Source organism: Eumetopias jubatus, unplaced genomic scaffold, assembly GCF_037043125.1.
Source record: "Eumetopias jubatus isolate StellerSeaLion01/CBP00866 unplaced genomic scaffold, mEumJub1_p1.0 scaffold_13, whole genome shotgun sequence".
NCBI lineage: Eukaryota > Metazoa > Chordata > Mammalia > Carnivora > Otariidae > Eumetopias > Eumetopias jubatus.
The window spans coordinates 37271972-37416150 of NW_028274819.1; the positions used below are offsets into that span (position 1 = coordinate 37271972).

At 37.2% G+C, this 144179-nt stretch overlaps 1 protein-coding gene and 1 pseudogene across 1 annotated transcript; both read right to left on the reverse strand.

Moving 5' to 3' along the window:
* Positions 1 to 8522: 8522 nt before the first annotated feature.
* On the reverse strand, positions 8523 to 110801 carry ANO5 (anoctamin 5). The gene is made up of 22 exons (XM_088017433.1): positions 110453 to 110801; positions 100335 to 100381; positions 86802 to 86849; positions 72659 to 72700; positions 69832 to 69945; positions 65590 to 65658; positions 64260 to 64538; positions 59696 to 59809; positions 57488 to 57603; positions 42419 to 42553; positions 41961 to 42066; positions 41796 to 41856; positions 33648 to 33799; positions 31085 to 31159; positions 29258 to 29480; positions 25862 to 26031; positions 25115 to 25212; positions 18120 to 18250; positions 15732 to 15937; positions 13101 to 13279; positions 11444 to 11549; positions 8523 to 8744 (listed from the first exon to the last, which is right to left on the reverse strand). Exons 1-22 carry the CDS (start codon positions 110490 to 110492, stop codon positions 8523 to 8525), a joined length of 2733 nt encoding a protein of 910 aa, XP_087873559.1. The 5' UTR covers positions 110493 to 110801.
* On the reverse strand, positions 54838 to 55631 carry LOC114220002 (small ribosomal subunit protein eS6 pseudogene; annotated as a pseudogene).
* Positions 110802 to 144179: the final 33378 nt, after the last annotated feature.

The following is a 144179-nucleotide window of genomic DNA, read 5'->3' on the forward strand; positions in this document are numbered from 1 at the left end:
TTTTGACTGTTAATTGTGAAAAACTTCAGATATATACAAAAGTAGAAAGAATAGCTGTTAAAACCCTTATGTCCTCATTACTGAATGAGAACAAATGTGAACACCTGGCAATCTTGTTTTATTCATATCTCCTCCCATTTATTTTAAAGGATATAATCAGTATGTCATTTCACCCACAAATAATTAGGATGTGTCTCTAAAAGACATATACTCTCAAAATTATAGCAATAATGCCATTACCACACCTAAAATTTGAAAATGATTCCATCATCCATTTTGAGATAAAAAAAATAGTTTTCTGAAAGTTTTTATTATGAATGGGTGTTGGATTTTGTCAAATTCTTTTTCTACATCTATTGATAAGATTATGTGATTTTTCATTAGCCTGTTGGTCTGATGGATTAACTAACTGGTTTGTGAAGATTGAACCATCCTAGAATTCCTGGGATGAGTGCCACTTAATTGTGGTGCATAATTCTTTTTATACATTATTGGATTTAATATTTTGTTGAGAATTTTTATTTTGATGATCAGGTGAGATATTGCCTGCATACTAATTTTCCTGCATAATAATGAAGTTGAGCACTTTGTCAAGTATTTATTGGCTATTTGGAATTTTTTTTTTATATTGTGTGCTTAAGCCTCTTAACCATTTTCAATAACAGGTTGTTTATCTTATAAATTTGTAGCAGTTTCCTAAAATATTGTGGATATATCTTTGTCAGGAATATATGTTATAAATACCTTTTCCTATTCCACGGTTATAATTTCAATTTTTTATTGATGCATAATATTCATAGAGTACAGTGAACAGATATGTACAGCTTAATGAATTCACAGTTATGTATACACCTGTGTAACCACAACTCAAACGAAAATATAAAACATTTTCAATAGCACAGGAAATTCCTTCATGCATTCTCCCAAATGACAACTCCCCTAAAAGTAACCATTATTCTGACCTTTACTATCATGGGTTCATCTTGCCGTGTTTCTTAACTTTATGTACATCAAAAACGTGTACATTAGACATGCAAATGTACTCCTTTGCGTTGAGCTTCTTTTATGTTCTTTCAACTTTAATAATGATACTTCATTATTTCATTGCTGTTAGCATTCTATTTAATTAATATAACACAACTTAATTCTCCATTCTGTTGTTGTTAGATTTTTAGATGGTAGCTAGTTTGGAGTATAATAGATAAAGCTGCTATGGACATTCTTTACATGTCTTCTGGTGGATTTAAGTATTTAAAAATTGTTCAGTCACAGGGTAAATTAATGTTTAGATTTAGTAGCTCGTACCGAGCAATTTTCAAAGTGTTGGTAATAATTTTCAGTCCCATCAGCAGTGGATGAGAATTCCACTGGCTTCTTTCCTTTCTAACACTTTTACTGTCTGTCATTTCATATTTGCCATTCAGGTAAGGGTGCACTGGTCTAACTGGCATCTCTCTTACGACTAACGGTGCTGTTTACCTTTCCATAGTTCATTGGTAATTTGGACTTCTTTGGTAAAATGTCTATTTAAAGTCTTTTGACCACTTTTAAAAATTGGGCAGTCTTTATTTCATTTATAGAACTTACTCATATATTCTGGGTACGAGCCACTTTGGAAATACTTTTTATCTGTGGCATATATTTTCACTCTTAATGTTGTCCTTTATTGAATAGACCTTCCTAATTTTAAAGAAGTTAATGTATCTATCATTTCTTTAATGGTTATTGTTTTGCTTATCCCCAGCCATGAAGATAGTCTCCTGATTTTGGTAATTTGTGATTTCTCTGTCTCTTGATCACTTCTTGCTAGGCATTTATCAATTTTGTTAGCATTTTCAAAGAATCGACATTTTTTGTTGTTAATTGTCATATGCTTGCTTTCTATCTTATTTTTATTATTTGCTCTTTTCTCCATTCTTTGAGTGTATGTTGCTAATTTCTTCCTATATATTTGAGATAGAAGCTTAATCTATTTTCATAATTTCATCTAATGTATGCATTAAAATCCAGATATTTTTCTTAAAACAGTGATTTAGCTGCTTACCACAAATCATGAAATGTCAATATTCATTTTCATTTAAGAATGTTACCTAATATGCATTGAGATTTCTCCTCTAACCCAAATGGCATTGAGAACTGTGTTGCTTAATTTCCAGATATTTTAAAAATTTTCTAATTATCTTTCTGTTGCTCAGTTCTAGTTTAATCCACTGTGGTCAGAGAACATACTCTAAATGATTTCAGTTCTCTGAAATTGTATTTGCTTTATGGCCCAATATGTTCCGTTTTGGTAAATTCCATGTGACCTTGAACAGAATGTGTATTTTGCTATTTTTGATGTAATGTTATCTCTATGTCATGTTGATTGATTGCATTGTTAAATATTCCACGTCCTTGTTGCATTTTCTTTTTTCTGCTTAGTCTACCTGTTACAAGAGCATATCAACATGGCTGTGGATTTATTATCCCTTCTAGTTCTACCAACATTTATTTTATGTATTTTCTTGTATGTTATTAGATATACAACTTTAGCTATACTTTTAAAAAATTACCATTTTTTCATTATAAAATACCTCAAACTCTAGTTATTACATCTTGCCTCACAATCTACTTTGCCTGATATTTGTATAGATCTCTCTTATTTAAGTTAGTGTTTCCATGGAGTATCTTTTTTCCATTCTGTTGCCTTTCAACCTGTGTCCTTATATGTGAAGACTCAACAGACAGCCCTGGAATTTTACCAAGGCTACTTATCCTTGGTGGGCCCTGAACTTAAATATTTTTCCAAAGCCCTTAGTCTGTCGAATGCTCGGCTCAGCTGCTCTCCCTTTTAGCTAGTACTTTTGCTTTTGGAATCTCCCAATTTCCTTAAGGAGAAAAATCACCACAAACACGGGCTGACCTTGCTTACTATGTTTTTCTCCCCTCTCCTGGATACTGATTCTAAAAGGCTGAAAGTCCCCTTTTGCTTTGTAATTCTGTTATTTCCAACTTTTTAAAACATTTTACCCAATTTTTCTAGGTGTTCTCGGAGTTTTCATGATCTGAACAAAACCCAGGCCATTACTACTGGAAGTGTAATTTCTTCTTCTAATAATAAAAAGGGTGGGTCTAACACAGTCCCATTAAAAATGTTTTCTGTAAGCTTTTCATTAATTTCTCCCCTTAAATTCATTTCTCCTTCCTTTTCCTGTTTCATTGCTGTTCTCTAATTTCTTTTGATGCTTACCCTATTTTTTTCTTCGTTCTGTTTGAATAGCCTAACTGAAGGCTATATACTTCCCCTAAAAGCAACCCACAAATATTTAGTACACTCACAAAATTTGAGCTGCTCAGTCAGTACTTTTAGTTCTATGTAATTAGAACTATCTTCTAGGTTTTATTTTGATTTTTTGATTCATAAATTATTTCAAAATCTGTCACATAATTTTCTAGTTATCTTATTGTTTTCTAGATTCATTTTATTATAGACAGAGAAAATAAAATCAAAGTGTTTTTTTTTTAATGGCCTTGCATTTGGTCGGACTGTGTTTACAACGTTCTTGAAAAGAAATTCCTATTCTTAGTTATTAAATACAACATTTTATAAAGGCAAATTGGCTTTGTTTTTTAGTCACATCATCCAGATGATCAATAGTTTCATTAATTTGGTAAAGTTTTGTTTATACGGCAGTTTTGGTTAAGCTGGAGCTGTAATTCCCAGAAGTCTTTTCCTTAGATGGTGTCAGTGAGATTTGCAAAAGAGGCAGACAGAAGTGAAGCAGCTGCTATTTCCCTCTGGAGATCTTTGCAGACAGATAGATGAAGGACACACAGACAGGAGTCTGGTCTCACTCTTCTCCACTTCATGTCCAGATCTTGCTGACCAGCAGGGAAGCTGGGCTGCAAACTCACAGAAGTAGCTTTAGGGAAGCAATGACCTTCCAAAGACTCCTTCATTCGCCCTCCTTCCCAGTCTCACTTCAGCTCTTGAATATCCAGTAAGTGCTCCAATTTGTCCACCAACCACAGTGTTCCAGGAGAGGTGAACAGTGCCTTTCTCTGACCCTCCAAATCTCCCTTCGACACCATTGCTTCCCACTTTCACAGTTTCAAAAGTCCTATTTTTCTATAACAAATTCTTTATTCTATAATATTCATAGTTTCGCTGTCCTGATTAAATTCCTTCAACTTAAAATGTGTCTTTCTTACAGAGAATGTGATGGAGTCACCTTGACTTCTGACCAGTGTGCACTTTTCTTTTCTTGAATATACTGGTAAAAGTAAATATATTTTATTTTATCCTCTCTCTTTTTTTAATTAAGTAGAAACTACAAGTCTAGGGCTCTTAAGGTATAAGATTTGGATTACTTCTGCACATGCACACTGCAGAATTAGAACAGTTCTATGAACTTGGAAATCCCTAGTCTACCTGCCTTGACATACCTCCTTGATGAATTGGAATGACAAGTTTGAGAGTTATTATGAAAAAGTGCTTTAGGCCAGGAAATGTGGCATTCTGAGGAAATTCTTGAGTAAAATGTAACTTGGGAGATTTTTTAAAGCTCTTCTCCCAAAGATTTTGTTCCTAGAGATCTGTGATAGGACCAAGGGATATGAATTTCTCACAAATATCCCAGATAATTCCAAGGTACGTGGATGTGGGTTTCTTTTTCAGAAAGATGGGATTTTTATTCACAATATATCTCAACATACTATTTTTCTCCTGGGGCTTTCTATTCACCTTTATCAACTTCCCAAAGTAGAAAAAAATAAAGAGGCAAAACAACAAAAAGTACCACTTCCTCCAAATTTTCTGGACCATGCAGCCTCTTATTTTGAGGAATTTACATCTCTAAATGTCACAAACATGTAATCTGGTGAATCAAACATGTTACATGTAATGCATTTAATGTTTCTAAACAAAAAGAGGCTTAAAAATCTTTTGAGAGCACTCAAATTCAGAAGAATTACATCAAAGTTTACTGTAAATAAACTGAATTCATGTCAAAATATTACTTTATTCACTGCATGAGTTTGAATCTCTTGAGATTTACATACGTGTTACTAAAGAGCAACTTTCCCTGTGTAACCCCATACACATCTCCTCGGGGGAGGGGAAAAAAAACGGAAGAAAGAAAAGAAAAAAGAGCACTTATTTTCTTGGTTAACCATGGCACAAAATCACTTACAGGAAAGACAGACATTCCTAGTCAAATGTTTTTGGGGGGGGAATGGAAGAAGGTATCTCATATACATTGAACTGTGCTATTTTTTAATATTCTCATGAATTTTTACATAGTTGGAATAACTGACATACTTGAATTATCACACATAAAGCAGAAGAGTAAAAATTTGTCTAGAAAAAGAATAACATGGTGAATCGTGGTAGCGGACTTCAAAGCCTAGCCAATGGTACTTCTGGAAATGCTCTTTTCCCTGTTAACATTCTTTGATAACATAATAACTATTGCTAATTAAAAACAACTATTATAGAGAGGTTCTTTCAAAACCGTAGATTCCCCTTTTGAATGGGCAGTACAAACTCCTCACCCTCGATTGCAGTCAATCAACAGAGATTCACAGCTGCACATAGCACCTGACGGTACAAAATCATTTGGGAATCCAAGTTTTACTTTTGACCTGGAACAGTTTTCAACTTGAAACATCTTTGGCTTTCTCTCATCCTCACTAAGATGGCTTAGGGGAGACGTTCCTCTTACCACCCACAGCTGCACCACGCTTCCTCCACAAATGTCTTGCCCATGGAAGCATGCATAGCTTTAGAAGGACAGAACTCTATCTCATTCATTCTCTGTCCCTCCTCTTATCATCTTCGTTCCATCTTCTCCTTGATAACTTGCTTAACGGCTTAGTTAAGAGAAGAATCTTAAAGCCAAGAGGAGTCATGGGATGCAGCAAAAATAGGACAGCATTCCATCTAATTAAGATATTCCCTTCTTGATGGATTCCTCTAAAATAAATGTTTTGAAGAGGATTCTTCTTCTTGTGTGCAAAGAAAAACTGATGAAGGAAAGGATTAGAGATGACATTTGAAAGAGTTATGTAATTTTTTTTGTTTTGTTTTGTTTTTGCACTTAAAAGTATTTCAAGTAAAATCTCAAAATCCCAATGTTTCCTGGGACATTTCTGAAAAAAATAAGTATGGATTTGATCGGATGATAAAAACATCAGCCATGATGATAAACACCAACTTACATTTGGTAGTCAGGTGCTCTTAATTCAGCTCTCCCATAATAACATGAGTTTAATTAGATAAAGCAAATCTACCTGAATTGATTTGGCTTTAGATTTTGGTTAGCAAGCTTTTATGAAAGTGAGGGATACTTGTATCTCATTTTAAAATCTGTGAAACAAGGAGAAATTTCTTGGTAGAAAATGGAAACATGGATACAAAGTATTTGTCAACATTTTAAAAGGAAATATCTACCAATCATAGGAACTATTTACTTGTCCTAAAACTATTTCCTCTCTTGCTAGTTTCTCCATACATTCTAGAAACCCGACGCTGGAGTTGGTTTGTTTTCAAGATTGCAGTGTACAGATAACTTTGAGTTAAATTTGTCTTTATTTATCTTAACGCTCTAGGTCTATAAATACCGTTAAGCCATACAAACTAAAACTTATACCCAAGAAACCAATTTCCACACTCTTCCTTATTTTTATTAGCACCTAGGAAGAAAGCAACATGTATGAACTGTGCAAAGGGACAACACTGTAGTAACAGAGTTCGATATGACAAGCCAAAGATACTGCATCTGTGGCTTATTTCATAGTAACCCTGACTGGTGTTCTCAAGCAAGAAATAAGTCTCCTCCTCCTATGAAATCATTCTTTAATGAGATCATTTTAAATTACACAAAAATGTTTTTTATAAAATCTACCCAGTGGATGACAAGTCATTACTGCCAATATTGGGGTAACTGTCTCATGGTTTTGTAAAATTCATAATCCTTTCTACATGCTTAATATTGACCATTATTTAATACTACCTGCCATATACTTAATATTGGCAATTCTACAAAAATGTATTAGTATCAAATAATGAAACTGCTTTAAAAATATCTTGTGATAAAGTTTCTTCTTTGGTATGCAATTAAAAAAACACTATTCTTTTGGAACTGAAGTGTAATTTGAAGCTAGAGATGCAAGTACTATATCTGAACAGTATCTCTCACTTTATAGTGTTAAAAATATATACTTTTTTTTATGAGAAAGAAGAACTGGTGTACATGTGCCATGGGCCTAAGTATGAGAGAAATAATGCAATTAATTTTTTTCCACTTAGCTATCAAATCCATCACCCCCTTCTTACTTGGTTGATCTACTTTTGGTGTTAAACTCTGTGACTGATGTTAAATTGACAATTTCTCTAAAACAAGCTAAGATTTGAGATGCCACATCACGTCAGATGAACAGCACAACCACTTCTTGTGTGTCAAAGGCATAGGGAAAAGGCACTGAGCTTGTATGAAATGATGCATCAATAGAGAACAGTGTAAACTCATTAAAAGATTCAAGATTGCTTTAAACAAAGAGATCAAATTTCATAAACAACTTGTACCTAACTTATACAAAGAGCTAATACTCAAACAGGTTTCATGATGCAAAATACGCATTGTAGAAGAAAAATGATTTTTAAAAATAATTCAACGATTTTTTTCAGATTAAGGTCAATAAATTAACCAATATTCATTGTCTTGCGTTCGTTAACTACTAAGAAGACACATTTACTTCTCTATAACAGCTTTCATTTACTTGAAGAACTGAAGCAACCTAACAACTTCTTAATGCCGTTTTCCAGATAAGACAATTCAGCCTTGAAACTACTGTTACCAAAATGTTGTCTTTAAAGAACAGAGCTGTTAAGTCTTTTGTTGAAACCCAAATGTTCAGTCTCTTGAAAAATCAACTGTGCATTGACCTGGAGGGGGAATCTGGGATTCTGATGGAAGTTTAACTTAACTTAGGATTCAGGAACAAACCCATGCCATGATATCTACCCAGCATTTTTAATATGTGAGTTTTCTTAAGTCATCTGATTTTGGTTTTTCATTCACATAGTCTGCGATGGCAGGATATACATGGCTCAGGGGGCCTCTTCACTTCCTTTCTTTTTGTCCCAACATTTTTCTTGATGGGAAGGAGTTATAAAACAACCCAATAGAAGACCATGAAAATGTGCAGATGCACTGGAACGTGATGGGGCAGCCCAGGTCCAGCCTTTAATTCTAAACTGCAACATTCCATGATTTTCCAATATCCTGATTCAACATGCCCTTTTAACAATCATTTCTAGAACTCCAGAAAACAATATCTGGGGAGAGCTCAGCCAATGAAGTAGACAAGTGGTATTCTTCCAATCTCACAAAGGTGGCCTCTGTAGAAGTGTACAAAAACTTTGAATTAAAAAAGAAGGAAGAGGAGGTGGGAAATTGACACATGCCTTCTGGCCTCTAGCCCAAAACCCAGGGAAAATCGTGAAGCCAGACAGGCAACCAGTTGCTTGCTCATTATGTTGATTAGACTGCTGATTTAGCCAGTTGTGCTTTGTTTTCCTGAATCAAGACTTGTTTGGCAAGTTCGCTAGAATTAATTCTCAAGTTCTCTTTTAATTTGTTAAGCTCAAAGTCATGGAGAATCTTGATAGTCATTAACTTTTCTCGCTTGATTCTGTCCAGAACATCTTTTGGAACATCAGGGATCATCCAGGCCAACAAAAATTTAACTAAAAACACAACATGCTGGAGGAAACATAAGAGAAAATCAAGGACACTGTTAGACTTGTCAAATGTTCAACGGGAAATTCTTACAAATCATTCATTCAACAGACCGTGCTCAACAGAGAAGGCATAAGGAAAAGCAAAACGATATGGTTCCTGTCCTGGAACCTTCCCAGAAAGACAAACATTAAACAAGTAAATATATATGAAAATGTATAATTATAGAAATTCCAGTTGATCATGGTTATTGAATATGCCCTTTATCTGTGCTCACTCCTGAGGACCTAATAAAATATTTGTAAGGGAATTTTAAAAAATGGTGTAACTCACAAAGACAAAAAAAAAAAAAAAGAGGGAACAGTGATAACAGACTCAAGAGAGTAAAGAAAGCTGGCACTTAAACTTGCAATTGGTGATATGATGGTGGTAAATCCCAGCAAGTCAAAAGCCAACTTTGTTTAGATCTTCAATAAAGCTCAAGAAAGATGGTCCTAAGGACTTTGAAAGCATACATGTGCGTGGAGTTGAAAACCAGAGGATTAGCCAACATTTGGTATAAGGAAAAGTTGGAATTTTCAGGACCTCTCTCCCATCGTCATCTGGGTACTACTTCTCTCCAACCTGGCAACAAATGAGTAATTTACTCTGTGCAGCAATCAAAACAGAAAGCTGTGAACTCAGGAGCACCAGAGACAGTGGAGGATGGAGGAGTGGCGCCATACTGAAAATAGGGCCACTAAGTGAAATTCGGTGAATCCTAAGATCCTTAGTCTTCTTTGTCTTGCTCAGCTCTCAGAACACAGGCAGCCATAAAAGAGCTCAATAGAAAGGAGTTCGGAGGATTTTTCTCTGGGAAAAGTAAGTAGTCTGTGAAATTGGAACTGCAGATACCAAATTTTGTAGGTTTCAAATGAAAAGGTCCCCTCACTACCTCATCACCCTACAGTGAAACCTACCAAGTGACATTCCTCCTGTATGCACACAAAGCGTACAATCAGCTTTCATTTATTCACTCTTAAGTATGAGCAGATTGCTAAGAATCAGCAAATACGTAAGAAACTCTAATGCAAAAGAAAAAGATTGAAATGGACAAACAGAAACTAAGAGGAAACAGAGATAATGAAGGAGCAAAAGAACAGCAGAATAAAAAGACAAAAACATGAGTTCATCTATTTATAGGAGAGAAAATAATTACAATTTCAAAACAGGAAGTATAACACCTGAGTAATAGAACTTCCAGAAAGACAGAATAGAGAAAAGAAGGAAATAATTTAAAAAAAATATGTACAAGCAAATTTTCTCAACTTGAAGGGTAAGTACACTTTCAGATCCATAGGGCTCAGCGAGTGTCCAGAAAAATGAGTATTACCCAATAACAAGAAACTGTCTTGTGATGTTTCATAAAAGAAAGGACTGGTGAGAGAATCCTTAAAGCTTACTAATTTATAAAAAGATCATAAACAAAGACTGGGGAATTGGAATGGTATTGCATTTTATAACAACACTGAAGCTGACAGAAAATAGTGCAATGTCTTCAGAAATGTCAGGAATACCTAAATAAAGTTGGCTGAAAATTTTTCAGGGAAAATGACTTTCAATCTTGAATCCTATACCATTTAATCATCTCTGAGGAAAGAAAAGAAATGTTCAATATTCAAGGTCTCAACAAATAACCACCCATAATTTTCCTCAGAAAATTACTGAAAAATGTACTTCATCAAAATAAGCTAGTAAACCAAGAATGGGAGAAACACAGACTACAGAAAATACAGTTTTCAATACAAGAGAAGGTGAAGAAAAGTCCCAGGATGATAGCGAGTCAGAGCCTGGCATAATTACAAACATTAATAGAATAATGAATAAAAATCAAAAAATCCCTGGTGCAACTGACCAGACTGAAAGGTGATCTAAACTTATGATGGAAAATATGGGAATGAAAGAGTGATAAAGTCATAAAGAACAGAGAGAGAGAGAGGGGGAGAAGAAAAATATGGGGAGGGAGATACATAAGACTGCTCTCTTTTTCATCATGTAGAATTTGTGGGTGCTTGCATTAGACTTGACTACTACTGAACTTCATGGCAGAGTGAAACAAGTGCCTTACCTTTATTTCTGTCTCCTTTATTGGCCCGTATGTCTTCTGATATAGAATGTCACTTTGAAACTTACCCACATCCCCCACGTGTATTTGTTCTGTTTTAATGCTTGTCCTATATCCATAATAAGATTAGATATTCCACAAAGGGGCAAACATAATACAGTGGACAGAGCAGATGCTTGGGAGTGATACATCTGGCATCAAAACCCAATTCCAATATTAGCTGATTATCTTTAAACCCACTGCCAATTCTGCTGAGTCTCAGATTCATTTTTCAAGAGTGAATAATAAAGTCTAACTTACAAGGTTATTATTAGTGTCTGGAACCAGTATGTAATAGCTATTCAGTAAAATCCGCGCATTCTTGGTCCTTTTCCTGACCTCGAGGAAAGAGGCCCCATTCTTTCTTTCTTTATGTCACCCTGATATCTTCAACAATAGTAGGTGAATAACAGGCAACAACCCATTGTACTGAAAATATCCCTAAGTTGCTCTTCAGGACAACGAATACTTCCTTCGAAACAATTTACTGAGATAATACTAATTTTCTGCTGAGCAGATACCTTTAGAAATCTGAAGGGAGAAGACAGACTAACTGGAATGCAAGTTACGAGAGGCTTACTTCCATAACGATGATGAAGGTCATCTTGGCAGCGAGGACATGCCAGTACTGCATATTATGAAAATATTTCTGATCATGATCAGGAGGATATCTGTAATCTCTATATCTGAAAAACAGAGGTAAATAAAAAAAAAAAAATTAGCTATAGCTTCAAATAGAGACCTAGCATTATTTCCCTTAAGAGACACTTTTAATTGACTACAAAAGTAAAGTCACAGGAAGTTAACTGCTATTATGATACATTTCATTTTTGCACAGATAAAAATCATGGCTACATGTTACTTAAATATAGTTTGGTATAGCAGGAGACACAAGTGAAACTTCTCTCCTGCCCTTCAAATTTCTCAAAAGAGTCAGCAAAATTAATCTGTCTCCATTCACTCTCTTGCTACTCCTTAACACACGTAGTTCTATCCACCACTCCACTGAAACACATTGTTTCCTGTCATTAAACTGAAGAAACATGCTAATCTCCATCTTTTGTGATCTTTTGAGAATAGGACTTGACATTGTTGACTGTTTTTTTTTAAAACTCTATTTTCTTTTGGCTTACCTGATACTGCATTGTTTTTATTTTTCTTACTATTCTTCTGGATTTTCTTAGTGCTCAACTTTGTAAGCTCAGTTTTCTAGAAAGTTGCTAGACATTGATATTATTCAAAGATTTAGTCCAACTAGGAAGTGATGAAATCAAGAAAATGGACACATGTCCATGCTCGTAAACACTATATTATGATTCCTCTATATGCAAATCTAAAATCTAACAATGGTTTGGTCTACCTGTGTGTCTACCAACATTTTGCTGTCTCTTGCTGTTTCCCAGATGAAATAGTTTGCTTAAGGGTTTAAGTTAAGTGGTCTTGATATAATAGATATGTATTATATATATATAATCTTTATGTACAATATATATAATCTTTATGTCATATGTATTTATTATATACAATCTTTAAATCATAGAGTAAAAATGGGTGCCTGGGTGGCTCAGTTGGTTAAGCAACTGCCTTCGGCTCAGGTCATGATCCTGGAGTCCCGGGATTGAGTCCCGCATCAGGCTCCCTGCTCGACAGGGAGTCTGCTTCTCCCTCTGACCCTCCCCTCTCTCATGTGCTCTCTCTCTCATTCTCTCTCTCAAATAAATAAATAAAATCTTAAAAAAAAATCATAGAGTAAAAAGACTCTCACAGTACATGAGACGCTCAGTATGGAAACAGGTTCACAAATCTAATTTCATGCTCCCTGCATGGAAGAAACCCTGTACATGGGATGGATGATGAGTTTACCATATTATTTCTCCTTTTCTCAGTCTATCTCTTTTTAAGAACATATAGTTAAATTCAAGTAGGTTAAATGCAGATATAATATGATCATGCTGTATGATCTAATAGATATTTTATCTTGGGACAAAGGGGCATTTGTTGGTGAGAAATCTCTCCGATAAACTTAGAAAATAAGAAACAATTCAAAATTGATATTATTTTTATCCATAATATTCTTTTACTTTTAAACATTCTACTTTTCCAAATCAGATTCATACGATGAGTGAAGTCTAAAATTGATGCACTTGACCCAGGATATTTATTGCCCTAAGTAAATCCTTTGCATCTCAAGCCATGGAGGGCTTAATAAAACTGAAAGCTAGAAATCAAGAGGAAACCTGCAAGTGATGAAGTCTCGTTTTTCCGAAGGTGCAGTGTGGTTTGGAAAATCAGCTATGAGGAATGTTGACAGGCTGTCATTGACATATCCTCTCATGGGCTCAGTGGCATCCGTTGAGTAGGCATAGTAGTAAACTAAACGGGGAATGATGTCCGATGTAAATGCAACAATAAAAGCCTGAAAGACAAAGCAAGAGGGAAATCTTGAGCTAACAATCTAGTTTTTTAAACGTCTGATTTACATACCTCTCCGTTCCATATGGATGCAAATGATTAAAATGCTATCACAAATTACGTTAATATAGGAGTCTTTGGCATACAACATGAAATAGTCCTTTTCAAGTGTCTGATTAGTACTCCAAGATTTCCCAGCTAGAGAGCGGCCAAGTAGAAAACTGAACCTAAATGTATCTAGCTCCAAAAATCATGCTCTCTCCACCATGCCTTGTTATTTTTTACATCTGTTTCAAAGCACATTTCTACTGTCCTTAACCAAATTCATTTGCCTGAATGAACTTCATTAGCTAGGATGGTATGTGTATACGTGTCTGTGCACGCATGTACGTGCCCTCACACTGGTAGGGGATTGGTGGAGAGGCAACGGAAAGAGAGAAGACAATGTGATGGTTAATTTCCCACAGTTCAGTGCAATTAATTTCAATATTTCATTCTATAGGAATGGTATTTTCCCATCCTTCCTTACTAAGCTCTGGAATGGTATAAATACCATGTTTCTTATAGGTTAGGTAAGTTCATTTAAAGCTATCTGGCTCTGCCTTCTACATTTTTAGTGGGAGGTTGTTTTGTTTTGTTTTTGTAAAAATTTTATTTATTTATTTGAGAGAGAGAGAGAGAGTGGGAGAGAGTAGAGCAGGGGCTAGAGGGAGAAGCAGGCTCCCCAATGAGCAGGGAGCCCAGTGCCCAGGGGGCTGGATCCCAGGACCCTGGGATCATGACCTGAGCCCAAGGCAGACACTTAACCGACTGAGCCACCCAGGTGCCCCTTAGTGGTAGCTTTTTAAAAAACTTTTAATACTACTTTGATAGCTACTGGTCCAATCAGGTTTTCTATCACTTACTGAATAAACTTTGGCAGTTTTTATTTTCTAAAAAGGTGACAATTTCAAATAGATTTTAAAATTTATTGGAATAAAGGAACATATAACAGTCTCATAATTTTCTCACCTGTATCTTGTAAGTCTTTTTTTCTTGCTGGAGATTTTCAGAGTTCTGTTTATTTTATACATATTTTCAATGAATCAACTCTTGATTCACTTAGGAATTATACTGCTTTTTATTTGTTTTCCAATTTGACTATTTCTGATTATATCTGTATTAATTATTTCTTACTACTTTCTGTTGATTAGTTTTATATTTTCCTTAAGTTTCTGAACTCATGCTCAGCTCATGCTTTCAAGTCCTCTTTTTTAATAATAAAAGCATTTATTGCTATAAATTTTTCTGTAACTGGTTTTAGCTAGTTCCTATAGGTTTTCATTTTAATTAAGTACTCTTTATATTTCAATTTTACTTCCTCTTTATATAGTAAAGCTTGCTTAGAAGTGTGAATGTTAGGTGGTTAGATTTTTTTTTTAAATTATCTTTATTATCAACTTCAATTTTTATACCATTATTGTATATAAATATATATTGTAAAAATTTCTGCTTTTGGGGAATTTAGTTTTATTATCATTTTTTTAATAAGTGCTCCATAAACATAACATGTAAATGTTGTATATTCTCTATTTGTAGTATACAGCATCATCTATAATCAAGCTTTAACTGTATTAGTCAAATCTATAGCATATTTATATATATAGCTATATTTATATAGCTCAGGTCATGATCCCAGGGTCCTGGGATCCAGCCCCCTGTGCACTGGGCTCCCTGCTCAGCAGGGAGCCTGCTTCTCCCTCTACCCCCTGCTCATGCTCTCTCCTGCTCTCTCTCTCTCTAATAAATAAATAAAATCTTTACAGAAACAAAACAAAACAAAACCTACCACTAAAAATGTAGAAGGCAGAGCCAGATGGTTTTAAATGGACTTACCTAACCTAAAAGAAACATGGTATTTATACCATTCCAGAGCTTAGGGAAGGATGGGAAAATACCATTCCTATAGCATATATACATATTTTCTGTCTACTTTGTCATGTGCTATGAAACTCTATCATGGTATTTCAAGGAGAGTGGTTTTACAGTTTTCCTTGTATTTCTAAGAGTGTGCATGTCCTAAATTTCTCTATGTTGTTTAGTGCATAAAAGTGTAAGGATGGGGGGCACCCGGGTGGCTCAGTTGGTTAAGCATCTGATTCTTGATTTCGACTCAGGTCACGATCTCAGGGTTGTGAGACCAAGCCTGGTGTCAGGCTCTGTGCTGGGCGTGGAACCTGCTTAAGATTCTCTTTCCCTCTCCCTCTGCTCCTCTCTCCGACCCCCATTCACCCACATGCTCTCTCTCTCTCTAAAAAAAATAAAGTGTAGGGATGATGTATCGTTATGGACTGTCACCATGATGAAGTTAACACAGGAAAAGATTGAGTTAATAAGCATCATTCATATCTTCACACCCCCAAGAAAACAAAATAAAATAAAATACAAAGCCACCCAAGCACAATTGGTCCACTTACATTAGTTGCAACAGAAAGGACAGCCATTCCATAAAGAATGTCTTGCCAAACACCTATGCTGTGAGCTTTAGCAGCAACGGGTCTCCTGTACTGAGTCGTAAGTTTCCAGGCATCCACTCGGATCTCTATAATATTATTCAAGAGAGCAAGAAGAGGAGCCAAAGGAAAAGAGGCCACAAATAATGTAACAAATCCAAACTGGATAACTGTGGGGAAAAAAGAAAAATTAGTCAACTCATTATTGTGAAGGAGAAAAGGGGGAAGACTTTGCCCAAATCCTGCAATGTCCTCATTTTGGAGGGATCTACACCAGCAAAACACTCCAGGCCTCTTTCAATTTGCCTGCTTCCTCTTCCCCACTGGGAGCATAGCGACTTAGTTACTGGCTAGAACAGAAAGGAGAAACTGGGCATGTACAGCACAGTTCTGTCCTTGCTGTTTCTTTGGACATCTGCTTGTCAGATGATGAAGATGTCAGAGATGAAGAAAGCATCTCTTCCTGTTAGAGAAGAGATTCTCTTTATTCTTCTTAAAACATACCATTTTATTAGGGGCTATGTTTAGCTCTACGCTGGTCTAGTCTTAACACTGGTAGTGACACATTAGTGGGGTAATCAAGTTTTTCTATCTTGCTAAATCTATGAGATCAGGGATAATGACCGATTCATTTGCATGCTTCCAAGAGCCAGCATGTATTGGGCATATAAACATATCCAACTACAACATATACAAACTATACTGTTAAAGGTTTGAAGACGCTAAGAATTGAAAAGGCAGTGCAAAGGAAGATATTTGAGAATAAATCAGAAAATAAGTCATCTAAAGCATTACAACATATATAAATTACATGTGGGACAAGGAAATACACAATTTTTTGGAATGAGGTGTTTGTTAAGGTCCTGATCCTCTATCCTATCTTGACATCTTCCTAAATAAATTTTATTCTCTTTCCTCATTAAGACTTAACACCTATGTAAGTTAGCTTCTTTTCCCATTTTTGTTCTTTTGTTTCCAACAATGATGGAGGTACAAGAATGCATTCAACTGGCAGTCCGGGCTTCCCACGTGAGTGGAAACCATATAATAAGAGATACGGGAATGGCTTTCCACTGAAGGGAGAAAGAAAGACTCTTCTATTAGCCCTCTATTTTTAGATGAATCTCAAGTGTTTCTGGATTTCAACTTTTCTCACAAGAGTTTCTCAAAAGAATTAGCCTTGCCATTTACAAACCCAACTGAACACCTCTACTGAACTAAAAGACAGAAAATTCAGAGGAAGCACTATGTAGAAACAACTCGAATCTTCTGGGTTCAAATACCACATTTTACTTAAAAATCTTTGTGGCACATGGCCACAAAATTGACCCATCCAAATTTCAGTATCCTCTAAAACAAAATGCAGTGAATAATGAGTACTCTGTGGAATGTTTCAAGATTAGTGATAATGTACATAAAACATCCAGAATAAACTAACTCAGCTGTGCCTCAATAAATGGTAGTTAATTTTCTTATGAAACCTTGATTTCATTTTTTAATTGCAGCGATAATCCCTAATGCATTTATGCACAAATGCATTTGATACACAATTAAAAATTACAGCCCTATCATCCTATAAAGTGAGGACTGCCCAATTTTACAACCAGCTATATGAAACAGACTTCTCTCAATTTGTCCTAAATTCACCTATTTCAATCCAGGTATCATGTATATGTATCACAGTGGAGAATCAGTAGCAATTTCAGGTCATTTTTTCATTCCACCATACTTTTATGGGCCTCGAGAGTAAGTAAAGCAAAATGTCCTCCTTAATTCTACCAGAGAAGCAGAGAAATAACTTGAGAGGAAACATTTAAGTAGACTTTACAAGCAGTCTCCATCATCATCCCTCCTAATATTTCACCTCAGAATCTCTCTGTTCAATCCTCAGCATTTTTTATGCATTTCTTGTGTTCAACATAAACTTCCCCTACACAACTGCTTTTAGCCCGCTTCTTTTCAGCCTGAAATTAAAGGACTTACACTAAATGTATGTCAGACTCTGGAAATGTCTTTCAACTTACTCTCTCTCTGGGCTGTCAGTGAGGCAAACAGGAGAGCTATGCAAGCTAATTTGAGACAGGAGTTAAAAAGTGATCCTTACTTTATTTGGTTCAACAATCTTAACATTCAGTTGATAGGAAATACATCTCTAACATTGCCGTTTTGAAACTAAACTTCATTCTTCATTCTATCTAGCAAGGAATATATCCATCCACCTGTCTTTTCATCCACCATTCAATGGTTTATTGGACACCTACTAGATGCAAGGCAGGAAAAAATATTAAGAGCTAAAAAAACTCACTTTACTCAGCCTGACTCTTATGTTTCAAGACCGTGGTTAAAAATTACCTGTTTCTAAATACTCATAGAATAGCCCAAGAGATCCAAAAGTTTCAAGGTCATGATCCTGCTCCCATCGACTGTATAGCTTTTCAGAGTTGGTCCGAGCTTTCCGACGTCTCCACCAATTCAGAACCATACTGTTGGAAGTGATAAAAGTAAATACATGATTAGAATTTAAAAGACAGGGGTCAGAAAACCAGGGTGTTAAATCTAGAAATTGGTGGCAAGAGAGGTTAAGTAACTTAAGATCACAGAGCAAAGAGAATGTAACTATAGCTAAAGTCGAAATAAGAATCTAGCATTCTTTTTACAACACATGCTGAGGTCAAAGTTTTTTATCGACATATTAAGAAAATAAGACAACCCCGACTCTCCCCCCGGGAATATATTTACTCAGAGACAGTTCTGTTAAAAAGCATGTGGAGGAGAGGGTCACCATAGGACCATTTTTTGTTTTTTTTTTTTCTATTTAATTTACTAACCTTTATGTTGTCGTGATACTCAGAAGGATGCTCAAGGAAATGAGAAACTGGTTACAAGGGAAAATATATGACAAAGGAAACACAGAGGCCTATCAAACACATGAAAATAAATGCAATAATCCTAAACAAAATATTGCCTAACTAAATTCCATACTATTTGAAAAATAATGTATCATGGTAATGTTGGATTACTTTAAGGAACAGAAAGCCTTTTTTTTTATTAGGAAAACAATCAATGTAATAAATGACACTAACAGATTTAAGGAGAAAAACATAAAATTATGTTGACTAATGCAGAAAAATGCATTTGATACATTTCAAGCACTATTAAAACCTATTTATGACAGAAAAGCAGGAAAAGAAGGAAATTACCTCAATCTGATCAAAAACACCTACCAAAATCCTGGGGCAAACATCATTCTGAACAGGGAAAAGTTAGAACCATTCCCTTTAGAATCAATAACAAAATAAGACTTTGCGTGATCTTAGTCAAGAATCTATTAGACACAGCGAAGGAAACAACCAACAAAACCAACAAACTATAAAAGGCAACATACTAAATAGAAGATATTTGCAAATGACATATCCAATAAAGGATTAGTATCCAAATATATAATGAACTGATATACCTCAACACCCAAAAAACAAATATTCCACTTTAAAAATATCAACATGAACAACCATTTCTCCAAAGAAGACACACAGATGGCCAACAGACACATGAAAAAATGCTCAACATCGCTCATCATCAGGGAAATGCAAATCAAAACCACAATGAGTAATCTCCTCACACCCGTCAGAATGGCTAAAATCAAAAAAGACAAGAAATAATAAGTGCTGGCAAGGATGTGGAGAAAAACGAACCCTCTTGCACTGTCAGTGGGAATGCAAATTGGTTCAGCCACTGTGGAAGACAGTATGGAGGTTCCTCAAAAAGTAAAAATGGAACTACCCTATAATCCAGTAATTGCACTAATGGGTATTTTCCCAAAGAATACAAAGACACTAATTTAAAGGGATACATGCACCCCTGTTTATTGCAGCATTATTTACAGTAGCCACATTATGGAAGCAACCGAAGTGTCCACTGATAGATAAATGAATGGATGAAGAAGATGTGGTAGGAGCACCTGCGTGGCTCAGTTTGTTGGGTGTCCGACTCTTGATTTTGGCTCAGGTCATGATCTCAGGGTTGTGGGATTGAGCCCCTCATCAGCTCCACGCTCAGTGGGGAGTCTGCTTGAGATTCTCTCCCTCTCTCTCTCTCTGCTTCCCCCCCCCCCGCTTGTTTTCTCTCTTTCTCTCTAAAATAAATAAATAAATCTTTAAAAAAATGATGTGATATGTGTGCATACACACACACCATGGAATATTATTCAGCCATAAAAAGAATGGAATCTTGACATTTACAAAAATGTGGATAGATCTAGAGAGCATAATGCTAAGCAAAACAAGTCAGAGAAAGACAAGTACCATAGGATATTACTCATATGGGGAATTAAAGAAAAAAAAAGGGAAAAAAAAAAAAGAGAGGGACAAATAAAAAAACCAGACTCCTAGCTGCAGAGAACAAACAAATGGTTACCAGAGAGGAGGTGAGTGAAGGAAAGGGTGAAATAGGTGAAAGGGATTAAGAGTACACTTATCTTGATGAGCACTGGGTAATATATGGAATTATGGAATGACTATTTTGTACACCTAAAATGAATATAACACTGTATGTTAACTACATAAATTAAAATTAAAAAAAGAAGTCATCTTATGTCAATAAAGTAGCACTATGCCGAGCAAGCGTTATGAATTCATGGTCAATTTAATAAATAATTTTCTGCAAAAAAAAAAAGAGAGAGAATCTACAGGAGATTTTAGCACAGCAAGATGAAAAAGAAAAAGGTAAAAGGATTGGAAATGAAGAGAAGAAATCTCTGACTCAGATTAACAGTCATGTGAATGAACTGCCTGCTTAGAAAACCCAAATGAAATTAGATAAGAATTATTAGAAAAAATAATGGAGTTTATCTACATATTTTATTTCTACATACCCACAAAACACAAGTAGAAAACATAATTTTTAAAAAGATATCATTTACAATAGCAACTAAGATTGAAAGTACCTTTAGATGGATTTGATAAAAGATCTATAAGACCTATATGCAGAAGTTTAAATCTTTATTTAAAGTCATTAAAGTCCAAAATAAACATTCATGAAAAAAAAGACTTGGTATTATGAAAATGGCAGTTGTTTTACTGAAACAACTGAAAGTAATTTCAATCAAAAAACCAAAATACTTTTCCATGTGGGGTCTGACAAGATGTTTTTAAAATCTGTACAGAAAAGACAAAAGACAAAAGATAGCCAATATATTTCTATAGGTGAAGAATAAGTTGGTAAGACTTGACCCACCAGAGATCAAGACTTATTATTAAGCTGTATTAATTAAGAGAGTATAGCATTGGTAACAAGGATAGACAAATCCTGGAACAGAATGGAAATAGTACTAGCCTTGCACTTGCTATATGGCATAAGGTAGTACTGCAGATCATGAAAATTGGAGAAGAGGAACTTCTCAGTAAATGGTAAACACAACAATTACATATCTCTGTGTATGTGGGAAAGAAATTAAATTTGAACTTCATATCAAACACAAAAATCTTTTCCATGTATATTCAAACTTTAAAAGATAAAGACAATAATGTAAAAATGTTAAAAATTTAGAAGTATATGAGAACATCTTTTTGATCTTGGGGTAGGGAAGGATTTATTAAATAAGTCTTGAAAAATGCTAACCCATAAAAGAAAAGATTGGTAAATTCTACTGGATTAAAAGAATATTCTTTTATCCATCTATACCAGAGGTTCCCTAGAGAATGATTTAGCCCACAAGGGTACATTTGCAATGTCAGAGACATTTTTGGTTGTCACAGCTGGGGAGAAGGCGGGCTACTGGCATCTAGTCTGTATAGAGTCCAAGGATGTGGCTAAACCTCTTACAATGCAGAGGACAGCCCCCTACAACAAAGAATTATCTGGCCCAAATTGTCAATAGTGTGGGGTTGAGAAATATAAAGAGACAAAATTTATGTTCGGATAACATATGCACAACACATATGACCAAATCCCAAACAAAAACAGTCACCAGAAGTTATAAAGTATTCCTACAAATCAATTAGAAAAGGATAAATCGGTAGAAAAATGGTTAAACAACACCAAAAAGCATTTCACTGAAGAGGAAACACAATGGCTAAAACTGCTCATTCATGTTATTAATCAGGGACATGTAAAATAAGACCAAAGTGAGATATCATTTGTACTTTCCAAATTTGTAAAATTTGAAGTACTATAGCAAATGCACATTAAAATGACACATGCTACTTTATATCCAAACTGAAAGACAAGGAGGAAGGGCACAGAACACCTGAGATTTTTCAGACAATATCAAAAAGATGGGCATACATGGAACTGGAATCACAAAGAAAAGGGGATCACCCAGTTTAAGCAAGCAAAATCTCCCAGGAACCCCAGGAGCACTTCCATTTACTAACTCCTCAGTCCCCACATAGTAACCGTTATCTTGAATTTTGTAATAAGTGCTTCCTTGCTTTCCTAAATATGGTTTGATCATCTATGATCCATTTTCAGTTAATTTTTAAATGAGGTGTAAGGTTTAAAACAAGTTTTGCTATTTTGCCAATGGAGGTCCAATTGGTCCAGCATGAGGAGCTGAAAAGACTGTTCTTTCTTCAATGAGCTGCTTTTGCACCTTTGTCAAAAATAAAATGGCCATATTTATGTAGATTTATTTCTGCAATCCCTACTCTGTTCTGTTAATACAAATACGTATCCTTTCACCAATCCCAACATCTTGATTAATACAGTTTTATAGTAAGCCTTAAAATGGAGTAGTACAATTTTTCCAACTTTATTTTTTATCAGAATTGTTTTGCTTATTTTAGCTCTTCATCTTCTATATAAATTCTAGAATCTGCTTGTCTATATGCACAGAAAGAAATTCTGCTGATATTATGACTTGAATAACAAAACTATATATCAACTTGGGGGCTAACTGGCATCTTTACTAATTTGAGTCTTCCAATACGTGAACACAACATTTCTCTCCATTCATATAGCTTAAAAATTTTTTTCCCATCAGGATCTGTAGTTTTCAGCATACAAATCCCATATATTTTTTAGACTGATATCAAAGTATTTCATTTTTTTGGTGCTAACTACCTCTGTACTGATCAATGTTTCTTGCATCCCAAACTTTCATTCTGTATTCTTTTCTTGCTCAACTACACCTTTCAGTGACAGTCTATGAACATAAACTCTTGTTTTTTATGTCTAGAAGTTGTCTTTGTTTCACCTGCACTTTATACATTAGTTAAACTGGTTTTAGAAATCTAAGGTGCACATTAATTTTACTCAGAATCTTGAAAATACTCTGTCTTCTGTATCTAATGCAAGGAGTAAGAAATTTGTGGACAGTGTAGATGATATTGTTTTTTCTCCTGAAAGATTTTAAGTTTGTTTAGCTCTCATGTTCTAGAGTTACACCATAACGTATCTGGGTGTGAGTTAAATTTTATTTATCTTACTTCATACTCCAAATTCTTTTTCATTTCTGAAACTCATGTTTTTCTTCATTTCTGGAAAATTTTCAGCAATTACCTATTCAGAGAATTGGTAATGTATCTGGGTGTGAGTTTAATTTTATTTATCTTACTTTATACTCCAAATTCTTTTTCATTTCTGAAACTCATGTTTTTCTTCATTTCTGGAAAATTTTCAGCAATTACCTATTCAGAGAATTGGTAAGAAAGAACTGGTGAAAGAATTTTTTCCTCCATCATTTACTCAATTCTCTTTTTCTGAAACTACTAGTAAGTTAATATGGAAGCCTTTTAATATAATATAGCTTCCTGTCACTTCAATTTCTTTAATCTCATTGTCACTCTGTTGTATTGTACAATGAGGGAATTTCTCAGTACCATTTTCCAAGTCAATAACTCATTCTTCAATTGTGTCCAATCTGCAATCAATGTCATCTACTGTTACTCTTTATTTAAAGTACCATATTTCATTTATGTAGAATTGGTTCTTTTTCATATTAATTTGTTCTTGTTTCATTTATGTTTTTATTTAAATTATTTCCTGACCCTTTTAAATGACAGTATCACCTCCTTTTTATGTTTTTTTTTTTTTTTTTTAAGATTTTATTTATTTATTTGACAGAGAGAGACAAAGCGAGAGAGGGAACACAAGCAGGGGGAGCGGGAGAGCGAGAAGCAGGCTCCTGGCTGAGCAAGGAGCCCGATGCAGGCCTCGATCCCAGGACCCTGAGATCATGATCTGAGCCGAAGGCAGACGCTTAAGGACTGAGCCACGCAGGCACCTCCTCCTTTTACGTTTTTAGGCTTTGCCAGAATCTTCTAGCTAGAGTAAGTTCACTTTCTAAAAACTGATTTTGCTAGTAGCCTTTGTAGGATGAAATGTCCTCATAAGTTTTGGAATTTTGGTTCGTAGGCTTAATTTTACTTGCTTCTTTTTTCTTTTACTTCCCTGTGTGTCTGTCTCTTTTCCTTTCTGTGAATATTTATTCTCCCTCTTATGTTTGGTTTAGGAGTTACCCCATTCTGCCCTCCAGGTTCTCAATCTACAGTTCGGATTTAAAATAATAGCTTAGAATTATTTCTCTATGGTAACTGTGATATGGTTTATCACATACTGTTTGCAAAGATATGCCATGTTCTTCCTTTGTCAGCACATGAAATAGAACCCCAGGAGAACTACTGAACTGTAGGGAGAGGTGGGAGCAGAAGAGGAGGGTGTTTTCAACCTTCTTTCATGAAGAGGTGAGAATAAACCTAATCCCTACCTTCAAGTACAGTTACACTGGCCAAGCCCTGGTCTCAAGTAGAGCACTTTAGTCCACTTGATACTATAGGTGCTAAACCTTGATGCTGTCATTTCCTAACTAGGAGCCCTGCAAGATGACAGGCTTATGATTCTTTCTCTTTTTATTCATGGAAATTTTCAACTTATATCTGAGATCAACTGTCATTTTGGTTTTCTCTTTTCATAACATATTCATTATTGCTACGTTTTTGGAATAGGAAGCAATCCCTTCATATACCAAAACTTAATTCGTGACCAATTTTTGTGCTTAAGTGTGTCCATGTCACAAAAATATTTTTACGGAGTTCAACTTTTAGTAATCTTGAGAAGTAATATGTAACATATAGAATAATGTACAGAGGATAAAACATTTATATTTCCCAATGGAATCTCCATAGGAGAGGGAGATAATACGTTTTCCTCAACTTCACTCAAGCAATAAAAATCCGTATCTAAAAGCCTACATTACATTAGTGCATTCCTAACTGTTGATTAAAAGTGAGTTTTTGTTGAGTTAACCATTTGCTAACATTGATACCATGATAATAAAAGAATTCCATCTTCTTCCAGAGGAAATCTCTCAAGGTTACTTGAATCAAGAACAACTTGTAAGTCATACATACGGATAAATGGCTTCTTTGACATTTCCGAAGATCTGTTTCCCAGTCATTATGATGGTCAACTGGGTTGTCAATTCTATCAGACAGCCTCCAGGATCACACTAGTTAGAAGCAAGAAAAAAAAGAAAAGTGAACGATGAAAGATGGACTTTTGCCAACAGAAGAAATCTCAGTCCTGAAGACTAGAATCTGAAGATTTTGATGGGAATGGATATTAAAGGGATATAAAGAGATATTTAGCTCAATAGTTTCAAGCAGGATCACTAACCAGTTACAGGATAGCTGCATTAGATTCAGATTGCTGGGTCTCATTCTTAGAAAATCCTGAATCTTTCTGTCAGGATCAAGGCCAGGAGTTGTTATTTTCTTCATGTGATTTGGATGCAAGGCAGGTATGGAAACCACTGATGTGGTCTAGCTCTATGACCCATGGGAGAGCCCTTCTTGCTCTACTTCTGGAATGCTATCAATTATCCTTTGCAGGACGCCTTCAGGAATACAGAACTCACTTATCCCATTTCATAGCTCATATTTTATTCCTAGATAATAGGCACAAAATAACTGCTTGCCCCAAAGGAACTGGAAAGTCTACCAGATGACAGGATTGTAAGATAATACTCTCTGTGTAGAGAGTCAGTGTCTTAGACTTCTCTTAAATCTTGATAAAATCTGAGTTAGTGCTGGGCACCCAACAAGTATTTAGTTAAAACTGAGTTCCTGAAGCCACAAGCCTCTCAAGAGAATTCTTACCTCTTCACTTCTCCATACATTAAACAAATATGTGTATTTTCCGGGATAGCCCACGAACTTCCCTTTAAAGAAAGCTACATAGAAGCAGGACGAGTAAAAATTCACAAACTGAAACAGGAACATTTTCAAGGTAAGACTGCTCTCATATTCCTGGTAAGTTCGAGGAATTTCTGTTAAGTAATAAAACACCAAGGTTAAATTATGCGCCTTCCTGTTTCTCCCTCAATTCTGTATTATCTGGGACAAGTCAGATTATTAGTCATATTATTCTGAGAGCCTGTTGAAATATGACCCACTCTTGTCCTAACAGACCAATATTAAGTAACTACAGATTTGTGCTTGGCTTTCTATTAGAGACTTTGTATTAATCTAATCATAGAGAAGACTAGGAAGCAGTTATTGTTATATTTAGATGGATAAAATACTTCACATGGAGTCACACAGTCAGAATACGGAATTCAACCCTCCTACACTGTTGGTGGGAATGCAAGCTGGTGCAACCACTCTGGAAAACAGTATGGAGTTTCCTCAAAAAGTTGAAAATAGAGCTACCCTAGACCCAGCAATTGCACTACTGGGTATTTACCCCAAAGATACAAATGTAGGGATCCGAAGAGGTACATGCACCCCGATGTTTATAGCAGCAATGTCCACAATAGCCAAACTGTAGAAACAGCCAAGATATCCATTGACCAATGAATGGATAAAGAAGATGTGGTGGGGGTGCCTGGGTGGCTCAGTCGGTTAAGCAGCTGCCTTCAGCTCAGGTCATGATCCTGCGGTCCTGGGATCGAGCCCCACGTCCAGTTCCCTGCTCAGTGGAGAGCCTGCTTCTCCCTCTCCCTCTGCCTGCCACTCTGCATACTTGTGCTCTCTATCTCTCTGTCAAATAAATAAATAAAAAATCTTAAAAAAAAAAGATGTGGTATATATATATATATATATATATATATATATACACATACACACAATGGAATATTATGCAGCCATCAAAGGGAATGAGATCTTGCCACTTGCAACAACGTGGATGGAACTGAAGGGTGTTATGCTGAGTGAAATAAGTCAATCAGAGAAAGACATGTATCATATGACCTCACTGATATGAGGAATTCTCAATCTCAGGAAACAAACTGAGGGTTGCTGGAGTGGGGGTGGGGTGGGAGGGATGGGGTGGCTGGGTGATAGACATTTAGGAGGGTATGTGCTATGGCGAGTGCTGTGAATTGTGCAAGACTGTTGAATCACAGATCTGTACCTCTGAAACAAATAATGCAATATATGTTAAGAAAAAAAAAAGAAGAAGATAGCAGGAGGGGAAGAATGAAGGGGGGAAACTGGAGGGGGAGACGAACCATGAGAGACGATGGACTCTGAAAAACAAACTGAGGGTTCTAGAGGGGAGGGGGGTGGGGGGATGGGTTAGCCTGGTGATGGGTATTAAAGAGGGCACGTTCTGCGTGGAGCGCTGGGTGTTATGCACAAACAATGAATTATGGAACACTACATCAAAACCTAATGATGTAAAGTATGGTAATTAACATAACAAAAAAATTTAAAGAGAAAAAAATAGAATATGGAATTCAAACCCATATCAGACTGGAGAGGCTTATGCTTACCCTGGTATACTTTATGATATCCTGTAAACATATCAGATCTCTCTCTCGTCTGTTGTCAATCAGGTTTAAACAAAGTAAAGGGCATCCTCAAGGGCAGAGGATGGTTTCCATAAATTGTTTTTTCCTCTCATGAATTAAATGGTTATATTAATTTTGAAAAGAATGTCATACAATTGGTGGCAGTAATGATACACTTTCTCTCTTTTATTTAAAATGCATGATCATGATCTAACATTTAGTGAATTCCAAAGATAAAAAATATTAGATTCCCTTCACATCAGAGAGAAGCATCAGCAGTTGTAAGAAAGTCAGGGAGCATGTCTTTCTGAGCTGATAATCTCCCAACAGCATGAGCTGATCTAGCTAAATTGGTGACAGCTTCAATGCTACTGAAATGGTAACACATATTATTCTAAAGACACAGAAAATTCCTCCATTTTAATGAAATTCAGCTGCATTCTTACAAAATCTCTAATGTGTATACAAGTGTCTCGCCGAAATTTGTGATTTTTTAGATGCTTTGTTTTTAAGTGCTATCTGCTAGATTTTATTAACCAAAAAAAAAAAAAAGCAGTAAAATTGAGCGAGAACTACAAATTTGAAAATAGAATTTAATAGAAGTTGCTTCCTAGTGCATACTCTGGAGCTCAATGATAATGTGCTCTTTCTGGTTACCGTTGGGCACAACGATGGTGTACTGACTTAGAGGGGGGACCTGAGCATGCAGAGGAGAGGCTGAGGCCTGGAGGGGTCTCTGATCTCACTTCCAACTTGCTGGGGGCAAGACCAGAAGCAACTGTGCTCCGCACTCCTCTCTCTGACTGAATCTCCCACTTAAACTGTGACCTCCTCACGGCTGTAGGAGAACTTTTATTTTTATTTATTTATTTTTTAAATTTTTATTTATTTTTATTTGACAGAGAGAGACACAGCGAGAGAGGGAACACAAGCAGGGGGAGTGGGAGAGGGAGAAGCAGGCTCCCCACCGAGCAGGGACCCCGATGTGGGGCTCGATCCCAGGACCCCGGGATCATGACCCGAGCCGAAGGCAGACGCTTAACGACTGAGCCACCCAGGCGCCCCTGTAGGAGAACTTTTAATAATTTAAAAGGAAAAGAGGGGCACCTGGGTGGGGCTCAGTTAAGTGTCTGACTTGACTGGCTCAGGTCCTGATATCAGGGTTGTGATCTCGCCAGCCCCCCGGCCCAGGCTCCATGCCCAGGATGCTTAAGATTCTCTCTCCCTCTCACTCGGCCCCTCCCCACCACAGCATGCACACATGCTCCTCTCTCTCTCAACATTAATTAATTTAAAAAAGGAAAATAATCCACAGTCTAAGACCTACGGCAACTGAAAAGAAAAGTACTACATTTTAAATTTACTCAGGAGGAGCTGATTGTTTTGTTTTTCCTGCAATCGTTTTCAAAATCAAATACCTTCCAAAAACCATACAAATGAAATAAAAATTATCTGTGTCTTGACAAAAGTCAGGATTTTACTTAAAATTCATCTAGCCCAATCAAGGGAAGATTAAGACAAGAATACTCTGAAAGACCTACAGCATCTTAATTCTTCCATTTAGTTCTTTTTCTTGCTTCCACCATAATGGACCTAAATGTGGCTATTAAGGGAATCTGACTACCAGCCTATGTGTCTACATAGAAAAAAACTGCTTAGCATGTGCCTTTAAAAATAAACTCCCCAAGGCATGGCCCAAAATGGATGTAGAGTGCTGGTAGAACATTTTTTCAGTGTCACACAGATGACCTAGCCAGCTTACCCATTTTTGTAATCCATGCAGATATCTTTTCATAAAAGAAATTCAAGATCAAGATGACGATAAAGTTCAAGCAGGATCCACTGAGTGACGTGGTTATCTGGGGAGTGAGGAAACTTTTGACATGCTTGAAGGATGCTTCACTTTCCATGAAGCTAGCAAATGTAGCAAACACTGACAGGCGGTACACAATCACAGCTACCATACACGCGATGACAAGGGCCATCTGGAAAAGGGAAACAAGGAATCTATCACCCTGGTCTCCGTATCTCTGCAATGCGCACACACCTGAAACATACGACTCTCTTCATCTCATTATGTTAAGGTTAGCCCCTCTCACTCGGGAAGCAGACCAAGCCAGTCTCTCTCACCATAGATGGCAGGAAAAGAACACTGGCAAGGCAAAAGGGTTGGAGAGAAGACAAGACATATGGTTGCAGTTGGGTGAATCTAAACCAGACAAGTAGCCATTGCCCATCCTTTAGGCCTGTCCTCTACCAAGCATTGGAAACTAGCCAGAAGGCCAAATCCTGCCTGTGGCCTTACTTGCTCTTGTATGCTTCTTGAGTTAAAGATGCCTTTTTGCTTTTTTTAAAGGTTATACGGAAAAACAAAGATGATCACATGCAGAGACTATTTGTGGCCCACAAAGCTTAAAATACACATGGCCGCTCCACAATGCAAACTCTGCCCTGGGTTGTAGTTAAACAGGTAGTGTGAAGACCATGTACTTTCCCAAGAAGAACACATTTAGAGATTCTATTTCATTTCCCCTCAGAATGTTGCCATTAGTGTTCTGATATGCCTGGTTGTTTAGATATTTGTATAGATTCTACATAAATTTTAAACACTTCCCATATTGCAAAAACCCAAAGATCTGGGGATGCATTAACCTCCATGACTGGAAAATCTGATTGTGAAAGTTGAGGGATTGAATCAGATGGAATGAGTACTAGAAATAAAAGAATAATTTTTCTGGGACCACACTCTAGATTATTTCTCAAGCAGTGCCCTGAATTGATTATTGCTATATTATTAATAAAGTATTATTTACTCTATCACTTCTCCTCAGTGACTGTTATATCATCTAAGAAAACACATTTAAAAGAGAAAAATCAATACATTTAACTAGAAATGTTAAAGATAAAATATTATGGGATAATATGAACTGTAAGGTTAAATTCTAGTCAATAGCTGCTAATTATTTATACTTCAACATGCTAAACTCTCAGAGGGTTAACACTGCTTCTTTTCCTTAAAATTCAAGGCCATCTGTGAGAGGACACACATTTGGAAAGTTGGAGGGCAGGAAATAAATTGTGGTGATGGAGGAATCTATTAACTAAAAGGCATGGAAAAACCTGACTCCCTCACAATGGGACACGCTAATTAAACTCTTCAAGTAGAAGAAGTACTTTCTTCTATTTATTTCAGGAAGAAAATAAATTCAAGAGTATATGCTTTTTTTGGCATTTTGTGTAGATATTTTAACTGGAGATAAAGATAAATTAATGATTTTTTTAAGGAAACAAAACCCAAATAGCCTGCAAACAAATTATCTGTCACACTGTTCTGGTTGCTGGGAGAGGGGGAGGGGCAGGCTCTAAGAGGAGGCACCAGTCTCTCCCCGAGCTCTTTCTCCAAGGTTCAATTATGGCACATCCATGTGGATCACACTTGATTTTACATAGGAGCTCTATTCAAAATAAAAAGCCAGGAGAGGGGGAGAAGGGGGGGAGGGACTCAAGAGCCATGGCAGATGAAACTGCTGAGCTAATCCTAAAATGATTGCACATCAAGAGATGAGAGCAGTTTTCCAAGAATGCTCACCCATAATGTCACCGTAGCTCCTGATAAAAAGTACCATGGAAGACGACTACATAGAGGCATGTAAGGTTCCATCTCCTGCAATTTTGAAGAAATCACAGCAAAATTCAAAATCTACCCTCAAAGTTGGGAAGCCAAGCAGTAGTCAAAACCATAAAACCCAGTTAAAGTAGAAACCTCCCCCAGAATCCACTACAGCTCAGGGGCAGCTACATTCTAGCAGTGGTTCCTTCCCTTCAAGGAGAGACCTTCAGGGCTCTTAAGTGAGATATTTCACACATGATATGAGACATAATGGATACACACTATATCCTCAGGATTGAAACAGAGTGGTATTCAGGGCCTGGTAGATGGGAAACAAAGTCAAAACCTGGGGGCTGCTGCTTAAGTGGACATGCTTTAATGATATTATAGTTTTCTTCTAATTGAACCGAATTGAACTGCATTGCTCTATGATTGCTATACATATCAAATAGGGCACCATCTTTCTATTTACAGTGTTCTGTGTGTTCTTCCACACAGTTCAAGGGACCAGACTTTTCTATCTTGATGTTTGTCTAAGTCAGTAATGGAAGATATTCATTCTATCAGCTGAAATTCTTAGCTATATCAGGAGGCAGTGAGATCTTACCCAAAAAAACTGTTATATAGTAAAAAATAGCTGTCAGCAGAAATCTAAATCATGTAATCCTATCCTTTAGATAGGGAGGATTTTTACACCTTGAGGATTTTTAGGGAAGTCTGAATGCAAACAGAACTTGACAGGCAGAATAGCTGTCCAAGAGTTTCTACTGAATGTGTGTGTATGTGTACACATGTGTGTCCAATATGTATGTGTTTGTGTATGCATATTTGTGCACGTGTGTATGTGTCCACCCATACATGTATGTGTTTCCCAATACAGACTCAGATGTGAGGGCTCTGGTCATACTGACCCACTGAAGAAGCACTGCAAGTAAGTCAAAAACCTTGATTTCAAAACCATTCAAGCGGACAATTCACAGTGAATCGATCCATACTGTTTTTCAGCTGGTTTCAAATGTAAACGTTCAGCACATTTTGTTTTTATGGCAATGATTTTAGGCTTGCTTTTAGTTTCCTTTTTATATCATGAAATATGAATAGATACACATCATGTCATTATCATGACAATGTCTCTTTTAATATATTTTCTTTTTTTTTTTTAAAGATTTTATTTATTTATTCATGAGAGACAGAGGAGGAGAGAGAGAGAGAGAGAGAGAAGCAGAGGGAGAAGCAGGCTCCCAAGGAGCAGGGAGCCCGATGTGAGACTCAATCCCAGGACCCTGGGATCATGACCTGAGCCGAAGGCAGACGCTTAACCATCTGAGCCACCCAGGCGCCCTTTTAATATATTTTCTTAATGTCATACAGCTACTCAAGTTGTTAATGTATTTTCTGAGGCGTTTTTCCCCTTTGCCAATTAACTGAATTTTTGGTAATGTCTCACTAAAAGTTAATGTTTAGTGAATACATAAATGTCTGAACTGTGAAAATAATTTTGAGTATTATGCCACAAGAATAGTGCCCTGAACAGAGTGGGAAATTCTGCTGAAGAGACTGTGTTAGAGGCATACTCTCTTCTCCCTTTAACAGCATCAGGCCACACAGTGATTATGGATGATGAAAGGTACGGATGCTAAGAATATGCAGTCAACAGTCTGGTTTTTGAAGGCAAAGTACCTTGCATTTTTCACATAAAAAAAAAAAAAAGAGGTACCAAGAAGTCAAATTACAAAGTACCAACATACAGGTGATTTGCCAGTGAAGGAACCCCAAATCTAGACTTTGCCATCCAGACAGAAGTGCAATGATCTTCCCAATATAATAAATTAAAAGGGACTAGGTGAATAAAATTAGGTCTAATAAAACAATCCCTCATAAGCTCGCTATCTTAATACAATACTATTTTAATTTTGGTATATTAACATAGTATCACTTCCATGTGCATATATATTTATATACTAAGTCCACTGCATACACATTATTTTCCATTTTCCTTTTATTTGATTTATTAGAAAACTAGGTTATGTCACGACATGAGGCCTCGTATTTGCTTCAAAATCATCTCGTGGCAGGGAGGAGCAATTGTAAATGAAACAAGACTATCCATGAATTAGTATTCTTTGAAGCTGGGTGATGGGTCCAACCTGGGGTTCATTATACTTTTCTATCTACTTTTTTTTTCTAAAGATTTTATTTATTTATTTGATAGAGAGGAGAGACAGCGAGAGAGGGAACACAAGCAGAGGGAGAAGCAGGCTCCCCACTGAGCAGGGAGCCCGAAGCGGGGCTCGATCCCAGGACCGCAGGATCATGACCTAAGCAGAAGGCAGCTGCTCTGCTTTAGACCTGAACCACCTGGACGCCCTCTACTTTATTTGTATATGTTAGAGATATGTGTGATAAACAAGGAAAGATGTTTATAAGATTTATATGTTGGAAAATAATTTTAAAGGCAAATTAAAATATACACTATTATTTGTGCGGCGACCTACAGTGGTGACTCCATTGAGACATGCTGCCTGTCAGTGCCCTGACCTACCTTAGTCACTGCATTCATCTTCCTGTGTTTACACATTGCTTCAAATTCCGGTCTCAGCTGGAGCTGTTGTTGCTCCTCTTCGAAATCCACCAGGTCCCACTCATATTCCATTCTGGCCTGTCGCTGTTTCCAAAACTCCAAAAACAATGTGACTGTAGACAAAGAAATGTGTAAAAACAACTGTAATCAAGGGATGGAGAAATAAAGCCCATAACAAAATAATCTGGGGCTTTTTTTTAACTCGACTTTAAAAAACCATGTTGGCTGAATGATGGTTCTTCTGTCCACTACTATGTTGGCTTAAGAGCAGGTAATAACATTGAAATAACACATATATAAAAACTCCAGTTAATTTCATAGCAGTCCATGTAAGAAAAAAACATTTCAAGCACGTTACTGTCTCTTGATTCAGACAGTCTGAAGTAATATTTAAACTTAACTTTTTACTAAAACCTAGATTTTGCTTGCATGTTTTTTTTTTTTTTAGCAAAATCATTCAAGCGATCATACCAGTTTTCGGGCTTAGGTAAATTTAAGGAAAACATGAGAGCCACTCCCATAGCAATCTCTGTCTGTCTCTCTGTCTCTGTCTGCCTCTGTCTCTCTTTCTCTTTCTTTCTTTATATATATATATACATATAATTTTTAATAAACTTTCAATTGCATCATAACATATTCACAGAAAAGTACATAAAACACAACTGTACAATTTAAAGAATTTTCACAAAATGAACATTCTCGTGTAATCAGCATCAATATCAAAAAATAGAACATGACCAAAACCCCCAGAAACACTCCCTTATGACTCTTCTAAGATGTAAGTGTAACTAGTATCCTAGCTTCTAATATCATAGGATATTTTCACCTGTCTTTGAACTTTTCATAAATGGTGACCTACCAGAGGTAGTTTTGTGTTAGGTTTTGTTTTGGTTCAACTTTTCTTGTAAACTGAATCCATATTGCTGTGTGTAGCAAAAGTTCATTTATTTTCATTGCTGTATAGTATTCCATTGTTTATGTAAATCACAATTTTGCTTATTCTCAGGTTCATGGGTGTTTCAGCTATTGCCAGGTTTTTTGCTATTACAAATAGTGTTGCTGTGAATGTTCTTGTACATATCTACTGGTGGGCATATGAATGCCTTTCTCTTGCGTATAGATCTAAGAATGGAATACTAACACAATCAATATTAACTTACAATTTTATCACCTGTGATTCTAATTTTAATGTTTCATCTGACTCATTCCCTGCCTACTTTTATTTTCTTTAATTTTTAAAGTTTTTTTTAGTTTTTAATTTTTTTTTAAGTAGGATCCATACCCAGCATGGAGCCCAACACAGGACTGGAACCCACAACCTTGAGATCAAGACCCAAGCTGAGATCAAGAATCAGACCCTTAACTGACTAAGCTACCCAGGTGCCCCTTTTCCTCCTTTAAAAAATTTTTATTTTATTGTAAGAACAGTTAAGTGGCTTTCTACCATCTTAAATTTTAAGTCGACAATACATTATTGTTGGCTATAGGCACAAAGTTATACAGCAGCTCTCTAGAGCTTATCTTACTTAACTGAGACTATGTGCCCATTGATTAGTTACTCCCCTTTTCCCTCACCTCCACTAACCCCCAATAATCTCCATTCCAGTCTCTGATTCTATAAATGTGATTATGTTAGATACTTCCTATAAATGGGATAAGGAAGGATTTCCCTGTCTGTAACTGGCATATTTCACTGATCATAATGTCTTCAAGGTTCATCCATATTGTCACATATTGCAGAATTTCCTTCTTTTCAAGGGTGAATATCAAATGTATATACCAAGAGTATGTGGTGTATGTATACACCACAATATCTTTATCTATTCATCTGTCAATGTGGACATTTAGGTAGTTTCCACCTCTCACTTATTGTGGATAGTGCTTCATTGAACATAGGAGTTCCAACATCTCTTCAAGATCCTGATTTCAATTATCTGGAGGAAATACTCAGAAGTGGTATTGCTGGATCATATAGTAGTTCTACTTTTAGTTTTCTGAGAAATTTCCATACTGTTTTCCAGCTGCACCATTTAGCATTCCCACTAACAATGTACAAAAATTTATTATAATTCTCCACACCCTCACCAGCTCTTGTCTTTTGTTGTTTTGGTAATAGCCATCCTGACAGGTGTGAGATGACATCTCATTGTGGCTTTGATTTGCATTTCCCTGGTAACTACTGACACTAAGCATTTCTTCATATACCTATTGGCCATTTGTATATATTCTTTGGAGAATGTCTATTTGAGTCCTTTGTCCATTTTAAAATCAGGTTATTAGGGTTTTTTCACTATTTTTTCAAAGACTTTATTTATTTATTTGAGAGAGAGAAAGAGAAAGACAGAGCGAGCATGAGTGGGGAGGGGCAGAGGGAGAGGGAGAAAGAATTTGAAACAGGCTCCAAACTAAGCACAGAGCCTGACACAGGGCTTGATTCCACGACTGCAAGATCATGACCTGAGCTGAAACGGAGTCAGATGCCTAACCAACTGTGCCACCCAGGTGTCCTGGGTTTTTTCACTATTGAGTTTCAGGAGTTCCTTAAGTATTTTGGAGATTCACCTCTTATCAGAGATATGATTTGCAAATATTTTCTGCCATTACATGGGTTGTCTTTTCACTCTGCCATTTTCTATGCTGCACAGAAACTTTTAACTTGATGCAGTCCAACTTGTTCTTGGTTTCTGTTACCTGGGCTTTGGTGTTATGGCCAGGAAGTAATTGCCAAGATCAATGTCATGAAGTTTCTCCTTAAATTTTCTTCGAGGACTTTTATATAGTTTCAGGTCTTACATTTAAGATTTTATCCAATTTTGAAGTGATTTTTGTGTATAGTGTAAGATAAAGATTCAATTTCATTATTTTGCATGTAGATATCCAATTTATCCACACCATTTGTTGAAGAGACTATCCCTTCCCCATTTTGTATTCTTGGAACTCTTATAGAAGATTAGTTAACCATATATGTATGGGTTTATTTCTGAACTTCATTCTGTTCTACTGGTCTGTATATCTGTTTTTATGCCAGTGCCATATTGTTTTGATTACTGTAGCTTTGCAATTTTGAAATCAAGAAGTGTGATGTCTACAGCTTTGTTCTTTCTCAAGACTGACCTGGCTACTTCAAGACTCTTGTGATTCCACATGAACTTTTTTCAGTTGTTTTTCCCATTTCTGTTAAAAAATGCCATTGGGATTTTGGTAGAGATCATATTGAATATTTAGATTACTTTGGGTAGTATGGAAACATTAATAATATTAAGTCTTCCAATCCGTGAGCATGAGATGGCTTATTATAGTATTCCTCCAAATATTTAGAAGTATAGGTATTGTTTGCTTTGCATGGTTACAGTATGCATGTTCCAGTTTCCACGAGTTAGTTACATAACACAAGTCCCCCAGCATGACTCAAAGTTCTGGTACTGCAGTAAATTAATTGCGAATTGTTGCATAAAGTACAAATTTTGCTGTTAGTTCTTCAAACCACAAATCACTATATAAATAGCAGATGGGTATCATGATTAGTGACCAATCACATCACTTTAAATGCTGCTGGTGTTTGAACCACTACAAATCTGTTATCCATTAATGCACAGACAGCAAAGCATTCATTTGTGTTTTCTCCTTGTCTTCCATGTGACATTTTACAAAAATGGATATCAACAGATAGAACTGATCAACAAGGACGAAAGTATAACAAGGAATGAAAAGTGATTAACAAATAAAACATAAGTGGAGTTATAGAAGAAATAGAGGACTCTGAGAATATTGACATTGCTGCCATTTGAGAGACTACACATAAAGCCAGAGAAATCTAGCAAAGGCAATCTTACTGACATAAATGAAGAAAGCAGTTGTGAGGAAGAGGATGATGTCCCACAGGAAGTGATGTTGGGAAAACTTTCAGCTTAAAGGGACTCTCAGTGATGGTTCATTACAATGAACGCACAGAGGATAAGCTAATGCTCACATCAGATTGTTCTATCCTTGGGATACCTTTCCCACCCTTTTTCCCTATCAAAATCCTATTTTTTAAAAAAATCCAAAACAAATTCCCTATCTTCCATAGTTATCTCAATTCCTCTAGTCAAGAAATAATTCCTTCCTCCTCTGTACTTCCTCAGCACTTAAAATTTAATGAGAGCATGTATTGGATTCTGGCCGAATTAGATTGTGACCTTCTTAAGAACAGGTTATATTTCATTCATTTATTTTTTCACTTTTTAATTTAATACTGACTGAGACAGATGGCTTTTACTCATTTATTCATTTCTTTACTCATGTATTCAGTAGATACATTATTACTAGGAGAACAAAGTTTTAAGAGCATAGTATAATTAAGCAGTGTTTTAGTATTCCAATATTTCCCTGAAGGAGATCTACGTGCATACTTAGAAGCTGCTTCCTAAAGTTTTGGCTTCTTTAGTCAGGCTGCATCTAGGTGCTGATTGAGATCTTCCCCCTTTGGGACACTGATGGCTCTTGGCATACTCCCAAATACTGAGAAGGCAGTGAAGATAATCACAGAGTTTAGAGAGACGACCAAGAGTTCAGACTGGATTGATCAAAAAGATTCATCTCCTATACCAGATCACATGGTCAGGACTGGGAGAGGTAGTTGTTTTATCTAATGCACAGAAACCAACACAGAGAGACAAAGCAAATGAAGAAACACAGGAATATGTTCCAAACAACAACAACAAAACAAAAAGAAAAAGAAAATAAACCTCAGTAAAGGACCTTAATGAAATGAAGATAAATAATTTACCTGATAGGGAGTTCAAAATAATGATCATAAAAGATGCTTACCAAGGTCAGAAGAACAATGTGTGAACAAAGTGAGAATCTGAACGGAGACAAAATATAAAAAAGTAATAAACACAAATCAGAGAGCTGAAGAATGCAATACTGTACTTAAAAATTTCAATAGAGTGATTCCACAGAAGATTAGATCAAGTGAAGCAAGGATCAGCAAACCTGAAGACAAAGCAGTGGAATTCAATCAGAGGAGCAAAAAGAAAAAAGAGTGAAATCAGCTTAAGGGACTTATGAGGCAATATCAAGCTGACCAACATTTATATTACAGGCTCCCAAAAGGAGAAGAGAGTAAGAAAGGAGCAGAAAACTTACTCAAAGATATAATGGTTGAAAACATCCCTAACATGGTGGGGTGGGGGGGATATATCAAATCCTGGAAGCCAAAAGCATTCCAAATGAGTTCACAATGCAGAGTACTAACCACTATATGATCACGGCCCCAAATGAGTTCAAAAAGACCCACACTAAGACACACTATAATTAAATTCTCAAAAGTTAAAGGCAAAGAAAGAATCTTACAACAACAAGAGAAAAACAACTTGTTATGTACAAGGGAACCATCATAAGACTATCAGCAGATTTTTCAGCAGAAACTTTGCAGGCCAGGAAGAAGTGACATGATATTGTCAAAGTGCTGAAAGACAAAAACTGCCAACCAAGAATATTCTAACTGGCAAGCTCTTCTTCAGAACTGAAGAGGAGATAAAGAGTTTTCCAGACAAGCAAAAGCTAAAGGAGTTCATCACCACCAAGATGGCCTGGCCTTATAAGAAATGTTAAAGGGACTTCTTTGATATGAAATAAAAGAATGCTAATTAGTAACATGAAAACATATGGAGCGCCTGGATGGCTCAGTTGTTAAGCGTCTGCCTTCGGCTCAGGTCATAATCCCAGGGTCCTGGGATCGAGTCCCACATCGGGCTCCCTGCTCAGCGGGAAGCCTGCTTCTCCCTCTCCCACTCTCCCTGCTTGTATTCCCCCTCTTACTGTCTCTCTCTCTGTTAAAAAATAAATAAAAAAATCTTTAAAAACAAAAACAAAAAACATATGAAAATATAAATCTCACTAGTAAAGATAAATATATAGTTATATATAGTTAAATTCAGAATACTTTAATGTGATGGGAATGGGTAAGTCATTTATAAAACTAGTATGAAGGTTAAAAGACAAAAAGTAGTAAAAATAACTATACAACAACTGGTTAATGAATAAACAAGATAAAAAATGTGAATTGTGACATCAAAAGCATAAAAAAGGAGAGGAAAGTAAAAATACCAAACTTTAGCATGCATTCGAAGTTAATCTCTTAGCTCACCATAGACTATTACTAACTATAAGTTGTTTTATATAAGCTTTGTGGTATTCACAAAGCAAGAACCTATAATGGATACCTAGAAGATAAAAAGAAAGGAATATGAGCATACCATTAGAGAAAATTATCATAGCCCAAAGCAGGAGGGCAAGACAGGAAGGAACAAAGTAATTATAAAACATCCAGAAAAAATTAACAAAATGGCAAACGTAAGTCCACACCTACCAATTATTACTTTAATGTAAATAAACTAAATTCTCCAGTCAAAAGTCTTGGAGTGGCTGAATGAGTAAAAAACAAGACCCAACTATATGTGAACTGCAAGAGACTCACTACAGCTTTAAGGACATACATATTGAAAGGGAAGGGATGAAAAAAAGATACTCCGTACAAATGGAAACCAAAAGAAAGCAAGGTTAGTTATACTTATATCAGACAAAATAGATTTTAGACAAAGGCTATAATAAGAGGCAAAGAAAATCATTATATAGTGATAAGGACTAGTATTGTTCCTTTAACCTAGAATGTGTTAAGGACTCAAATTTGGCCACGATCCTCAAAAAGCAAAGGTAAACCAATTCACTACTAGAGTAAACTTTTCCCAAAGAACGGATGGTAGCACCTCTTCACAATACTTCAAGGGTCTGTGTGATCCAATTATGGCTGCTTCTCTGTGATGAAATAGAAGGTTGTAGTGGGTGCACAATCTCTCGCATTGGAAACAATTGTAAACTATTGTATTTGCTGTAATTGGTGCACCTCTCATGCACTGTTGATTACGAGTAATGATAGAGGAAGGACTTGGCAGCCGTATGATAAAGATATAGCTGGACTTAGCAAAGTTGGGGTAATTAGAGGATTGTTAGTAAGAATTCTCTGTCCCCTGTTCTTTAAATCTAGGCTGCTCTCTTCACATAGCATTTAGCTCTGCATTTAGCTCTGCTAAATCCCTCTGCTTCACACCCATATCCCCACGTTTTGGTGTCTTTTTGCCTGGATTAAGCTACCCTTGTTCTCTTGCCCAGTTTTTTAAATGTACATATTGTTGAAAACTTTTTTCTTTTTTTTTTAAAGATTTTATTTATTTGAGAGAGAGAGAATGAGAGAGAGCATGAGAGGGAAGAGGGTCAGAGGGAGAAGCAGACCCCCTGCTGAGCAGGGAGCCCGATGTGGGACTCGATCCTGGGATTCCAGGATCATGACCTGAGCCGAAGGCAGTTGCTGAACCAACTGAGCCACCCAGGCGCCCGAAGACTTTTTTTTTCAAGTTGGAAAGAAAAAAGTCTATTTTTTCCCAGAGTCCCCTGAAATTTGGGACATGTTTTAGAAGGCTTTAGGCTTCCTCCTGCTGAGTTACTCTTACATAAAATATTTTCCTCACTGATGGCAAGAACAACTTCATGACACCTCTATTTCTCATGTAAAATGAAAAAGATGAAATACTGGGACATTTCCAAAATTAAAGGGAATTCTACTACACATGGAAGATTTTTAACAAATGGAACTGGAAGCTGGAACCAGAATTATACACAGGAAATTTAGATTCAAACATGGATTTGTTAGCCCTCAACAGTTGTTGATTCTTGTTCAACTTTGTGCCCATGATTCAATATCATCCAGCCAACACATATTTATGTGTATTCTTTCCTGCATTAAGTATTTATTGAGCTGGTTTTTTTACCATAGAGCTAGAGGACAGTGTGAGCTGAATACATACAAAGTTTCAAAAATGATATTATCTCTCAGAGAAATAAAGAGATGATTAATAAAGACCTTTTTGGACCAAGGACCAAGGACTACAGACCACCGATGTAGACTCCATCAGTGTACTGATGTTAAGCTAGCAAAGACACAAAGGTCCAAAGTCACCTTTGGTGTATAAGGTATGCCATCTGTGTATGTTATATATATGTTATATAGATGGGCCATGTAACACATAACCTGGAGAAAGTTGTTTTTTTATGTGACTATTTACTCACCCCAAATTCCCATGAATATTGCAAAGAACACTGTTGACTCGTTATCAAATAAATGGGAGATCTGTAAAAACAGCAATAACATCACAAAGGCTACTTAGTGTATCAAATGCGATACAAAAAGAGAGAAATTCCAAGTCTTTTCATCGTTCCGCAATCCATACATACCTTTGAAGCCAAACACGTGGTATTTAGTCTCCAATAATCACACACTTGATCACAGAGTGGACACATGATAATTTGACCTCCAATTGTAGGGTCACAGATCTCAGTGCTGCAGAGGGGAACAGCAAAGTTATTTTCAGGGTGATGTGTTTTCAGGTGACAGAACCACTGTTTACATAGCTTCTCACATATGGTGGAGGGGTAATAAAGCAGCAGTTTCTGTAGTTGATCAAGTCATGTTTTGAGAAACAGAGTATTTAGAGCTGATCATTAAAAACAGATTTTCCATAAAGCACCAGGTGAGGGGCAGCTGTTACGTTTTTTTTTTCCTCTCAAAAATATCAATTATCTGCCTGCCATCAGGAAACATTCTGAAAACATGCCAGGGAAATAATAACAACAGTCTCAGTTAGTGTAACAGCAAGATGTTCTCTCTGTTTGGGCAATTCAGTTGCACTCACCTGCTTGAGTTACCATCCATTGATAATAAGCCGTAAATGAAACAAGCTAAGCCAACTATAGCTGCAAAGGACAGCATTTCAGTGTAAAATCCAAGAAAGACAAAATACATGGCAATTTTTTCTCCAAAATAATTCCTGTGAAAGAAGGTAGAAATAAGATCAAAGGTTAGAAGAATGATACCAACCAGAGAGTTTTGGTTTTATATTCAGATAAGACCTATATTCCTGGCTCCTTTGCTTTCTAGCCCTGCGATTTTGGTAAAGTTACTAAACTCTCCTCACTTTGGTTTCCACAACACAAAATACAGGATGATGCTTATCCACAGAACTGGTATAATGGAGATAGCACATAGAAGTCAGAAATGAACTGAGTATAAGTTAAGTTTTAATTCTGAACTAATAAGGTAATTTGAAAAGCTTCTCCGAAGGGGTACGTGCACCCTGATGTTTATAGCAGCAATGTCCACAATAGCCAAACTGTGGAAAGAGCCAAGATGTCCATCAACAGATGAATGGATAAAGAAGATGTGGTATATATATACAATAGAATATTATGCAGCCATCAAAAGGAATGAGATATTGCCATTTGCAACAACGTGGATGGAACTGGAGGGTGTTATGCTGAGTGAAATAAGTCAATCAGAGAAAGACACGTATCATATGACCTCACTGATATGAGGAATTCTTAATCTCAGGAAACAAACTGAGGGTTGCTGGAGTGGGGGGTGGTGGGACGGATGGGGTGGCTGGGTGATAGACATTGGGGAGGGTATGTGCTATGGTGAGTGCTGTGAATTGTGCAAGACTGTTGAATCACAGATCTGTACCTCTGAAACAAATAATGCAATATATGTTAAGAAAAGCTTCTAAGTTTTAAGGAGAGTTTAAATGTATTGAAATAAACTGCAGAACATCCTGCAATGTAACTTCCAGCAATTAAGATCAAATCACATTCACAATGTGAATGAAGTTTGGCTTTATTTCTCTTTCTAATATAAAGAAGGTACCCTGACCACATTAGACAAGGTTCTATGTATAAGCTTCCATCTTCCTGCAATTTTGGATCTCTGATGGATGTTTACAGGGTTGTGAGATGGGTAGCAAACCAAGGAATTAAAAATGACCACATAATAAGAGTTCTGTAAAATATGCAGTTCGGTTCTTGCTTTACAAAAAGTTAAAAAGTTACAGCATTACGTGTCCTAAGTGTTTAAGTCTTACTACCAAGGTTTTTTTCTTGTTTCTGTTTTTGTTTTTCAGATCAAGTCCCCCTTAAGGAATCTGAGAATATAGTTTTCTCTGTCTCAAAAACCTCATTTTTTTAAACCAGATTAATCCTCCTTATTCATATAGAGTTCTGCTTATCAAATCTGTGAAACCTTTCCACAGTTTCCAAGGCAGATAGATGTGATCCCTTCTGGGTTCTGATAGCATGCTATATCACCATCTATTACATCACTTAATATTAACTTAATTTCCATACATGCTCAAAAATACAACTCTGAACATAAGGGTATAAACTTAATTTCACAATATTTACATATTTTCTTGTATTCACTACTAATTTTATTGAGCCTCATATTCTTCAGTACTCAAATGTCCTAATCTTTTCTAATTAAAATAGGCATCTCACTGCTTATACCATCTTTCATTCTTTTCACTGATTATAAACATTTTTGCACTGTTGTTTTCTCTTGTTCCGTTCCTCAAATCACTATAAACTTGAAATTAAATTATAACTCCATCACAGTCCCTTGTTAATTTGCCACTCCCAAATTCCTTAGGCTCACGCTTAGGGTAAGTGAATTCGTTTTTTTCTTTTCTTTTCTTTTTTGCTGAAAAATACAGCAATTACTTCAATACTGCATAATATCAAAATCTTTTTTTTTTAAGATTTTGTTTATGTACTTGAGCAAGAGAGAGAGCACGAGCCAGGGGAGGGGCAGAGGGAGAAGGAGAAGCAGACTACCCACTGAACACAGAGCCCAACACATGACTGGATCCCAGGACCCTGAGATCATGACCTGAGCTGAAGGCAGATGCTTAACTGACTGAGCTACCCAGGCACCCCACAACATCAAAATATTTTTAAAAGGATAAAAATATTTGATTTTATGGAGTTTACTATTCATCATATCTATTTCCACTTGATGTTTTAAAAATTACAAAACCATGGGCGCCTGGTTGGTTCAGTTGGTTAAGCGACTGCCTTCAGCTCAGGTCATGATCCTGGAGTCCCGGGATCAAGTCCCACATCGGGCTTCCTGCTCAGCAAGGAGTCTGCTTCTCCCTCTGACGCTCTTCCCTCTCATGCTTTCTATCTCTCATTCTCTCTCTCTCTCAAATAAATAAAATCTTAAAAAAAAATTACAAAACCAATCATTTTTTGAAGTGAAGATATTAATATTACTGCTATAGATTTAACCTAAAAATTCTTTGGGAATTCAAAAAGAAACCAGATATTTCAATAACCTTAATTTTAAAGAAATACCTTTTCCTCCCTTTTAAATTTCAAGAATCTTACTCCTTGAGAATTAAAAAAAAAGTCTTCAAGAACTCCAGATCTTTAATTAGTATTAAAAAATTCTTTAAAAGAGAAATTCTCAGATGAGCATTTATTATATATGGAATCATAGAAATTATTTTACTAAACTTTCAATTTGGGAAGCTTAACAATCACAGATTAACAACTAAACCATCTCTTGCAAATGTAAAATGCAAATGACATATCTCAGATTTGTATTATGGCAAAAATGTACACAGTATTGAAATAACATTTAAGATGTTAAATTATCTCATTATTCATAACAAAGAAAATGAGACAACTTTAATAATATGAGATACTCTATAAAGACCCAAATATAAAGAGAATCTTTCTTTTGAGTATTGATTTTTACAAAAATGAGCCTTATATGCATACCTACGGCATTTCTTAATCTGCCCATTTTACTTACTAGACTTTGAACCCATCTGTGGCCCCATAGCATCTAAACAGCACATTGACAGGTAAGAGACATTCATTAATATTGTTTGTGAGACCTGATGAGAAGGCATTGGTCTAATTTTGTATTTCCAAGACTTAGTCTGAGCCACAGCAAATAATCAAAAGAATGATGATATAATTGAGCTGAGTATGGGCTTGAGGAATGAGTAAAATGCAAACATTTAATTAAAAGGGGTTCATTTTTAGCGTGAATTTATGGCATCTGAGACACTGAGCTGTTACATTTAATAGCATTTGAATAACACCATTATATTCAATATAAATGTTTATTCTAAGCTATTTACTATATAGGCATATATTAAGTATTAAACCACTCAGAATAGGTGATATCAAAAGAAAAATAGAGAGAGCTCTTAAATTGGAAAGAAAAAATAAGATCAGAGGGCATATAACACTGAAGACTGATAAACCAATGATGGCAACCTCAGTATTCCTTTTTCTTTAAAAATAAAATCTAATATGACAAAATGATCGGTACCCAAAAGACAGCAAAACTATTTACAAATGTTTGAACATGAAACTGAAGTTTGGTGTAGAGGTAACATGAACTATGTGAAATCTCAGAAATCAGACTCCTAAATTCTAAATCTCTTTCTAGCCATCCCAAGGCATCCTGTCTTCCTTTTTTTTTTTTTTGAAATTTTCCATATCGAATCATCCACTAAATGAAATAAATTTTGTTATAAAAATCTTTTTCTAATCCATAGTTGCCTCTCTTTCCTATTACCAATATCTTGCATGTGACCGTCAATATCTATTCCTGAAAATTTTTAATAGCCTCCTTGCTTCCCTGACCTCAGTCTTGCATCCATCCCTCAACTATCTTCCTTATTTCCAATGAGGTGATGGTTCTAAAGCAAAAACTGAACCATGTCCTTTTCCTGCTTCAAAAGGTTTTTATCCCTTCTTTTAGCAGTGTTCGGCATGATGTTGCTGATAAACATTCAAGTCTCGCCTTCTTCTACTCCTACATGACGAACTAAATGCCCAGTGTTCTTCCTCAGCCCAGTGCTCTACACTACGTTTTCCTGCCTGAGACATTCTTACCTAACTTGTTTACTTTGGAACTTACTACTTATCTTTCAAGACACAGCTCAAGAATAAGTGCTGTGAAACTTTCCCTGAGCTTGTCACAAAAGTAGGTGCTTTTTCATCCGTGCTCTGTTCTTTCGGGAGTATCGCTCTGTTATAATTATTATGCATTTGGGTGTCTTCCTGTGAATATATTCATAACCATCAAAACCATGTATCTGATTACCTACTCTCTTTTTAAGGATGTTTTTTATTTTTATCATCTTGCTATCAAGTGCTACCAAGTCTCTAAAACTTTTCCTAAAACCATAAAATCAACAAGGAAAAGAAATAGAAGCACACTCAATACAGGCTTTCAGCATCATGACAGAGAATACCATGATCTTCAAATTAACTATAAGAAAAAAACCCAGTTCCAAGAGAGGACCTGCCACCTGTTGTCACAAATCTGAGGTACCAGAGAGCAAGGAAGAAGATGCTTAAGAAGTTCCAGTAAAAAAAAAAAATGTAAAGCAGGGTACAGACATTAAACAAATACAGACAAAATAACCGCCAGGGGGAGAGAAAGATGTAATTAAATGTCATAATACTGAACACATTTTGGGATAGGGTAATTCATAGCACTGGCCAAAAGGCAGGGATCTGAAAATAAGCAGGACTGGAAGCCTCAGAGAAGCAACACTTGCAGGGGAAGAGTCAGATGTAAATGGTGGTACTCCTTAAAGGTGTGGCAGGAAAGAGAAAGAAGAAAATAAGAGGGATCCTGTAGATCCTAGACAATAACCACACACCATCACCCATAAAAGAAACTACATGGAATAGTAAAGGGCTAGATGCTTGAAACACTGTGAGTTAGAATCAAATAGACAAAAGCAGACCATATCTATACAAAACTATATTAGAAAAACCAACGATGTGGGGCACCTGGGTGGCTCAGTCAGTTAAGCGGCTGCCTTCAGCTCAGGTCATGATCCCAGGGTCCTGGGATTAAGCCCCGCATTGGGGTCCCTGCTTGGCAGAGAGCCTGCTTCTCCCTCTCCCTCTGTCTGCCACTCTGCCTACTTATGCTCTCTCTCTATCTCTGTTAAATAAACAAATAAAAATCTTAAAAAAAAAAGAAAAAGAAAAACCAATGATATTAAACAAATAATTTCAGCTAATGAATATTCTCCCAAAGAACATAATAAATAGTGGAATAAAGCACTACAAACTGAATTAAATTTTCTCAAATAAATAATTGAAAACATAAGAAAATACCAGAAATATATAAACAATAAGTGTGGGAATTGGAATAAATAAAACAAGGGGTGAAAGAACTCCATAAAGAGAGGAAAAAGAAAAATTGCAAAAGGTTGTATCAGAATTGATGCTGAAATTATGAGGTATTCAAAAGGGAGAATAAAGGGACAATTAAGTGAAAATCTATAAAAGACAGTAAGAAAAACAGGAAACCTATCAGAAAAATGAAAATGACATGGAGAAGTAAAAAGAGTCTCAGAGAAATTGTTTGATATAAAGGCAGACAAAAAAAGACCAATATACATATAAGTGGAGTCCAAAGAAAACAAAAACACTGGAAAAAAGCTGATATTTTAAAACTATAATCCAAGAACACTTTCCAGAAGAAAAAAAAAAAAAAAAAAACAGAAGCTATGCATTGAAAGGATCCAGTAGGAACCAGGAAAAACTGACTTAGAGCAATCACCTCCAAAACATAATGTGTTAAAACAATCAGATTTTAAAACAAACGAGCAAGCAAACAAAACTCTTGGAGCTTCCTAGCAAAATGAGAAAGTAATGTTCAAGGACAAAATAATTTTCTACTCATGAGGACACACTGGAGGCATTTCCACAAGGCAAGGACACCCACTATCTCTACTACTATTTAATATTGTTCCGGAATTACTAGCCAATGCAACTGAACAAAAGAAAATAACTGAAGACCTAAGAATTGGTAAAGAAAAAAGTAAACTATTTCTATTTAAAAATGATAGGGTGGGACACCTGGGTGGCACAGTCAGTTAAGTAACCAACTCTTGGTTTCAGCTCAGGTCGTCATCTCAGGGTCATGAGATCAAGCCTCACATCAGGCTCCTTGCTCAGTGTGGAGTCTGCTTGTGTTTCTCTCTCCCTCTGCCCCTTCTACTCATGCATGTGCTCTCTCTCTCTCTCTCTCAAATAAATAAATAAATCTTTTTTTAAAATAATAAATAAATAAATAAGACATGGTAATATACCTAGATAACCTTAAAGAATCAATGAAAAAACTAATTCAGTGAAGAATTCATCAAGGTGTCAGAATATAAAATTAAGATGCAAAAATCAATAGCATTCAGTATATAAATAAAAACAAGTTAGAAGATAGATTATGAGAATAAATAATTTATAATAGCAACAAAAAATATAAAATACCTAGCATTAAACCTAAGAAATTTGCCTAACCTATACAAAGAAAAATCTACAAGACTCCTGAAAAACACAAAAGTAGGCTTGAACAAAGACATATCTTTTCCTTGACATGCCTTCTCCTTGATTAGGATGACTGAATTATCATCAAACTATCAGGTCTATCTGAGTTAATTTGTAAATTTAATGTGATCCCCATATAAATACCAACATTCTGTTTTTTAGTAAAGAGCTAGCCAAGTTGATACTAAAGTTTATATGGAAGAATAAATATGTAGAATGTACAAGGAAACACTGAGAGTAAAACCTATGATGAAGTATTAGCCCAACCAGATTTTAAAACATACTACATAGTACTACATGGTAAAACATACTGTAGCAAAGGTGCTATAATGAAAACAGCCTGGTACTGATACATGAGAAGCTAGTTAGATCAAAGGAATAAAACAGAACATCTAGAAAGAAACTCCATTGCATTAAGAAATCTAGTTTAAGATAAAGGTATTACCACAAATCACTGAGACATCAATAAACTTCTTAATAAATGGTATTGGGACAAGGAGATAAAAGTAGATCCACTCCTCACATGATATGTAAGAAAAATTCTAAATGGATCAGGAATCTAAACACAAAAAATGAAACTATGCAAGTAAAAGAAAATGTAGGAGAATTCCTCTATAATTTGTGTGTACAAAAAAGGTATTGTCTGGGCTCCTGGATGGCTCAGTCGTTTCATGTCTACCTTCGGCTCAGGTCATGATCCCAGGGTCCTGGGATCGAGCCCCACATCAGGCTCCCTGCTCAGCAGGGAGTCTGCTTCTCCCTCTGACCCTCACCTCACTTGTGCTCTCTCTCTCTCTCTCAAATAAATAAATAAAATCTTAAAAAACAAAGCATTGTCACTAAAAATCCAAAAGCAATAAAAATTTTGATAAAGTTGACTTCATACAAAATAAGAAAATACTTCTACATAGCAAAAACCAAACAAACAAATAAAAACAAAACCCATAAACAAAGTCAAAATGCAAATGACAAACTTAGAGAAAATATTAGGAATACGTATTATAGATAAAGGGTTATAAAACCTCAGTATATAAAAAACTTAAAAACACTAAAAAAGAAGGCAAAAATTCTAAAGAAAAATGGACAAAAGGTATGAATATTCAATTCATTAAAAAGCTACAAAAATGTCCCTTACCATATGAAAAGATGTTCAATTTCTTGCATATTAAGGGAAATACAAATTAAAACTACACTAAAATACCATTTCTCACCCATCAGCTAGCAAGAATTAGAAAACTTGACAGTGCACTCTGCACTCTCATACATTGTTCGTGGGAATTCCATATAGTCCAATCCCACTGAGAGGGAATTTGGCAATTTTTTAAATTTTATTTATCTGTTTGTTTGTTTGTTTTTAAAATTATGTTAGTCACCATATAGTACTGCATTGCACGGAGCACTGGGTGTTACACGCAAACAATGAATCATGGAACACTACATCAAAAACTAATGATGTACCGTATGGTGAATTCGGCACATTTTAACACAACTACATATGCACTTACCCTGCAACCCAACAATCTCACACATACGGATTTACCTTGAAGATACTCCCAACAATATGCCCAAGGACACATAATGGTGTACCATAAAGCAGAAAAATGAATGACGATGTCTCCATGAATTCATGCATTGATCTTCAGGATATACTGTTAAGTGAAAATAGCAAAGTGCTGAAGAGTCTATATAAAATGCCACTTTTGTTTAACAAGGAGAAATTTTAGAGAATACATATATCTGCTTCTTTTGATAAAGATAAATCAGGAAACAATGAAGTTGACAAGCTATAAGGGATAAGGAATGAAAGAAGAGGGCAAGAAATGGGTGAAAGTTATCTGGGAAGGAGTGCCACTTCCCTCGGTTTTAACTAATATTGAAAACAAACTGAAATAAGCCTTATTATGCCAGGAACGAAAAGGGCAGAGTTTTGGGGAGGAAAAAGGAGGAATGTTAGAAAGACATGGGATCCAGTTCCAAGGGCTTTGGCGAAAGAATGATGAGGGACAACTAGTAAATGTGGAACGAGTGCTGCAGTTGGAAACTCATTTTGCAACCAAAACAGTGAATACTGGTTCAGTTGAAAATCATTCTGTACGCTAAGTCTAGGGAGAAACTGTAATGAGTAACACAACTTCCCACGGATTGTTTATTACTAGGAGGGTAAAAACAGTGGAGAAGTCAAACAAATTCTTAACTGGATAATCAAAATCAATATAAAAAATAAGGGGCTTATGGAAGCAAGGGGAAAATAATATATAGAGCTGTCAAACAGGTTGTTCACACTTTGACTGGATGCTCAAAATTATCAACAACCTGGTGCTGCCCCAAGCTGAAAGTCAACCCAGAAGATGGTGTCCGTGGCTGGTGCTGCTATCTCTAACGTCACAGGAGGGGGCCTGTGCGGCTGGGACCCAGGTCTCTGAGGAGGAGGTATGGCAAGCTGGTGGGCTATCTCAGAACAGATATGGGCTTGGATCTGCAAGTGTTGGCAAAACTGTAAACAGCATTCAGTCACAGCAATAGGAACGCACGGCCACAGCCAGGAAAGAATTGTTGGGGAAATGCTCACAGGAAGCAAACAGGAAACACATAAAAAAAACAATAGAAACAAACCCTTTTTTCCTCCTCCCATCTTTCGGTCTCCTTGGTGCTTCTTGCTGGCAGAGCCCAGCAGTGAGCTAACTGGCAAAGCATACTGGTGATATTCAGAGTTCCAGCCTCAATTTCACAAAGCAGATTATAGAAAGGTGGGCTGCAGCTGAGGAACAATAGCTTAATGACTGGTATATAAATGAGATCACATTAAGTGTTAATCTAGGAATCCACATCCAATTGCCACTTCCTACTTGCACAACTGCAGGCCTTGACCCCCATCTCCTGCGTCATTTCCTTCCAGGCATCCTGGGGAGTCCCCAGACATGCCTCACCTATACTAGGAATATCTTTGGGGAACAGCTTTCTTTTTTTTTCTTTTTTTTAAAGATGTTATTTATTTATTTGACAGAGAGAGAGAGACAGTGAGAGAGGGAACACAAGCAGGGGAGTGGGAGAGGGAGAAGCAGGCTTCCTGCCGAGCAGGGAGCCTGATGCAGGGCTCGATCCCAGGACCCTGGGATCGTGACATGAGCCGAAGGCAGACGCTTAACCAACTGAGCCATCCAGGTGCCCCTGGGGAACAGCTTTCAACACTTTGTCCAGGTCACTGTGTAAGGACTGCAGCTCCTCCAAGCCAATGGTGTTCATTTCTCCAAGAAGGAATTACCCCTTCCCCCTCTGAGTTTCTTCACTAAACCCATCTCACCATCTATCCCAGAAAGTTAATCCTCTAAGAGGAGTGGGGTTTTTGTTTTGTTTTGTTTTGTTTTCTATACAAATTGATTGGGGTGTAATTCATATATAATAAAATATACCTAAGTGTATAATTTGTTAAGTTCAAATGCATGCACTCTCGTAACTAAGTAAGAGACAGGCGAGGCTAGGTAGGGGGTTACATGACCAGGCTCATAGAAATCCCAGATGTGTTGGAGCACCTGGGTGGCTCAGTCAGTTAAGTGTCTGCCTTCAGCTCAGGTCATGATCTCAGGGTCCTGGGATGGAGCCCCACATCGGCTCCCTGCTCAGTGGGGAGTCTGCTTCTCTCTCTCCCTCTGCCTCCTGCCTCATGCTCTCTCTTGCTCTCAAACAAATAAAATCTTAAAAAAAAAAAAAAGAAATTCCAGATGTGGAAAAAAATGTTATATACAAGATATTAACTAGAGAGAAGAAAACATAACAAATCCACTTTGTTTGTTCTAAATATAGACAAGATATTTTCATAATATTTACAAATCTACCTTGTTTTTCTTAAATGTTACAGACAAGATATTTGCCAAGTTCCCTGGTCAGTTTTTTATAAAAGACCGACCATAAAAGCCCTCAGTTGCAACCCATTCGGAACCCCTGACTAGAGAGCTTCCCTTTCTGTTCTCAACTTCCCTTAATAAACTCTCAGTTCACCCTATTTTCCATTTATCCTTCAACTCTATGAGACAAGAACCCCGCAATCCTGCAACCCTGCAATATAACCACCACCACAATCAACCTATACAGAGCATTTCCATCATCTCAAAAAGTTCCCTTGAGACCCTTGCGGTTAACCCCTTCCCCAATAACAAGATCTGGGCAACTACTACTTTAATTTATATCCCTATAGTTTCGCCTTTTCCAGAATAATGTTTTATAAATGAAAACATAGGACTATGCAAGCTTTTGTGGCCTGCTTCTTTTCCTTAGCAAAATGCTTTGAAGATTCATCCTTTGACGTTGCATTTATCAGTAATTTATCTCAGAGAAAAATATCCATTGTCTGAATACATGATAGTTTGTTTATCCATTTATCAATTGATGGACCTTTGGGTTGCTTCCAGGTTTTTCTTATGAGTTAAGCTATGAACATTCAAATAATGGTGTTTTTGTGGACATATGCTTCATTTTTCCTGGGTAAAGACTTAGTAGGGGAATTGCTGGGTCATAAAAAAGTGTATATTTGGGGTGCCTGGGTCGCTCAGTCGTTAAGGGTCTGCCTTCGGTTCAGGTCAGGATCCCAGAGTCCTGGGATCGAGCCCCACATTGGGCTCCCTGCTCCACGGGAAGCCTGCTTCTCCCTCTCCCACTCCCCCTGCTTGTGTTTCCTCTCTCTCTGTCTCTCTCTCTGTCAAATAAATAAATAAAATCTTTAAAAAAAAGGTGCATATTTAACTTGATAAGAAACTGTAAAATTCTTTATAGAATTTCTCCACCATTTTGCATCCCAACAGCACTTAGAGATTTCAAGCTGCTCCACACCCCTGTCAGCACTCACTGCTCTCAATCTTTTAGATTTTAGCTATAATAGTGGGTGGTGTAGTAGCATCTCAATGACAGACATTTTAATTTTTATTCCTCTAGTGGATATAGATGCTATGTATTTTTTGATTACTAACTGGCCATCCATAAATACTTTCTTTGGTGAAGTATCTGTTATAATCTTTTGTCCATTTTTAATGATTTTGTCTTACTATTGAATTGTAAGAGTTCCTTAAAATATTCTAAATGTCCTTTGTCCATATGTGTGTTGCCAGTGTTTTCTCCAGCCTGTGGTTTGCCTTTTTATTTTTACAACAGTGTCTTTTAAAGAGCAGACTTTATTATTATGAAGTCAAATTTATATATTTTTAAATTGTACTTTTTGTCTTTCCTGAAAAGTCCATGCCAAACCCAAGGCCATACAAATTTTTCTGCTAAACATTCTTCTAGAAGCTTTATAGGTTTAGCCATTACACTAAGTTCCCTGATCCATTTCAAGCTAGTTTAAATTTCTGTATAGGAAAGAATCAAGATTCATGTTCTGCATATGGATTTCTGTTTGTTCTAACATCATTTGTTTAAAGGACTATCCTTTCCCCACTGAATGACCAGGTACCTTTGTTGAAAATCAATTGACTATATATGTGTGGATCTACTACTTCTGTACTCTCCTTTTATTAAAGTCTCCATTTGTTCATAATTTCATATATATAGAAAAAGTTGCAAGAATAATTTAGATAACTTCCATATACTCTTTAATTCTTTTATTGCAAAAATATTGTTCCATTTGTACTTTCTCTCTCTTCATATAACTCCCTCTCTTCATATATATATATATATATGAAGATAGAGATATAAATATAGATGTAGATATCTTTTGATGAGCCATTTGAAAGTAAGTTGGTTGAAAATGTCATGGTCCTTTATCCCTAAATACTTCACTGTCTGTTCCTAGAAAAAGAATATTATCTTACATAAACACTAAAAAGAAACCCTAGGGATAATAGTTGTTTTCTGTAGTTGCTACTTCTGTGATAACACAGTGTTTTCTTTTTTTTTTTTTTTTGATGTCTGATCGTATTTATTTGTCACTCATAGAAAATCTCATTTTTGACTGGACTCAGACTTAGAGGTAGAGGCTCTCAGAGAGGACAGCCTCCGTCTCTTGGCAATCTGTTCCTGGCGTTTTTCTTTGGCCTCCTTCATTCTCTTGGCCACAAGTTTAGCATATTCTGCAGCCTCTTCCTTATTTTTCTTAGTGCGCTGCTTCTTCAAAGCAATATGCCACCGTTTGTGCTGGAGGACCCGTGGAGTAACAAGACGCTGAATCTTAGGCGCTTTGGTTCTAGGTTTCTTCCCTTCTTTGTTTAGGGGCTTTCTCACAACATACTGGCGGACATCATCTTCTTTAGAGAGATTGAAAAGTTTGCGGGTTCTGCTGGCTCTTTTGGGCCCCAGGCGACAAGGCACAGTAGTATCAGTGAGTCCAGGAATATCCTTCTCCCCTTTTTTACAATGACCAAGTTGAGAACGCTGAGATTGGCATCCACAATGCAACCCCGAACGGATTTGCGCTTTCTCTCTCCAGTCTGCCTTGGTCTATAGCAGGAATGCCCCTTACTCAGCAGCAGGTGGACACGACCATGGGTCAAGACACCCTGCTTCATGGGGAAGCCCTGTTTGTCATTGCCACCACTGATTCAGACCACATAACCCTTCCATTCTTCACCCAGAGCATCAGCAGCAACTTCTGTGGCCATACGCTTCTCATAAAATGTACGAAGTTTGCGTTCATCATCCACTTCAATGAGTTTCTGGCAGCCAGTAGCTGGGAAAGAGATGTTCAGCTTCATCCTGAAGCAGCCTACCGCCTCCGAGGCGCCACGAAAAAGAGCCAGTGTTTTCTTTTTTGCCTTTTAACTAAAAAATTTTTCACCTAAGTTATCAGTTCTTTACATTAAACTTGGGTTAAAATTTTACATTTATTTAAAAATATCATTTTACTATTGAAATGGAAAAGCAGTATAGCTTGCTATAAATGAGAACTTATTATAGTAAGAAGATGAAAAACTTTTAAAAGTTATTAAATTTATGCTAGGCACTGTCACCTGATTAAATATCTGAGTTTCCATTTTGTTGTAAAAGGAAATTTGCAAGGGCTCACAAAGTATTACAGATATAACCCCCACTAACCCCAGATGTAATGTGTTTGTATATACCCACGGTCAAAAATACAAATCGTTGGAGAATACTCATAGTAGAAACACCTGTTGATAGTTTAAAAACGTTAAATGAATACATACTTTCAATATATTTTGAGCAATATAAACTATGTAAACCTTCATTCTGATGACTATGCTTCTTTAAAAATATGCTATGAAAACATTCTCCAAGGGCCCAATGTCTGCAAATGTCCTTAGCAGCAGGTTTGTAACAGTGAAAAATCTGGGACAGCCTGTTTTCTGACAGAAAAACAGATAAATGAATTTTGCAACATTTATAATATGGCACTCTGTGTTCTGTTAAAAAGCATGAGATAGATCTGTGTGTATTCACAGGAGGAGTACCAATAATATATTATTTAGTGCAAAAAGAAAATGACAGCAAAAAAGTAAATAAATATGCCATTGTTTTTTCTAAGGAAAAAATATGACTGTGTATGCATTTCATTATACATGCACAAAAAAATAGAACTGAATGGATATACCAAATCAAGGGCAATTACTTCTGCCAAGTTCGACAGAGTTAGAATTTCACTTAACATTTTGCAAGTCTCTTCACTATTTGAATTGTTAAATGACCATTATCCAAAACAATTAAAACATCTATCCAACAAAGAGTTCATATAATGATTTACAGAAAGTACCAGCTTATCTATGCTACCTGCCTTTCATTTATTCTTAAAAATCTCCACTTACTTGCCTTAAACAAAATCTTTGAGATAACTGTTCTACTGACTTGCGGGCATCAGCCTCATAAAAAGGATACTGTGATGCTGTGCAAGCATAGCATTACCAGCATAAACCCCCAAGTGAAACACCAGGTGTGTAGCAACAAGGGGTCTCATCTGATTGTTCCTTTACTGAAATCCTGGCACAAGTCTCCTGACATCCTGTATGTATGGGGCATTGTCAGGGTTCAAAGCAGGAACCTGCAATGGCAGGCTTCTTGCTTAGCCAATGAAACTGTCTAAAGAATTGAGGTCACGGAACACGTGCCTTCACAGATCTCTGAGATCTACACGCACGCACACACGCACGCACACAGACCTCTGTGCACAAGCTTTCTGCTAGTTTCTAAATCCCCGGACTCAGAAAAACAAAACTAATACGTATGAAGCCCTAAGTGCTAGCCCCTATGCTAAAAATATAGACATGTCTCATTTCATTATTAAACAGCCCCATAAGGAAAGCGCCATTGTTACTCCCATTTTACAGATGAGCTTCATAGAGGTTAAATAATTTGACCAAGTTTCTGTAGCCTCTAAGAGGAAGAACTTGGATCTGAACCCAGCCTACCTAAATACCAACTACCGAGCTACTTCTGCATGGTAGTTAAAGGTATTCTGGCAACAGCATTCTATTCGCAAATGAATGACTAAATGATAGTGTGGATACAAAACTGGGAAGATGTAACATGTTGTGGATGAAAACAGTGGTAAAAGAAAGGGAATGCGATGCCATCGTGAATAAAAATCACATCAAGTTTTAATCAGTTTGATACTATGTTAAGGAACTTACCTAACCAAATCTAAAGGCTGCTCCTTGTAAAAATAGGAAAACCGGGCCCAATTCTGGCAAAGTATGTACCTCTCGTTGACAGGATTGGGAGGTTCTGAAGGCTTCCAATACTGACCCTACAGATATTCAAAAAGAAAGTATTTCCTCAGTACTGTTTCATGCATTTCCCCCATTTTTACATACTGAGTTGCCTTATTAAATCCCTTCAGGAGGGCGCCTGGGTGGCTCAGTTGGTTAAGCGACTGCCTTCGGCTCAGGTCATGATCCTGGAGTCCTGAGATCAAGTCCCACATCGGGCTCCCTGCTGAGCAGGGAGTCTGCTTCTCCCTCTGACCCTCTTCCCTCTCGTGCTCTCTCTCTCTCATTCTCTCTCTCAAATAAATAAATAAAATCTTAAAAAAAAAAAAATCCCTTCGGGACATAGCAGAGTACTGTCTACACATGGTGGTTCAACACATTCTTTTAACTGTTTGCCCAGACAAGTGAACTGCCGAAGACAACATGAATAAATACCCAATTGAAAATTAAGCACATGTGAAAATCTCGATATAATAAGGTGTAAGATTTTATATCACCTAGATTCCAACTTTTTTCTTCTTCTGTAGCTAATCCTACTGAATCTTGAAAATTGAAATAAATTAAAAAGGCAGCCTATTTGGGTATCTTGAAAAATGATTCTTTAATGCACAGAAGGGAAAATCCAGTACCTAACCTTGCATTCAGGATAGAAAAAAAAAAAAGTAAAACTAACAGTAAGTTATAACTATCTCTCACAACAGCTAAGTACCACTCATCTTCTAGTGATCATAAATGACTCTGCTGGAAGGCTGGATGTACAGATTAAAGTTGCTGGTGACTGAGGATATTAATTTGGCTTAATGACCTGGTAATAGTAAGAAGAGAATTAATGCCCTAAAAACAAAACAAACCTCAAAATCTTCTAAAACGGAATGAGCCCTTTTGTGAAGAAAGACTGACAGAGAATGCATTGTATAGTGTTTATTAACCCACTATATATCTCTCTACCAAATGACCACGCCATTATATTGAATCTTTAATCCCCTATTAGTTCTTCTGCCAAATGTGCGTGGAGGGAGGCGGGGTTTGGGGAAGGAGGATGGTTTCTCTAACAACTGAAGTTAATTTCACCGGAATTGATACTCCTGTTAAAAACTGCCACCCATTTTGGAAAATTCTGCTGTACTCTATTTATAGAAAACATATCAAAGATAATCAACTAGACAGTAAGGAACAGACCTCGTTCATCAAAAAGCATCTCTCTGCACAGAGAAATCATTTGTGAAAGGAAGAGTCAAATCGATATGGCAAACTTCATTTTCTTATTTCAACATATTGCCATGGCCACCCCCAACCTTCAGCAATCACCACCCTGATCAGTCCCCAGCCATCTGGAGGCAAGACCCTCCACCAGCAAAAAGATTGCAACTCGCTGAAGGCTCAGAGGATGGTTAGCATTTTTTAGCAATAAAGTACTTTTTAATTAAGGTAAGTACCGTTTTTAGGCATAACCTATTGCACACTGAATAGATTACAGCTTAGTGTAAACAACTTCTATATGCAATGGGAAACCAAAAAAATTCAAATGAGACATGAAGTAAGCAGATGCCGTTGGAAAAATGGTGCCAATGGACTTCCATGACACAGGGTTGCCAGGAACCTTCAATTTGTAAAAAAAAAAAAACAAAAAACCCCAATACCTGCAATGTGCCATAAAGCAAGGCACAAGAAAAGGAGGTATGCATGTACTTAAAACCAATCATGTATCTAATGAACGAATACATAAATGCATATAACTTAAGCCAAAACTTCATAAATGAGAAAAGATCTGATGGGTTCAGATAGAAATTTCCAAATATTCTACTCTGCACTGTTTTTTGTTTTTTTTTTTAATAAAACTGCTATTTTTCAATATGGGTTCTAAAGAAAATTCACATACAAATGTAATATTTTTTAAAAATAAATTTCCATTGAAACCACAGTGTAAAGTTAACTATATGTTTCGGCATAGCTAGTAAATTTCTCAGCTGGGAACTAGGGAATCTTTGGGGGATTTCCCCAACATGAGAAAGAATTAAGCAACCTGTCATAAAAAAGGAAGCAAAGGGAAGATTCTCTCTTCCAACAAGGCGACCTCTGAATGTCAGAGGGAAAATGGGCTCAGTATTTCAAAACCAAGCTTATACTTACATCATGGAGTGGATAGGCAGATGAGTAAGTATTAGAAGTTAGCAGTCTTTCAATTCCAAACTTTTTCTTCCCATCTTCTATGCCAAAAGGACACCGTGAGAGAATATAATAAACCTATGAGGTAAGCATCAGACACACATTTCAGAACTTTATGCTATCCACATTTTTTTCCCATCGCAATTTAACAATGTCCAACTTTGTCTGAATGTAGATACAGGCTCTGATTACAGAAGGAACCTTCCCTCTGTTGTTTGAGGGAAGATGTAGAGGGTGAGCTTGTATGGAGTTTGCAGGTAGTTTAGCTCCTGGGTATGGGAGCTGTCTATTGCCGTGGGGAGAGGCAGGAATGGATCATGATTTATTTTGCTTCTCCCGTCCCAAGCTCCTCTGGAAGTCTTGTGCCAAAATTCCTACAATCAGGCGTTCAAGTTGGGAGTGTAATATCACCACTAACAGTTCAGCTGTGGGAATATGGTATAGAATTGATACTTAGCTATGCTGATTACTTCAGTTACTCTGAGGATTTATACAGGGCCTCTTACTGACATCTGAATTTATTAACACAAGATTACCGTATCTCTACAACTACTTTGCATTCATCTATATCTTTGCATCAGTTTTTTCCTCCATATAATTTTGGCTTTGGTGTTCTCTGCTCTCATATTTCTGCCAGTTCAATACTATCTGCACTTTGTTTTCCAGCACCTTTTCAGAATTTCTGCTTTTCTGATGAATTTTCAGCACTGTTTTCAATCTATTTCCTTCCCCGCCCCCCTTCTCACATCTCCTAAGTTAAAGAATTGTTGGTTAGAGTGCTGGTTGTTCTCGAATCACCATTAGCTAATCTGGTTACTCATTTAAGTGAAGCTTACTATTTTATGTTGGTAAATATATCATAATTTATGAAAGCACTTTTAATTTTTACAAATAATATGATAGATATTAATTATTTTACATACTTTGGATTATTTCTTTAGGAAAGATTCACCAAAATTAGAACTCTGTCCTAGGGTATTAACAAAGTGGAAAATTTTACTCCACCAGATATTGAGACTTATTATGAAGCCATGGTAAAAAAAAAAAAAAAAAATACAGCACGGTATTGTCAAAAAAAAAAAAAAACAAATCTGGACTTGGGAAAGACATTATATGAAAAGATTATTACAAGAGGGGGAGGGAAACTATTATAATGGGGAGCCCTGTGAACATCTGAAAAGTCAGGCAAAAAGAGACTTTTCTTTTTATTCATTCATTCATTCATTCATTCATTCACTCATTCACTTATTCATTTGGGAGAGGCAAGCCAGGGTGAGGGAGTGTCCTTCTTTGCGGTAAGGAAGGGCTATTATACATGCCAGTGCTGGCTTGGGTTAAGGGTACATCAAAGTTTAGGTTCCTGTGGGAGGAAAGTTTAATTAATGTTCAGTCAATTCAGCTAACAAATACTTTGTTTGGATGGATCAGTGGGGATAAATAGTTCAGCTAGCCATTTATCAGATCAAGAGTGAGAATATGGAGGGCCTATGTTTGACTCTTATTACTACAAACTAATTACAAAAGGGAGAAATTACAAGGCTAATTATAAATCTAAAAGAACTGAAATTTCCCTGGTGCCAAAAGGGAAAGAGACTTCCTCCCCGACCTCTCTGTTCTTAGAGCATTTCCTTTAGAGAGCTTGTAATTATAAACTCTTTCTCTATCCCTTTGAGACTTATGTAAATCCGTAGCAAAGCTAAATAAGCCTCTTGACAGTTTTACAACCCAGGAGTGTTTTCCTTAAGTTTTATAGGAGCCATCCCTTTTAAATGTAAACATCAAGCAAGATAGCATCCCCACCTCCCTGTTTCTATGGGAAAGTAGACTGGGCACCTGACTCCAACTTGTAACTACTTGTTTGGCATAGAGATATGAGAAGCTTAATTTTTTCTTGGTATAAAGACAACTACCATAGATAGACACTTCAATCGCCAGGCGAATTTAGGATGAACTATGTGGCAAGTGGTGCTGTCAAGTCAAACTGGGAGATGGGGGCAGTGGTTATCTATGAATACTCATAGGGGCTAGGGTGATCCTTTAAAGGAAGCAGTTCACCGGAACAAGGAGTGAGGGATTTCCTTAACGGTCCCTGTTTTCTAGGACTACAGAACTCAAGTAAAGTTCAACATTGTCAGTATCAATACAAAAGGAGACAAAAGATCAAAGCTGCAGTACTGGGCCCAGAAGTAGACCTATGAATATATAGAAACTTGAATTATGACAACGGTGGAACTGAAAAACAGTATGAAAAGTTGAATGTTTTCAATAATTGCTACAAACTGAATGATGACCACACATATGGTGGGAAACTGCACCATGCACAAAAAATTACAGGTGGACGCTAGGTTTCAATGTGGAAAATAAAATAATACAACTTCAAAAAAATAACATAGGAAATTGACGTCATGGTCATGGTGGTAGTTAAAAGATTAAGAGCATGATTCATAAAGAAAAGGCTTGAGAAACTGGACTACATTAAAATTAAAAACATCTGTTTAGCAAAAGAAGCCATTAAAAGAAAGAAAAAGGAAGCACAGGTAGGAAAAGATCAGTAACGTGTATGATAAACAAAGGGCTCATATGAGGAATATATCAACGATTTCTCCCAATCAACCAGGAAAGACCTAATTGAGAAACAGACAAGAGACTTTAGCAGGGACTTCACAAAAGTACCTATCTAAATAAGGAATAAAAGCATCCAAACACATATCAGAGAAATGCAAATTAAAACCATAATGACACACAAATAAATTTCAATACAAAGTAATGAAAATGAATGCACAAAAACTCATACAAGAGCTAAATCACCCAAATAAGTGTTGAACCAAAGAAGCCAGACTCAAAAGAATATATACTGCATGATTCCATTTTTATAAAATTTAAAAGTCAACTTCTGCTGAGGACAATGGGAACAGTAACTGGGAAGTTAGTAGGACTTCTGGAGGGTAAACAAGTTTTTCTCCTTGATGTGGGTGGCAGTTACATGGCTGTGTTTGCTTTGTGACGATTCAGTGAGCTGTTTGCTTGCAACCTGGGGGCCTACCTCTTTTCATATTATGCCACAATTAAAAAAGAAAGGAAAAGAAAGATTGGTAAATTCTAATGTCGAGAAAGATGTGGAACATGGAGCACTCTCATATGTTGTTACTAGGACTCAAATTAGTACATCTTTTTGTAAAGAGTGATAGTGCAATATAAAATTTTAAATGTGTGTGCCCTTAGATCCAGTAATTTTGTATCTGGTATCAATTTTGCAGAAAAATTTACATATACACTGAAATATGTAAATAACAGGTTGAAAACTACAGAATTGTTTGTAAATCAGAAAAGTTGGGAATAAACTCAATAGCTGTTGGAATTGGGAATATATATATATGCTAGATGTTATAAAATATACATCACGAGGCTCAAATGTCATGATGGTTGTGAAGATGCTTTGAGAAGTATGAAATTCAATACCGATGTAAGAGGCTCTTGGAATACTTTCAATGTGTACATACATAAACTTGAGTGTCCTGGATGAGGATAGGAAGGAAGGGATCTTCCACATTAATCTCCCAAAAAACTTCTTCAATAGAGCAAAAATAGTTCTGCTCCACTGAAGGAGGAAAAACTGCTGTTTTAAAGCTGACTTAATCTAAGGTATCCATACTCTTTAGACAGAACAAGTAAAGAGAAATGGATACTAATATTTCTATACCTGATCAAGTTCCTAATTTGCTCCTCCTGGTTCCCTGACCTTTTGTTAGCTACTTTTTAACATAACAAGTCTATCTAAAGTACTCTACAGTTTGTAAAGTGCTTCACACAGAGTCTTTCATTTGATTTTGACAATAATACCTAACACTTATTGAGCACCTAGTATATTCAGGTATCAAAGTCTTTCACACCTTAACTCACTTCATTCTCAGAGTAACCTATGAGGTAGACTTTATTCCTACCTTAACATGAGGAAGCAGTGGTAGGGGAAGCATGATTCTTTAGGAGAGAGGCTTTTAATGGGAAACGTAAAGATTCTAGGACTACAAATAGAGAGGAAATATTATTCAGGACTGAAAATGGTTTTAAATGAGAGGGGAAAGTTTTGAGGTTTCTCAAACGCTAGCTATATATAAAGAAATTTTAAAATTCCATTTTCATTTGGAATGACCAATATTCTTCCTGCTATGCAGTGTATTTATAAAACCAAACTCTAAGTTTATAAAACCACTTTACAAAGAACAAATAAAACCTAAGCCCTGGCTCTCAATTAAGAGCTTGTCTCAGTATTACATGAAGCCTCTATCTTAACTGTGTCCACACTGTCAAAGTTTTGTGTTTAAACAAGTTTGATAAGTCAGTAGGTGAACAGGTTTAAGTGGTCCAGGTGGACTTTTGAACCCACTCAATCCCACCAAATACTTATCAAAATGTATGCAGACACACTGTGCAGACATTGCATCACACATGTATACACACACATACACAAGCACACACAGACACATATACCACACTTGAAGGGATGTGACCAAAGGTCTTCTCTACCTACAATTCTGTTTCTTGATGAGGATGGAAAGAAGCTTGACTCGTCTTCAATGAGGAAGAGTTCCTGCCGATGTCTGGTGAATTGGGCAGTGAAATATTCAGGATGAGGGTGCCTCACATTCTTTGGGAGCTTCAGAGGCCCAAGCATATAGGGGATATTCTCAGCTGGAGGAATATCACTCTCCTTAATAGGCATTTTGATTCCCAACACTTCAGCGTAAGTAACTAGTACCTCCCAAGGGGCATGGATCTTGACAAAGTAAGTCCTTCCATCTTCAGAGTTCTGTAGAAAAAGGAGGCAAAATAACAGGAAGCATTATGATTTATTTGTTACCAAACTGATTAAAGAAACAAAGTTTTATAAAATCTCAAACAAACTAAAGATGTTACAGCAGTTTCAATTTATTGACATTTTTCAGCAAAACTTCTAGAGGAACAAATTCTCAGAATATATATCTATATATTACACTTACATATACATATATGTATATGTGTAAACGTGTGTATGTGTGTGTGTATGTGACAGAGACAAAGAAAGAATATACTAAAAAATATATTTCAGAGTCAATGTAAACTAGCCAAGAATCTACAGATACATATGTGATTGTGGGCAATCTCTTAAGTTATTAGTGACTAACCATGAGCTCAGAACTGTGCTTAGGATATATGAGGGATACATGCAAAGGATAAGACATACACACTCTTCTTACCCAGCTAGGTATGGCCTGTACCTAGAAGAAGAGCTTTAATAGGGGTTCATGACACAGAAGAATGACCAAGTTATAGACTGTAACACATACTTATTAGTACAGTAAAAACAGTAAGTAAGAACTAGAGAATACTGGAGTTCCATGGACAAAGTGGGATCCGAAATAGGTCTTTAAAAACCATTTTGAAGGAAATTCTAGAAAACCAGTGGATGGTAAGAGATTTAAAAAAATAAATAAAAGAATTTGCCATATTCATGAGCAGAGAAAGTCATCTTGGCTTACATAGTGGGTTGTGCTATAAGACAGCCAGGTTAACTAGAGTGTCGGATTACAAGCAGCCTTCAAAATGAGAGATATGAAACAAGACCTGTGTCTTCACTTTCTTTGTACCCTGAATAGAATTATGTATGTCTATTTTTACAATGTTTAACTCATTATCTTATATTCAGAGCACTGACCTGCTTATTTACCAGGAAGACCACAGGCCCTACCATCTACATATCTGTAGCCAAAAAAACTACTGTATTGCTCCCAAACACAAAGTCTATTTGATCAAGGTCCATAGCAGAAGAAAACAATGCTTCAAACACCAAGACTCTGGTACAAATTAACACCTATACTTACCCTTTTGTCTTCAACTTCCAACTCAAGACCTGTTTTTCTGAGATTTTGTTCAAATTCTTTTCTCCTTTCCTATGGAAAAACAAATCAATAGAATTATGTAGAACACTTTTATTTGCCCAGTGATAAACAGACTTGTTATTCCAGATGGTCCTCTGTCCCTCCCATGGTTATACGCAAAAGTATTTTATGTATTACCCACATCTTAGCACCATGTCCTGCTATTCACCTGTGTTAAAATTCACAATATAACTATAAAAATCCAATATATCTAGGAATAATTCCAGGAAATGTGCAGGACCTCTATCTGTAAATATGTGCAAAACTTTACTAAATAACATTAAAAAAAAACTTGATTAACAGAGAGGCATATCAGGTGCCTGGGTGGCTCAGATGGTTAAGCGTCTGCCTTCAGCTCAGGTCATGATCCCAGGGTCCTGGGATCGAATCCCGCATCGGGCTCCCTGCTCCTTGGGAGCCTACTCCTCCCTCTGCCTCTCATGAATAAATAAATAAAATCTTAAAAAAAAAAAAACAGAGAGGCATATCATGCTTCTGGTTGGGAAGACTCAGTATGACAAATATATCAATATTCTTAAAAAGAAATGATGTATTTAATTCAATTTTAAGCCAAAATATCATTATGACTTTTTAACCTTGAAGAACAGAATAGCTTCACTTAGAAGAAAAATTAAATTAAAACGATCATTACTTGCGGGCTTCAAAACAATGCATTGATTGTTGAAAAATCCTTTGGCCTGCATTATAACTTAAGTGTGAAGAATTTTATAGTAACTGGCTTTATGATGATAATACAGAATGCTTACCTTTACATTGATAGGTCTACCTTGATATATCTTCAACTTTACAAAGAGTAAAAGTTTAATGTGCTCTTTTTCTCCACTTGCAAAGTTTGCTACAGATGAGAAAAGGTCTATGATAGTGGTGCAAAGTTTCCTCTCCACTACCCCTTCCTAATTGCCCTTCTTTTATATTATCAGATTGAGGCAGACAGCAAACTTCCAAAAGACCAAAGAAAAAGGTGGGAGGTGGACAACGAAAAGGAGGAGGGGCATTCAAAATATTCTTATCAGAACTGAGAAAGCAAACGGCTCTTTTCATTCCAGTAACAAATGCTTTTGCAAGTTACATGGCTGCCAATTCTCTGAGGTCAACAAAAGTGAAGAACTAAAAGGACTGTTAGCCAATGGACCATTAAACACTCTTTTTATGATACATCACTATGATTTGGAGACAGAATTCAGGAGTACAAAAAAGATTAAAACTGCTTAAATGATAATCTTTCTATTCCAACCTACTTATTTATCTGAACAAGATGAATTTATACTAGCATATAAAAACAAGAGAGGAATATAGCTGAAGTTGAACCAACTCATTCTGGAAATAATCCTTGTTCGTCTATTAATAAAGAAAATATATTTAAAGTCCCTCTGTCCATCTCATTAACTGACGAACTGATGATGAGTTTATTTTTTTATGTTTGGTAACTGTCAAATTTTGTAACACAATCATGATGCTTTATCAATTATATACTTGTACAATTGTTTAAAAAACTCAAAACAGAAGAAAAAGTTTAAGGCTTAGACTGTTCTGGTTAAGGGAAATAAAAACATTTCAATGTGTATACATATATTTGTTGCAGCACACTTACAATTGAACAAACAAGAGACTCCCAAAGGTAAAATATTTACTTCGGGAAAAATTTAAGTGGGGAAAATGGGATGGAAATTTTAGATGAAGGAGAAAAATAAATGATGTAAAATTTCAAGTGTGGAAGAAGGATTTCTTCATAAACTCATTTTTTTAAATGAATAATGGTGGGTATCAAATTCCCATGATACTGAAGTTCTATGGATACATGCTAAAAAGTGGTTTAACTGGACCATTAGCAATACATTGTAAATTACATCCTTTGCAACTATTGAAATGTAGGATCAGTGACTGGAGATGGGGAAGACCTGTAGATACATCAGGATTTTAGGAGGGGCAGGGGATGTTCAGGAGCTCATTCTGGACATGGCAAGTCTGAGATGTCTATAAGACTTCCAAGCAGAGACACAAAATAGTCATGTGGAAGAGAAGAATGGACTGGAAGGTGAACTTTGGAATTAGCACAGATGTGGTTTTATAACTGTGAGACAGAATGTTTCATCAAAGAACTGCATGCAGGCTGGGAAAAGAAGAGGATTATGGATTGGACCCTGAGGCACTACAATAATAAAGGATCAGGGAGAAGAAGAGATTGAGAAGGAACAACAAATGAAATAAGAGAAAAACCAAGAGGATATGGAGTTCTGGAATTCAAGTGAAGAACATACATACGAGAAGGAAATGAGAAACATGCTGCTAATAGGTCAAGTAAGATGTGGGTTGAGACTTGATCACTGGATTTATTTATACAAAAATGAGCAGAATGGTTGAGGTGATGGCCTGATGGGAATGGGTTTAAGAGAAAATGGGACAGAAAAGAATTTGAGAAAAGAAGAGTAGCTGGCAGGGAAACTGAGATCAAGTGAAGGTTTTTGTTCTTGGAGAGTGGAAAAATGGACTGAATAAGGAGGTGAAGCATGACTGCTGAGGCATGATTAACTTCACTCTGCTGAGGTCCACGGGCACAAACATGAGGTAAAATCTGTAAGTGAACTGCATGTCCTTCTTTCTGCCGGGTTCCGGTACACCGTCAGTGGAAAGGTGAGTTTAACTGCAGGTGCTGTTTTACCAAGGAAGCACAAGTGAGGGAGGGGCAGGGGTCTGAAGGCATAGGTAACAGAGTGATTACATTTGTTGACCATTAGAGTTAAGCTGGATCAGCATAGGAAAGCAGTGGAAAAGAACCAGCAGTGAAAAGGGGGTTAAGGTATTTGTATCTTATCTGGTCCTGCTAGAAGGAAGAGTATTGGTCCAAAATATTTGAGGAGGTCAGATAGTTAGATGCCTGCAATGAGATGATAAAGACTTGTAGTTATCAGTAATGACAAGTTCTAGGTAAGTGAATGGCTGATCCAGAGGCTAAGATAAATGGAAAGGGGAGTTCAAGGAAGAAAGGGGGTAGGACGATAAAATACTCATCTGTGTTCCCTCCTACACTGTTGGTGATTAACATAACATAATAAAACAATATTAAAAAAATAGTTATTGTGTACTCATTGCAATAATCAATAACTTGAGAATATTGGTGGAGAGAATGAGAGTGAACCAGGAGCTCAAACTGTTGAGAAATAAAACAGAAGACCCAGAGAAAGATTAATGACAGCAACAAAGCAGGGCAATGATTAATCTGATCGGAGCTAAAGCTTGGGGAATTTTAGGGATGAGGAAGAACAGACTGTAATCAACAATTAGATGGGGGGAGGGCAGCCATTTACCAGAAAAAGGTCCTATGCATGAAAATCAACCACCACCTGAGAGGACTCTTAGAGAAGGCAATGAACCTCAATGAAGAGCCCAGAGAAAAGGAAAATGATAACTGTGGGTGGATTTCAGGGGCCTGATGGAAGGGCTTCCAGGAGAAAAGGGTGGAAGAAAGGAATAGGGTCTTACAGGATAATATCTATTGTTTTTTATTTTTATTTTATATGATATTTATTTCCCATGTAAGTATGTTAGTAAATATATGTACATGCTTACATGTATGGATTCATTTATTAATTCACTATTTCAAATATCCAATATTTATTGAACATCCACGATACTGCCACCGCTGTTTTAGGCATCTGGGTACACCGCAGTGAAAAAGACAAAGTCCTTGGTCTCATGAATCTAATTTATGGTGTTGGACACAGCAAACAAGTTAAACAATGAATACATATAAGTCAGAAAGAGATGTGTTATAATGAAAAGAAAACAGGATAAGGAATAGAGCATTATGTGAAGGCTATTTCAGACAGCATGGTTTAGCCATACATTTTCAAAATGAAAACTGCCTACAAAAAATAAATATATTCAGACATACCCCTCAAATTTTGGAGGTCACATTTAATGTTGTGGAGCTACATAAAAAATATACCAGTCATTTGGAAAAAGATAAAGAAGGTAGGGTTCAAAATAGTCCAAAAACACAAACTGACTTTACACATCCAATCCATTCTTAGATCTTCTCCCCTACTCTCAGCTTTCAGTAACATTTGAGAGGCCTCTGACTTTTACAATTCCATGGGAACAACCCTGCTGAATTATAGAAATTGCTTCTTTTAATGATTCCATTTCTCTCACCCAAGTACTTACCGCCTTTAATTCCGCTTCTTTCTTTATGTCATCAACATAGGAGAGCACAAAATCAATTTGCCTAATCCCATCTCGGAAGAAGATAGAATCTTTGCTTTGTTCATCTTTTTTAAACTGCAGAAGACATGAATGACACAGCTTTCACAGTTTTATTTTCAAGTGGCAAAAACATGAAAAGAATTAGCTAAAATTTGGTCTAATTTTTTTTCTCAGTCCTGAAATGGCAGGTGAAGACAAATCACCAGAGTTTTTATCAACAGATTATGTTTGTTTTAGAAAGTGAAATTCCATAAAGGAGATATATATACAAGAAAGACCCAAGATGAAGCTAAGCATTAACTACATGCATACACAACAAAAATGATGCAATTATACCAAAATGTAAAATGAACATATGTATACATTGATCCCAAAATGCATATTCAGAGGGAGACTTGTTATCTTCATTAAAGAACATACCAATTAGTCCAACAGATAATTCATGTTCACACATTACTTTGGGGGTGTAATTATAGACCAATTAATGCATCTCACTCTAAGAAAATTAATTGATGACTCATGCTTATACTGTTTTCATAAAATCACCACTTTCTAATTCAACTTTGGAAGGGTTAAAATAAAATCAAGGTGCAGTTAAAAATGAGAAAGCAGGTAGCTTGCCAGCTGGTTTTACTACAAGTAAACGCTCATGCAGATCTCCTTTCAACACCAGTCCCTAAGTCAACCAGAATCCATCCTTTGTTTAGAATCTGTGTTATCAATTCTCTCAGTATAATAGTCAAACTGACAAATTCAATGTTCCCTTGTTCTATGGCTCAACAATTCCTTCCCTTTCAAAACCACAAAAACACTAGAGAGCTTCAAAAGAAGAGATCTCATGTTTGACTGATTTGGTCTTCCCCAAAGTTTATTTATAATATATAATATGTAATATTTGGAATAGCCCACATATAATACTTAGAATGATGGCAAACAGATAATGCAGTAGATGTCAGTGATCTCTCTCACCCTGTGATGCAGTTATAACTTAACATAGGCAATTTTCCAATTGCTTCAGCTAACCTGTGAATGGAGAACTGGGTGTTTTTTTACTTTTCATAACTGGTATTTATATTAGTTTATGAGTTTCTGTTATGGTATTCTATGCTGTTTTTCACCCAAGGCAGGCCAGGGAGACCTCCCCTAAAAAGGAATGGATATAGATCAGTCAGGTATAAGACAAAAATTTCATGTCTGACCTGGTCTTTGAACAAAGTAACTGTATTTTATCTAAATGAAGGCAGAGCTGATGTGTCTTGGGAAGAACTAGCTCCCATTGTACAGGAGGAAATGAGTGGGAAAATAAAAAAACAAGATACACCCAGGGAGTCTAGACAGTCAGCATCAAAATATAGTAATTCAAATGTTATGTCTGAGTTCTCTGCACCCTAACAAAAGATGCATAATCATCTCCATTTTCCTAAAAGTAAGTAAAAGAAGCTGAGAAAACTTACTGTTATCATGTTACCTCTTGATTTATATAAATCACTACAGAAAGGAAAAGCAATCAAAACAAAAAAATCATTTGAGCTCTTGTAAATCATCATAACATTAAAATATTTTATGAAATCCACCAAAACTCATGGAAGCCAAACTGGAGCGGGGGGGGGGGGGGGGCGGGGAAGGACTAATTGGACTAAATATAATCAAAGCAAAAAATTAGGTGAAAAAAGAAACCAATAATTCTTTTGTTCTTAGTTTGTGACAGCCGAAATTTGCATGGTAGAGATTATTTTTAAAACAATATATATTTACAAAAGTTTTTATTGTTTGGCAAGCTAAATCTAGGTCCACAGAGAAGTTCTAACAACAGAGGACGTACACATAGAAATCAACAAAAATCACACTCAGAGTATTTGACTATTAGGGAATAAACAAAGTAACTAGATGAATAGTGACTCTAATTTTTCTGAGTGTTCAGTCAAAATAGGTATATATACCTCCCTTCTGAAAGCCAAATGCTACCTAGGAAAACCCAAACTTCCACCATGATGTCATGCTCTAATATTAACAGTAAAATGTTTAAAAATATGGAGAAATCACTGGTAACCTTGTCGATCACCATGAGGCACATGTCTTAGTACTGTTAACAAAAAACTGGTTGAAGCAAACTAGGGGAGAAAAGCCTGATAATTTTGTTACATATAACTGAAGGCTATTAAAAAACATCAGTCTTCTGTTTTGCTCAAGACATGACAATAAGATAATATCTTGCAATGTGTATATGTGTCTGTATTTATATTTGATTTGTTCTTAGAAATGCCAATTTATAATGAGGCAAACATCTGGGTGGCTTTTCTTTGAATGAGGTAATTGTTCTAAGGTTCATTGTCCAGGATCCCTGGTAGCTCATAAACTTCTAAAACTGTAGGCAAATTGTGTGTATGTGTGTGTATATGTATGTAATATATATATGTGTGTGTGTATACATATGTAGATACCAAATAGAAATATATATACTATATATACCAAATATAAATATTACAGTATATTAGTACATATAATACATATAAATATGTATGCACACCAAATATAATTATATATAATATATACATAAATTATATGTATATGAATAGACACACATATATATTTTTTAGAAAGAGGGTCCACAGTTCTAATCAGATCCAGAAACAATTAAGAATCACCATTCTAAAATCTCAGTTGCCTGGGGACTGGGAATCAGTGACAAACTCCCTCCAAATCACAGGTATACATTGGAATAAAAGTGACTGGGGCTATTACTGCAGCCATCCAAAGCATAAGCAGCATCATTCAGCACTTGTTTTACCATAAGACGTCTTCTCAGGAACAAATTGAATCGCTTTGCAGACTGTGAAACAATCAACAGAAAGTTAGCAAATCCTGCCTGACATTAAAGATTCCCAAAACACAGGCACGCAAATACACAAACCTTCAGTATGATCACTCAGGTACGTGTGTGTGTGTGTGTGTGTGTGTGTGTGTGTGTGTGTGTGTGTGTGTGTGTGTGGCATTTAAAGCTGGCAGGTGGGATTAAGGAGGGCACACGATGTGATGAGCACTGGGTATTGTATGCAACTGATAAATTATTGAACACTACATCTGAAACTAATGATGTACTATATGTTGGGCTAACTGAATTTAAATAAAAAAATTTTAAAAAGTTGGAGGGTGGGAGAAGCTGGTAAGAGGGAAAGAAGAACAAATATAGGAAGAAAACAATAAAGAATAAATGGAAGGGGGAAAAATGAGACTTCAAAGTAAATTTCCCTAAGTTCTTTATACAGTAACTTTAAATAATATGTATTTGTGGAACTGAATTAAGGAAGAAAGGAGAGAGAAAAAAAATGAAGAAAAACATGAGAATAATGGAAAATAAAGTAAAATATTAAGTATGCCCATATGTATCAGGCAAAGAAAGTAAAAGCACTACAATTATACTGTATGGTATGGAAAGTTCACCTAATAGCTTAAAATATTTCATAGCCTCCCAAAATACTGGGGTAAAGAAAGGGAAAGACATTTGGTTATTTAAATGCTGAGTTGTCTTCAATCTTTAGTCACTATGACCGCTATTTTTAAAACACCAAGGCAATTACCTAAAACATCTGGGAAAATCAATAATATTTGAAAGAAAATCAAACAATGGCACACAAAGGAAAGTGCTGTATTTTATAATATAATGGAATATAAATACTCTAATAAAACTGTCAATAAAAAGTTTTACTCCTTGTCATGGAAAAGGTTTTGCTGAAACTGTTGTTTTCTTAAAATAAGCTAGAGATCTAAGCAGAGGTGAGTACTGGAGTGAAAACTCGCTGCTCTATAAACAAAGGACCAACTATGTATAGTCAAGTTAATACTGCTGTTGATTAAGAACACAAGAGACACAAGATGGACGCTGGTCACTGCATAAAGCATATTTTATTTTATTATTATTTTTAAATCCTTTTATTTTTTAATTTTTTTAAAGATTTATTTATTTGTCAGAGAAAGAGAGAGAGGGTGCACAAGCAGGGGGAGCGGCAGGCAGAGGGAGAAGCAGGCTCCCAGCTGAGCAAGGAGCCCAATGTGGAACTCAATCCCAGGACCCTGGGATCATGACCTGAGCTGAAGGCAGATGCTTAACCAACTGAGCCACCCAGGCATCCTGCATAAGGCATATTTTAAAATGCATTTTTCTGCTGGGCTGACATTTTTCATCTTAGCACTTTGATTTTCTTAGGATCTTTCATGAGATCCACAGGTTACTGTTATTCTCAGATGTTTTTCCTAAATTCGTTATAGAATTATTAAGGGAAAGGAAAAAGTCGTGCACTAAGACGTCATGCAGGAACACATTATAACTTTCATGGGCTCTGTCTGGCCTATTTGCTTTTTGTGGGATCCTTCCACCATTAAAAAAAAATTTTTTTTTTTTAAATTGAGCCTGGGTGGCTCAATTGGTTAAGCATCTGTCTTCGGCTCAGGTACGACCCTGGAGTCCTGGGATCCAGCCCTGCATTGGGCTCCCTGTTCAGTGGGGAGCCTGTTTCTCCCTCTCCCTCTTCTGCTCCCCCTGCTTGAGCTTGCTCTCACTCTCTGACCAATAAATAAGTAAACTCTTTAGAAAAATTTTAAAAATAAAAAGAAATAAATGAATATACATATATGTGTGTGTATATATATATATTCATATACACAATTATATTTATGGGTTTTTTTGTTTCTTTAATTCTGATTTTAGAAGAAATTAAAATTAAAACATTTCCATGGACCCCAAAAAGTGTCGTGGGCCTAGTAGGCACAGTACCCACTGTGCCTATAGAATAAGTTGGCCCACGGGGTGCCTAGGTGGCTCAGTCGGTTAAGCATCTGCCTTCAGCTCAAGCCCTGGTCTCAGAGTCCTAGGATCGAGTCCCACGTCAGGCTTCCTTCTCAGTGGGGAGTCTGCTTCTCCCTCTCCCTCTGCCCTGTTCCCCTGCTTGTGTGTGCTCTCTCTCTCTCTCTCTCTCAAATAAATAAATAAAATCTTAAGTTGGCCCTATGGTCATGAATTAACTAAGTATCACACATTTAAGAGCTGCTAAGAGTGCAGGGTTTAAAAAGTTACCTAGATGATTCCTGAAAAGCCTTCTGCAAAAAATACATCAAATATCAAGTTAGTCTGCAGCTTTCCAATACATATGATATCTTCACAATATAAAAACCAATGGGATCAATACCAGCATTTGGTCTGAAAGCATACTGACTCAACAGTTAATATTTTTTAAACTTGATTTTAAATATATTACAAGATCACCACCAAAGGACTTGATTACAAAAAGATAAAATTACAATCTAGAGATAAAAATTATAGAATTAATAACTTTATTATATATTTCCATCATGTGCTAAATTATATTTGCTTTTTTATTAAAAAATGGGTAACACTGAAACTAATGAAAAGGTATTTTTAAAATCACTGCTATTTCCTTGTTACCTTAGTAACTATTTGATGTACTTATTTCTGGCTTTCTCTAAGCACTGAATTTTTTAATATAGTAAATCATTATATTTAACATACACATTTTTCTTGCCTTTTCCATAATATTACCATAATAAAATAAATTTTCATATTTATAAGCTTTTCATAAAAAGTTTTCTCTATGTAATTTCAATTCATTAAATTTACTCTAATTTATTCGTAAGAAGACACTTTAGAGTCCTTTGTCTAGGAATAGAGTTGATAACCTGTATTATTGGTGCTACATAGTTGTTAATAGTATCTTTCTCTCATTATATATAATTTTGATCACTCATCTGCATGCCTCTTCCTCTATGTATTTCCTTTTTCTCACACCATTCCTTGGCAATTTATGAATGTCTTCAATAGGCCAGCTACTGACCAATACAGGCACTACTCAGTATGGTATAGCAGGAAGCTCTTGAGAGATTGCTGTCTCAGCTACTAGATCATTGGCAACAGATGAGGCAGGGCATGAAAGTCCAAAATCATAGACAATTCTGGAACGTATACTGTAAGCGAATGAAAATCAATATAATTCATGGAGTTGTAATACAACAAGCCATTCAACACTCTGAATTTCTAAGCAAGAAAAAGTCCAGTTGCTTTTGAGACTTCGATTTCACATTTACATCTACATTAACCCTTGATGATAAGGATGTAGATACTCAATCTACAAACTATAAAACCCACTTACTGAGTGGACCCTACATGAGTTCTAAATTTAAACAAAAACCACAGTAATTAAACAGTAGCTACCAATCTTAATTTATGCCAAACACTGGGTACTTTGTATATTTAATGTTATCAGGTAGATTCTTATTAATTATCAGCAAGTTATCAGTAATAAAGACATATAACCAGCTAGGTACACAAAAGGCTTGCAAACCCTTGGTGTTCACCCAAAAAAATAATAAAAACAACAAAAAGTCAACTACTAGCAAATTCTTACAAAATTGGTAAAATATTCCTTCTTGAAAAATATATCTAAATCCTAAACAATTGCTAAGTTTCTGATGAGTTTTAATATTGTATATGTAAGCTTCAATTTAGTAAATGGAAGTTAATTTGGAGAATCCTCAGATCCGTGTCTGGATATGCCGATGCTTGTGGATTCAGCAACAGACTTTGCTTTGACAGTATATGTGTAACTTCCTTGAAGATTGCTTTGAGTGCATTTCATATACCCAGCCTCTGTGGTCTACATATTCCTGTGCTTAAACTGTAGCTTCAAAATATACAATAACAGCCATGTGGAATTTCCTTTCTATTTTTCTAGTTTGAAGTATTAGATGGATTAATCAGACACAGAAATATTTGCAAATACTTGCAATGGACCTTAAGAATGTACAGTGAAACACCAAGCTTTAAGACTGTTCCTCGAAGACCAACACATAAAAATCACAGAGGAACAATTAACCATGTAGCAAAAAATTTAAGGAAATGGATGTTTGCACATAAAAAGAGAATCCAATTTATGAGAAGAATGTTAGGAAAAGGACAAAGATTCTGGTCTTACATGGCAAGAAAAATCAAAATTTCAATGTCTGAATTCCTCAATCAGTTTCACCAAGAAGTAGACACTCCCCCTTTTTTTTTTTAAGATTTTATTCATTTATTTATTTATTTGCGAGAGAAAGAGAGCACAAGCAGGGGAGGGGCAGAGGGAGAGGGAGAGAGGGAATCCCAAGCAGAGTCCCCACTGAACATGGAGCCCAACGCAGGGCTCAATCCCATGTCCCTCAGACTATGACCCCAGACGAAATCAAGAGTCAGATGTTTAACTGACTGAGCCACCCAGGTGTCCCAACACTCATTCTATAGTAATGGGACAAATAATGTCAATGTTTACTCTCATTTATTCATTTTCTTTGTTTTGGTTTTGGTGTTTTTTCGCAGAAGAAAAACTTTGGAAGTTTTTTCCAAACAGAATTTAGGATGAATTTTCTGGTGAAGATCCTTCTAGTGGAATTTTTTTTTCCACTGTGAAGACATCTGAAAGCAGAAAGAACAGATCTCTAAAACTGAAGACATGTGGGGTGCCTGGGTGGCTCAGTCGGTTAAATGTCTGCCTTCGGCTCAGATCATGATCCCAGGGTTCTGGAATCGAGCCCCACATCGGGCTCCCTACTCTGTGGGAAGCCCGCTTCTCCCTCTCCTTCTGCTGCTCCCCCTGCTTGTGCTCTCTCGCTCTATCAAATAAATAAATAAATAAAATAATAAAATTGAAGACATGCATAGTATTATGATTTCTTAGGAATTTACTGTGAAATAGGATTTTATGAATCTCTAATACCCTTATGCTTAAGACTTTTCCTAACTATTTGTATATCCGTTGCTTCATAGGAGAAATTTTTGAAGTTAAAATTAATAAAATGTATTATTTTTATAAACCACGAGTATATTTGACAAATTTGGCTATACACTATTAACTATAAATATGCAAAGCTCAATTTTAAATACACCAATGACACATTTGCATAAGGCTCCCAAAAAAGAACTGCAATTCATTGCTGAAACAGACCAATATGCAGCAATACAGTTTCTCCCTTTTTTCCAAAAATTTCAGACACGGATCTGAGGATTCTCCAAATTAACTTCCATTTACTAAATTGAAGCTTACATATACAATATTAAAACTCATCAGAAACTTCCACTAAGCTCCCAAAAAAGAACTGCAATTCATTGCTGAAACAGACCAATATGCAGCAATACAGTTTCTCCCTTTTTTCCAAAAATTCAACTAATACAATGTTAAGATAGTCATTATTTTTTGTAATAACATATTTACTTTTAATTTTTATTTTTTAACTAGCAAGACTATATATATATATATATGAAATGGAATGCAATAATATATGAAATGCAATAATATAAAATGTATATATATATATATGAAATGAAATGCAGTAATATAAAATGTTCACTGATGTATTTATTTTTTAGCCAACATTATTACTCATTTCATGATTAAGCCTGAAATATATTTTGTCATGCAGGGGAGCTATGTTAAAAAAAATTAACTATTTCAAGTATCAAGTATCAAATATGCTGTGTTTGGCACTCTAAACAAGGAACAGACTGGCTAAGAATTTTATAACAATGAATATCAGTCTAGTGAGGTGTCTGAATATGTTATATTAAATACTGTAACAACTAATACAGAAAAAAAAACCTTAGAGGAAATATTTTCTAATACTACTACCATTATTTTTTGTTCACTGAGACCACATAAAAGGATGCTCACATGTTGAATAAGCCTAAAATTAAGAGGTTAAAAAAATGTAGCAGAGAGCCTTCTGTATGTTTCCATTTCATACGTGGAAACCTCACTTTTCTCAAGGCCCATCTGACTTCCTTTGTGAATGACCTGCACATAGTGAAAGCTCTGGGTCTTCTGCCATTCTACTGCCTTGGTGCCCATACTATTCATGTGGCAGAGTATGGTGCTTTAGGATATCCCATATGCTTTAAACTTTGCATTTGTACATATAAAGGTCTAGTTGAAAATTGAAAAAAATTTATAAGATTATCAAAAATATAAAGCATCTATGAACAAATTTAACAATAGATGTGCAAGACATATACTGAAAATGAAAATGTTGCTGAGATGGATTAAAGAAGATCAAAATAAAGAGATATATTCCATGTTCATGTATTGAAAGATCAGTATTATTAAGATACAGATTCTTCTCAAATTTATCTAAAACTTGGGGCCCCTGGGTGGCTCAGTCATTAAGTATCTGCCTTAGGCTCAGGTCATGATCCCAGGGTCCTGGGATCGGGCCCGGCACTGGGCTCCCTGCTCAGTGGGGAGCCTGCTTCTCCCTCTCCCACTCCCCCTGCTTGTGTTCCTTCTCTCACTGTCTCTCTCTCTGTCAAATAAATAAATAAAATCTTTAAAAATATTTATCTAAAACTCTATGCCATACCAATCAAAATACCAGTAAGATTTAATTTTTTTTTAGAAATTATCAAGGTGATTCTAAAATGTATATGGAAATGCAAAGAATCTAAAATAGCTAAACAATTTTGATAAGGAAGAACAAAGTAGGAATAATACTCTGCCTGATGTTAATACTTACTCTAAAGTGGAAGTAAACAAGACAGCATAATACTGGCATAAGAATAGACAGATGATGGGACAGAATAGAGAGTTTAGATGTAAACTCACGTATACACAGCCTACTGATTTTCCACTGAAGTCCCAGTGTAATTTATGAGAAAAGGATAGTCATATGAACAGATAGTGCTGTATTTATATTAAAAATAAACTTCAATCCTCACCACAAGTCACCTACAAAAGTTACCTCCAAATAGATCACAGGCCAAAAGTAAAAGTAAAACTATAAAATAGGAAAATCAGAAAATCTCTCTTATTTTAGTAGAAACAAATATTTCTTAGATAGAACACAGAAATCATGGATCATAAAAGAAAAAGATGAGAAATTAAACTCCAAATCCTTCAAAATTTTGTTAAAATATTTTAAGTAAAGTCACAGACTGGGGGAAAATATTTGCAATGAAAACAGCTGACGGGCATCCTGGGTGGCTCAGTTGGTTAAGCGACTGCCTTCAGCTCAGGTCATGATCCTGGAGTCCCGGGATCGAGTCCCACATCGGGCTTCCTGCTCAGCAGGGAGTCTGCTTCTCCCTCTGACCCTCTTCCCTCTCGTGCTTTCTACCTCTCATTCTCTGTCTCTCTCAAATAAATAAATCTTTAAAAAAAAAAGAAAACAGCTCACAAAGGTCTTGCATACAGAGTACATAAACAACTCTTCCAAGTCAACAGGAAGTTAACTTGATTTTTAAAAATACACAAAAGATTTGAAAGGATAGTTCACAGAGAAGATATATGAATGGCCAATAAGCCCATGAAAAGATGTGTAACATCATTATTTATCAGGGAAATGAGAATTGAAATCATATGATACCACTATCTTCCACTAAGCTAACAATATCAAGTGCGGCTGAGGGTATAGAACAACTAGAACTCTCATACGTTAGTGGTAGGAAAGAAAAATGGCAGAACCACTTTTACAAATAGTTCAGCAATTCCATGTAAATTTACACATATTCTTTCATAAGACCCAGAAGTTTTACTCCTAAGAAATTAACCAAGATTAATTAAAATATATGTCTATACAAATTATGTATGTCGTACATGAATGTTCATAACAGCTTCATTTATAATGGTCCCCAAATTGAAAACAATATGAATATCCATCAACAGGTGAATGGGGGGAGCAGCTGGGTGGCTAGGTTGGTTAAGTCCCTGCCTTTGGCTCAGGTCATGATCCCAGGGTCCTGGGATCAAGCCCCAAGTTGGGCTCCCTACTAAGCAGGGAGTCTGCTTCTCCTTCTGTCCCTCCCCCACTCATGTTCTCTCTCATGCTCTCTCTCTCTCAAATAAATAAAATCTAAAAAAAAAAAAAAACAGGTGGATAAACAAATTTTGGCATAGCCTTAAATTAAATACTATTTATCAATAAAACAAAATAAATTGAATAAAAAGCTACAGATATGTTCAACAAGATACAATTTATCAGTATCATTTGAAGATCTGGATGCACGTCAGCAACATTATGCTGAACAAAAGAAGCCAGACACAAAATAGTATATAGAGTCTGATTCTATTCACATACAACTTTAGAAACAAGAAACCAAATCATTGGTTGCCTAGAGCAGAGGTGAAACAGCAAAAGGACACTTTTGAGGTAACAGAAATCTGTATTTTGATTTTTGTGGTTTATTAAAACTCATCAAACCATACACTTAAAATAGTGCATCTCATTGTAGGTAATGTATAAATAATAAAGATGAGAATTTTTTAAAGTTTTTGGCCTGAACAACTAGAAGTTTGGACTATGTGTGGCTGTGATATGAAACTCTTCAACAGGGAGCTTTCTTATGGAGGAAGAAAAAAATTACATTTTAGACATAGTAATCTTGAGATGTCTTTTGATATTCAAGTGCATATGATGGGAAAGCTATTGGATATTTCAATCTTAAGTTCAGGAGAGATGTCTATACTGGAAACTTAAATTTGAAAGTTGACAGTATATTGGTGGCATTTAAAGCCATGAAACTACATGAAATCACCAGGACAGTGAATTAAAATACCTGGGCTCTGTAGTTATATCTAAATTTATACATATATCAATTATAAATACTATGCTACACTTATACTGATTGGTTCTGGCCTACTTATTTAAAGGTAGCTTCTGTGCCATATAAGTTGTTAAATCTGGAATATCATCCCTGAGGTTAAAGACCCACATCCCTTCAGAATCTGTCCTGTTTGTTGTTCCTAAAGCATGCCTCTACTATGACTTTCCAATTCTCATTCCTCCCTCTTTAGTACTTTTCAAATTATATCCCCAAACACAAATGGTACTCACTCCGAGACAAGTTTTCTTAGGTACAGTTTTCTCTATTTTCCTGAATTTCATTTAATGGCTTTAGTGTCCTTTTAGTATCTTCTAGCAATTTAGGTAGCCACTTAGCTAGCTACTCAATCAAATCCACTGTTGACTATTTCAAACGAAATGTTAAATTATGTTAATTCTTCTGTATTTATAGAATCATTAATATTGAAGTTCTATCATAATAAAAATGATAGGAACCAAAGGGTTTCTTTTTATTCCCCAAAAAGAAAATATGTGCAATGATATTCTGCTGGATATCTTTGGTTCATCCCAGCAGATCCCCTTTCTATCCCTCTCTACCCTGCTTCTTCTTGTGATGATGACTGGTATAGATATCAAAGAACTCCCTAGACTTCTGGCTTCTGTGATTAGAGAGAAGGAAGAGAATGAGTGTCTTCCTTCCCAACGTTAGCTTCAGGAAGGCTGTATCTCTCCACTGAAGGTCAATGAGCCTTTCAAGAATGTCTTCAGTACATGATGCTCTCTTTCTATTCCCTTCAGTGCTATCAATGATAATAGATGCATGGATACTAGATCTATATATAGCAGGATTCTCTAGCCCCCCCTATTTGTAAAAAGTTTTCATTAACACCTCCCCAAATTATCCTACTCTGAGTATGGCTAATAGGACCCTGAATGATACAGATTCTTCTTTTGTGATATTTTTGGGACATTAAAAGAAAATTTCCCTGGAGAAATGGTTGATTCCAGGACTGATAGCAGGGAAAGTATAAAATGAGCATAGAGCACTTTGCAGTGCCACAAAGTAAATGCTAGAAACAAAGCAAAACAAAATTAATAGGCAATGTCAAAAGGATATAGGTCAATCAAGAAAGTTCCCAATAGCCACAGCTACAACAATTTGAGCAACGAAATAAATACAACAGTATTGGATTTATAACACAAAATAGAAAATAAATATCCATGAGTCAATCCTGATATAAATGAATGACTGAATGAATGAGAGATAAACTTCCCATACAGAAGAATTCTAAATAATTCATTCATTGAAGCACAACCCCCCAGTCCTTAAGTGTAGGCTTCATAGATTGACTTTCTTCTGAAGTATATAGTATAGAAAGGGAGAAGAAAAAGAATAACTTAATAGCAGAGCAAACTGACAAACACTATTTCAAGCCAGACAATCAAAGATAACATTAAGAATGGTAAGTCATATTGACAGGACATACCCTTGATATAATGTGATGAAAATATCCCTTAACTTCTTTGTTTTCCTCCCCAAAACATATTTACCCCAGTCTAATCATGAGAAAAACATCAGAAAAATCCTAATTGAAGGACAGCCTACAAAATACCTAATCAGTACTTCTCAACACTGTGAAGGTCATCAAAAACACAAAAAGTATAAGAAACTGTCACAGCCAAGAGGAGACATCCTACTAAATGCAGTGTAATAAAAATAAATTCAAAATGGATTAAAGACCTAAATATGAGAAATCCTAGAAGAGAACACAGGAAGTAACCCCTTTGACATTGCTGTAACAACTTTTCTCTAGATAAGACTCCCAGGGCAAAGGAAACAAAAGCAAAAGTAAACTATTAGGACTACATCAAAATAAAACACTTCTGCACAGTGAAGGAAACAATCAACAAAAATAAAAAGCAACCTATAGAATAGGAGAAGATATTTGCAAATGACATATCTGATAAAGGGTTAGTATCCAAAATATATAAATAACTGAAGGGGCGCCTGGGTGGCTCAGTTGGTTAAGCAACTGCCTTCGGCTCAGGTCATGATCCCAGGGTTCTGGGATCAAGCCCTGCATCAGGCTCCCTGCTCCACAGGAAGCCTGCTTTTCCCTCTCCCACTCCCCCTGCTTGTGTTCCCTCTCTCGTTGTGTCTCTCTCTGTCAAACAAATAAAATCTTTAAAAAAAAAACAAACAAAACTGAAACAACTCAAAAAACAGATATTTAATTAAAAATGGGCAGAAAACATGAACAGTCATTTCTCCAAAGAAGACATCCAGATGGCCAACAGACACATGAAAAGATGTTCATCATCACTTACCATCAGGGAAATGCAAATCAAAACTACAACGAGATATCATCTCACACCTGTCAGAATGGCTAAAATCAACAACACAAGAAACAGCAGGTGTTGGGGAGGATGTGGAGAAAAAAGAACCCTCATGCCCTGTTGGTGGGAATGCAAACTGGTGCAGCCGCTGCAGAAAATAGTATGGAGGTTCCTCAAGAAGTTAAAAATAGAACTACCCTACCATCCAGTAATCACACTACTAAGTATTTCCCCGAAGAACAGAAAAACACTAATTCAAAGGGATACATGGCACCCTATTTTTATAGCAGCATTATTTACAATAGCCAAGATAACAGAAGCAGCTTAAGTGCCCATCAATTGATGAATGGATAAGATGATGTAGCACATATACACATTGGAATATTATTCAGCCATAAAAAAAGAATGAAATTGTGCCATTTGGCAATGACCTGGATGGAGCTACAGAGTATAATGCTAAGCAAAGTAAGTCAGTCAGAGAAAGACAAATATATATGATCTCACTCATACATGGAATTTAAGAAACAAAACAAACAAGCAAAGGGGAAAAAAGAAAAACAAACCAAGAATCAGATTCTTAACTACAGAGAACAAACAGATGGTCACTGAGGGGAGGAGGTGGAGGGATGGGTGAAATAGCTGCTGGGGATTAAGGAGTGTGCTTGTCGTGATGAGCACCGGGGGTGATGTATGGAAGTGCTGAATCACTATACTATACACCTGAAACTAATATAATACTGTATGTTAACACTACTAGAATTAAAATAAAAACTTAAAAATAAATAAATGCAATGTAGTATCCTAGATGGGATCCTGAAATATAAAAAGGACATTAGGGAAAAACTAAGGAAATCTGAATAAAGTATGGACTTCAGTTAATAATAATGTATCAATATTAGTTCATTAATTTTACCCTACTAATGCAAGATGCTAATAACAAGGGAAAATGGAAATGGGGGTGTAAGAAATATTATGTCCTGTATCTATAATGACTCTGTAAATCTAAACCTATACTCAAATAAAAAGTTTATTTGAAAAAGAAGCTTACTGTTTAATTTCACAGCTTGCTGTTTAACCAAAGACACTGTCATCATAAAAAATGAAATATGATAAATCATTTTCAAATCATTTGGAATCTAGAATTTTAATTATGAGCATATGACATAATGGGGAAATTACTTAAAACTCATCACAGGCAGGGGGATAACAATAAATAGGTAAACAGCTCCAAAAAAAAAAAAATCAAGAGAAAAAAGAAATACCTAACAGTTTGACAGGAAAATAGACAAAATAAATGAACAGAATTATCCAGAAAAATAAATTAAAATGACCATCAACATAGGAAAAGATGAATGTCCCACTCATATTGAGAGAAAGGCAAATTTAAACTACACCAAGATACAGCTAACTGATGGAGTTCCCAACAGCCACTAGCTATCTCACCTCAGATAGGCAAAAATCTAAACTCCTGACAACATGCTATGAGGCTGTAGGCATACAGGCATTCTCGTACACTTGTTAGAAATGCAAAACAGAGGGGAATTTGGCAATATGTGGTTAAATTACATATATGTTTATTCTTTTATACAGAAATCTTATTTAACACTGGCCAAAATATTATTAAGACTGACTCCCAAGGGTATTTATTATAACAATATCAGTAATAACAAAAGATTAAAAACAACTCAAATGTGCATCAATAAAGGAACTGAATGAATACACCAGGCTAAACCTCCACAATGTAATATTATGCAACATACAAATGAATAGGAATGAAATCTATATACAATATTGCATGAACTTGGGTTATGTTAAGTAAAAACCAAGGAACAGAACAGTATATATAGTATGCTGCCTTTAGTGAAAGAGGCAGGAGGAATATAAATATACATATGTATGTACACACACACACACACACCCCCATACTCGAGTTTGGGGTGTAAGAAATTTTATATACTATTAAGGGATATGTTAACAGGATAAAAGGATAAACCAAGTAAAAATGATTACTACAGAGGATTAAGAGGGAAAATAAGGAAGAAAATTTTCTTGGAAAATGTTTCATTTCATAGTTTCATCCTCAGATAGATTTACCTCCAAGCTAATAAAGGCAAAGCTTCAGGGCTTCTTGCTTGCATCAGCCCCTCCAAGGATTTAGAAGGACACTCTAACAATATGTTCTCATGGTTAAATATTTTGTAAATTTTTTTAAAGTAAATTATTGTTCCATGATTCTTCTTAAAGAGTGACACCAAACTAGCATAAGCTTTAGGCTCCATTAAACTTTACTGGATCTATGGCTTTCAACTTTGGAATCATATAAATGTTTTACATGATCAAAAAAAAAGAACCAACAAAGTTTCAATTATTATAATTTGATGAACCCCACATCCTTCATTCTGGAACATTATAGATCAGTATGTGAACAAAAAGCAAAACCTCACCCATTAAAATTGTCAGTATAAGAATATAACTCTATTTCTAGCACCATTTTTTTTACTAAGCAATAAGTGAAAAATTTTAAATCTCTTTACTAACCTCTTAATTGATATTCAAATTTGATTTTTAAATAAACTGTACTTCATGACCATTCTCAGGCATGTACTTAACAGGTAAAAGGATTGAAGAGATGAAGAAAGAATACTAAACCACAATTCAGAAACTCGAGTTCTACTCCAGGATCTGCCTCTTCAACGTCTGGATAATTTTGATGAAGTCATTAAACCTTTCAGACCCTTCATTTTTTTCTCATTTGTAAAACTGAGAAATTAAAATGCAAGAAAATAGTTATGCTTTCCGTGTACTTCTCATTAATATGTTTGTTGTTACTTTTTTCCCCATAAGAAACTGATTTTTTTCCAAAGTAATAAATTCTCGACTATCACATATGAGGATGTGAAAAACAACTGACCTGGGAAAGAGAGCATCACCCTCTCTTACTACAAAATAATACCCCATTTGTGTCCGTGCAGGAAAGTATAGTGCTGATGGCTGCTTACCGCTGGTTCTTCACTGATGAGAAAGCTGGTCTCTCTGCTGCTCAGGGACTGCTAACAGTAACATGGGGAAGACAGAATGCTGTTAATAATAACGCAAGTGGGGAGCATGTCACTTTCAACAACACAAATTCTAGGTTCTCAATACAGAAATACTAAACCTGCAATTCAGAGGACTTACAAAACACTTGAAATTGAATGCAAAACTGTGTGTATGTATGTATGTGCATCCATGCGCATGTGTGTTAATGCTTGTGTGTGTGTGTGTGTGTAGAAAGAGAGAGAGAAAGAGCTTGGGAGAGAATGGGACTTTTGCAGGCAGCTTTATCAAATCATAAAAAAAAAAAATCTGAGATGCGAGAAATGGTTAAGAAACTACTATATTATAGAGAAAACAACAAAAAGCGCCACTCTTTGAACGATGCTGTGTCCTGAACAGGACCACAAGGAAAAGCAGAATTAATTGGCTATTTTAGACTTTTCAACATTTGTTTGGAATTATTAAATAAATATTTATCAAATAATTAAGTTATTTAATTTATCAATTTATTAAATTATTAAATAAAGTGAATACCTTAGGAAACCAGAATTCTTAAGGATCTGTACTTACAACCCAAGAAAAGAAGGCATACATGGATATAAATACACACAGAACACTTGTAATTAAATCAAGAGCGATGCCTGGTGTTTGGTGGATTTTAAATCCTCATGTTCCCCGACAGATTGCACACCACAGCACATGCTCCCGAGACGACACCCTGTCACTTCTCCGGGGTCTCCAGTGATAGGTACCGGAGGGTGCTATGGAGAGGCAGCAGTCAGCAAAAATGACCTGAAACTCACGTCTAGACTGGGAATTCACTTACCTGGTTCCTGGAAAATCACAAACAGCATCATTATACCCAGGTGATGTTGGGCTGACCAGTTTTGAAAATAGGAGATAAAAAGTACTATCAACATTTAAAAAAAAAAGAAATCAAAGGGCACCTTGGAAAGACATCCAATGCTATGAAATTTAAGTTGCAAAATGTGCCACACAAAAAAAAAAAAAAACACAGTAATTTATCTATGTTCTTAAGGAAGACAAGGAAGAGAATTTTGAACACCTATTAATTTTCATATTACAGTATTCAAAATAAATTCCATGAAAAGATGAATGCCATCTATGGTATTAAAGCTATACTGAAACAGTTGGAAGAACTATGGTAGACTGAGTCTAAGAGTAAATATATGCTCAAAATCCTCTTTCACTGATGTGTGATCTGCCTATGGACTTTGAATGAATTCCATTAACTCACCTGAGCTAACGAATATCTTGATCACTCAATTCCAAAATAGCAGCCTATAATAATAAATTGTGCATCCACATTTCTGCCTTAAGGATAATATATGAATCTATTATAGGTTCACTTTATGTTGACTCCTCATAACCTAATTTTTTTCAATTATGGTAGAGAACAGCCAGTTGCTTACTTACAAGAAGGTACAAAAAAACCATACATTAAATGTCCCAAAAGCAACCGGGCTCGTCACTTTACAATCTCTCACTGTAAGAAACATGAACTTGCTGTGACTTTTCAATCAAAAGTTGTGAGTGTATCTTCAATTTGCAAAATAAAATTCACATAGGTTTCCTCATACTTTTTGCTGAGTATTTCATTGTTTCATTTGTCACTGACCTTAGTCTCAGGCCAAAGGACAATCTCAATTCTACATTTCCCCCTTCCATAACCATCACTTTCCTGTCTCAGGCTGCCTCTTTCCTGACCCCAACCATTAAGGAATTGAATGAAATGGTACAAAATGGAATGAAATGAATAAATAGATGAATGAATGATGCAAATCCCAGGAGCAAAACAAAAACAAAACAAAAATGTGGCAATATTCAGAAGATCTAGACATCACCATAGAAACTAAGTAGCAATCCTGACTATTCTAAATGTGAGAAGCAATTGTTTGGAAACTGAAATTCAGGGGGAAAAAAGTACTTCTATATAGGATTCTTAAAAGAAGCAATATTGTAGAGTGATTAAGAGAGCAAGCTCTAGAATCAGCCTGCCTGGGTTCAGAAACCCAACACCAGAATTTTATGGATATAACAATAAACTAGTTTAGATAGTCTCATTTTAGAGACTCTTCATAACCTTTTTCTTCAATTATGCAAAACTAATGGCTTGATACATATAAATTTGAGCAAGTTAACCTCTCCATGCCACAGTTTCAGTACAGTGAAATTAAATATAATACATGGGAAGTTTTCAATAGATGTTGACATTTTAAAATTAATTTTTGCTTAATTTCTAGGGATCATATCATAAATTTAATATATCATCCCATAAATTTTTAATTCACATGCATTCTCTGGATCTCCAAATAATTCTAACAATGTTCAGTGATGACCTATATCAATTGTAGATAGGAGGTAATACTCTAGAATTTAGTCCTTTTAAAGTTTAAGCAATCGTGAAAACAGAGATCATTTGAAAGTATAAGAAAATTTTAAAATAGTGAGCCTAGAATTTCTATGTATTCTGTCTTGTAAAAGGCCCAAACATTCTCCATAGCTATGAATTTGCTAATGGACTAAATTAAATTATTCTGATTGTCTTTGCCTCAATCCAAAGCTTGAATGAATATTCTCTTATTACTATGTCATTTTAAAAAAAATTGACTACAATGTAGATTTTGTGTTTTTACAGCATTTGAGTCAATAAAAGGAAATCAAGTTGGCATTGAGTAAAAGTTAAATAAGTTGTATTCACTTATCTTTTTTCTTTTCGTTTTAAAATAATTATACATTCCTAGGAATTTGCAAAGATAGCAGAGAAATCCCATGTGCCCACCACCCAGTTTCCCCCAATGATTAATGCCTCACATAACTGATACAACCTCAAAACCAGGAAACTGACATGAGTACAATGTGCATGTATAGCAAGCACTGTGTTGTATCACATGTGTACATTTGACTAAAAACCAGCCCAATACTCAGAGCAATTCTAGCTATAAGGATCTCCTTTGTGCTGCTCCTTTTTTTTAATTTTATTATGTTAATCACCATACATTACATCATTAGTTTTTGATGTACTCTTCCATGATTCATTGTTTGCATATAATACCCAGTGCTCCATTCAATAGGTGCCCATCACCAGGCTAACCCATGCCCCCACCCTCCTCCCCTCTAGAACCCTCAGTTTGTTTCTCAGAGTCCATAGTCTCTCATGGTTCATCTCCCCCTCTGATATCCCCCCCCTTCATTTTACCCTTCCTACTATCTTCTCTTTTTTTTTTTAACATAAAATGCATTATTTGTTTCAGAGGTACAGGTCTGTGATTCAACATTCTACACAATTCACAGTGCTCACCAGAGCACATACCCTCCCCAATGTCTATCACCCAGCCACCCCATCCCTCCCACCCCCCACCACTCCAGCAACCCTCAGTTTGTTTCCTGAGATTAAGACTCACTCATATCAGTGAGATCATATGATACATGTCTTTCTCTGATTCACTTATTTCGTTCATTATAATACCCTCCAGTTACATCCATCTCATTGCAAATGGCAAGATTTCATTCCTTTTGATGGCTGCATAATATTCCACTGTATGTGTGTGTGTGTGTGTATATATATATATATATATATATATATATATATATATATATATCACATCTTCTTTATCCATTCATCTGTTGATGGACCTCTTGGCTCTTTCCACAGTTTGGCTATTGTGGACACTGCTGCTATAAACATCGGGGTGCATGTATCCCTTCGGATCCCTACATTTGTATCTTTGGGGTAAATATCCAGTAGTGCAATTGCTGGGTCGTAGGGTAGCTCTATTTTCAATTTTTTGAGGAACCTCCATACTGTTTTCCAGAGTGGCTGCACCAGCTTGCATTCCCACCAACAGTGTAGGAGGGTTCCCCTTTCTCCGCATCCCTGCCAACATCTGTCATTTCCTGACTTGTTAATTTGAGCCAATCTGACCGGTGTGAGGTGGTATCTCATTGAGGTTTTGATTTGGATTTCCCTGATGCCGAGCGATGTTGAGCACTTTTTCATGTGTCTGTTGGCCATTTGGATGTCTTCTTTGGAAAAATGTCTGTTCATGTCTTCTGCCCATTTCTTGATTGGATCATTTGTTCTTTGGGTGTTGAGTTTAATAAGTTCATCACAGATTTTGGATACTAGCCCTTTATCTGATATGTCATTTGCAAATATCTTCTCCCATTCTGTCTGTTGTCTTTTGGTTTTGTGGACTGTTTCTTTGGCTGTGCAAAAGCTTTTTATCTTAATGAAGTCCCAAGAGTTCATTTTTGCCTTTGTTTCCCTTGCCTTTGGTGATGTTTCTAGGAAGAAGTTGCTGTGGCTGAGGTCGAAGAGGTTGCTGCCTGTGTTCTCCTTTAGGATTTTGATGGACTCTTGTCTCACATTTAGGTCTTTCAACCATTTTGAGTTTATTTTTGTGTGTGGTGTAAGGAAATGGTCCAGTTTCATGCTTCTGCATGTGGCTGTCCAAATTTCCCAACACCATTTGTTGAAGAGACTGTCTTTTTTCCGTTGAACATTCCTTCCTGCTTCGTTAAAGATTAGTTGACCATAGAGTTGAGGGTCCATTTCTGGGCTCTCTATTCTGTTCCATTGATCTATGTGTCTCTTTTTGTGCCAGTACCATACTGTCTTGATGATCACAGCTTTGTAATAGAGCTTGAAGTCTGGAATTGTGATGCCGCCAGCTTTGCTTTTCTTTTTCAACATTCCTCTGGCTATTCAGGGTCTTTTCTGGTTCCATACAAATTTTAGGATTATTTGTTCCATTTCTTTGAAAAAAGTGGATGGTATTTTGATAGGGATTGCATTAAATGTGTAGATTGCTCTAAGTAGTACTGACATCTTCACAGTATTTGTTCTTCCAATCCATGAGCATGGAATGTTTTTCTATTTCTTTGTGTCTTCCTCAATTTCTTTCATGAGTATTTGAGTTTTCTGAGTACAGATTCTTTGCCTCTTTGGTTAGATTTATTCCTAGGTATCTTATGGTTTTGGGTACAATTGTAAATGGGATCGACTCCTTAATTTCTCTTTCTTCTGTCTTGTTGTTAGTGTATAGAAATGCCACTGATTTCTGTGCATTGATTTTATATCCTGCCACTTTACTGAATTCCTGTAGGAGTTCTAGCAGTTTTGGGGTGGAGTCTTTTGGGTTTTCCACACAAAGTATCCTATCATCTGCAAAGAGTGAGAGTTTGACTTCTTCTTTGCTGATCTGGATGCCTTTGATTACTTTTTGTTGTCTGACTGCTGTGGCTAGGACTTCTAATACTATGTTGAATAGCAGTGGTGATAGTGGACATCCCTGCCGTGTTCCTGACCTTAGGGGGAAAGCTCTCAGTTTTTCCCCACTGAGAATGATATTTGCTGTGGGTTTTTCATAGATGGCTTTTATGATATTGATACCCTCTATCCCTATACTCTGAAGAGTTTTGATCAAGAAAGGATGCTGTACTTTGTCAAATGCTTTTTCCACATCTACTGAGAGGATCATATGGTTCTTGTTCTTTCTTTTATTAATGTATTGTATCACACTGATGTTTGGGGGAGGAAAATAGACATAACGTTCACTGTTCCTTTAAAAGTTATGTCTATTTTCCTCCCCCAAACATCCATAACCCCTAGCAACCACTAATTTTTTCTCCATTTCTTTTTTTTTTTTTTTTAAGATTTTACTTATTTATTTATGAGAGACAGAGAGAGGGAGAGAGAGAGGCAGAGGGAGAAGCAGGCTCCCAAGGAGCAGGGAGCCCGATGCGGGACTTGATCCCAGGACTCCGAGATCATGACCTGAGCCGAAGGCAGACGCTTAACCATCTGAGCCACCCAGGCACCCTTTTTCTCCATTTCTATATAGTCATTTCAAAAGCTATAAAAATAGAATCATACAGTATGTGGACTTTGAGATTTTTTTTCCTTAAACTTAATGCCCTGAAGACCCATCCAAGCTGTGTGCATATCAATAGTTTGCTCCTTTTATTTGTGGGTAGTGGTCCATGGTAAGGCTATGCCACAGTTGATTTAACCAGTCACCTACTGCAGGACATTCATGTTGTTTGTACTCTGGGCTACTACAAATAAAGCTACTCAAAACATTTGTTCCAAGGTTTTTGTGTGATTATTAAGTTTTCATTTCTGTGGGATAAATGCCCAAGGGTGTGATTACTGAGTCATAGGATAAGTGTATGTTTAGTTTTTTTAAGAAACTGCCCCACAGTTTCCTAGTGTGACTGTCCCTACTTTCCATCCCCACCAACAACGTATGACAGCCCCAGTTTCTCGGCATCTCCACTGCTGTTTGGGATTGTCACTATTTTCCATTTTAGTGGTTCTCATGGGCATATAGTGATAGCTCAGTTTGGTCTTAGTTTGCAATTCCTTAATTGCTAGTCATACTGAACATCTTTTATTTGCCAGATGTATTGATTTGCCATCTATATCCTCTTTAAGGAAATATATCATCGTGTATTTTACTCATTTGGGTTGGTTGTTTTTTAATACTGGGTTTTGCTGCTTCTTTATAATACCACAGATCGGAGTCTTTTGTCAGATATGTGATGCACCCATGTTTTCCCCAGATCTGTGGCTTGTCTGTTCCTCTTACCAGGGATCTTTCATAGAACAAAAGTTCTTAAATTTGAAAAAGCCCAACTTAATTTTTCTTTTACAGATCATGCTTTTATGTCAAGTCTAACAATGCTTTACAAAGAGCTACTTTCCAAAGGTTTTCTCCTATTTTTTCTTCAAAAAGTTGTATAGTTTTATGGTTTACATTGAAATCTGTGATCAATGTTGAATTGATTTTTGTGTAAGGTGTGAGGTTGAAGTTAAAGTTCATAATTTTGCCTATATATATCCAAATGCTCCAGCACCATTTGCTGAAAAGACTATCCTTTCTCTACTGAGTTGTTTTTACACATTTGTCCAAAATCGTTTGGGTGTCCTTGTGTGGGACTAGTTCTGCAGTTCCCTTTTGCTTCATTAATCTACATGCCTCTCTCTGCAAATAACACAGTATCTTGATTAAACAGCAGCTAAAAAAAACAAAAAACAAAACAAAACCAAGGCTTTAAATTGGGTAGAGTGATTCCTCCCACTCTCTTTTTTCAAAACTGTTTTATCTCTTCTACTTCCTTTGCATTTCCATATAAATTTTAGAACAATTTTGTCTATGTCTACAAAAAGTCTTGTTGAGACTTCGATAGGAATTGCATTAACCCATATACCAATTTGGGCTTCCACATGTTCACTGCTCATAGATAAAAATGCAACAGATTTTTCTGTATGAAATTCACTTCTTAGTTCCAGGAGGGTTTTTGTTTGTTTGTTTGTTTGTTTGTTTTGGTTTTTGGAGGGGTTGGGTTTTTTGTTTGTTTGTTTTGTAGATTTCTTGGATTTTTTTCAATTTAGACCACTGTGTCATCTGCAAACTGGCAGTTTTATTTATTCCTTTCTTATCCATATGCCTTTTAGTTTCTTACCTTATTGAAAGAATTTTCAGTACTGTTTAATAGGAGGAATAAACAAAGACATTCTTGTCACATTTTTGACCATAGAGGGAAAGCATTCAGTCTTTTACTACTTAATATGATGTTATTGTTTTATTGATGTTCTTTTTCAGGTAAGGAAGTTCCTCCCTATTCCTAGTTTTCTGAGATTAGATATAAATATAGATATAGATAGATAGATATGTGGGTATATATATATAAAATAAATGTCTTTTCTGAAAAAAATAGTAAAATCTGATTTTGATTTTTTATCCTTTTAATATAATCAAGTACATCAACTGATTTTTGGATAATGAATGAGCCTCCCATCATTGGGATAAACTTTACTTGGTTATAGTATTATATTCTTTTCATATTCTATTTGCCAGTATTTTACTAAGGATTTTTGTGTCTATGATCATGAAAAATATTAGTTTGTAGTTTTCTCTCTTTTTTTGGTACTTTTTTTTTTTTTTTTTTTTTTGGTTTAGTACCAGGGTAATGCAAGCCCCTAAAATGAACTGGGAAGTGTTCATTCCTCTTCTATTTTCCAGAAGACATTGGTGTTAATTATTCTTTAAATATTTGGTAGAATTCTCCAGTGAAACCATTTGGGCCTAGAGATTTCTTAGGGGGAAGAAGTCTTTAAGGTACTCCTTTAATTACTTAATAATTATGGGACTATTCATATTATCAATTTAATATTGAATAGGCTGTGATAGTTTGTGATCTTTGAGGAATTCATCCATTTTATCTAAGTTGTCAAATTTATATGTGTACAATTATTCTTAGTATTCCTTTATTATCATTTTGATATGGAGTCTATAGTGATATGCCTTGTTTTATTCCTGATTATGTCTATCTCTTCTCTCTCCCTTGCTCACTCGCTCTCTCTCCCGCACTTTTTTTGTAAGTCTGGCTAGAGGTTTGTCAATTTTATTATCTTTTCAAAGGACTGGCTTTTTGTTTCAATTATTTTCTCTAACATTTTTCAATTTCCAATTCACTGATTTCTGCTCTTTATTATTCCCATCGTTTTGTTTTCTCTGGGTTTATTTTGCTCTTATTTCTTGAGATGGAAGCTTATTATTGACTTGAGACTTCTCCTTTTTACCAACAAACATTTAGTGCTACAAATTTCTCTCTCAGCATTGCTTTGGCTACATCCCTCAAATGTTAATATGCTGCATTTTCACTTTTATTCAGTTCAGTGTTGTTTTGTTTTGGTTTTGGTTTTCTCTTGAAACTTTGTCCTTCAGATTGTTTAGAAGTATGCTGTTTAGTTTCCAACTGTTGAAGCTGTTCCTGTTCTCGCTCTCTTACCAATTTCTAGTTTGATTTTATTGTGGTCAGAGAACTCACTCTGCATAATTTGAATTATTTGAAATTTGTTAAGGTTTGTTCTATGGCCCACAAAATGGTCTATCTTGTCATATATTCCACCAACACTTCAGGCGGATGTGTATTCTGTTATTGTTAGGTGGAATAGTCTACAAATGTCAATTATATCCTACTGGATGATATGTTGAGTCCATCTGTATCTTTGCTGGTTTCTACTTAATTGTTCCATCTGTTGTTGAGAAAGAGGTGAAGTCTCCAGTTATAATTAGAGTTGTGTATTACTCTCTTCTATTATATTAGTTTTTGCTTCACATATTGTGATGCTATTACTTGGTGCATACAACTTTAGCATTGCTATGTCTTATTGTTGAATGGACCCTTTTTATCTCTATATAATATCCCACTCTATCCATGGTAATTTTCTTTGCTCCAAAGTATACTTTACAGGATATTAATGTAGCACCCCTACTTTCTTTTTATTAATTTTGGCATATATCTTCAACCATAATGTATATTTTTAATCCTTTTATTGTCATGTTTTTTAAATCATTTTTCAAATCTCTGTCTTACATTTCATGTAATTATTGATACACATTAGGGTTTGTTTTCTATTTGTTCCCTCCATTTTGTGTTTCTGTCTTTTCATGACTTCCTGTGGGTTACTGAAACCTTACCTTATAATTCCACTTTTATTTATCGAAAAATTTTTGAGTGTATCTCTTCATATAGTTTTTTAAATGGTTGCTTTTTATATCACATTATATATACATTACTTATCACAGTCTACAGTTTACATGCTTTCTCTCTCAAGTAAAGTATATGATCCTCACCTCCCTTTACATCCCCAAATTTTTATAATTGTCTTATATATTTCTCTGCATACATTGAGAACCACATCAGACATTATTAAAATTTTTACTTCAACTGTCAAACACAATTTTAAAAACTCAAGAGGAGAAAGTCTTATTTTTATCCTTTCTGTTGTTTTTTTCCCCTCCTTCCTCATGTTACAAAAATTCTTTCTATTTTCTGTTAGAGAACTTCCTTTGGTCAATCTGTTAAGGTAGATGTACTGGTGAAAAATTTCTTCAGTCTTCCTTCACTTGAGATTGTCTTGCTCATTCCTAAGGATAGTCTCATTAGCTATAGAATTCTGGATTGGCTTTTTTCTTTTCTTCTTTGTTTGTTTCTTTCTTTCTAGCACTTGAAAAAACATGTGTACCAGTTCTTTCAGCCTCCATGGTTTCTGATAAGAAATCTACTGTCATTTTAATTACTGTTCCCCTATGGTTAAGACGTTTCTCTCTCACTGCTTTCAAAATTTTCTTTTTCTTGTATCTAGTTTTGTGAATTGGTGTGAATTTCTTTGGATTTATTTATTTCTGTGATTCCTTCAGCTTCTTGAATCTGTAGGTTTAGATCGTTTGACAAAAATTTCTATCTCCAAATTCAGTGATTCTTTTATCCTTTCCACTTTGCTGTTGAGTTTTTTTTTTTATTTCAGTTATTCTATTTTTCAGTTTTAAGCTTTCCATTATGTTCTTCTTTAAAATTTCTACTTTTTCTTTTTGGTGAGACTTTCTTTTTTATTTGTTCAAAGAATGTTCACAAATACTCGTTGAAGCACTATTATGATAGTTGCTTTACAATCATTATCTAAATAATTCTAACATCCATTTCACCTCAGCATTGATATCTGTCTTTTCTCATTCAAGTTGATATCCCCTTCTGGTTCTTCGTATTACATGTGATTTTTCTCTAGAAATCTGGACTTTAGAGTATTATGTTATGAGGCTAGATTTTATTTAAACCTTATGTTTTATTAAGTCTCCTCTGGTACTACTCTGGTGGGTTAAGTGGGATGATGCCTCACCATCTGATGCAGGTAGAAGTCCAGGTCACCCACTCAGCCTCTATGGACATGAGGGGGTGGTAAGGTGTTGGAAGTGTTTCTCATTAATGATGGCTGGTGTGGGGAGTTCAAACTTACCATTAGACCTTCACTGATCCCAAGCTGGCTAGAAAGGGCAAGGGTGCCTCCTCCTGCTCCCCACATGGCCTTCACTGTCAGGGAGTGGTATGAGGTGGTTTTTCTCCTAGATAGTGGTAAAACCACTGGCTCTCCATTGCGGAGGTATCTGATACCAACCCAGCAGAAAAGGTTTGGCCACCTTATTACTACTGCTGAAAGTGGAAGTCTAGGCTCCTTACATGGTCTCCACTGACATCATGCAAGGGTTGTGAAAGACAGACATGTTAGCATCCAGTGGGAATGAAAGTCCTGGTTCCCCACTCAGAATTCTTTGATACAAATTCTAGGAGGAGTTGGGACATCCTATGATCACCAGACAGGGGTTAACGCCTAGTCTCCTCATTTCAACTCTTTTTGAAGGGGATGATGGTAGGACCATGTTGTTGTTGTTGTTGTTGTTTTCCCTGTGGTGTTTGGCTACAAAAACAGTCATTGATTGGGCGCCTGGGTGGCTCAGTTGGTTAAGCGACTGCCTTCGGCTCAGGTCATGATCCTGGAGTCCCGGGATCGAGTCCCACATTGGGCTCCCTGCTCGGCAGGGAGTCTGCTTCTCCCTCTGACCCTCTTCCCTCTCGTGCTATCTCTCATTCTCTCTCTCTCAAATAAATGGGTAAAATCTTAAAAAAAAAAAAAACAGTCATTGATTAAAAGTTTTCTGTATTCCTAGGTCATCTTTTTTCTGGTCCATCACTGAAAGAAAATAGGCTTTCCTTGATGCTTTGTCTGGGCCAATTAGCATTTCTGCACTTGCTGGCCTCTCCTACACCCAGTCTGTACTAGATAAAGCAAACAGAAAACCTAGGGAACTAACTTTAGTGTTGTTCCTTGGGTCCTGAGGTCACTAGACAGTTTTCTTCTTCTCTCTAACTTTCAGGGTCTTCTTGTTTTATATATAATGTCCAGGGTTTTTAGTAGTACTTAGCAGAAGGAACAGGGAACATTTCTTCTACTCCTCTTTCTGGAAGCAAAAGCTACAGTCACTTTTCAATGGATTAATTCAATAATATATCCACTTAACAATTTCAAACTTTATTAGGCATTCTTCAACTATGTTTCAGAGAGATGCTGTTTTTACTCCAAAATACTTTATATGAAAAAAGGTAGTCAAATGTAAAGCCTTAAAAATCTAAGCAAAATTGTTTCAAATGAAGTCCTATCCAAGGTTGAAAGCAAGGAAGTAACACCCATTGCTTTTTAAATATGCAAAGAGATAAGGAACAGAACAAATATGACTTGATGAAATTGTTTTTCTATTACAGAAGTTTAAGTCAACAGTGTGTGTATGTATGTATATATATATGAAAGATACAAAAGCAAAGAAATGAACTGGAATTGAAGTTAACTTGAGCAAGCATATAGAGATCTGTGCAGAGTATATTACTATTATGTCAATATGAACAACATGAAAATGACAATAGATTTATTATCATTTAAATTGGATCAATAAATCTCGTATGATAACTGTTTCTTCAGTCCACTCCAGAGACAAATTTTTTACATAGTTACCTTGATTCACTTACTTATTTAATAAACATGTTCCCTGTGTCATATTACATCACTTTAAGTTGTGGAGACTCTGCTTTATGACAGTGGTTTTCAAACGTCAGTAGCAATAAAGATCACTTGGGGGTGTTATTTTTAAATCATGACTCTATAACCTTATTCCTCAAGAATACGATTAGCAGATTGGACCCAGGAGTCTGCATTTTTAAGAAATTTTTTAATATAATTGTTATTTGGGTGGTCTACAAACTGCATTGTAAAAATCACTGAACTAAATGATGTTCATAGTCCCCTTGGCCATCATATTCTATTTCTCTCAGCATTTTGATCACAGGTTTTAAAGGAATCCCAGAATTTCTGCAAATTTTAAGTCAGCCAGCTAATCCAGCCAGTCTATCTGGTGGGTTGTTTCCCAGGGTGGGAATTTCAGTCATTCCTAAAAATCTATCTATTTTTAAAGAACTTTTTTTCTATCTGGCTGGACACCCCTAACCCAACTCAAAGAAATCTACCTCTGTGAGTGCTTTTGTGTCAACTAGAGCCTACCAGAAAGATTATCTTATCCGAAATATCTTTAGAATGCTTATACTCTGTATACAAGAAAGGTAAATTTTTAGTATCTTTTTGCAAGTTTATATAAATAAAATAAGGCCTTTAGTTAAGTTTTTATTTTTACAACTTGTATTTAATTTTATTATTATTTCATTTAATATATGTATTTAATTGGAGTTGAGTCACTCGAACTGTATTTTAGTCATCAATAAGCACTCCTCACATACCAGTAAGTGTAACATAAAAAGCTGTCACATATCCCAACCTCATAACACTCTAGGAAAGCGTTAAGCCAAATACTTTTCTCTTACACAGCAAGACTCAGCATATCTGAGTTTGTTTCACAGGGAGCCTCAAAAGAAATCCAAACTTATATTTGCTCCCTTATCACATCTAGAAAGATCAAGTATTGAATCTGCATGAAACATGGAATTTGCTTTCCTTACCAAAAACATGAATAGATTAAAGGAAAAATAAAAAGAATGTAGTATTCAGACAAAGTACATTTGTAACCTTGTCCCGATTTTCTGTTCTGACTTATTGGAAACTAATACATACACATTTAACTTACCTCATTCATTCCGAAAACATATTCTGTTTCTATATTGGATATTCTCTCTAAATTAAATAAGAAAGGAAAAAACAAGTTAGAATGACCAACTGATCAGAATAGGTTAAAAGTCTGCATGAGGAGAAAACAGAAATTCCGAAATCAAACAAAGAAGTTCAAAGAAAAAATACTGAAAGGAAACATCCAAGACCTCTCTGGAGCTAAGTTGTTCAAAACAACTGCCAGTAGAAGTCAGCACCAAAAACTGTCTATAACTTACAGGAAAAGCAAACACTGATGTGTAGGATATAATGTCTCCCACTAAGAAATAAAATTAACTCTAATAAATGCAGTTATTAATCTGTGGCCTCAAAACTGGATAGAGGAAAGCATCCAGTAGGGATGTCCATCACTACCTCTTAGTTTTCAGTGCATAAGATTTAATATTCCGTTGGCGTGTTTCCCTAGAATTGAACCAAACTGTCTGCAAGGAAAGCACTAAAGGACACCACCAGTTCTAAACAGGCCAAATGACTTTCCTCATACACAGGTATCTTTGTGATAGTTCCGTGTTGAGTCATTTGCACTGAAATACATCTTCAAATTAAGTTTCTAATGCTAAAAAAAATATTAAATGTAGAAGATTCTTATTCTCTAGTGATTCCATGTTGGAGATATGCTGAGAAATACTTCTCAAGTCAAAACCTTCCTATATAAAAACACTTTTTGGGGAAAATCACAGTGGGAATGGAATGGCCACCCACAGTAACTGTAATCTTAGGAAGTATTCATATATATTCTGAAAATATAGAAAATATAAATCTACCATTTGTAAACCTTTTCCTATTTCTTTTTTCTTTCTTTCTTTCTTGCTCTTCTTTCTCCATTTATTGTGTAAAATACACATAGCAAATTTTACCATCCAACCATTTTTAAGTGTACTGTGCAAAGGCATTATATTCATAATATTGAGCAACCATCACCACCATCTATCTCGAGAACTCTTACATTTTGTAAAACTGAAACACAATACCCATTAACAATAACTCCTCATTCTCCTCTCCTCCAGTCCCTGGCAACCACCATTCTACTTTCTGTCTCTATGGTTTTGACTACTCTATGTACCTCGTAAAAGTGGATACAGAATTTGTCATTGTGTGAATGGTTTATTTCACCTTGCATAATGTCCTCAAAGTTCATCAGTGTTGTAGCATATGCCCTTCCTTTTTAAGGTTGCACAATATTCTACTGTATGTGTATACCACATTTTATTTATCCATTCATCTGTTAATGAACACTTGGATTGTTTCCACATTTTAGCTTTTATGAATAATGCTGCTATCAACATGGCTGTAAAAATAGCTCTTTGAAATCCTCCTTTCAATTATTTTGAGCATACACCTAAAAGTGGAATTGCTGGATCATATGGCAATTCAATTTTTAATTTTCTGAGGAACCACCATATTGTTTTCCACAGCAATTCTACCATTATACATTCTCAACAGTGCATAAAGATTCGAATTACTCCACATCCTCATCAAATCTTGTTATTTTTTGTTTTTTGATAGTGGCCATTTTAAGGGGTTTGAAGTGGTAGCTCACTTTAGTTTTGATTTGCACTTCCCTAATGATTATGCTATTGAGCATCTTTTCATGTTCTTATTGGCCATTTTTATACCTTCTTAAGAGAAATGTGTATCCAAATCCTTTGCCTGGTTTTAATCAGATTTTTCTATTGTTGAGTTTCAGGAGTTCTCTATATATTCTGAATCAGATACATGATTTGGAAACATTTTCTCCCATTCTGCGGTTTGCCTTTTTAGTCTGTTTATGGTGTCTTTTGATGCACATTATTTTTAATATTCATGAGGTCATTTGTCTATTTTTCTTTTCTTACATGTGCTTTTGGTGTCATATCCAAGAGACCACTACCAAATCCAACACTATGAAACTGCTGCTCTCTTTTCTTCTAAGAGGTTGATAGTTTTAGGTCTTCCATTTAGGTTTAATTCCATTTTGAGTTAATTTTTATATATGGTCATAGGTAAGGGTCCAATTTCATTCTTTTGTATGTGGATACCCAAATTCCCCAGCACCATCTGATGAAAAGACTGCCCTTTCCCCATTGAATGGTCTTAGCACCACTGTAAAGAAATCACTTGACCATATATGTGAGAGTTTATTTCTGGGCTTTCTATTCTATTCCATTGGTCTATATCTGTCTTCATGCCAGTGCCACACTGTTTTTACTACTGTAGCTCTATAGTAATTTTGGAGATCAGGAAGTGTGAATCTTCCAGCTTTATTCTTCTGTTTTAAGACTGATTGTCTATTCAGCATCCCTTGAGAGTTCATATGAATTTTAGGATGGCTTTTTCTATTTCTGCAAAAAACATCATTGGAATTTTGATAGGGACTGCACTGAATCTATAGATCACTTTGGTTAGTACTGACATCTTATTAATATTAAGTCTTCCAATCTATGAACATAAGGTATGTTTGCATTTTTTTTAATTTTTTTCAGCAATGTTTTGTAGTTTTATTTATATAAGTCTTGCAATCTTTGGTTAATTCTTAAATATCTTGTTCTTTTTTTAAGTTTTCATTTTAATTTCAGTTAGTTAACATACAGTATTATATTAGGTTCAGGTGTACAATATAATAACTCAACAGGTCCATACATCACCCAGTGCTCATCACAACAAGTGCACTCCTAGATTAAAGACCTAAACGTCAGACCTGAAACCATAAAAATCCTAGAAGGCAGTAATTTTTTTGAAATTAGCTGTAGCAACCTTTTTGTAGATATGTCTCTTACTCTATAAATAGAATTGTTTTCTCAATTTCCTTTTCAGATTGTTCATTGTTAGAGTACAAAAATTTAACTGGTTTTTGCGTAGTGACTTTGTATTCTACTTTTATGAATGCATTTACAGGTTCTAACAGGTTTTGGGGGGACTTTTTAGGGTTTTCTACATAAAAGGTCATATCATCTGTGAATAGAGAGAATTTTAATTCTTCTCTTCCAGTGTGGAAGCCTTTTATTTCTTTTTCTTGCCCAAGTGGTCAGGCTGGAACTTCCAGTACTATTTTTAATGGAAGGGGTAAAAGTGGATATCCCTGGTGAATAACAATAGACATAACTCACATAAACAAAAGCTCTTCAAGGTTCCTAATAATTGTTTAAAGTATAAAAAGGTCCTGAGATCAAAAAGTTTGAGAAGTGCTATCTTAGGTATAAACTCAAAAGAAATACAGGCATTATGGGAACGTACAAGAATGTTCATAAAAGCATTGCTGGGAATAACTAGGAAACCAAAATCATCTCAAATATCCAGAAATAGTAAAATGGATAAATACAATTACGTGGTATTATGGCCAATAATATATATAATAATACCACATACTGTATCTAGTAACAAAATTGAATGAATTTCAATTACATGCAAAAAGATGGATAACTCTCCAAAGAATATTATTTAGCAAAAAAATAAGGGGGGGCAGAAATTTAATATTCCACTTATATAAAGATAACTATGCAAAACCCAAGGATGTTACTTAGGGATGAATACTCAGAGGCAGATACTGCTTGGAGACAATTCTCCTTGGGTCACTCACATTTCTGCATATCTTGCTAGTGAGACACTGACTGCCATTTGTTCTGGATTATCTTTTCAAGGATCTTGGGTGAATGAACACCCTTGGTAAGATACAGCATCTCCTTCTGTAGCAAAAGGCAGGTTTGCTCACAGTCTGGGACTATTACAGTGTCTCCCTCCAGAGCAAACAGAAGGCATAATTACTGACCAATACAAAAGACTCCTAAGTTCCTTAACTTGAGACTGCTCTCCTGTATTTCAACCCACCACATCTGCAGGTATTTTCTGGGCCTCTTTGCATTGATTTTTGGCAAACTGGGCCAAGAAATGGGCACAAAGTGCTGCCACTCTGGCTACTATTAATGCTGTGAGTAATAAACTGTCCTTTGTCTCTGAGCCATGTGTCTTACGTGTTCTACCAGTATCCATGAAACTGTAATGGGATATTCTGTTAACCTCCAGCTATAGTAAATTCTCAGACCTTTAACAGTTCTTGATACTGGATCGTTAATATAACAATGAAAGTAATGTGATAATGGCTAACATTTGTTGATTCTCCATGGTTAAGAAATTTACAGTTCTGTAGAGGAAGCAGACCAAAACTTGAGATAAATGCTATAAACAGAGCTGGTCAGGGGAGTAGTTTAGATATTAGAAAATCAGAAAATCTCTCTGAGGCAGGAATATATATACTGAGATCTGAAAGTTGAGGGCATTCAAGCCATGTGAGAACACATAAAGGCTGTAAGGCAGGAATGGTTTTGAGGTGTTCAAAGAAGTGAAGGTCAAGCTGAAGACCAGTAAGTAAATGGTAGAGGGGCAGGACTGAACAGAGAGACTTGGAGCGGGGGACAGTTTGTGGAAAACTTTGTATACCTGGATTTTTTTTCTAAGTAAAATAGTAAGCCACAAAAAAAGCTTTATTTTTTTATTTTTTTAAGTAGGCTCCACGCCCAGGGTAAAGCCCAATACAGGGCTTCAACTCATGACCCTGAGATCAAGACCTGGGCTGAGATCAAGAGCAGGATGCTTAGCCAACTGAGCCACCCAGGCGCCCCCTACAAAAAAGATGTTAAGTCGTATTTACATTTACATTGTATGAAAAGCACAGGTCCTGCAGGGAAGGATGGGTTAAAAAGAAGGGGGAGAGACTGAGCCAAGAGACAAATCAGGAGTTGCTGCAGTAAACCAGTAAACCAGGAAGGAGGTGTGGCTGGCTATTATTGATTTTCAAAACTTAAATTCTTTGAGATAAATTCGAGTGTCAGAATAAAGATGAAAGAATTTCTTTTGTATTCAGATCTTTTTTGTTGCAGGGTCTGCTATTAAAAGGTTAATAGTTATGGCAAGCAAAGCATGGAAACTAAACAAACTTGGCTATAGCTGTATCACTTAATTTTTCCGAGTACAGACTTTCTCATCTAAAAGACAAAATATAAGTAAAGATAATTTGAAAAATATAAAACATGGTCCGTCAGCAAAGCGTTTTACCCATGAATACTGTCTAGATGTATAGTTCAAAACTGCACAATACGGCAACCAACTCTCATTGGATTTTCAAATGAGAAAAAAACCAATCTAGCAAACTCTTCTAATATGTACATAAAAAATAGGATTCCAAGGAATACACACTTTGTCTTTCAATGCATGGTACTTGAATTCTGACTTAGGGGAGGCTTTTATTTTCTTGAGAACAAAAACAGTCATTATGCAGAAGAACTGTTCCAAGTACAGAGGGAAGAAGCGCAAGCCTTAAGTGAGGACTACAGAGTATTTTAGAATTGTTTTTTAGAAGAGAGAGTTGAAAATCTGTAAGCACTAATTCCTTCCCCTTAGCATTTTTGCTGCATTTAACATAAAACAACTCACTGAAAACAATGTTTTCAAATTGCTATCAGAGCTGGATGCAATGTTTATTTGAGAATTTGGAAAAGGGACAACACAGTTCCTCCAGGTTATTTCCTACCCCTACTGATTCTCTCTTACCCTTTTCCCTTTCAACTTGCTGCTGCCCTTCCTTAGAACTAACAACTGTCTTCCTCCTTGGCTAACTATTGCTCGTTTTTCACACCGTATCCGTTCTGACATCCTCCTTTCAGTGCTGGCCTGAAACCTCCTTATCGGTCCCTGTGTTGGTCTCCTACCTGCTCCCGTACCACCCGGAAGGGTGCCCTCTCTAGGTACCCAGCCCAATTACATCACCCTCCATGAGAGGGCAAGCCCCCTGGGAGCCAGGTGGAACACACTTTGTAAACTGTCCCCTTTTCTGAAAAGCAGAAAGATTAGAAAAAAACAGATGTATTTCCTCACACGCTGTGCCCCCTCTCACACATAGTGCTCACTAGCTCTCTCTCTGACACACACAGGCACAATTAGATGCTCGCACAGGCCAGAGATATAGACAAACTTTCACACTCACAAAGTATGAAGTTGTCATAACTACACATAATCACCAAGCCTCTGTCAAAACAGAAACACATCTGAGGCAGGATTTGAAGCCAACAACTCTAAGTCAGTCTCTTGTCATTCCTTCAGCATCCTCTAAAATCAATGGAAATAATTATACTCTTCTATGGGCTAGAAACCAGAGATATGAAGGGTTTAATACCAAATGCTATGGAGAATCATAAAATACAAGCAAAAGTAAAGCCAGCCCAAAGACCGAGCTTTGAGTTTTCTCTGAAAGCACATTGCTAAGAATACACACTCCAACAAACCCTGAGCCCAAAAATAGCTCTTGCATTTACCAAATGATCTTCTCAGTTTACACCTCTTCCAGCAGCATAAAACAAAATGCATGTAACCAAATATTCACATTTCTAAAAGAAGGGTGATTTGGTTAAATACAATGCTTAATGCAGTTGTAAAGATTCAAGCAACTTTACATTCAATGTTAAACCCTTAAAACTGTCTTTTGCCATGCTGAATATGTCATAAATCAACTAAAGAATGAATATTTCAAATCACAACTTCCTTACAATGTCAATATTTCAATTTCAGCAACACTGACATTTTACTAGCAATATTTGTTTACATAACTATTTAAATATTATGACACTTGGGTGCCTGGCTGGTGCAGTTGGTTAAGCAACCAACTCTTGGTTCCTGCTCAGGTAATGATCTCAGGGTCCTGAGACTGAGCCCTGTATCAGGCTCCATGCTCAGTGCAGAGCCTGCTTGAGATTCTCTCTCCTTCTCCTTTCCCTTCCCACTCGTTCTATCTCTCTCTCTTTCTCTCTCTCTCAAAAATATATAAATAAATCTTAAGATATATATATATATGTATAGTTACACTTTGTCTCTATGATTCATTTTAAAAATTATTAGATAGTGGGAAAATAGCTAGCTAGAGAAGATTGATTGCTTATGTGTTCAATTCTGAAGAAAATAAACTAAGAAAATGTAACAAATCCTAGAAATACCTCATTAACTATTATGTCTAAAAGGTAAAATGTTAGCATTCTCTCTCTAGGAAAAAAATCTCATCACATGTAAATCAATCATTTAACTGTCCTACTAACCCTTCAAAGGTGATTTAGGAAACATATAATATACAAGATCCAGGCTTCCCTGGATCAGTAAATTTACTCGAAGACATTCGTTCACATTTTAAAACACAGAAATGAAAGTAGCTCCTAAAAACTGATGCTGTGGAACCCAGTCATTTTCAGCCTTCTTCAGCGAACACTTTGGTTTTTAATACTGTGTCGTTAAGCTCTAGAAAGAAACATATATTTAGAATATTTAGAATGGCTTCTGAAAATCCATTGGATTGTTGATGTTAAAAAAAACACACTAATTTTAATGCACTTTTCATACAACTCCAGTAATAACACGGGTCTCTGTAATGGGCAGTAAAACCAACACGCAAAATAACTGACATAGCGAAAAACATTTAGAAAACTGAGATTCATCTGAGAGGCCAGAACCACTCTGCTCCTTAGGCCTTGCTCACCAATGCCCCACTCCCCCAGTGCTTGGATCCTGGATCCATGAACAAAACAGGAAACAGGAACTTGGACTGGATGCAGTCGTCAGACCCAACCATCAAATATATGGTACTCCACATCAATATCCTTTTCTCCTACCCTCACCAAAGCAGAGGCGAAGTTTCAATCATATTAAAAGGGAATATAGAGAAATTACAAAGGTCTTTGCCAAGGAAAGGGAAAACAAATTAGTTCGGGAAAAGTTCTAAAAGTCTTCCTGAGATGGACTTAAGCCGCAGTATGACCTCATGGCTGAAGTAATACTAATTTGAGTATACTTTCCAGTAAGCAAAATTATCCTGAGGCTACACTAGATCATACTTCCAACATCTGAAAGAGAATAATGGTCAATCTCTGTTATGTCATATTGATATATTTTTTCTTCATAAATGCACAGAAAGTTGCATACTCCACATTTTCCCCTCCTCTCTTCCTTCAATAAAAAATATATTTCTGTACCTTCTCATAGCTTTACTTCAGAAAGACTTGATAATAATGACTTACTGAATGTTTTAAGTGAAAAAAATATCTATTAAGACCTTCGGATTACTGAAATTACAACTGAAAGTAAGTCTCAGCAAAGCAGGAAACCATTAAGTAAGTATAGAAAAGGACTTTCAATTTTATACATCTAAAAGTCATTTCACTTTGCACAATGAACCAATCATTTTCACTAACAAATAAATTTATTGCATCATTTAGCAGAGCCATTAGTCAAAACTTAAAGTTTTCAATAGTTTTATTTCCTTCTACCTTAAGTTGTTTTTTGATTTAAAGAAAAGGGAATTGCTTTTACGTGACACTATCAAGAACATGGAAAGACAATCACAGAATGGGAGAAAATATGTGCAAATAATACACAGAGAATATATAAAGAACTCTTAGAATGCAATAATAAAGACAATTTAATTTTTAAAATGAGCAAAGGACTTAAGTAGGTATCTCACCAAAGAAGATATATGAACGGCCAATAAGCAGTGGGAAAGATACTTAATGGAAAAGCGCTGGGAAAATGCAAATCAAAACCACAGAGATAGCACTTCACAACCAGTAGATGGCTATAAATAAAAAAAAATAGTAACAAATGTTAGTGAGAATGTGGAGACATTGTAACCTTTACATATTGTTGGTTGGAATATAAAATGGAAAACAGTTTGGCAGTTTCTCAAAACGGTCAATATGAAGCTACCATATAATGAAGTAATTCCAGTCCTAGGTATATACCCAAGAAAAATGAAAACGTGTGTTCACGCAAAAATCTGTACACGAATTGAGAAGCATTATCTGTTGTGACGGAAAAAAAATGTTAACAACCCCAATGTCCTCCAATTGATGACCGGATAAAATGTGGCATATCTATAACAATGGAGTATTATATCGCAGTAAAAAGGAAGGATGCAAATGACAACATGGATGAACTTCACCAACATTATGGTAAGAGAGAGAAGACAGTTACAAAAGACCACATATTGTAGGAGTCTGTTGTAGGAAGTGTCCATAATAGGTACATCTGGAGAGTAAATAGATTAGTAACTGCCTAGAGCTAAGTGTAGGGAATGGGGGGATGGGGAGTGACGGCTAAGGTTTCTATTTGGGGTGATGATTGCAAAACTCTAATACACTAAAAAAGCACTGAATTGTACACTTTAAATGGGTGACTTATGGTATCTAAATTACATCTCAATAAACTGTTGAGAAAGGAGAGGCGGATGCAATCATGCATTGTATTTCTTGGTGCCTCTGAAGACTAAATGCTAGGACTATTTAGATGTTTCATCACTTAAAAAAACTGTTTCCATGTTCAGATCTAATACCAAACAATACATGAAAAGAGAGTGTCACTGACGGAAGTGTCCTTGAGAGTCCTGGAGATAGTCGCAGAAAAATACGTACATTCTTAAGCATACGTGTGTACTAAAACAGATCCACAGAACATAGGTCTGTGCCACGGCCTTAGCAAACAATGAACAGATATTTCTCAACGGAAGTGAAGATGCGATGAAAGCCAGTAAAACGGCAGCGTTTCCAGGGGCACAAGAATCTCCAGCTGATCGACCCTAGGGTCCGCCCCTCGCATAATTACCGAGGATCTCAAAGCTTGAGCAGTAATCGGCAAATGAAGAGAGGCAAAGAACTCAAGGGCTAGCTCCCGACACAGGGGACCGCTATCACTCACCCTAAGCGGAGGCTCCGCGTGGGAGTCTGAAGCCGGAGCGCCTCCGCTCACGCGGCCAGCGCGCTCGCCTAGCCTCCGCGCGTTATTCCACCGCTCGGCGGCGCACACTGGAGCAAGGGGGCGGTCTCGGAACCGCAGCGGTCACAAGACGCAGGTCCCTGGCTACCGCGAGCAGCAGAGGAAATCACGGTGCGCCGCCGACACCCAGCCACCCGCCGGGGCTGGGACTGTTCCTCTTGCAGCCCCTGTCCCGCGCAGGGCACCCACCCAGCGAACGTCCCTGGGATCCAGGCCGCAGGGCCGCCAACGTCCCCCCGGGGTCCCCGCGCACCCAGCCCGACCCTCCCCCGCGCCACTGAGTCCGCCGGCTCCTACCTTCCTCCTGCACCATTTCCAGGACGTCTGGGTCGCCCATCTTCGCCAGCTCGTTAATGACACTGACTGAGTGGTGGCAGATGGACCACTGCGACTGGAGGTGAGGTCTAGGGTAGACGTTGAATCGAATCGTGGGCCGCTGGCTTTGCTGCCCCGACACCCGGTTGGCCAAGTTTTCGTCCGTCTTCGCTCTGAGGACCTCCTTCTCCTCGGTCTCCACCAGCCTCGGGTCCTTCAGCCAGTTGGGTTTCTTCTCCAGCCGGTACTTATTCTCCACCTGCTTCGTGCCCTTGGCCCTGCGCTTCACCTCCCTCTCCCGGTAGCGCTCCTGGGTGCCCTCCCAGTACCTTTCCCGGAGCTTTCTGGGCTCCGGGACGCCCCGGCTCCGCAACTCGCTTAGCTTGCGGATACTCTCGGCCTCGCAGGACTGCCCCTCAGCTTTCACCCCGTCCCTCTCTCCCCGCCCCTCTCCGTCCCTCCCTCCCTCCGGACCCGCCACCGCCCCTCCCTCGGGGGCCGCCCTCGCCCCGCCCCCCGGTTCGGCAGGCTCCCAGCCCGCCCGCCCCTCTCTGCTCCCGCGGCCGGAGCCCGTGGGCCTCGGCTCTTCCGCCTCCTCGGGGCCCGCCGCCTTAGGGACCCCCACGGGCCCCGCCGCCTCCCGGCCCTCCTGGCCACTCAGACCAATCAACAGGTCTTGCTTGTCCCCTTCCACCCGGTTGGCCCACACCCAAGACAGCTGGTCCTCCCCGCCTGCCTCCTCCCATCTCTCCCAACACTCCTCCTCCGGTCTCCGCCGACCGGCCTGGTCCTCTTCCATCTGCCTAGCCCTCCGCTTTCCGCGGGTGGCACTCGGAGGGCACCTCCTCCCAGTCGAGGAGTTATTTTTTGTCGGGTGAGGAAAAGCCCCCTTTCCTTAAGGGGGCCCCCGCCTTAAGGATGGCGTGTGGGCGGGTCTCCGAGGATCCTGCAGCCCCTCCCTTCCGCCTCTGCCGCCAGCCGCGCGGGTCTTTTCTCCTGGCCGGGCCTCCTTCCTGGGCGCTAAACGAGATCTCTCTCTAATACAGTTGGGGACAAGTCAGACATTTTTTACCTGAGTTCGAATTCAAGCGATGCCCCTTAAAAGTTGGACGGCATTGGGCAGGTCTCTAGAAGCTTCAGTTGCCTCATCTTTTAAAATAACAACAGCACCTACCTCCCAGGGTGTTGTGAGGAGTGTAGAGTGGTAGCATAATGTGCTAAAATTCAGCTGCTCTCAGAACTCATCCTTGTTACATTGAGCCCTGCTCCACCTCAAAGTGTCCCTTAGTGCCTCGAGCAGAGTAAATGGTCCCACTCTTCACAGGCTCCTCTGAACTGGTTCTGTGTGGTTGAGATCCTATCAACTGCCAGCTCCCCAATAATTGGGAGATAAGAATTATCGTCTGTGGGGGGAATAGATGAGGGACGGTGAACTGAGGGTGCGGTAGTGGTCTGAGCTGAAGGCCTTGACAGTGCTGAAAAGGGAGTGACTGAGTTTGGGGCAGGGATGGGGTGATTTAAGAATAAGGAGGAGATGACCAGGGAAGACTTGACCTTTCTTCATTTTTATGCTATTCTTTTTTTTTTTTTCTATTGACATTTTGGAACTGAGAATTACCTTTTACAGGTGGGGAAACAGGCCTAGAAAGAAATGTTTTTGGTGAAGGTCACGGTTAACTGTGCAAATGAAAATCTTTTTTTTTCTTTTTTTTTCCTCTTCTTTCTTTCATTTTTTCTTTCTTCTTTTCTTCTTTTCTTTCCTTTTCTATACCATGCTCTCTGTTCCCTATTTAAACTTATAGGAATGGCGTCGGCTCTGTCAAGTGATTTGAGACTAGAGGCAATTCCTTACTTGATGCATTTTGGAATTGTGTTTGAAATATAAACGTACGTAAGTTAAGCAATAGTCTTAAATGTGATCATAATAAATCACTAGTTATGATGTGAGTGTTTAGTTTTTTGGTTTTTTTTTTTTAAGATTTTATTTATTTATTTGACGGAGAGAGACACAGCGCGAGAGGGAACACAAGCAGGGGGAGTGGGAGAGGGAGAAGCAGGCTCCCCGCTTAGCAGGGAGCCCGATGCGGAGCTGGATCCCAGGACCCTGGGATCATGACCTAAGCCGAAGGCAGCTGCTTAACGACTGAGCCACCCAGGCGTCCCAGTGTTTAGTTTTTGCCTCTTGATTATTAATCATTGTTTGATTCCAATAACATGTGGAACAACATGATGTATTTCTTGTTCTTCCCGTATACCAGTACTTTGCTAGGTGCTGTGATATGTGATTAAACACATGACTACAATCTTTGATTTACATAGATTAAATAAAAATAAATGCAATAGTTATTTTTTTATAATTTTATAAAATTGTTTTATATTTCTTTATTCTGTACCATATTTGAAGTGACACATATGAGAAGACATTTCATGTTGATGATTTTGCACAAAAGCAAATGGAATTTTTGATGGTGTATTTGCTGATATTTTATCAACTTCTTGTAAACTTTGTTAACAAAAATTTGAAGGCTGCTTTTGTTCTTTGATAAAGGTCTTTATCTTACCCACAACTCTTTGGAAATTTTCTCTGTATCCTTATCACTAAAATATTTTATGTTGCTTATCCGTTTATAATTTTAGGATCTGTCCATTTCCTCCGTTGCTACATCCTTCATCTTTCAACAGAATCATCAACCACACATTTCCAGGATTTTGTTCTGAATAATGAATACATGTTCTTTTAATGTAATTGAATACATAGTTAAGTATTGGATTGGAGTCAAAAGTTGTCTTAAAAAAAAAAAAACTGCCTTTTTTAGCCCTCCAAATGAGTTCTACCTTTGTTTCAAGATTATTGGTCTTTGTTTCAATGTTACTACAATCATCTGGTAGTGCCTTTAAAAAAAAAAATGCCTTTTGTTGATGGGGATTAAGGAATGTACTTGTCAAGATGATTAAAATGAAAACCTAAGGGCACCTGGCTTGTTCAGTGACTAGAGCAGATGACTCTTGATCTCAGGATCATGACTTTGAGCCCCACATGGGATGTGGGGGTCACTAAAATAAAAAATAAAACTTAAATAAATAAATAAATAAATAAAATAAAAAACTTAAAAAATATTTGCCTTTTGTTTCCTAGACTAAGGGGTGGTATGCAAAAGTATTTAGAAACACAGCTGTAAAGATATATATAAATGGCGATACTTTGAAAATTAAACTGTTAACTGACAGATTGAAATAATTGCCAACTGATAAGTAAAAGTATGAATTTGCTATTGGAAAAACACTTTAGGGGTGTCAGGATATAACGTGTGAAAGCCTGAGCTGTATGAAAGTTAAATGTATACACTGGAGCAACACGTGCATCTGAGTAATCTTTTATTCTAGCGAACTGATTGAATAGCTGGATTTAACTCTGAAGAGGACAAGTTCATGAGCTAGACTCTGGAGGCCAGAAAAGGCCTTAAGAAGTCATCTGATGAATTTTCCACTCTGTTGGTATTTGAAAAAAAGAATGTGGCACCTCCAGTCCATGTTCTGGATCAGTCTGCTCTCTCGATTTCTCTACATATCAAGACTTTAACTCCTAGAATAAGTTTCCTCCTTTGGGCTATTAGGCATTTATTATTTTTTAACACCTAAACATTTCACTCATCCCATGTTCAGTTGACCCTTGAACAATGTTGGGGTTAGGAGCATCAACCCTCACACAGTCAAAAATCTGCATATAACTTTTGAATTCCCCAAAACTTAACTACCAATAGCCTACTGTGGATCGGAAGCCTTAACAAGGACATAAACAATCAATTAACACATATCTTTTATGTTATATGTATTACACACCGTATTCTTATAATAAAGTAAGCTAGAGAAAAGAAAATATTAAAATCATAAGGAAGGGCACCTGGGTGGCTCAGTCGGTTAAGCGACTGCCTTCGGCTCAGGTCATGATCCTGGAGTCCCGGGATCGAGTCCCGCATCGGGCTCCCTGCTCAGCGAGGAGCCTGCTTCTCCCTCTAACCCTCCCCCTTCTCATGTATTCTCATTCTCGCTCTCTCAAATAAATAATCTTTATAAAAAAAATAAAATAAAATCATAAGAGAAAATGCATTTACTTTTTTTTATCAATAATGACCGTGTATAAGTGGATAAAACCTGTGGGGTTCAAGGATCAACTGTATTTTTTTTAAAGATTTTATTTATTTATTTGACGGAGAGACACAGCGAGAGCAGGAACACAAGCAGGGGGAGTGGGAGAGGGAGAAGCAGGCTTCCCGCTGAGCAGGGAGCCCTATGTGGGACTTGATCCCAGGACCCTGGGATCACCACCTGAGCCGAAGGCAGACGCTTAACGACTGAGCCACCCAGGTGCCCGGATCAACTGTATTTTTAATATCAGTACAATCCTCATAAAATAGCAAGCTCTAAGGTGTGGAGCTTTGAATCAGGAGTCAAAAGACCTACATTCTATCCTTGTCTCTGTTCCTTAATAAGCTGAACAGCCCAATGACCTTAAAGTGATGACTTTGCTTCTTTGAGCCACAGGTCCCCCATCTGTGAATATTAAAGCTCTCACCTGTTCTGCCCATCTCCCAAAGTTCTTGTCAAAGTCAAACAGATGACATGCCTGAAAGGAGTTTGGAAACAATAAAAATGTAACAAACCTGAGAAAGTTCTATTGACTGGCCGAAGTAACCTTACAGATTTGCCAGTAGGTAGGGACAATAGTCCTGGGTATTGCTTTCCCCCACAAAATGCTGCTTCACTTTCTGACTCCAGTAAAGATTCCTCCCCTCACTACTGCCTGGTTTTAGAGGGGAGGCTGCGTTTTTGTAGCTGCAAAACTTACCTCTTAGAGTCTTGGGTTTTTCTTTTTTTTTTTTTTAGGTCCCAGACTTTTACAATGAGCCCTAGTCCTGTTTACTAGCACCTTCATCACAGCCTATCATCTTGCATTCTTCCCTCTTCTAGAAAAAGCTCACTTCACAGGTTGGCTTCTGCAACCATTGTGATCATCAAAACGATTTAATACTTAGCACTCATGCACATGCTTGTAAATGCCTAGCCATGTCAACTCTGCCTTGTTACTAGGAAAATGGCATTGGTTCCCAGACTAAAGAGATTGGGGGGAAGGGTCTCAGAAGAATATAAGGAACAAAGGTGTGTTATCCTCTCCCATGCATGCTTGGGACAGCAACTGAAGTTAGAAATGACACTCCACTGCTTGCAATCTTCCAGTGGCTTTCTATTACGTAGAAGGGGAAATGTGAATGCCTTTCTTGTCAGTAGGATTGCAATGCTCTATTTCCATGATCTCAGCCTGGCTAAATCTCTGTCACTAGTTCCCACTTCTCCCATCACGCTCCAGCCACGCTGATCTTATTGCTCTTCCTCAACACAATAAGCACTTTCCCATTACTTCCCCAAGCACTTTGCACTTGCTCTTCTCCCATAAAGATCTTCACACAGATGCTTGAACTCTTTTACTCTCTTACTCTCTTACATCATTCAGTTTCTATGCAAATGTCACTTCCTTGGAAAGATCTTTGCTGAGCACCCTAAGGCAACAGCCTCCCATGACTATATTCTTACCCTGTGTTATTTTTCTTCATAGCAGGTATTTCCTCCTGATTCTAAATTTATTTGCTCATGCATATTTACTTGTGTATAAGCTCTATAGAGGCTAAGGTGCCGTGGTTCTCTTCACTGTCGTTCCTATGGCACTTAGAATGGTGCCTGACACAGAGAAGGCTCTCAATAAATATTTCTTGAATGAACGATGTGACCAAGGTTTGTCATCAAACGTCCTATTTTAGTCCAGCCAGTGGCTGACTCCACCAGTGCCCCATGCTTTCTGGCAGCTGGGAAAGTAACCTTATTACACACCTGGAGTGGCTTGTGGCTTTAAAAATGTCAAGTGCCATTCTGAGAAACAATTTCTAATTCCGAGGAAACTATAAAATTTACCTAAAGCAACTACTAGAATGAGCGCAGAAACAGACAGTAAATCAGGACTTCATCTCACCATCGGAGCACCAATCTCTTGGCTTCTCTTTGAACACAGACGCTGGATCTTTGGCAAACAGTGGCAGCAAATAACAAGAAGACGCAGGCTGAGACCCATCTGTGATTTAGTTCTACTCTCTTCCCGTACTAATACATGTCCTTTTGTATAAAATAATCACATTCTCTTGTTTAAATGACAGACATTTTGTATTGTTATTTTTCTTTGGCATACACATAAATAGGGGATAAAAAAAATAAAATAACCCATGTGGTCTACACTGGCTTCATCAAATAAGAGTCAGCATCTTGGGCCATGAGTGGATATATCTCTGTTACCGTATTTCTCTTCCATCTTTCACAGATCAGGTTTTCCATCGCTGAGTCTGTACTCACTAACTCTACATTTTCCTTACCATCACATCTTCCTTTGAACCTTATTACACCCCTGAAAAGTTTTCGTGCCACCCTTGGAGGTTATCCTTTACTGCTCTATATTATTCACTATATCCAGTGCCTCCTTACAAGTGCTCACAATGGTTCTCAAGACCCATGCCATTCCGAGTCTCCATAATTCGCACTCTCCCACTCCTAAAGCGCACATTAAAGTCAGATCGTTCTGGATCAGGCAGACCTGTCCTAAGTTTGAATCTTCCCTCAGCCACCTAGTGGCTACAAAACCTCGAGCTAGTGGGTTTACCTTTCTAAATTCCTTCATCTACATCATGGAAACAGTTGTATCCACCAAAAGGTGTGGTTATGAAAATGTAAATGGTAATGCCAAGTCCTTGGCACATAGGAGACCTTAAGTAAATGTGAGTTTTCGTCTTCGTTTTGTACACACTCAATGATTTCCTTGGCTCTTTCGTCATCTCTCAGCAAAAGGTCCCTTTTATTCTCATTTACTATTTTTCCCCATTTTCCCCCATTAACTATCCTTCTTTAAGACTTTCTCTCAAATATCCAGCTCCACACTTACTTCCCACTGAAAATTTGTAAGTTCCTGGGGGCGCCTGGGTGGCTCAGTCGGTTGGGCATCTGAGTCTTGATTTCGGCTCAGGTCATGATTTCGGGGTGGTGGGATCAAGCCCCATGACAGCTCCGTGCTCTGTGTGGAGTCTGCTTGTCCCTCTCCCTCTGCTCCTTTCCCTGCTCGGGTGCCTGTTCTCTCTCTCTCTCTCAAATAAATAAATAAAATATTTTTTAAAAGAAAGAATTTCTAAGTTCCTCACAAAATTTATGTCACCTGTGTGTTCTAACGTTACCTTTATTTGAACAAATCAGTCTTCCTTCAAACTAGTTCAACTCCCAGCTCTCCTACTTATTTCAAAGTTATCAGGGTTATCTCAAGCTAGTGATAATAATTACAATAGCTACTATTATTCAAATATGTACCAAATAATGTGCTTTGCATGCATTACTACACTAACTGCATGATGATATGAGTAGGTACTTATTATCAGACACCTCTTGTGTGCACTGCACATCTTGGTTCACCCTTTCTTTTATTTATTTTTTTAAGATTTTATTTATTTATTTGTCAGAGAGAGAGAGCACAAGGAGGGGAATTAACCGACTGAGCCACCCGGGGGTCCCTCACCCTTTCTTTTAAAATCAACTTTACTGGGGCATAATTTATAATTATTACGATTATATTAATAATTAAACTCACCAATTTTAAGTGTACAATTAGATAAATTTTGTGATATGTATGTCATCACCACATTCACTCTATAGACTATTTCCCAAAACTATTCCATGCATTGGTAGTCAATCCCCTGTCCCATCCCCTGGCCCCTGGCAATCACTGATATTCTTTCTATCACCAGTACTGGAGCTCTCCTTTCCATTCCAGTTTTTACTATGGGAATTACTTGTCCACATGTATAATTGGAAAGGATCTTGCCTGAACTCCACTGAGTATCTCATGTTTTCTGCCCTAGCATTTATCTACCACCATGAAGTGGGGTTCCTAAGTGTGTCTATACTGCTACTGCAACACAAAGGTGCAAACCTTTAAGAGGAAAGAAGTTAGCTGGGGAACCTGGTGGCTCAGTTGGTTAAACATCTGCCTTTGGCTTGGGGCATGATCCTGGCCTGGGATCAAAAGCCACATCGAGCTGCACAGAGCTCCCTGCTCAACGGGGAGCCTGCTTCTCCCTCTCCCTCTGCCTCTCTCCCCACTCATGATCTCTCTCTCTTTCTCTTTCTCACTCCCTCTCTCCCTCTCAAATAAATAAAATCCTTTAAAAAAAAAAATAAGGAGGGGCACCTGGGTGGCTCAGTTGGTTAAGCGACTGCCTTCGGCTCAGGTCATGATCCTGGAGTCCCAGGATCGAGTCCTGCATCGGGCTCCCTGCTCAGCAGGGGGTCTGCTTCTCCCTCTGACCCTCTTCCCTCTCGTGCTCTCTGTCTCTCATTCTCTCTCTCACTCTCAAATAAATAAATAAAATCTTTAAAAAAAAAATAAGGAGGACGTTAGCACAACAGGATGAGCTCTGACCAGTAGGGTTATTGCCATTCTTTGGTGGGGCATTTCTGAGGTGCACTTAATTCAGCTCTTCAAGGGTACACCAGGGGGACTATCTCCCATTTGCCTTTGGATCGGCTTTTTCTTCCTTTCCTGTATGACTCTTCCCAGCATTCCCTTCCTCCCCACTCCACTTCCTTAGACTCGCTTCCCAAAATAATCTCCCTGGACATAAGCCTTCCCTCGGGCTTTTAGGGGAAACCCATGTTAAGATAGAATCACTTTTGTATCCCTATTTTTTAAAAAGCATTTAGGAAACTGAGGCAAGAAGAAGAAGGAGGAGGCGGAGGAGGAGAAGACTAACTGAGAAGGAGAAGGAGAAGAAGACTAACTGCCCAGAATTGCATGGCTATTAAAACACAGAGCAAGAGCTTGGATCCAGAACAGCCTGACTCCACAGTTCATGCTCTTAATCACTGTATCACTTTTCAAGGTGGAAACTAAAATTAGCTCTGATTTTGTCCAATATGTTTATGACGTATATCTAACTTACCAGTTTTCTGTCATTTCTTCTTTTAAAATGTCTCACTCATCAGTTATTGAAAATGCTTTCATCTAGTTGGAAGCCAAAATGGGTAATTTCCTGCTGCTATCACTTTACAGCCTCCCTCTTAGATTCCTAGGACAGCCTGATAGCTGATTTTCTTCCTTCCCATCAGGCAATACTATTTAGAGATAAGTGTGTTGGCTTGGGAGTTTGATAGAACTGATTAAAATCTTAACTCTCTCAGTTCTTAACTGTGGTATCTAGTAAGGCTCTTATCCTCTCTAAGCCTCCCTTCCCTTATTTGTAAAATGGAGAAAATAATCCTAACTCATAGGGTTGTTTGGGGCAATGACATAATAACTCATATGTTTTCATTTGTTTAAATATTAAAACTTGTCATGCCATATTCATTTTATCACATCTGTTATTATTCTTGTTGAGTTGATTTTAAGGGGTAGAGTTCTGGAGAAGCTAGAGCATTCTATTGTTAAATGCTTATTCATCCCTTTGTTTTTCATGGAAGGACTTATTTTTTTGAGTCTATAATACTTCTAGTAATCTATGAAGCAAACCCAAAGATTTCTGGACTTTGAAATCAAGTGCACGATGCATAAAAATGTCGATATAAATATTGCTGGAAGCAATAGAAGGCACTCTTAAGACCCAATGGACTCACATATTGATTAAAGTGCTCCATTATGTAGCATTCAGATGATCTTTTGTGCTGTGGCAATGAAATAAAAGCTTCTGAGAAATAGTAGATTCCCATTAAAAGATGATTTAATGCTTGGATTCAAATATGCTGTCGGCCAATTTGCGTTCCCTAAAATACATTATACCCTCTACTGAAATTCTAAAGAAGTCCTTAAAACTTGGGTTAAACAGAAAACCAAACTTCACTGAAATACAGGAGCTTTAAGTTAGCCAAAGCATACAATTACATATGCTAAAAGTAGTGAGGCCTTTTATAAAATATGTTTATAAAAACATAGCCTATTTTCAAAGTATTTAATTTGGTTACAATTTCAACCACGAGTACAAAGAAAATGTGATTAAAGAGTTTCACTGCCTCAGTGGTTACAACTGGGGTTTTATCTACCTTATTAAATCCTCTTTCAAGTACCCCACCCAGTGGCTACATGGTTTCCACCAGTAGCATTAGAAGCATCAAGAATATATTTGACTCTCCCCAAATCATGAGCATACTTGCAACTGATCCTGCTGTGGTTTGTAATTTCAGGTTTTCAGGAGAAAGTTTTTAATCATATTCTTTATTTAGTTCCCCCAAGCTAGATTCTTATTTGTTGTTGCAAGGTCACAGACAAAATGAGCCCACCCGCCTTAATTGCATATATGCTTTACATTAAGGGGATGGTTCTAATCTGAATTGCCAGACAAGTCATTCTTCAAGAACAGAAATGGGAGTCTGTAAAATAAAAATAGGTCTGCTTTAAAAGTTAACTGGCAATATATCCACTCCACTGAGGTCAGAGAAGGCCTTGAAGATGGACCCCACAGCAGGGTCTGAAGAACCATGACTTGTCCAGGTAAGTAGAGTGTTTAGCCAGAAGAGGAAAACATATTAGCCGGGTAAGTAGAGTGTTTAGCCATGATGGGAACCCCATGCATATTTTACATTTGTGGTTATTTAATTATTTGCTCATTATCCTTTCCTCCATTAGCCCATGAGGAGAGGAACCTGTCTCTTTTACTCATCACTGCATCCATCAGAGGCAAGCACAGCGCTTGACATGGGAATATTCATGGATGGATAGCCAGATGAATTTCTCCTTCATTGTTTTGCTCTCTACTAGTTTCTTTTGTGATTGTCTTATCTCCCCAACTAGACTGTAGTCATCTGAGAGCAGAGACTATATCTCATATTCCTCCCAAATCCTTCCCAATGGTGTTTCATTCAAATTAGTGCCAATACCTACTGATTACGCTGTCAAGTTGTGAATTTGAAAAGTTGGGAGGCAAGAGGACTAGCAAGGAGTTGTCATGACTTCTGCCTAGTATATCTCTAAGTACACATTGAATTATATGAAATTCCCAAATTTGGCCACTTAATTTCATATCCACTTCATATGGTTCCATCTAACTACTGAAGAGTGATAAAAGTTGCAAAACAAGAAAAACCATGACATTTTGGGTGGGCAAACGGAACTTTATTTATTTATTTATTTTTTAAGATTTTATTTATTTATTTGAGAGAGAGAGAGAATGAGAGATAGAAAGCACGAGAGGGAAGAGGGTCAGAGGGAGAAGCAGACTCCCTGCTCAGCAGGAAGCCCGATGTGGGACTCGATCCCAGGACTCCAGGATCATGACCCGAGCCGAAGGCAGTCGCTTAACCAACTGAGCCACCCAGGCGCCCCAAACGGAACTTTATATCATAATTCTGCTACTTACTAACTTTATAATCTTGCACAAGCTTCCAATTCTTGTTTGAGCTCAGTTTCCTCGGTTGTGAAATGGGCATAATTCTCTTTTTGGAGGGTTGTAGAGACTATATGAGCCGAAAACTCTAAAATCTCTAGCCCATTACAGAAGCTCAGTAAAAGTAGCTCCACTCCCCAGTATTCTTGTGCAAGTATCCTAACATCTCCTTTTCTCCATCTGCTTCTCTGCAAAACAAGCAGAAGGCATAAGGAAGTTAAGTATGGTTCAGAGCTCATGCTCATAAGTACTATAATACACTATACTGTGTTATACTGTACAGTACTATAGTTTTTATAATGGTTTTAAATTCAACTTGCATAAAAATTAATAATCCTTCAGACAACAAGATATGGACCTAGTCTAAAGGACAGACAGGGGGAAAAAAGGGTGTGTGTGTTTGGTGGAGGGGAGTGTTATACAGATGTCTGTGTCTGGCTCAGGTCACTTATTTTTTTTTTCTCAATGCATGAATGAATAACTAGTATGTGTCATACTTCGTAAATCTCTGTGTGCCTTACCTTCATTTCGTGGGAGCTTGTAATGTTTACCTTTGGGTCAGAGTTTGCAAGTCTGCTCACACTGTAAGTTGAGCTGTTTTGAATAATAGAAGGTTAATAGTACAAGAATATGTGTCATTTGCCTTACATTTAGGGATATTCCTCTTAATCATTTTAATCAACTGATTTCAGTTGTATCCTTGGCATTGTTCTAAGGACTTTACATATATTAACTCATTTACTCTTTTTAACATCCTCCTATAACAGGTGCTATCCTCCTTCTTTTTCAGATAAGGAAACTGAGGCACAGAGGGTTTTAGTAACTTGCCCAAAGTCACACAGCCCATAAGTGGTGGAGCCAGAATTTTCATGCAGGTAGACTCCAGACATTGTGCTCTCCCTCTCTGCACTATTCTGCATCCTAATGGTTTACTAATTTTGTACATTACAGCTGAAAAGTCTTACTACCTAGCAGATGTATTATAGGCAAAAGTGATTACCAATTAATGTTATGGAGACATCACCCCTCGGTGATAACTCTCTAACTGCTTCTAAGTGCACCATTAGAGTTCCATTTATTTGCATCACAAGTTATTCCCTTTAAGGTGGATGAGAACCTAAGGCTGGTCACCGGAGGGGAGAGAGAGAAATGAATCCTGGGGCATTGGAGAGCTGTGGGAAGGTCAGGACTGGATTTGATGCCTAAATAAGAGGAAGGCAGAGGGGACAAAAGGGACTTCCCTATTAGGTAAACTACGACAACAGTGATATCATTACCACGAGTCCCTGTTTGAATGAGGAAACAAGAGCAGAGAGTTTAAAGGCTCACCCATGGTCACGTAGGTGGTAAGCAGCAGAGCATGGATTGGAAATCATGTTTAACTGACACCATATTGAAGTGCTATTTCCTCCATTACCCTGGGGAGCTTCTAGGGAATGGGAGAATAAGGGGCTATACTTACTATACCTACTTTGGGCCCTAAAATGGGAAATAGGTGAGAATGGGGATGAATAAGCCTTTTTCTAATTTTCTAAGATTGCCCTGCTCTCTGACTTTCTATTTATATTCTTTGAGTATGAATTTATGTCAGCTCTTTATCCTCTATATTCTGCTTTACTTGAAAGGACTTTATTGATCACCCATGATGCACAAAGCACTGTGCTTGCTGCTATGTGTTTTTGTAGTTGGCAGCATGGGGTGGTGGTGGGGTGGAGAGATAAATATTTTACCTTCTAAACCTTCAAGGAATCTATGATCTGGTTAGAGAAATAATATGCACATTTTCTCCTGGATACAGGCTAAATTTCTGAGCCCAGCAAAAAAAAAAATCTCTTCCCAGCTGGACCACAGCCTCCCTTAATGCCCTCAAAACAGCATCCTTCTCATCTCGACCTCCTTTGAGAACTTCCAACTACTCCTCATGCAGGTTCTTGCCTTTGTGACTTGGTAAATACAGTTTTCTTCCCTGTGTCTCTCATTTCAGGTACTCCACTCTCTCCTAACACAGAAACTGATGGAGTAGCAGCTAAGGAATGGCCACGTGACCGAGACTTTGCCAATCAGCTGCTCCCATTTGATTCACTGAAACTTAAGCAAATGACACAAAAATAAAAGAAGATCTGAACACATTCGCCATGGTGGCAGGTGGACTCTCACAGAAAGGCGTCATGCTCAGGCATGTCATGGCGACGGCAGTGTATCTAGGATGGCCGGGTGTCCTGCCTAGACCATTCCTACCATGAGATGGTTATTGTCCCTCCCGTTCCTGGGCCCTTTGAAATTGCTTTGATTTCTGTTTCCTAAACCCAGCCCTCCTGAAAAGTGTTGACTCTCTGAGCCCTGATAGTCTTCTGCTAAGTCCCCTTCTGTTGCTGCAACCAAAAACAGCCAATTGTTCTCAAACTGTGAAAACTTTTGTCTCAAGCATCTTCCGATACTGGTGATCCAAAGCAAATATTCTCCTCTTTGTGAAATGTGCCAGTTACTATGTGAGGTACATTGAAAAATATAGGTAAGTAATTTGGAAGACTATTATTCTTTAAGGATATAGTACATAGCAGGTCCTTTTACAGAACAAGGAAGAGGTAAACTCAGGACTTAACCAATGAGAGCTTATTGTACATAATGAGCGATCCTCTTGGGAGTTCTACCAGTTATCTCTTTCTCTCCTTTTTTTCTCTCCCTCTTTTCTCTCCTCAATCATTCATTCATTTAACAAACATCACTGAGCATCTTCACTGTTGATTGGCATTATTCTGGGCTCTGGGGACACAACAGCAGCCAAAACAAATAAGGTCCCGATTCTTTTTTTTTTTTTAAAGATTTTATTTATTTATTTGAGAAAGAGAGAATGAGAGACAGAGAGCATGAGAGGGAAGAGGGTCAGAGGGAGAAGCAGACTCCCCGCTGAGCAGGGAGCCTGATGCGGGACTCGATCCCGGGACTCCAGGATCATGACCTGAGCCGAAGGCAGTCGCTTAACCAACTGAGCCACCCAGGCGCCCCTAAGGTCCTGATTCTAATGAAACTTCTAGTGTCTGGAGGAGAGATAAACAGGTAAACAATTTAAAACGATTATTTCAAAGGGTTATAGGAATAACAACAGAGCAATGTGATCAAGAATTATTGGGTTGGGGGCATGAGGGAGGTTGCTTTTCTTATAGTTTATACAGGAACATCTAGGAAGTCTTCTTTGGGAAGATGATACTTAAGCTGAGGCCTGAATGATGAAAAGAAGCCAACCTTACAAAGCAGTGGAGGAAGAGTAATCCAGGTAGAAAAAGAAGCATACACAAAGGCCCTGCGATGTGTTCAAGTCTAGGAAAGAGACTAAAGTGAAGGGAACCCAGCGAGTAAGGTGTGGATGTTAGAAGAGGGGGGTTAAGAGGGAGAAGCAGGGGCTACTTTGTTGGAACATAACGGGCCACCAAAATATTTCCATTTTATTTTTTCATTTTTGATGGAATCTCCTCCTCCACCCCCTCCCCCCATTCTGTGTTTCTGAATTTCAACTTTCCTAAATAGGAAAGATTTAATTGAATAGATTACTCATCACCCGAATTGCTTGTATTAATCAAGAGAGGGTTACTCTTCTGACAGATAATCCTCAAAATCTCCCTGACTTAATATTGACTGGAAGAGAAGTATATTTCTTACTCCATTAAATTCCAAACCAGTGCTCCCAATCAGTGTTGGGAGCTGTTTTACTTAATCATTCACAAACCTAGACTGATAAAAGATTCACCGTCTTTCACATGTGGCTTTCAAGTTTGCCCTGAATGCAGATATCCAGACTGGGAGTGGGTTAGGGAACGTGGGGAGAGAACGTGTGATCTCATGCGAGGTTTGATGGGCCAGCTGGAAGAGATGAGAAACACTTCTGCTCACGTCCCTTTGGGCAGAATTTAGTTACCAAACTGCAAAGCAGAGTGGAAAATGTAGTCTGGATGGTGCCCAGGAATAAAGGGAAATGGTTTAATCAATCATGGCCTCTATCGTGAATCGCCCAAGGCTGCCTTTCTTGGTAGGTATTAATAGAGCACAGTGTAACTGACAGGCATTTGGGGTTTTCTGCTCCATAGGGATGGGAGGTGAGTAAAAACAGAATGTATTTTGAAAAACGAAATTCACGTAAATATGATTTTATCCCTAGAAAATGAAAAACACGGAAGCTTTGATAATGTAAACTGCACAGAAAATAAAGCTGGACCAAATTTTCTCACCTGGTTGAAATGAGTAGAAAATAGAGTGATTTTCAATGGAAGGAACACTTCTTTCACTAGGGGAGTGTAGTGGGTTGAACAGTGCCCCCCAAAAGATATGTCCAGGTCCTTATCCTTGGGACCTGTGAATGTGAACTTACTTGAAAATAGGGTCTTTGTAGAAGTAACTAAGTTGATTACTGTGGGATGCGATCATCCTAGATTTAGAGGTCTCCTTTACATGGAAACATGGGGCAAAAAGAAAGTAAATCCCCACCTTAAAATTGCCCCTATTCAGTACTTCCAATGTCCCCCCACACTGTCTTGCTGCACAAAGTGTCTCCCCTCACCATTTCCAGGGATCTTTAAAGAGCATCTGTAAAACATGCCCAAGTTTCAGTCTCTCCGCTCAGCCCCAGCCAGCGAACTGCTGTGCAGCATCTGCTGGGTCCCACTCAGCTCTCCTTTGTCTGATCCCAGCATCTCCCAGATGCTTGAAGGAACCTCAGCAGGCCTGGGATAATACACACATCCAGTCCAGCTAAAGCTCCTCATGTTCCTGGAGGTCAAAGCAGAGTATTTTTCGGAAAGAGGGGACTGATCCTCTCTTCAGCTTCCTGATGACTGAGTCCCATTGCAGCGGAGAGGGTTCCTAGACTCTCACTGGGTCCCTCACGACAGGGGTCCACCATGCTCAAGTCCTAACTCCCTCTTGACCAGCGGCTCTCAGGTGACCTGAGAGCTTTGGTGAGTGACCAACATCAACCCATTGCCTCGACTCTTTCCACCTCTTCCATTGCCTTGGCGCCTCTTTCTAAAAAAAAGGAAAATAAACTTTGTTCCTTCAGCCAAAGTGTCATGAGCCCCACATATAACAACTTCCATAAAAAGAACCCTTGGAGAGAGGAACGTCACCTAATCACACCCAGCTCCACTGCTCCACTCCAGGTAACATCCCCATTGCATAAGGAAAAAGAAGGGAAGGCGAGGATTGTTGGTACAGAGCAAGTGTGAGGTTGTAGAGACAAGCAGCTTCTCTCCTGTGGTTCCGCCTACTGTGCTGAAGAGCCATCAACAACTTTGAACTTGTTACTCCAGGTTTTGTGTTGTCATAGGATTTCTTTCTCTTCCGTGCCATGGTTCTTGGCCATGCTGCTTGGAAGAATGAAGAGGGAGACCAGAGGAAGAGTGGTGGGCAGCAAACCAGTTTATTGAGCAATAGTACAAAGCTCCGGAGGAAGGAGGAGAACCAGGAGGGTTGCCACCGGAGTTTCTAAGTCTAGGGGTTTTTATGGGCTTTTTGACGGGCTGTTTTAATCTGATTAGCCCTCCACACGCCTGTCACCCAATCAGGTTTTTGTCATCTACCTATCACATGGGAAAGGGTAGAGGGCTCCTTCCAGGATGGTGTAAAATCCTTTAAGGGTGGTTTCCTCTTAGGGAGGGGGCCCCCTTGTCCCTGCCTGCCTTTCTTCTGACTATCCTTCATTAGTGTCACTTGTTACTATTTCCAGTGCCCACCTAGAGGAAAGCAGTTCATGTCTCCAAATCTTGGTGAGATAGTCGTTGATGAGAAGTTTATAAGGTATAGTTTCCAGGCTTTGGTTCAAATCAACCACAGGATTTGGGTTGAGAAGAGAAAGGATGGGATTTGGTGGTCCATTAGCCCTCTGAAAGAGATCTCAAGAAAAGGGCCAGCATCCATTTAGATTGATTTTGTACCCACAGAGGCTAAAAGCAGGCCTAATATAGAAGAGATACCAATTACAACTAAGGAAAGAAGCCAAGAACAATAACTGAGAAGGAGAATGAATTAGGTTTGCGGAATGACTCCTGGGTCAGAAACAGAGACTAGGAAGGGAAATTAAGTGTGATATGTTAGAGATATATGGGTGATATTGCATTCATTTGCTAAGGCTGCCATAACAAAATACCGCTGATGGGGTGACTTAACAGAAATTTATTTTCTCCAAGTTCTGGAGGCTAGAAGTCCAAGATCAAGGTATCCGCAGTTCCCATTCAGTTCAGTTTCTCCTGAGGCTTGCGCATGATCATCTTTTCCTGTATCTTCACATGGTCACCCCTTGGTGATGTGTCTCTGTGTATTCAAATTTCTTCTTCTTTTAAAGATACTAATAATATTGGATTGGGGCCCACTTATCAGCCTTATTTTAACTTAATTATTTCCTTAAATAAATACCTTATCTCTGAACCTAATTACCCCCAAAGAACCTTACCTCCATATACAGTCACATTGGGGATTAAGGCTTCAGCATATGAATTTTGGGGACACAGACAGCCACCCAGCCCATGACAAGTACAGAGGCTTCCTGACTAGGCTGAATGGCCTTGTGATCTCAGACGCTTTCGAATGTTATTGGATCCTTAGCAGTCACCACCAACGAGCACCTCTCTTCATCAGTTCCCTTGACCTGGTTTGATGCTCCATAATTCCAAGTGGTTGCTTATAGTTCATTTCCTTAGAGCCCAGGAATGTATTGGCTAAAGCCAGCTTCTTGCAGCTAGGGCTCCTTTGCTCTTCTAGATAGCTTTGCTGGAGAGGACCTAAGATAACCCAATACTGCCTCTTGCTCCTGCATGCTTCACATCTGGGTCATGGAACACTCTCTCACCTCCCTTGCTTCAAAAAAGTCTGAGAGTTCAGGTCTATTCCAATGTAGATAGCAAAGCTCCCTCTAGGGCTTTGCTGCCATAGCCTATGTTGGTATTCTCAGAAATAAACCAGTTACTGGTCCTCAGGTTTTTCTCAACTGTGTAAACACATTTTAAATCTTAGGGGTGGTCCTATAAAATATTACCCTGTCTCAATAAGCTTCAGATAAAGGTTTATCCAATGTCTGGGGTGATGTGGAGTGAGGACTAACAGGGTAGAAACAGCTCTCTTTAAGGACATCTCTTCACCAATTCTTCTGTCTGCTTTCTAGTGCTATATTCTCAATTTGGTTGAGATTTTCAAGAGTCAGTTAAAATTTCACATCTGTTTGATTTTGGGATGCATACCTACCCAAAGAGAGTCAGTGCATGTAAGAGAGAGAAAAAGGAGTGTACTAAAACTGTTGAAAGAAATGGAGAGAGCAAAAACAAATGATGTAATATATGGTGATTAACATAACAATAAAAAAATTTTAAAAAGAAAAAAAAAGAAATGGAGAGAGAACTAGAGGGATAAGGATGAATTAGGAGGAAGGAAAGAAGAGAACGAGGAAAGGGGGAAGAAAGAGAAAGAGAGAGAAATATGTTAAAAATATTAAAGGTATTTATGCAGGAAATATGGGAAAGATGATTTAAGTTTTCCCCTCCATACGCTTTGCATTTTCCAAATATTGTGTATTGACTTTTAAAATAGAATATTTATTTTAAAATAGTTTTAGACTGGAGCGCCTGGGTGGCTCAGTCGTTAAGCGTCTGCCTTCGGCTCAGATCACGATCCCAGGGTCCTGGGATCGAGCCCCGCATCAGGCTCCCTGCTCCACGGGGAGCCTGCTTCTCCCTCTCCCTCTCCCCCTGCTGGTGTTCCTTCTCTCGTTGTGTCTCTCTCTGTCAAATAAATAAATAAAATCTTAAAAAATTAAATACAATAAAATAGTTTTAGACTTACAGAAAAATTACAAAGGTAGCAGGGAGAGTTTCCATGTACCCTATAACCAGTTTTACTTATTATTAATGCCTTACAATAGTATAGTACGTTTGTTACATTAATATACTGTCATTAACTAACATTCATATTTGTTCAAGTTTCCCTACTTTTTACTTAATGTCCTATTTCTGTTGCAAGATCCCACCGAGATATCACATTACATTAGTAGGTCATAGGCTCCTTTGGCTGTGATATTTTCTCATTCATTCCTTATTTCTGATGACTTTGACAATTTTAAAGAGTACTGGTCAGATATTTTGTAGAATGTCGCTCAACTGGGATTTGTCTGATGTTTTTCTCATGATTAGACTGGGGTAATGTATTTTGGACAGGAAGACCAGAGGTAAAGTACCAATTTCATCCCATCATATCAAGGGTAAATACAATCAACATGACTTATCACTGGTGAGGTTCACCTTGATTAATTGGATGAGGTAGTATTTGGTAGATTCCTTTGGTGTAAGTAAAGTCACGTTTTTTTTTTTACCTCCTTTTTATATTGTACTCTTTGGAAGGAAGTCACAATGCACAGCCCACACTTAGAGAATAAAAAGTTATGCTCTGCCTCCTTGAGGACAAAATAACTCCATAAATTATTTGGAATTCTTCTACATGCAAGATTCATCTCTTGTTCCCTGTTTACTTATTCAATTATTTACTTGTATCAGTATGGGCTCATTGATATTTATTTTATACTTTAGGTTATATGATGGTTTTCATCCTCAAAAATAAACATTGCAAAAATGAAATAAATGAAAATATTTCTAAATTGGCATTGAATGCAAATGCATTAATAAACCCATAAGAAACTTCCATTTAAATTTTTTTTTAAAAAATTTACTTATTTGAGAGAGAGAGAGAGAGCACAAGCAGGGGGAGCAGGAGAGGGAGAAGCAGACTCCCCCGTGAGCAGGGAGCCAGATGCAGGCTTGATCCCAGGACCCTGAGAACACGACCTGAGCTGAAGGCAGACACTTAACGACTGAAACACCTAGGCACCGCCCCCCCGATTTAACTTTTTCAAGTAAGCTAACCTTAACCAAATATAATTTCTTTGTAAAAAAATATTTTTTTCAAATAACATAACCACAATGAAGAAGGTAAAAGGACTACCAAATAACTTTTAAAAATATTTTTAAACCTCAAAAATCTTTTGAGCTATATCTTTATTCTAAACACAAAAAGAATGGTTAATGAAACTTTCACTCTACTTGGTAGTTTTCACAGTAGTATGAGTATAGCAAATCTGAAACTATTTTCTGTGTATTGTAATACTGAGTGAACGAGTAAAGACACTGGTGATGTTCAGAGTCAGGGTTTTCACTCTTACAGAACTGAGATACAAATATGGAAGAGCAGAAGTTTACAAAGAACCCCGTACTGCTGGATTGGAATTTTCCATGGTTGAGACGGAAAAAGTACAAGATGAGTTTGGAACATTTTGTGGTGCCACAAAGTAAGGAAATGCTGAAAAAAAAAAATTGATGGGAGCATGTCACTAAGACAAAGGGCTGTCCTGAAGGGCTTTCAGTGGTCAAATCTGGCACAATTGGAAAACCAAAATTAAAAATAGTAGTAATGGATTATAACTCATCGATTAAAAAAAGAATCCATATGCCTATACTGCTAATATATATGAAGAGAAAGGACAACTTTTTATAATAGAAGAAGAAAACTATTAAAAGTAAAACGAATGATGGTATTAAAAAATCACCTTCTTGTGATTAACTTAGTAATAATTGATTCAGGCATGGATCACCAAAGGATGATAAAACTATAGTGTAGATTTGGATGAGATACAGGATTTGCACATTATCTTAAAGCATCTTTCCAGAAATTAGTTATTAATCACCAAGGATGGGACATCTGATGTGAGTCATTGAGAAGGAAACATTATTTCATTGTTATCCCAGACAAAAATGTACAACCTGAACTGGATTATAAGAAAAAAAAATACTCACAATTTGTTGAGAGATATCCTACAAAATAACTGGTTTGTTGTCTTCAAAAAAAGTCAAGGGTTGCCAGGGACAAAGAAAGCCTGAACAACTGTTCCAGATTAAAAGGGACTAAGGAAATATTGCAAGTAAATGCATTGTGTAATCCTGAATTGGTTTCCTGATTGAAGAAAAAAATTCTGAAATGGAAATTTTTGGTATAGAGGTAAAATTTGAATATGGCCTGTAATTATACAGTAGAAAATTCACTGCAGTAATAGAATTACTAATGGCCAAAAATATCATAAGACATATTTTCAGCTTCAACAATAACCAAACAAGGTAATATAAAACAAAAACAAGTTATATTATTCAATACTGGTAAGTTCATTGCAAAATAAGTACTCTCACATACTACCCATATGTGTGTGTGGATGGATGGATGGTTGGATAGATAGACAGAGAGTTGGCAATACATGTTTTAACTATTTTCAGCTCTTTAAACCTAGCCTAATAAAATCTGTTTTTACTATTCTTGCATCTTTTTGGAAATTTTGTGTTTTTCTCAAAATACAAGTTAAGAGCATTCCTTTCTCTAATTGGTATGTTACCCAGTCTAGAACATTAAGAAAGTATGAAAAGTTTAGGAAGAAAATTAGAAGTATCTGTAATCCTACTGCATATATCTAACCACCATTAATAAAGAAATATTTAAAAATGTGTTGGAAACATACTGGGTAAATAATTATATTTTCTGTTTTTTAATTTAACATTATGTTATGATTTTATCAAATGTCATTGAATAATTTTGAAGACCTATATTTTAATGAAAGCATAATATCATCTGGCTCTAATAGTAATTTATTATAACATTTTCTTTATTACAAGACGTTAAGTTTACTTCTACTTTGTTACTATTATATTGCTCTGGCAAATGCCTCTGTATATTTATATTTTACTTATCTCTTATTATTTTCTTAAGGAAGCTTTAAAGAAGTGAAGTTTTTCAGGTTAAAAAGATCTCCCTATTTATCTGTCTACACATATGATCACCACGTTACTTTCTGGAATTTTTTTTAAACAAAGTAATACTCTTGCCAGTGGTATATGAAAGTGCCTATTACATTATATGCTTACTAGCTTTTAACACTATCGTTTTTTGTTTTATCTTTTATGGCTTTTTACTAGATGAACTTTTTTCCTTGTATTTTTTTTTTGCTATGTTACTTCTGTGAATTCTGTTTTTATGTTTTACTCACTTCTCTATTGAGAAGCTATAGTTCTCACTGTTTGCTTTATGTGACATAAAGACATATATTGATAAACATATTGATAGTCCTATAGCTGGAGATGGAGATAGAAACAGAGGCATAAGTACAGAAGGAGGGGAAGGGGAGAGAAGGAGAGAAACAGAGACGGGGAGAGGGTAGCAAGGATGTATCTGATACAGATACAGGTTTTCCATCACTTCGATTCCTGAGGAAGAGATTATCTTTGCTGGTTGGTTTTTATTATAATTCTCCTGATAGTAATATGTTTCTCTAGAGTAAAATAAATATTTATTACCGTATCTGTATATATACATATATATATATACTACTTTAAGATATATATACACATACACACACACACACACACACACACACACACACACTGCATAGACTTTTTCAAGAGTATGTACAGTGTATTATTGTAACTTTTCCTTTGCTCCCTCTAGTGAGAAAATCTATGTATGTAGGGTTTGTAACATTTCTGACTTCTTTTTCAGTATTTAGTGCCCTCTGGTGTTTGCAAAGAAGGGATAACAATGTATTTTGCCTCTAATTCATTTTCTGCTTCTAAGGGTTCCTTGGCAGGGATGGATCTATATGTATATATCCGTATATAGAGGTAATGCTTGAATATTTTCAAATTCACTTCAGAAACAAAAATGAGTGAGTCAATTAGTTATTTGAGGAGAGTTCTGGCATTAAAAAATATCTGCCATCTCCATCTGGCAAATGACAGAATGAACATTGTCTGGGAAACTTAGTTACCAGAATGGCTCTCCTTTACAAAGCCAGACAGTGAAACATTCACATTCAGCCTGTGAAGTCCATTTCTTGCTAATGTAACAAATACTGTGGGAATAAAAGCAGCGGGAGGAAATGGAAACTACCAATGAGGAGGAAGGAGGCCAGGAAAGGGAACCGTTTCTCTTTGTTATTAGGGGACATATTTTTTTCCAGAAGATCTGCCTCCTCTTGGGGATTCTTTATTTTTTCCTCTAATATAGAGATTGTATATTAGCCACCTCTGTAACTTCCGGTTATTTCACTGACTTAATGTGGGCTTCCATTTTCTTATCTGGCCATTGCAATTTACTAGTTCAGTCATATTCTTTTTTCATTTTTTTAAAGATGTTATTTATTTATTTGAGAGAGAGAGAGCACAAGCAGGGGGAGCTGCAGTCAGAGGGAGAGGGAGAAGCAGACTCCCAGCCAAGCAAGGAGCCCAGTGTGGGGCTCCATCCCAGGACCCTGGGATCATGACCTGAGCTGAAGGCAGACGCTTAACCAAGTGAGCCACCCAGATGCCCAGAGTTCAGTCATTTTCAAATCTTTTTGATGGGGAAGAAGAGTGGACACTTATTCAAACAAAAGAGTCCATGGAAGTCCAATGTAAATAAAGGAAAAATGGAAGTTAATCTGGTTCAAGTGGAGCAGAGAGACTGGCAGGGGTTTGTTTCCCTGCCACATGACCTTCCCTTTGTTTAATCCCAGTTGACCTCTGGATCAGCTCTGAGGCTTTCCAAGTTCTTGAGGAGCACATTTTTACCAATAAGGGAAATTTACAAAATTTACAAAATGCCTCCTTCCCATAAGTGGTTAAATGTTATCCTGAAATGCAGAAAGTTTGCTCTCTGTAAGTGATTTTGTGTTCAAAAATGAGTAAAATTTCTTTCATTTATTTATGTACTTAAATAATGACAACCAAACATTATGCTCGATTCTAGGGGTACAATAAATTGATATGTTCCCTGTCCTCTGTAAGTACATGGTCCTGCAGGGAAGATAACTCAACATCCAAAAAAACAAATAATCAAGTCAAAAAATGGGCAGAAGACAGGAACAGACACTTCTCAAAAAAAGACATACAAATGTCTAAGAGACACATGAAAAAATGTTCATCATCATTAGCCATCAGGGAAAATCAAATCAAAACCACATTGAGATACCACCTTACACCAGTTAGAATGGCAAAAATTGACAAGGCAAGAAACAACAAATGTTGGAGAGCTTGTGGAGAAAGTGGAACCCTCTTACACTGTTGGTGGGATTGCAAGTTGGTACAGCCACTTTGGAAAACCGCATGGAGGTGCCTCAAAAAATTAAAAATAGAGCTACTCTATGACCCAGCAATTGCACTACTGGGTATTTACCCCCAAAGATACAGATATAGTGAAAAGAAGGGCCATATGCACCCCAATGTTCATAGCAGCAAGGTCCACAATAGCCAAACTGTGGAAAGAGCCGAGATGCCCTTCAACAGACGAATGGATAAAGAAGATGTGGTCCATAGATACAATGGAATATTACTCAGCCGTCAGAAAGGATGACTACCCAACTTTTATATCAACATGGATGGGACTGCAGGAGATTATGCTAAGCGAAATAAGTCCAGCAGAGAAAGCCAATCATCATATGGTTTCACTTATTTGTGAAACATAAGGAATAGCACGGAGGACATTAGGAGAAGGAAGGGAAAAATGGAAGGGGGGAAATCGAAGGGGGAGACGAACCATGACAGATTATGGACTCCGAGAAACAAACTGAGGGTTCTAGAGGGGAGGGGGGTGGGGGATGGGTTAGCCCGGTGATGGGTATTAAGGAGGGCACATTCTGCATGGAGCACTGGGTGTTATATGCAAACAATGAATCATGGAACACTACATCAAAAACTAATGATGTACTGTATAGTGACTAACATAACATAATAAAAAAAGAAAAAAGATTAATGAAATTATTTCATAAATAAATATAACATTATGAAGGTGGTACATTAAATAAAGGAAAAGTAAATACTACCATGAGATCATATAATAAGAAGATTCGATCTAGACAGGAATACTAGGAAGGCTTTCTGGGGAGGGGATGAGTGAAGTGGTATCTGATGAAAAGAGTTACGAGGTAAAGCAAAGAAGTAGGAGTATTTCATGCAGAACACAAGGCAAGAAGCAGCAAGGCATTTCAATTCATTGAAGATGGTCAGTGTAGCTAAAGCAAAGAAAGCAAAGGGCAGGGGAGAAATGGGATGACCAGGGGGCAGGACAAACAGAACCTTGTAAACTACTCAAGGATTTTGATCTGTAACTATATCTCTATCTGTATATCTATGAAAAAGAGACAGCTACCAAAGTGTTTTAAGCAGAGGTGACATCATCAGATCATTCTGGTTATAGCATGGTGAATGTATTAGGGTGCGGGAAGCAAGAAGAAGTACACACATGGACAGGGATACATGTGTGGAGATATTTTATGTCTGGTAGAGAGATTATGTTGTCTTGGATTGGGATTTGTTCATGGAGACAGAAAAGTAGATATATTTAATTAAGTCTTAAGGGGCAAAATTGACTCAACTGGGTGATGGATTGGATACAAACGGTATGGGAAAGGATAAGCCCCAAATATCTGTTTTGTTCAACTGCATGGATGAGAAATGGACCATCACAAGAAGGGTACAGCTTTTGGTGAGAGAAGGGGAGTCGTGAGTGTGGTTTGGATGTGTTATGTCTAAAGAGTTTTTGAAACAATTTTTCAAGTTGACTATTGCAAATTCATACTGGAAATGCAAAGGAGCTATCCAAGCTGGAGAAACAGATCTGGGAGTCATTTATGTTTGAGAGCAATGGAGACATGAGTGTAGATGATGGTTCCAAGAAAGACAGTGCAAAGTTACAATTGAGTCTCTGATAGAACTTTTAGTAGCGTCAATGTCAAATGGCTAAGAAAAGAAGGCAAAGAGGTTAAAGAGAGCAGCCATAGCCAAAACTAGATCAAGAGGGTACTAGATCCTATAATAATGAGCAAGCAAGTGTTCCAAGAAGAAAGGAGTAGTCAGCAGAGTCAAATAATGCTGAGAAGTTAAGTTAAAAGAGACCTACAAATATTCACTGGATTTAGCAACAACAGGTTTTGAGGGCCCTTTGTGAGACCTGTTTCTATGCAATGATGGAGTCCAAACTCCAGACTGGTGTAGCTAGAAGAGTGAGCTGGAAATGAGTTGAAACATTTCTTTATATACATTTGGCCTTAAAGGTGAAGAGAGAGATAGACTCCTAACTGGTGCAAGATGTCACATTTGAGGAAAGGATTTCAATTTTTAAATAAAAGAGACTTGAGTATGTTTAAACACCAATGGAAGAATCCAAAGAGATGTCACAATGTATAAGAAAGAAAAAGAATAAGGGGGAGAATCAATGATGCAATTTTCCAGAGAAGAGTGAAGATGGTAAGATTGAAAACCTATAAGGAGGGGGCGCCTGGGTGGCTCAGTTGGTTAAGCGACTGCCTTCGGCTCAGGTCATGATCCTGGAGTCCCGGGATCGAGTCCCACATTGGGCTCCCTGCTCGACGGGGAGTCTGCTTCTACCTCTGACCTTCTTCCCTCTCATGTTATCTCTCATTCTCTCTCTCTCAAATAAATAAATAAAAATCTTTAAAAAAAAAGAAAGAAAGAAAACATATAAGGAGGTACTGCCCTTGGATGGGCAAAGGGGTTGCACATCTTCTCTAACCAAGGAGAAACATTGTTAGCTGACTTTGGTACACAAGGCGAGTTCGAATACATAAATCTTGTATTTTCTCTGTAACGTAAATAATGGCATCATCTGCTTAATTTTGAGAAAGAGAAAGGAGAGTTAAGATTTGAGGTTTAGGTCAAAATAATAGAAGAAGTGGACCACACAAATGTAGGAGGATAGACTGTCAGTGTTGACTGTATATCAAGGTTGGTTACCATGGATTTATGGGTATCCAATCTGCTTTCCTTGACTGACTCACCTTTATTTTGTTTTGCCTTTTACCACATACAGTTTAGCTGGAGCAAATGCAATAAGAAGGCAAGCATGGAAATAAAATTTTATGTCTATTTCAAAGAGTTTGAATGGTGTTCTGCCCATTCACTATATATAATAACATTTTGAAATTCCCTGGAGCCACGCCTGATGTAATTGAGTATGTACAAATGTAAAACTGTGATCTAATCATTTAGCATATAAAGCCATTTAGAACAAGAAGAGAGAGGACAGGGGCGCCTGGGTGGCTCAGTCGTTAAGCGTCTGCCTTCGGCTCAGGTCATGATCCCAGGGTCCTGGGATCGAGCCCCGCATCGGGGTCCCTGCTCGGCGGGGAGCCTGCTTCTCCCTCTCCCTCTCCCCCTGCTTGTGTTCCCTCTCTCGCTGTGTCTCTCTCTGTCAAATAAATAAATAAAATCTTTAAAAAAAATAAATTAAAAAAAAAAGAGAGAGAGGACAAAAGAAGCACATGACCACAGAATTTAATGGGGCACTGACATTCTGATATACTAACCCTTCCTGAGGTTGGGAGGCATGAAAGAGGCCAAGAATGATTTCTTCCGGCTTTCAGAATGCCTGGGGAGGCAAATCTACAATGAAAGGAAGCATGCTACTATATACAGATGAAAATGTTATTATGCAAAAAGAAGAAAATGGGGATTTAATGTGACTAATTTCACCTCTAAATCCATTTTTCATGCCCTTGTATGAAACCCTGGGTCCTGAAGCTAAAAGAACAGGTAAAAAAATGGTGAGATAGCAAATCCTGTAACATTTTGCTGCTGCCTCTTCCTTTTTATACGCAATCTATTATCCTTTCAATGAGACTGACCTTAAGTAAGCGATTATTTTTTGTTTCCAATAAAATCTGGCTTTAGTGTAACGATGACTGTACTTTCTTTTACTTCAGCTTTCCACCGTATTTGGTGCATGCGTAGTCGGGAATTTGACCTGCCCGAAGAGACGTTCAGCCTTTGTTCTAGATTCCAGAGGGGGTAACCTCTAAAACCTTCATTATTTCCTTTTTTTTTTTTAAGATTTTATTTATTTATTTGAGAGAGAATGAGATAGAGAGAGAGCATGAGAGGGGGGAGGGTTAGAGGGAGAAGCAGACTCCCTGCTGAGCAGGGAGCCCAATGTGGGACTCGATCCTGGGACTCCAGAATCACGTCCTGAGCCGAAGGCAGTCGCTTAACCAACTGAGCCACCCAGTCGCCCTGGAACCTTCATTATTTCCTGAGTGATAGGAGTATCTTTGTTATTCATGATGGGCCCTTGGGACCTCACCTGTTAATTTATGCTACCTGCTACCAAGGTGGCTCATGGCGGGCCCTTCTGGTCATGTGATATTAGCTCAATCTCCAGGGAGGGAGCAGGTACTAGAGATTGAATTCAACCACATGAATAATGATTCAATCAATCGTGCCTGTGTAATGAATCCCAATAAAAAATTCTGACCACCAAAGCACAGGTAAGCCACCCTGGTTGGCAGTACTCATGCATATTGTCTCATGGCTCAGAGGAAGTAACACTATCTGTTCCTGACTCCATGGAATGGGGTGGTGGGAGGGATGACTAGAAGCTCCATATTTGGGCTTCCTAGACTTTGGCCTATGCATCTCTTCCTTTGGCTGGTTCTACTTTGTATCCTTTTCCTGTAATACATGTGATTTTAAGTATAAGTGAGTTCTGTGAGCTTTCTAGTGAATTACAAAACCCAAGTGTGGTTTTGGAACCCCCAGAAGTCTTGGGCGAAGTTGGCATTCTGGAGGACTGTGCCCTTAACTTCACAGTTTAGCTAACTCCTAATGATGCAAATCCAAATCAAAGTTTTGAATGCCCCTCTTGATTATTTAGATGATCCTGGACTCTACAAGGCTTATCTTTTTTTTTTTTTTTTTTTTGCATCCTAAGTGAAGGTTTATCTGTTCTTCAAATGTAGTTTTCTTCCAAAGGCCTTGTTAATCTCTACTAACATCTATCTTCAGAAATAATGCCACTCTGGGAGGCTTACCAGTGAGATTAGAAGATCCCTTTCCTAACAACATCACCTCTGAAATCAGTATTTCTGGGTCTCAAAGTCTTAGAGCTGTGTTATCAGTCAGTGACCGACCAGAAGACAGAAACCACACATATTGGATAGGGAAAATGTAATCTAAAGAACTATCAACTGTAATGGAATTGGAGTAATGAGGGTTTGATGAGGAAGAAGTACAGAGTTCCAAAGAATACAGAGATAGCACATATAAGGACCAGATAGCACCTCTAGGGCTGAGTTTGGACACCCAAGGGAGATCTTCCCCCTAACCCAAGGGCTGAGATCCAGATCCTGTTGGACAAGGCTCTGCTGTGGCTTACAGGATGATAGAGAAATTGCTGTGGTGTCTCACTGGTGGAACTTGCTGGGAATCGGCCCTCTGAACTTGCAGGAAATCCACCGTCTAGGGGCTAGGGAAAGTCAGTTCAAAGAAAGGGTCTTACCTGAGGCATCATAGTACAAAATTGTGTTGGTGAAGGGATGCTGGAGGAAGCTGCTGCCCACTAGGTTCTCCTGCCCATTGTTCACTGCAGGAGCCACATACTGGGGAAGTTGTGCTTGCTGCCTGAGCTGGGTGCTAGAGGAGCAGTGTTGCTGCAGAAACTTGCTGAGCAAGCACAGCTTAACCAGGAGGAAAAAATCCTTTCCTTCGGCTATGTCTTTCTGGCGCCCTCTACTGACAACGTTTAACATTGCACTAGCTGGCAAAGAAAAACGGTGTAAACACCCATCTCCGTTCCCACACAGCGGGCAATAATTGATGAATTTGGAACCTGAGAAGAAATTGACAACCGGAGAAAGCTTAAAGCTAAATGATAGTTTATTATACTGTCTGGGAGAGTAAGGGGCTTGTCTAAGCTTACATAATGAGAGGATGGGACCAGGTCCCATCTGCTAATACCCAATTCAGTGTAAATATATATATATATATAATATATATATATATATATATTTATATATATAATATATATATATAAATATATATATATTATATATAATATAAACATTTTTTTTTTTTGCCAAGACATTGTCCAACTGAAAATTGTTTTTTCATCCAAATTATATTCTTCTGGAAGGATTTTCTCTCTTTGATGTGATAGCAACAAAAACAATGGCTGTGTTTATTGGGCAGAAACTGTACTAAAAAAAAAACATGAAACAAATAATACATATGTTAATTAAAAAAATAAAAATAAAAAAAACAGTGAAGAAGGTAATATTATCCTCATTTTCCAGATGAAAAAAGGAAGGCTTAGAGAGGTTAAGTGAGGTACTTAATGTCAGACAGTAAGTGGTAGAGTAGTTGGTCTAATTCCAAAACCTGGCTTTTAAATCATTATGCTAGTTGAATCAAATACTTGATTAATTACAGTCGAGAAACTCCTACCTAAGCTGATTGGGAGTGTTCCTAAGATAAGGGAAAAGGGATAATTATGGAAGGGACAGCAAAAGCCATACCAGCATGGCTGGGCTGCTTACTTGCACACGTGGGGGTGAGAGTGAGGGGTAGAGGGCTGTAGACAGGGGCAGGTTGAGGAAATACTGCTTCCCAGCCGCTGGGCAGAAGCTGGGAGGTAGTGGACAGCCAAGGGATGGATAAGCCTGCAGGAGCCCAGAAACCTTTATAGACCATCAGTGCCTCCTTCACGGTTTGCTTCATCTGTAGAGCTGTACAGTGTTCAGTGGAGTTGTAAAGTGTCTTCTTTCCTTTTTGCCTTGTTTCTTTAGCTGTGTACTATAAATCTGATTCTTACATTTGGAAGTGGGTTGTTACATCATTTACGTAAGGGAAGGAGATGGATTTTGAGCAATTACCCTGGTTTTATAATGCCACCACAGATTGCCTTCTCAGTGCAGAAGGGTGGGGAAATTTTGCCAAGTTCCTCAAGGTACACGCAGTGTAGGTACAACCTTTTCCATAGAGCATAAACCTTTCAACATGGTTTCATTTGAGTCCTCGGATGGGAGATAAATTTTCAGTGAAATGAATGAAATGTCACTTGAGGTCGGGAAAGGAATACTTTAATATTTTTGAATCAGCTATGTTTAAATCACCCTGCCCAGTTTCCAGTTCATTGCTAGTTGGGTGGGCTCAGATTGGCTGCTTCTGAGCCTCTGAGGTTTTCTGTGCATGTGTCTTTAGGGAAGGCAAACAGATTTTCTTGTGAATTTACAGAAAAAATGCCCAAGTATTGGTAAGCATATTTATGGTAGAAAGAGACGAGAAAAACAAAAAGACCGTACAATAAAAAAACAACAAAATTTTACAAAAACTACAGTTCTAGAAAAACTTTGTAGAATAACAGAACAGGAAAACATCTTAGATATATTCTCATCCACCTTCTTAATTTCACACGAGGGAAACATGAAAGTTGGGTTTTTCTTTTGATAAACAACTTTGCCTTCATAACCCTTTTAATAATGCAAATATATTACCCCATAATGTACCATATGGACACGGAGTTGAAGTTGTAATTACAAAACCCACCAAAACAAAACTATAAACTTTGAGCTAAAAAAGACCTAAATCTCACCGAGTCTAAACTCCTAATTTCTAAATTAGGAAAGAAAACTCTGTTAAGGTAGAGGCCTCCCTAAAGCCAAGACTGTAAATGATTTCTCCTGTTTTTCTTTCTTTCTTTCTTTCTTATTTATTTATTTATTTATTTATTTATTTATTTATTTATTTATTTGACAGAGAGAGACACAGTGAGAGAGGGAACACAAGCAGGGGGAATGGAAGAGGGAGAAGCAGGCTTCCCTCTGAGCAGGGAGCCCGATGCGGGGCTCGATCCCAGGACCCTGGGATCATGACCTGAGCCAAAGGTAGCCATTTAACGACTGAGCCACCTAGGTGCCCCAGATTTCTCCTGTTTTTCTAGTAGTAGCTTGGACATTTGCTAGATGTAGGACTCCGGGCACCATCCTCAATGACCTTCACTTATTTCCTTTATAAAATTGGGATAATAATTTTTATAAGATTGTTGTGAGGATTAAATGAATTAATAACTAGAAAAGTAGTTTCAAAATGTGATGTACTATGTAGTCACAAAAGTAAAAATGAGTACACTGTATTCTAATAGATGAACATAGTTGTTTTTGTTATTTCGAAGGAAAACTCCTAGATAATTCTAAGCACTGAGTTTTTATTTTTTTATTTTTTATTTTATTTTTTTAAATATTTTATTTATTTATTCATGAGGGAGGGAGAGAGAGAGAGAGAGAGAAGCAGAGGGAGAAGCAGGCTCCCAAGGAGGAGAAAGCCCAATGCGGGACTCGATCCCAGGACCCTGGGATCATGACCTGAGCCGAAGGCAGACGCTTAACCATCTGAGCCACCCAGGCACCCTAGAGTTTTTATTTTTATGCAAAGAAATTCAGTATTTATTTATTTATTTATTTAAAGATTTTATTTATTTATTTGAGAGAGAGAGAACACAAGCAGGGGGGAGCAGCAGAGGGAGAGGGAGAAGCAGGCTTCCCACTGAGCAGGGAGCTTAACGGGCTCAATCCCAGGACCCTGAGATCATGACCTGAGCAGAAGGCAGATGCTTAACTGACTGAGCCACCCAGGCGTCCCAAGAAATTCAGTTTTTATTTTATTTATTTATTTTTTTTTTTAAGATTTTTATTTTATTTGACAGAGAGATAGAGAGCACAAGTAAGCAGAGAGGCAGGCAGAGAGGGAGAAGCAGGCTCTCTGCTGAGCAGGGAGCCTGACGCGGGGCTTGATCCCAGGACCCCAGGATCATGACCTGAGCCGAAGGCAGCCACTTAACCGACTGAGCCACCCAGGCGCCCCAAGAAATTCAGTTTTTAGAAATGATGATTTCCAAAGGAAACAGGCAGCATTTAAGGCAAATCCACAAAGTATTTGATATAAATTGGTAGGATTCAGCATTACAAGAGAAAAAAGTCGCTGCTCTTGTTTTGGAATATGTATAAGTCTTCATCTATTTTTAGGGCTATATGGCACACTTTCAGTCACTTTTGAATTATCTTATCAATTACCTGTATGCTTACTACACTTTCTATTATGGCAAAAATTCATTTGTCAGAAAGACAAACAATATGAACCAGTTCATTGTGATGAAGGCGGCATGAACATCCAGCCTGGATGAATTTGTTTTTGTGGAGAACAAGCCCGGTGGGTTCTGCCCCCTCCCCATCATTTTCTACCTCTGTCCTTCTTCCTTATTCCACATTGTGTTTATTTTTAGCACTTAGAACCGTTTGATATATATTTGTATACTTGTTTTATTGTTTGAGTCCACCCAATAAATGCAAGCACCATGAGAACTTAAGTCAGAAAACCAAGAAGTGTGTCGGGCATACTACCCACTCAGTAATCATTTCTTGAATG

Coding starts and splice junctions, on each gene's coding strand:
- ANO5 (XM_088017433.1), bottom strand. CDS start 110,492: ATGGGCGACCCAGACGTCCTGGAAATGGTGCAGGAGGAAG. Junction 41,857..41,960: donor CCACGTGTTTGGCTTCAAAG/GTATGTATGGAT, acceptor CTGTTTTTACAG/ATCTCCCATTTATTTGATAA. Junction 15,938..18,119: donor CTATGAGTATTTAGAAACAG/GTAATTTTTAAC, acceptor TTTTCCCCACAG/TTATCCAGTTTGGATTTGTT.